We start from the raw sequence: 141,508 nt of genomic DNA, 5'->3' as shown, positions 1-141,508 counted from the left end.
TTTTTACATGTTTCGAAAATTTCATGGCTCGTTTCTCAATGTGGATTAATAGAGGGTATTGGCCTAATTCTGTTCGGTGTGTTCCTCTGGACTCTCAGGATACTCTTACAGAACTCGGCATGCAGGGCTTCTGTTGGGGTTTTGTCCCATTTGTCATATTCGTGGTTCAGGAGAGGATCCCAGACTTCACTGCCATATAGTGCAATTGGTTCTGTGACTGATTGGAATATTTTGAGCCAGATTCTGATTGGTATTTCAATTTGGATTGATCTTTTGATGGCATAGAAGGCCCTTTTTGCTTTCTCTTTCAGTTCATTCACGGCCAAATTTAGCTTTCCAGTTGCACTTATTTTCAGCCCGAGGTATGTGTAGCTTGTGGCATGATCAATTGTTTTCATACCGAGGGTGAAATTGTGTTTCTTTCCCTGACATCTTTTCTGAAACGTTTTAGTTGGGTTAATAGTCAGGGCCCAGGTCTGACAGAACTGATGCAGGATGTCCAGGTTCTGCTGTAGACCCTCTTCTGTTGGAGATCATCTGCAAACAGGAGGAACTTTATAGTCATGTAGTGTGAGATCAGGTGCTGCTGATTGTTCTAGTTGTTTTGCCAATTCATTAATGTAAATATTGAAGAGGGATGGTGATAATGGACAGCCCTGCCTGATACCTCGCCCTTGAGTGAAGAATTCTGCTTGTTTTAATAGTGCATTGATTATTTGAGTACATTGTTTTTATAATGTTGTATGTTTTACCCCCCAATACCTGATTCTAGAAATTTAGACAGAAGACCTTCATGCCAAATTGAATCAAAGGCCTTCTGGAAATCTACAAAGCAAGCAAAAATTTTGGTTTTGTTTTGGTTAATGTATTTGTTGATCAGGGTGTGTTTGTGAAGATATGGTCTGATGTTCTATAATTTGGTAAGAATCCAATCTGACTTTTTCTCAGGACATTGTGCTCTGTAAGGAAGTGTATGAGTCTCGTGTTGATGATTCTGCAGAACATCTTCTCCAGATTACTGCTCACACAGATGCCCCTGTAAATGTTCAGGTCTGATTTGTCTCCACTCTTAAATATATGAGCATTATGAGTCCTCTATTGCAGGTGTCAGGGAAATGACCAACACTCAGAACCATGTTGAACAATTTCATTATGGCCAATCTGAATTTGTGATTTGTATTTTTAATCATTTAATCATTTAATCGTCAGGTCCACTTGCCTTTTTTGTTGGCAGGGCTTGTATTTTATCCATCAGCTCTTTTTCAATGATTGGGTAATTTGCCAATTATATTTTCTATATGATTTGATTTTTCATATATCTGTTTTTGTTCTATATTCATGTTTAATTTTCTATATAGTTGGTCAAAGTGGTTTCTCCATGTGTCACCGTCTTGAATAGTTACTTGTTCATGATTCTTTTTATTCAGGAGATTCCAGTTGTCCCAGAAACTGTTTGAATGGATCGATTCTTCAATAGTTTTTGAGCTGATTTTGGATGTACTGTTCTTTCTTTTTTCTGAGTGTGTTTTTAATATTTTTTAAGCTCCTCACAATAATGAAGACGTAAATCTGAATCGTCTGGTTGTCTGTTTTTGATTTGCAAGCTGTCTCAAATTTTTCTTTATTTTTTTACAATCCAAATCAAACCATTTTTCATTTTTTTTCTTTTTGCTTATGAGATTTCTTAGTGTTTTTAAGATTAGACATTGTTGCTAAATAATCAAATATGTAATTTATGTTTTCTACAGCCATATTTATGCCATCTTCATTATGAGGATAAATATGTTCTATAAAGTTATCCAATAATAAGCACACTTGGGGGTGGTCAAATGAAGTCAGGTATCTTTCTGTGCTGTTTTGGACCCATCTGTAATTTTTTGTAATGTTATACAGCTTACTGGGTTGTGCATGTATGTTAGTATTTTCTGTCCTTTTTAGATACACAGTAATTTGGCTGTGATCTGATAAGGGTGTTAGTGGTTTGACCATGAAGGCTCTGAAAGAGAATAGATCTAAATCTGTGATCATGTTGTCAACTGTTGAGCAACCATGAAACTATAGTTGTATCTCCCTAGAGAATCCCCTCTCACCCTGCTGTTGACGAGGTACAGACCGAGGCTTCTACAGAGCTCAAGTAGAAGCCACCCGCTTTTATTTATTTGGGAATCAGAGTTAGTCCTTGAAAAATTTATGTTGTTTTGTTGAAAGTTCTGTCCAAATATATAATTATTCCCATTATCTCTCTCTCTCTCCCTCTCTCTATCTCTCAGGTAACTTTTTACATACATGCTGAGTATGATTAATGGTACATGATTTTATCATCTCATGCATCTATTTTGTAACTATTTTAAAGGTAACAATAATCAGATCAGATTGTCATTAAACCCTTTCAATTACAAATGATGTGCCAACTAGTTTTGATTTAGTATTAACATTAATGTGCTCCCTATTGAAATACAATATTGTCACACTATGGAGCGACCAGGAGGACCTTGTGAGCACCCTCCCTGATTCATCTGATAACCTGGGGGATCAGAGCGATCGGGGGGAAAAGCATAAAGGAGGAGGCTGGGAAAGTTATGTGCCAGTCGTGGGCCAGCGCATCTCTGGTCTTTGAGAAATGAATTGAGCAACGATAATTGTCTTCTGAGGCAAAGAGGTCAACCTCTGCCCTCCCGAAGACATCCCAAATTTTCTGAATCATGCAGGGGTGGAGTGATCATTCCTGAGAGGGAAGTTTGTTCCGGGATAACATTGATCAGTATTCCCCATTGTTCAGTACACCCTGTATATGTGCTGTTCTCAGCGAGAGCAGGTTGTGTTGGGCCCATTCTCTAGGATGGTTTTCGCTAGAGTGAAGAGGGTCTTCGAGGAGAGCCCATCCTGGTGTTTTATGAAGGACACCACTGTCATTCTGTCTGAACTGACTAAGACATGGTGTCCCGCCAGGAGAGGAAGGAAAGTTTGGAGAGCTTGATATACCGCCATCATCTCCAGGTTGTTGAAATGAAGCTTGCTTTTCAGGCTGTTCCAAGTGCCGAATGGCAGGTGGCCATCACACAGAGCTCCCCAGCCCATTTTGGAAGCATCTTATAAGACGAGTTTCCTCTTGCCCATCGTCCCTATTTCCATGCCCTGCTCGAAGCAGCAGGGGTTCACCCAAGAGGCCAGGGTTGTGACGCATGCCTGGTTCACCTTGAGTGCGCAGCGACCATGCAGCCAGCCTTGGGGTGGGACCCGCGGCCTCAGCCAGAACTGCAGTGGACGTATGCGGAGCTGGTAATGCTGAACTCATGAGACCTAACATCTTCTGAAATGCTCTGAGCGGTGTAAAAGTTTCCACAAGACGCTGAATGGCCAGAGATTGCTCTGCTCTACTGCCCTCATGCGGGTCGTGTCGAAAATCATCCCCAGGAATGAAATACATTGGCTGGGAAAATTGACGTTGAGCCCCAAGCGCTCTAAGTGGCTGAGGATGATGGATCTGTGTGATAATAGCTCCTTTTGCCAGCATGGTGTTCACCTCAGAACACAGGACCTGCATGTTTGGACCACGCCGTTGAATAGCAGGGCCTGTTGAGTGAATTGGAGTACATAACCTTGTTTTACTATGTTCAGCACCCACGTTGACACTCTGGTGATGGCCTGCCAGGCCTTGGCCCACGTGGAGGCCAGACTCATGTTCTCACAATGAGAACAGGTCATTTCAGTGAGCGCGGCTTCTGTGTGAGATTTCCCCAGATGTCGCACACACTCGCTGTGCCCATCATCAAGTCAAGTCACCTTTATTTATATATTCTTTTTACAATGCAGATTGTATTAAAGCAGCTTTACAGTAATAAGTGAAGTTCCTAAACGTAATTTAGGGAGGAGCGAGCCCATCTAATCTTCCAATCAACAGCCAGAGTATATAAGCAGCTGCTTACCTCTCTTCAGTCTCAGCTGTTTCAGCATCCCTCCACCTCCCCAAACTCCACCTTCATCTCAGGTACCTTGCCCTATGTAATCATAACCTATATTTACTCACTGGGGGGGTGTATCAGAGCTCGAGTTGAAGCTGCTTCATCGAGCCCCTCCTCAGTGGACAGCAAGCCAAATTAGCTAATCTAATACCCTAAAGATTATATGAACAAACAAACTCGTTAACTGGTATATAATTTTGGCTGCACAGCAGCTCTGGAAGAAAATGGTGTCAGTATCCATCTTAGGTCACTTTCTCTCATACCCCTCGCCAATCTGGGAGGGGTGGGGGCACAGGTCTTCTCATTTCTGACAATTGGAAATTCTCGACTCATTTCTCTCGTTGCAACTACAATTCATTTGAGTTTCATGCTATTACAATCTCAATTCCTGTCAAAATTTATATCGTAGTAATTTATCGCCCTCTAGGCCAACTGGGTACCTTTGTAGAAAAACTGGACATGCTGTTGTCCTCATTCCCAGAGGATGGTAGCCCACTTGTTCAAGCAGGCTCGGGTAACCCCACTGCTTAAGAAACCCACATTAAACACGTCTCTTGTAGACAGCTACAGACCTGTTTCTCTCCTACTGTTCATAGCAAAAACATTTGAATGAGTTGTTTTCAACCAAGTGTCATCTTTCCTCTCACAGAGCAACCAATTGGATGTCAATCAATCTGGTTTCAAGAGTGGCCACTCGACTGAGACTGCACTGCTGTCGGTCACTGAATCCCTGCGGATTGCAAAGGCTGATTCCAAATCATCAGTTCTCATTCTGCTCGATCTATCAGCTGCCTTTGACACGGTGAATCATCAGATCCTCCTGTCCACCCTCTCATCACTGGGCATCACAGGTACTCCACTTCTCTGGTTTGAATCCTATCTCACAGGAAGGTCTTTCAGGGTTGCCTGGAGAGGGGAGGTATCCAAAGCTCATCAACTGACCACGGGTGTTCCTCAGGGTTCAGTTCTTGGACCCCTCCTCTTCTCCATTTACACTACATCACTTGGTCCCATCATTCAGGCACATGGTTTCTCCTACCATTGCTATGCTGATGACACACAACTCTTCCTTTCATTCCAACCAGATGATCCCACAGTACCTGCACGAATCTCAAGCTGTCTGGCGGACATCTCGGCATGGATGAAAGAACTTAATGAGTTTGTGTGCCCATATAATGTTAGCGTAAATGGTAAACAGATTTGGCTTGCTGTCTGCTATAGAGGGGCTCGGAAAGAATATCCTTCTTGAGCTCCAATTGCCCCTGTATAACAGGCAAAATTAGTACAAAAGGAGGAGAAGGGGAGGAGGAGGAATGCCAAAAGAACTAACAACAGGAAGAGGTAAGATGCTGGTTTTATACCTTGGTATTAATTGGAAGATTAGATGGGTGTACTGAAATTACATTTATTAACTTCACATCATCTGCAGCTCAACCTGGCAAAGACTGAGCTTCTCGTCTTCCCTGCCAATCCGACTCTAAGTCACGCCTCTCTTCATCTCTCTACACTGGCTCCCACTTGCTGCTCGCATCAAAATCAAGGCGTTGACGCTTGCTTACAGATCCACCACAGGCTCAGTACCCTCCTACTTCCACTCACTCTTACGAGTCTACACTCCTACCAGAAGCCTTCGGTCTTCAAAGGAGCGAAGGCTTGTGGTACCATCACAGAGAGGCACAAAATCACTCTCCAGAAAATGTTCACTGTCTCTTGCTGGTGGAATGATCTTCCTTCCTTCATCCGGAGTGCAGAATCCCTGGCAATATTCAAAAGACAGCTGAAAACTGATCTCTTTCGTGATCCTCATACTAAAACAAATCCTATACCTATCCTTTCACTTCTTTTAATCCCTCTCTCTTGTAATTTATGATAATCTGAGCACTGCCTATAACTTGTATTGTGAGCACTTCTTGTGTATATTTGCCTCGTCATGACGACTTACTTGTTGTATTCCTCACTTGTAAGTCTCTTTGGATAAAAGCGTCTGCTAAATGAATAAATGTAAATGAAACACCGGGAAGCATATGCTCGGTGCTGCAGGCAGCTCAGGAGCGAAGCGCTGACCAGGCTGCTTGAGAACGTGAGAGACGCACCATCATTGGTTCATTTACATACATCTCCATGAACTAATGGCCATGCAGTTTCACAGCGTGATTGAAAAAGGCTTCAGAAATTGGTGAAAAAAGGAGTTTTCCCTGTAGCGTCTTGCCTTATAATAATAAGGCAAATGATGTAGTACGAGTATAATATCGAAAGAGAAAATGTTTTAACTTACCAATGACAGCGAGATAGAAACGAACACTTATATGCTTGGTCTGTACTTCATATTCTCCACTATGTTTCATTGTGGTGTTTGTGATGGTCAGAGATCCAGTTTGATTGTCCAGCTTCAGTCTGTCTCTGAATCTCCCATCAAGAACATCATCATTTACAGTGAATCTGTTGTTCAGTTTATTGATTTCAGCTATTAAAGTGTTTTTATAATCTCCAATCCACCACTGAATCCGATCATCATTCTTTATTTCAGTAAGAGTAGAGTCGAGAGTGACTGAATCTCCCTCCGTCACTGACACTGAATCAAACACACACATGGAGAACAAACAGAAACAGGTTCAACACAGATTAAGACACTCGTTTATGAAAGTAAATGGTTTTAAACTTAAATTTGAAATTTCATCATTAAACAACAGAATCAAAATTTAGTTTGGATTATTAATTGAATCTTTCTGCTGAATAAAATATAAAACCCGTGAAAATTATATTGAACTCACCAATGACAATGAGATGGAAATCAACATTCTTATAGTAGGTCTGTAGTTTATAACGTCCAGCATGTTTCATTGTGATGTTTGTGATGGTCAGAGATCCAGTTTGATTGTCCAGCTTCAGTCTGTCTCTGAATCTCCCATCAAGAACATCATCATTTACAGTGAATCTGTCGACCCGTTTATTGATTTCAGCTATTAAAGTGTATTTATGATCTTTAAACCACCACTTCATCCAAACATTATTCTTCATTTCAGTAAGACCAGAGTTTAGAGTGACTGAATCTCCCTCAAACACTCTCTTCACTTTATAATAACCAAACACTCCTGAAGAACAGAGTTTTTCACAGATTAAAGCTTTAAAATCACTTGATGTTGGTTTGATGAAGCTTCACTGAAATACTTTGAATCATTTAAATGTGACGTGAATAATATTCTGCAGCAGCACAAAGACAAAAGATGATGAATGAAAAGAGAAATAGATTTATTTATGGATCAATAACTAAAAAAGACACTTTTAATGTTTAATGTCACACTAAAACTAATGCTGTTGAGTATTTGAGCTTCATATTTATATTATTTTATTGAATCAATCCATAATAACTGAGTTTAGAGCTGAATTCAGACTTGATCTGACAGTAAAATCACAGTTCAGTTATTTCTATATGAGACGAACTGTAACGTGTTTGTTCTGTTTAGGTTTAGTTTTCTCTCTGTTTCCATTTGCCTGTGTTCTCTATCATTAGTTCATTAATCCCAGACCTGTTTCTGTTCTTCCAATGAGCTCCCTGTTATTTAAAGCCTGAGTTGTGTTCAGTTCTTCGTCCGGTATCGTCTACGTTACGTGGTTGTGTTTCTCCTCATGATTCTCCTGTGTATTGTGAGGATTATTAGATTAAAGACTGTTCTCTGAGTTATTTCCTGAGTCGTGCGCTTCACTACAGCCACCGTCACTGACACTAACAGTGAATGTTCATCTTCTCTAACTAATTTAACCAGTAATTTATCACATGGTACCAGAACAGACACAACTGAAGCCATAAAAACACATTTCAAACTCACCATCCAGACGCCACAAACAGAGCAAAACTAACTTGAGGAACATTTTCTTCATCGCTTCACTGAAAAGCCCACGATAGTGACTCTTAAAATGTCTGAAAACCCTCAGATTGACCTGAAACACACTGAACTGTGATATTTATCTGGTTGTGTGTGAATCCTCCCCCATCCTCAGTTAGTTTCCGCTCACACATCCGTCTGCTTTACCATCACGAAAATCAACAAGCTTTTGCTGATCTTACATTTTCAAATGAATTCTGGGCCTGAATGAAAACTAACAGCAGAAGAGTGAAATATTGGACTAGATATCTGAATCTACTGGTCTGTTATTTAGTGCTGTGAGCTGTCAATCATATTTGACCTCTGACCTGTGACTGTTATTTGACTGTTGATGGATTCACTTTATTTCAGTGTAAAGATGTTTAGTGTGGAGTGGAAGATTGTGATCTTCTTATTATCAGGAGAGAAAATGAAGAAACACTTCAGCCTCAAACTGCTGACACACACAGAGACGACAAACATCCAGCAGAAGCTGTTTATCCACCGACAGATCAAACCAGACACACTGATGCTTGAACAGATCAAATAAAAGAGAAAAACATCTTCATTCGACTCAAAAGCCAGTAAATCAAATGTATAATGTTTGTGTTGTTACAACAAAATCCATGAGTGAACATAAATGCAAACATACAGTAACCTGTAAATGTAATCGTTCATTTAGAGAAATATCATTTGGTTACCAGAAAGTTTTGGTTTTGGGGAAATTTGATGAGAAATTAGTTCATAATCAGATGTTTTGCTTTTGATTGTAGACTTTGGTATTTTGGTGAATCTGAGCAAAATAACTCTTTTAAAACTCTAGATGAAACACATGTGAGTTTATCTTTTCATCTGGAGAAACTGAGAAGTGTAGATTTGCTACTAAAGTGTAGAAGTGATCTTTGATGGCAATCTTTCTTCTGAAAACCACATTTCTGGCACTAGTAAAACCACTTTTTTCCATCTTAAAATGTCTCTAAACTACAACATGCTCTCAGAATGCAGAAAAGTTAGTTCATACGTTCATGACCTCAAGGCTGGATTATTGGGTAACACTTTATAATAACGTTCAGTTATAAGTCATTTGTGACTTATTAGTTAATGATTAACAAATAATTTACAAAACATGAATATACATTTATAAATGATTTATAAGTTATATACTAATACTTTATTAATGTTTTATTCATTCAGTTACAAGTCATTTATAAATTATTTGTTAACTACGAACAAATCATTTACAAAACATGGCTATACATTCATAAATGATTAATAAGTGATATGTTAACATTTTATGAATGTTTAATTAATTCAGTTATGAGACATTTATAAGTTATTAGTTAATGATGAACAAATCATTTACAAAACATTACAATATACGTTCATAAATCATTAATACATGTTATGCTAACAATTTACAAATCTTGTTAAATAAATCAAACAGATCATTAGTAGATAGTTTATAAGTTATTAGTTAAGACATTATTTATCACATTGAAGTATTTATGACAATTGTTTTAGTATCATTATCTCAATAAACAATTGTTAATCATGAACAAATGTTGAACAAATCATTAGTAAATGATCCGAATATGATTTATTGATGAAGTTGTTAGCTGGTCTGTGTTCAAAAGCACAAACATTCAGGTATGCTAAAGCACTATTTTTAAGAAGAGTAATTTATTTGTTTTGAAGTGGATGAACATTTATTAATGCCTTACAGCCAGGTGATTCCAGTGGATTATATTAAATCCTTTCACTCATCAGCACAGGCTTGTGTTCTGTGTGGAGTGTGTGGGGTCTAGTGATGAAGTCATCTTCTGATCCGGATTTACCTTCCACTGAAGCTCACATCAGGTGCACAGAGTTAAACACTCCATATGTGTCAGAGAAGACAGCTGTCTATACCCTCACCAGTCAGCACTTACACTGCAGTACACACTACAAAGTGTTCAACACCTGTTATAGATGATGTGTAAATGCATGAATAAATCATTTGCAAAGCTTTCTGCATACCCTATTCTAAAGTGTAAACTATTCATCACTTATAAATGTCTTACATATCATTTGTAGACCTTTCTTACCTGTTACAAATTATTTGTATATGTATACAAGTCATTTATAACACGTTCTGCATACCCTATTCTAAAGTGTAAACTATTCATCACTTATAAATGTCTTACAAATCATTTGCAGATCTTCTTTATAAATTATGTACAAACTAAAATCTGTAAATTTACCATTTATTTGCCATATGCAAAGTATACCTTTCAGTTACAGGATCTAAAAATCTATTAGCCTGACTACGTCAGACTTCCTACTTCCGCTCAATTTCATTTCGCTTCTGTACTCAGTCTGATACAGCGTCAGAGCTTTCTGTTTACCACCGGTCTGGAAACAGCCGGGCCAATCAACGAACAGAGGGCGGGCTGAGAGCCGTGACGTAGATGCTAAGCGCCGAGTTTTACATTGTAGGTTAGAGAAATCGAAAACCGAAACGACCGCGGAAATGGGAAACGAGACACGGGATGCAATTCGCTCTGTTATGGAGAACATTCAACTCTTTTCCAAACTGAAGCCAGAACAAGAAGAGTGTTTGATAAACATTTGTTTTATCATGTGTTTACAACAGGTTTACAGTGGAAGTTCAATCATAGATTTGAGTTCGATGCATGATGTCTGTGCTTCGATGCGGCTGTACAGGCACATAACATACGTCATAACTAAACGTATCTGATTGGCTTACGGGTAACCAATGATTTTAAACTTCAGACAAGCGCCCCCTGGCGAGAGAGAAAACACTTCTCTATTATGCCATTCCAGACTCTGTCTACGAAGCAAAGTGAAGTAGCAGAGTCTGGTATTACCAGGCTAAAAATCTATACGAATCCCAATATTTAAATTATATATTTTTATATAAAATTATAATATTTTTATGCAAATATATTTTACTATTATATAGATATCTTTGAGCCCCTAACTCACCTCTTATATCTAAACATGACCACATTTAGCCACTTCACAAAAATAAAAACGCAATATTGATATATTTACAGTGACTGTTATCTTAGTTGATATACTGTTGTATAAAAAGAATAATTTTAAGCTCCCTACTCCACCCTATAACCTTAACCATAATCATTTTGACAATATAAGTAGTATAACAGGCAGATAAATGTACGTTAGTCACAATCATTTATTTAAAACATTACAAAAAACAGTAACGTTATGCAAATCAGACAAAACTAAGTATGTGCTACAATACCAGCGAAATGACAGCAAATCATAATTTTGTTTGAGTTACAAAATGAAATTAAAGTGTTTAATTGCTGCAAACATTCCTCTGATCTGCATTTCATCCTTTTAACCGTCGCGCTGAATAATGTGAATAACACAGCAACTGAAATTCGGCATGTCGCAAACACTCTATGGTAGTCGAAAATCACATGTGACAGCCGGTGACAGCCAATAAGGAGCAAGGTTTGACGTCACTGCCGCAAACTGTGTCGTATTGTGAGAACGTGTGAGAAGCGCCAATTTTGAAAGTTATGAAACGGCGGATAGATACGATTAATGTATAATGGTTATATTACTTTATAAGAATCTTTTCCTTACACAATTGCATCGTTTGACTTCTGAAGACTAAAAAAAGTGCACGAAATAATGGACTACGTTTATTATCGGTTTATGGTGCGTTTTCATGTTATGATGAGGAGCTGTTCCATTAAAAACAAAATAAAAATTAAATGATTAAGTGTTGGTTAAACGGTGGCAGAGTGACCGTGTTTTTTTTTTTTTTTTTTTTTTTTTTTTTTAATAATGTAAAGTTTAGGCTTGGGTAAAGTGATGGAATGAGATGGATCATGTAACAGCTACAAATGATATGTAAGACATTTATAAGTGATGAATAGTTTACACTTTAGAATAGGGTATGCAGAAAGTGTTATAAATGACTTGTGTACATATACAAATAATTTGTAACAGGTAAGAAAGGTCTACAAATGATGTGTAACACATTTATAAGTGATGAATAGTTTACACTTTAGAATAGGGTATGCAGAAAGCTTTGCAAATGATTTATTCATGCATTTACACATCATCTATAACAGGTGTTGAACACTTTGTAGTGTGTACTGCAGTGTAAGTGCTGACTGGTGAGGGTATAGACAGCTGTCTTCTCTGACACATATGGAGTGTTTAACTCTGTGCACCTGATGTGAGCTTCAGTGGAAGGTAAATCCGGATCAGAGGATGACTTCATCACTAGACCCCACACACTCCACACAGAACACAAGCCTGTGCTGATGAGTGAAAGGATTTAATATAATCCACTGGAATCACCTGGCTGTAAGGCATTAATAAATGTTCATCCACTTCAAAACAAATAAATTACTCTTCTTAAAAATAGTGCTTTAGCATACCTGAATGTTTGTGCTTTTGAACACAGACCAGCTTACAACTTCATCAATAAATCATATTCGGATCATTTACTAATGATTTGTTCAACATTTGTGTCACGGTTTGCAGGTCTGTGGATTCCGTTCTGTTGTTATTGTGTGTGTGTGTGTGTGTGTGTGTGTGGTTGTGTGTGTCTTGACTGTCACGTGTCGTTGCTGGGCAACTCACGAGCGCTGATTGGTGATCAGCGGCAGCTGTTGCTTGTCAGCACTGCTATTTAATGTCTCTGTGTTTGTTCGTTCACTGTCGGATTGTTCTGTGTGCTCACGCTGTGTTCCTTTCAGTTCTGCCTTTCGTTTCCTGGGTTCCTGCCGCTGTTCTGAGTGGATGTTTATCTCGTCTGGAGTTTCGCCGCTGTTCAGAGTGGATGTTTATCTCGTCTGGTGATCAGCGCTGGATTGCGTTTGGGGATCAGCCCATTGTAGTCCCTGTGCCGCCAAAGAACCAGCTGTACCACAGTCTTCCGACCACTCACGTTGTTCACTTTTTCTGGTGCATTTCCTTAATAAAGGAGTTTTGTCACTTGCAATTGAATCTCGAGTTTTCAGTCCTGACATAACAATCCGACCACGATGGATTCAGCAAGTGGTGAGTGGAGAAACTTCATTGTTAGTAACAATACTCGTTTGGATCAACAGGATGAACAGATCTTGGCTACGGGTCGCGCGGTACAAGCTTTGGTGGCACAGGTGTCGGAGGTTACTGCCCAGCTCCAGCAACTTAGATCGAACATCAGCGGAGCGCCCACTGTGCCCACCCCGCCGTCTGTTCCCCCCTCCGCAGCACAGCCGGATCATCGCGCAGAGCCCCGTCTTCCACCTCCTGCCCAATATGCTGGTGAGCCACATTTATGTCGAGCTTTTGTGACGAAGTGCTCGTTGTTTTTCACTCTTCAACCCACGTCGTTTCCTACGGAGCAGTCCAAGGTGGCGTTAATGATCACGTTGCTGTCGGGACGCGCTGCGCTCTGGGGAACAGCGGTGTGGGAGAGTCAATCATCATGCTGCGCCTCCTTCCAGTCTTTCACAGAGGAGTTAAAAAGGGTGTTTGATCGATCCGTTTCGGGACGTGAAGCGGCCCGTAAACTGACGGAGTTGCAACAAGGTGATCGTTCAGTTACTGACTATTCCATTGATTTTCGCACCCTAGCGGCAGAGACAGGATGGAACGAGAAGGCACAGTGGGACCACTTCCTGCATGGGTTGGCTGACCGTGTCCAACGGGAGATCGTCGGGTTGGATTTACCCACAACTCTGGATGGACTGATCGAATTAGCCATTAGAGTGGATAGCCGTCTGCAACGTCGTAATCAACAAAGGCGTTCATGTTCCTTCCTGGAGCGGGAGTTCGCCGGCGACACGGTCAGCCCCGTTTTAGATCACGAACCCATGCAGGTGGGCAGAACCCGGCTGACCAGGGAGGAGAGAGAGCGTCAACGGACTAATGGATTGTGTCTCTACTGTGGAGCAAGTGGACATGTTGTTTCTAACTGTCCGGTAAAAGCCAGAGCCCGTCAGTAGACTTGAGGCTATTGACGGGTGGAGTTTCTTTTGAGAAATCCTCTTCAGCGACTCTCCTCCTGGTCAGACTACAATGGGCCAACGCTTTCCATAACTGCCAGGCCTTGGTGGACTCAGGAGCGGAGGGCAGTTTTATTGACGTTTCGCTGGCGGGTCAGCTGGGTATTCCGGTGGTTCCGTTACCTCAGCCTATCACCGTGCAAGCACTCAGTGGACAGGTTATGCCCTCACTCATCCAGAGCACCGTTTCCATAAGACTCATCACTTCGGGTAATCATACGGAGGAGATTAAACTGTTTTTAATCAGTTCCCCTCTGGCTCCTGTGGTGTTGGGTCATCCCTGGCTGTCACGTCACAACCCTCACATTGACTGGCAACTGAACACTGTTCGTGCGTGGAGCAGTTTTTGTCATGCGTGTTGTTTGGTGTCTGCCTGTTCGTCTGTGTTGTGTTCTGTGTTGCAGGAGGAATCCATGGACCTGTCTAACGTGCCCAAGGAGTACCTGAACCTGAAGGAAGTGTTCAGTAAGTCTGGAGCTGCCTCTCTTCCTCCACATCGTCCCTATGACTGTGCCATAGACTTATTGCCAGGTAAGGGCAGGTTATACTCGCTTTCCGTTCCGGAGAGGGAGGCCATGGAGAAATATATTTCTGATTCTTTAGCAGCCAAGATCATCCACCCTTCCTCATCTCCGGCGGGCGCGGGGTTTTTCTTCGTGGGTAAGAAGGATGGTTCCCTGCGGCCTTGCATTGACTATCGGGGGTTGAATAACATCACGGCAAAGAATACGTATCCTTTGCCGCTGATGTCTTCAGCTTTCGAGCGGTTGCAGGTAGCTTCCTTTTTTACTAAGCTGGACCTCCGCAACGCCTATCATTTGGTTCGCATCAGGGAGGGGGATGAATGGAAGACCGCTTTTAATACCCCCAGGGGGCACTTTGAATACTTGGTTATGCCTTTTGGGCTTTCCAACGCTCCCGCGGTCTTCCAAGCACTCATCAATGACGTGCTGAGAGACATGGTTGATCAGTTCATTTATGTTTACCTGGATGACATATTGATTTTTTCTTCGTCTCTCCAGGAACACATTCAGCATGTCAGACGAGTGCTTCAGAGGCTGCTAGAGAATGGGCTTTTTGTCAAGGCGGAGAAATGCGTTTTTCATGCACAGTCAGTTCCGTTCTTGGGGTTCATCGTGTCGTCCGAGGGAGTGCGTATGGATCCCGACAAGATTCAGGCTGTGGTGGATTGGCCAACTCCAGACTCCCGTAAGGCCCTACAGAGGTTTCTGGGTTTTGCCAATTTTTACCTGCGTTTTATTCGCAATTACAGCCAGCTGGCCGCTCCTTTGACTGCCTTGACCTCCACCAAGCTGACGTTCAGGTGGTCTAGTGCAGCCGAGGCTGCATTTTCCAACCTAAAAAGCCGCTTTGTTTCGGCTCCCATTTTGGTGACCCCTGATCCCTCTCGTCAGTTTGTGGTGGAGGTCGACGCGTCAGAGGTTGGGGCTGGAGCGGTTCTCTCCCAGCGTTCTTCTGCGGAAGGTAAGATGCACCCTTGCGCTTATTTTTCCCATCGTTTGACTCCCACCGAACGCAACTACGATATTGGTAACAGAGAGCTGTTGGCAGTTAAGTTGGCCTTGGAACAGTGGCGTCATTGGTTAGAGGGGTCGGGGGTACCTTTTATCGTCTGGACCGATCACAAGAACCTAGAGTACATTAGATCTGCTAAACGCTTGAACTCTAGGCAGGCTCGGTGGGCTCTTTTTTTCGGTCGTTTTGATTTTTCCATCTCGTACCGCCCGGGCTCCAAAAACACCAAGCCCGATGCCTTGTCTCGTATTTTTGATCGTTCCGAGCGTCCGTCTCCCGATTCCATCGTACCGGAGAGACTGGTCATCTCTGCGGTCATTTGGGAGATCGAATCGAAGGTCCGCAGTGCCTTACAAGGGGTAACGCCTCCGTCCGGTTGTCCACCGAGTCGTTTATTTGTGCCTGAGAACTTGCAGTCCGATGTTATCCGTTGGGGTCATTGTTCCAGGGTCGCTTGTTATCCAGGGGTCAATCGTACCGCTTATTTGGTTAAGCAACGATTCTGGTGGCCTTCTATGGCTCAAGATATTCGTGGTTTTGTTTTGGCCTGTTCAGTTTGCGCTGTTGGTAAGACTTCCAATCGACCTCCAGCAGGGTTCCTTCAGCCGTTGTCAGTTCCTTCGAGACCCTGGTCCCATATTGCGTTAGATTTCGTTACTGCCCTCCCTCCCTCCCAGGGCAACACGGTGGTTTTAACCGTGGTGGACCAGTTCTCGAAGGCGGCTCATTTTATTCCCCTGCCCAAATTACCTTCTGCCAGGGAGACAGCGGTTGCTGTCATTGATCATGTCTTTCGCATTCATGGCCTCCCGAAGGACGTGGTTTCTGACAGGGGTCCCCAATTCGTGTCCAAATTTTGGAGAGAGTTTTGTCGCTTACTGGGGGCGAATGTTAGTCTTTCCTCGGGTTACCATCCTCAGAGCAACGGTCAAACTGAGAGGGCCAACCAAGATTTGGAACGAGTGTTGCGATGTTTGGTCTCTCAGAATCCTTCCTCCTGGAGCCAACAGCTCTCCTGGGTTGAGTACGCGCATAACTCGTTACCTGTATCGTCCACGGGCCTTACTCCGTTTGAAGGTAGTTTAGGATACCAGCCACCTGTTTTTCCGAGTTTGGAATCCGAAGTCGCGGTCCCCTCCGCTCACGCTTTTGTCCAGAGGTGTTCTCGCACTTGGAGGAAGGCTAGAACGGCTCTCCTCCAGGTGCGGGAGCGCACTAAGGCTCAGGCCGATCGCCACCGGTCAAAGCCTCCCGAATACGTCGTTGGTCAAAAGGTGTGGCTTTCTACCCAGAACATTCCTCTTCGCACCGTTTGTAATAAGCTTGCTCCTAAATTCATTGGCCCGTTTTCTGTCACTAAGATCCTTAGTCCAGTGGCAGTTCGCCTCAAACTCCCTCCGGCGTACAGGAGAATTCATCCGGTATTTCATGTGTCCAAAATTAAGCCTGTTTTTCGTTCACCATTTAATCCGCCTGCCCCGGTTCCCCCCCCGCCACGTCTCGTAGATGGGGAACCTGTCTATTCGGTTAAACGTATTCTGGACTCAAGGCGGAGGGGACGCGGATTTCAATACTTGGTGGACTGGGAAGGTTACGGCCCGGAGGAGAGAAGTTGGGTGCCTGCGAGAGACATATTGGATCACTCTCTTATCGATGAATTCAATCGACAGGTAACGGTCCACGGGAACGCCAGGAGGCGTTCCTAGGGAGAGGGGTACTGTCACGGTTCGCAGGTCTGTGGATTCCGTTCTGTTGTTATTGTGTGTGTGTGTGTGTGTGTGTGTGTGTGTGTGGTTGTGTGTGTCTTGACTGTCACGTGTCGTTGCTGGGCAACTCACGAGCGCTGATTGGTGATCAGCGGCAGCTGTTGCTTGTCAGCACTGCTATTTAATGTCTCTGTGTTTGTTCGTTCACTGTCGGATTGTTCTGTGTGCTCACGCTGTGTTCCTTTCAGTTCTGCCTTTCGTTTCCTGGGTTCCTGCTGCTGTTCAGAGTGGATGTTTATCTCGTCTGGTGATCAGCGCTGGATTGCGTTTGGGGATCAGCCCATTGTAGTCCCTGTGCCGCCAAAGAACCAGCTGTACCAGTCTTCCGACCACTCACGTTGTTCACTTTTTCTGGTGCATTTCCTTAATAAAGGAGTTTTGTCACTTGCAATTGAATCTCGAGTTTTCAGTCCTGACAATTTGTTCATGATTAACAATTGTTTATTGAGATAATGATACTAAAACTATTGTCATAAATACTTCAATGTGATAAATAATGTCTTAACTAATAACTTATAAACTATCTACTAATGATCTGTTTGATTTATTTAACAAGATTTGTAAATTGTTAGCATAACATGTATTAATGATTTATGAACGTATATTGTAATGTTTTGTAAATGATTTGTTCATCATCAACTAATAACTTATAAATGTCTCATAACTGAATTAATTAAACATTCATAAAATGTTAACATATCACTTATTAATCATTTATGAATGTATAGCCATGTTTTGTAAATGATTTGTTCGTAGTTAACAAATAATTTATAAATGACTTGTAACTGAATGAATAAAACATTAATAAAGTATTAGTATATAACTTATAAATCATTTATAAATGTATATTCATGTTTTGTAAATTATTTGTTAATCATTAACTAATAAGTCACAAATGACTTATAACTGAACGTTATTATAAAGTGTTACCCAGAACGAGGAAGTGTGACCATATAAGCCCGGTTCTGTCGACATTGCAGAGTAGAACTGTTCCAGCAGCTCCTGTGGCAGGTTGAACTTCCTCAGCTGGAGAAGGAAGTCCAGTCTCTGCTGGGACTTTTTCATGCTGGAGTCTATGTGGAACTCCCACTTCAGGTCCTGAGAGATGATGGAGCCCAGAACCTGAATGACTCCACTGCTGCCTCAGTGCTGTCCATGATGAAGAGTGGGAATAATGCTGGAGTGTTTCTCCTGAAGTCCACTATCATCTCCACTGTTTTGAGTGTGTTCAGCTCCAGGTTGTTATGACTGCACCAGACGGCCAGATCTTTAACCTACTGTCTGACCCATCAATTTCCAGGTCACAGGAGTGGCGCATTCGTAGTAAATTAATAGAGTAGTATTTTCATAAGAAGTGTGTTTTGCCTGAATTGGGCGAACTGAAGTGTTTTTTACACAGAAAGTGTGTTTTTGTTGAAGTGTGTGAATGCACTTGTCTTTATGATGGTCAGAAGAAGCGAAGGCTCATAAGTGATCATCAGCGGAAAAGAGCTGTCAGTTTTTAGGAGAATTTCGGAAAAAACAGAACTGGCGCTGCATTTATTCTGTAAGTAGAATAGGGAAGGTGTAGGACATACAGCGTAAGCTTTTTGAAGAATACGAAAGTGCGGTTTTGGCAGAAACACGTGCAAGGCGATCATTTGTTTATATAAAGCATATACAGTTGTATTTTTTCTAAAATGGCCGATGGTTTCTCTTGATAAGACTCTTATTCCTCGTCTGGTATCGTTTAAAGCTCTTTGAAGCTGCACTGAAACTAATTTTGACCTTCAACCATTTGGAGCCCAGTGAAGTCCACTCCAAGGAGAATAATCCTGGAATGTTTTCATCAAAAACCTTCATTTCTTTTCGACTTATGAAAGAAAGACATGAACATCACAGCTATTTGATTCATCTTGATAAACTTCAGAAAGATGGGATCTTCCATTGATGGATCTATTTTGTCCTCATCCTTTGTGGACTGGAAGAAATCACTTCTATTGCTCTCTCTGTGTGATTCACCTGTCTCCTCCACGGATCTCTCCTCGTGTCTGTGGGCCACGGATGCTCTTCTGCGTTTCTGTACAGTCTGACTTCATGTCTCTGCAGTGTTTGTATTTATTGATCAATTTCATTTGTTCCTGGAAATGCTTCATTGGGCGAAAAGAAAAAAAAAATCACAACTGTCTTGAGCGACGCGTGACGTTTTCTTCATTTGTTGATTTTGAGTCTATTTTTTGAAGAACGAATCATAGAAATTATTGTAACATAAATGTGTTTTTAACCAGTCATGTGGTCCCGTAGAGGATTGAACATTGAGATCGTCTCCGATCACCCGCAGCAAACCGACAGGATCATGGAGCTTCTGGTTTGCCGGACTGTAAATATCTTAAATCAAACCGCTTTTGTGATGTAAATACTTGTGAGACTTTGGGGCTGGCAGCTCTTTGGTGGGTTTTTCTTCATATTTTCTTACTCAAAAAAAACTCTTACTCTTTCAGTGTTTATTCATCAAAATAATACAATGAAGGGTAAATATCAAGACTAACAGTAGTATAAATCAGTGTTTTTAGAAAATATATCAAGAATGAAAGTTTGTTTGGGTTTGAAACATCTGAAGCTCTGTGTACTTCATGTCCATTACTACAGAAACTACTACTGTTGTACGTAGAGCGTAACTCATCTGTAAAGAGCTGAAGGCTGGTGAAGGTCAGTGTTTGAGGTCGACGATGGATCCGAACGCGGCCAACAGGTACTGCTCGTAACCCAGGTGAAAAAAAGTACACTTCTCTACACTGTTAACGGTTTTCTTGTATTTTTACAGTAACGTGCTGCTAAATCTACAGTGACATTTAACAGTGTATGTACTTAAAGTGCTCTATTTTCGCACACTAATTTTGTACTTAATATACAAAAAAAATATTCTTTAGTACCTCTTAAGATCATCTAAGTGTACTCAACTGTGCTATTTTGAGACACCATCTAAATATATTTTTTAAATACAGAGATAGTTGTTACGGTTGCTGGTGTATTAAGCACACGACGAGGAGATATATATAAAACAAGACTTTTACTAGATAATGCACAGGAGAAAACAGGAACATACACCAACATTAACATGCACAACACCGACAACACATGACAGGAAACACAGGGCTTATATACAGGGGATAACAAGGTAGTGATTAGACACAGCTGAATGTGATGATCGGAGTGCTCAGTAACCATGGTGATAAACTAGTGGCGGGAAATGGAACAACAAGAAGTCCAAAACAGAGTGTACATGTAACAATAGTATATTAAAAGCACATTTTAGTTCATATTTCATGGTGTCTCAAAATAACACAGTACATTTAGATGTTCTTAAGATGATCTTAAAAAGTACTAAAGAAGAATATTTTTTGTTTTCACTGGCAGATATTTGTTCTTGTTTTATGCATAAACTCACTTCACTGACATTTTTCATTAAACAAGACTTGATATCTAAAGTTAGGTTGAGAGTTTTATTAAATATCATTATGTAAAATCACTATTATAAAGAGAAATGCTCAACAACAGACTGAAGTGACCACATATTTGATATCTGGAATTACGGAATTATAGACATTTAAATAGTGTCTTGCGTACTGAAAATGAATCAGTTTATTCAGTGATGTGAATTACTGTAGATAGATGATATTTATCATATTCATGTTGAGTGTATCATCTGTGGATTTTCAGTTTTCTGACGTTTGCCATCATATATTGTTTTAAAAATAATTTCTAAACCTAAACATATTGACAAAATATATGAGCTAACAAATTGTAGTTTTTATCTGACAATCAAAAATAGTTATATATGAGTTGAATAATGTATATTAGTTTAATGAAGATATATTAGCGTTATATTCACGGTTTTGGATGAGGAAGGATGGAGTTTCGCATTCCTGTCAGCAGTGATCGGCGTGACTCGGGGAGGGAGGAGTCGTGGGCGGAGTTGCGCGCGGTGGGCGGGACCGGAGGCGGGGCGACGCTGAAACTTCAGACACGCCGAGACTTGAGCATCACTCGAGGAATAAAGGACTGAATTAAAGGTGAGCGCATTCATTCTTAAATATCGTTTTTAGTATATTACATTTAAACATCTGACCTCAGAGAGAGAGTTTTCTCTAACTGTGCTTGTCATTTGAGTCATAGTTTAACGTGTGTGAAAATGAAGCTTGTGTACAGAACAGAGTTTACGGATCAATACGAGTTAATGAGCACACTTATTATCTGAAAGACACGATTTAATAGATCATTTGAGTGTTTAAAGTTTTGAGATGGAGTCTGTTGGGGGAGGAAGGGCCGGATTACAGCCAGGGGCGAATGACAAAACAGCCAACATAAACACACACACACACACACACACACACACAGAGAGAGAGAGAGACATGAAGAGTTTTTAAAATAGAGCAAGAGTATTTTAAAGAAAAATGAAGACTGTTATGTTTTAATGAAAGAGATGAGAGTTATTGAAGAGAGCAGAACACATGAGTGTGTGTGTGAGAGAGTGTGTGTGTGTGTGTGTGTGTGTGTGTTGGGGGAGGGTCTAAAGGGGGTTTAATGACTCCCAGATGTGAGCTTCAGCATATGCTACAACACACACATGCTGAGGAATGTCTGCACACACACACACACACACACACACACACACACACACACACACACACACACACACACACACACACACACACACACACACACACACACAGACTGTATTTACATTGAGAGAGTGTGTGTGTTCTGCTAAACAGATCAATATCTGTGAGACGATTCATGGTTTGATATTACAAGCTGAAAAAATATGGCTTTAATGGGAATGTCTGTCTCTCTCTCCGTCTGTGTCTCTCATTCCATCAGAGTGTCTTTCCTTCTTCGTGACGACCTCATCTCACCGGGGGGTCAGAAGAAATGAGAGAGAGAGAGGGAGAGAGAGAGGGGAGAAGAAGGGAAATTAATGGTACAGAAAATGGCTTCTAGGAAAAGAGCCGAGAGACAGACAGGAATGTTTGCGGCAGCATGAGGGTCGTTTCTGAGAAAAGGAGAAAAGCAGAAGAAAGACACGAGCACATTCTTCTCTGGGGCCGCAGGAGGACAGACAGACAGACAGACAGACAGATAGATAGATAGATAGATAGATAGATAGATAGATAGATAGACAGATAGACAGACATATAGATAGATAGATAGACAGACATATAGATAGATAGATAGACAGATAGATAGACAGATAGATAGATAGATAGACAGACATATAGATAGATAGATAGACAGACATATAGATAGATAGATAGACAGACAGACAGACATATAGATAGATAGATAGATAGATAGATAGATAGATAGATAGATAGATAGATAGATAGACAGATAGACAGACATATAGATAGATAGATAGATAGACAGACAGACAGACAGACAGACAGATAGATAGATAGATAGACAGACTGTCATGTAATGGTGAAAATGATCAGGAGTAAATAAACTACAATCATTTTCTGTCTGTGGGTTTGTTTCTACAGACACTATGAAACTCTGTTACCTGCTTCTGCTGTCAGTGCCAGGTGAGACACACACACACACACACACACACACACTCTCTCACACGCACTCTCTGACCTCTGATGGGTTTGTTCTGCAGGTCTGGTTCTGGCTCAGGATCAGAACTACGATGATTATTTAGACATCTTTGGTGAGTCCATCATGGATTCTGACTCTGTTAATGATGCACAAACACTAAACATGGATTATTGTGTTTGATCTCAACAGGTACTGGCAACAGTTATGATCCATACTTCTGTAAGTGTCCCTCAGAGAGATCCATAGATCATCCTTGAGAAGAAATATCTCTCATATCTGAGCTCATGAAGCTGAAGCTGTTGTTTTTCTCATCAGATCCAGCCGTTTCTCAGCAGGTTTTACAAGCTCAGACGGCAGGACCAGGACAGACCGGTGCGACTCTGCTTTCTTCTCTGACTTTACTGTGTAGTTTTTAATGGTGCTTTATAATTAAAATATGAGACTAATATAAAAGTGTTTTTATTCCAGCGGTGGATTTCCAGACGGAGCCGACTGAACCTGGACCGCTGGGTAAGAGCGCATCACGGGTCAAACTAACCCACCGCGTTATTATTCATATACTATTAAATTATTTTTTTGTATATACAAAAATATATACAATTTAATACTAAAAATTGCTTTTATTTGTATATTTCAGTTTGCATTTTAACTTTTAAGTTTTAGTCATTTTTTTTTTTTTATGTATGGAAGCTTGTTTCTGCCACGGAATAAAAAATAGCTTTCTCACTTTATTTCTCGCAATTTTTTTCAGCAAAGTTTTTTTCTCAGTTGCAAGTTTCTCGCACATTTTTCTCTCAGTTGCGAGTTTCTCAGAATTCTGACTTTTCTCTCAGTTGCAAGTTTCTCACAAGTTTTTTTCTCAGTTGCGAGTTTCTCAGAATTCTGACTTTTCTCTCAGTTGCAAGTTTCTCACAAGTTTTTCTCTCAGTTGCGAGTTTCTCAGAATTCTGACTTTTTTCTTTTCATTTGCAAGTTTCTCGCAATTCTTACGTTTTTCTCTCAGTTGCAAGTTTCTCAGAATTCTGACTTTTTTCTTTTCATTTGCAAGTTTCTTGCAACTCTGACGTTTTTCTCAGTTGTGAGTTTCTCACAATACTGACTTTTTTCTCAGATGCAAGTTTCTCGCAATTCTGACTTTTTTCTCAGTTGCGAGTTTCTCACAATACTGACTTTTTTCTCAGATGCAAGTTTCTCGCAATTCTGACTTTTTTCTCAGTTGCGAGTTTCTCACAATACTGACTTTTTTCTCAGATGCAAGTTTCTCACAATACTGACTTTTTTCTCAGATGCAAGTTTCTCGCAATTCTGACTTTTTTTCTCAGTTGCGAGTTTCTCACAATACTGACATTTTTCTCAGATGCAAGTTTCTCGCAATTCTGACTTTTTTTCTCAGTTGCGAGTTTCTCACAATTCTGACTTTTTTCTTTCCATTTGCAAGTTTCTCGCAATTCTGACTTTTTTCTTTCCATTTGCAAGTTTCTCGCAATTCTGACATTTTTTTTCCATTTGCAAGTTTCTCGCAATTCTGACATTTTTCTCTCAGTTGCAAGTTTCTCGCAATTCTGACTTTTTTTCTCAGTTGCAAGTTTCTCGCAATTCTGACTTTTTCTTTCCATTTGCAATTTTCTCGCATATTCTGACGTTTTTCTCAGTTGCAAGTTTCTCGCAATTCTGACTTTTTTCTTTCCATTCTGAAGTTTCTCGCAATTCTGACGTTTTTTTCTCAGTTGCAAGTTTCTCACAATTCTTTTTTCTTTCCATTTGCAAGTTTCTCGCAATTCTGACGTTTTTCTCTCAGTTGTGAGTTTCTCACAAGTTTTTTTCTCAGTTGCAAGTTTCTCGCAAGTTTTTCTCTCAGTTGCAAGTTTCTCGCAAGTTTTTCTCTCAGTTGCAAGTTTCTCGCAAGTTTTTCTCTCAGTTGCAAGTTTCTCGCAATTCTGACGTTTTTCTCTCAGTTTTGAGTTTCTCACAAGTTTTTTTCTCAGTTGCAAGTTTCTCGCAAGTTTTTCTCTCAGTTGCAAGTTTCTCGCAAGTTTTTCTCTCAGTTGCAAGTTTCTCGCAAGTTTTTCTCTCAGTTGCAAGTTTCTCGCAAGTTTTTCTCTCAGTTGCAAGTTTCTCGCAATTCTGACGTTTTTCTCTCAGTTGAGTTTCTCGCAAGTTTTTCTCTCAGTTGCAAGTTTCTCGCAAGTTTTTCTCAGTTGCAAGTTTCTCGCAAGTTTTTCTCTCAGTTGCAAGTTTCTCGCAAATCTGTCTTTTTTCTCAGTTGCAAGTTTCTCACAAGTTTTTCTCTCAGTTGCAAGTTTCTCGCAATTCTGACGTTTTTCTCTCAGTTGTGAGTTTCTCACAATTCTGAGTTTTTCTCTCAGTTGCAAGTTTCTCACAATTCTTTTTTCTTTCCATTTGCAAGTTTCTCGCAATTCTGACGTTTTTCTCTCAGTTGTGAGTTTCTCACAAGTTTTTTTCTCAGTTGCAAGTTTCTCGCAAGTTTTTCTCTCAGTTGCAAGTTTCTCGCAAGTTTTTCTCTCAGTTGCAAGTTTCTCGCAAGTTTTTCTCTCAGTTGCAAGTTTCTCGCAAATCTGTCTTTTTTCTCAGTTGCAAGTTTCTCACAAGTTTTTCTCTCAGTTGCAAGTTTCTCGCAAGTTTTTCTCTCAGTTGTGAGTTTCTCACAATTCTGAGTTTTTCTCTCAGTTGCAAGTTTCTCACAATTCTTTTTTCTTTCCATTTGCAAGTTTCTCGCAATTCTGACGTTTTTCTCTCAGTTGTGAGTTTCTCACAAGTTTTTCTCTAAGTTGCAAGTTTCTCGCAATTCTGGCGTTTTTCTCTCAGTTGTGAGTTTCTCACAAGTTTTTCTCAGTTGTAATCACAGGCAAATCGGTGCTCGTTCACGCGAGTGTGCAAGCATGGCTTTGTTTCAGATAAACATTACAATTATATCAAAAAGAAACAAAGCACATACATTTGCTTGACCATCCGCAACAGCATCCCATTGAAAAGTTATTTATTTACCTCCAACTCTGGTTGCAGAACACTCAATCCACAGTCTCCCCAACCATTTCCTCCTCCATATTCTTCTTTTCTTTTTCTTGTTTTCGCTGCAAATCAGCGCACAGGCAATTCGTATTGCAAGCTTCTTGCGGGCAACCGTTTTTAATAATAATAATAATAATAACTCCGGTCCTGTACGAGTGATATCGCGTTGTTTCCTTGTCACATCTCGCGTGTGTTTGGTTGTGAAACGTAGTTTGCGTGCAAGAGTTGTCGGCGATTCTTCCTATTGTAAAGTCATGCAGTGTGAAACCTTCTGTCGCCGATCCATCTTGCAGTTTGAACACATCAGCGACTGAATGCTGGCCAAGATAGTCATGCAGTGTGAAAAGAACAGTGACCCGACTACTTTGAAAATCGTAGAGTCTGAACTCGGCTTTAGTTCTCGCAATTCTGACGTTTTTCTCTCAGTTGCAAGTTTCTCGCAATTCTGTATTTTTTCTCAGTTGTGAGTTTCTCTCTCAGTTGCAAGTTTCTCGCTTTTCTTTATTTTCTCTCAGTTGCAAGTTTCTCGCATTTCTGTCATTTTTTCTTCCAATCGTGAGTTTCTTATTTAAAGGTGCCCTAGAACCAGTTTTTACAAGATGTAATATGTCTGACACAAGGTGTCCCCTGAATGTGTCTGAAGTTTCAGCTCAAAATACCCCATATATTTTTTTAAATAAATTTTTTTAACTGCCTATTTTGGGGCATAATTAACTATGCACCGATTCAGGCTGCAGCCCCTTTAAATCGCACATATTTCTATTCAGCTTCAGTTTGATTAGTTTTAGTAATTTTAGTGCTTATTTTATTTCAGTTAGTTGCCATGGCAGCATTTCTGATTTTCATGAGCAGCACATAAGCAGAAAGTGACAAATAAGACTCATGGACCTCATTGATGTGTTTGTTGTGTGTTTGTAGACTGTCGTGAGGAACAGTATCCCTGCACTCGTCTCTATTCTGTCCATCAGCCGTGTAAACAGTGTCTCAACAGCATCTGCTTCTACAGGTCAGCAGACACACTCAAAACACACACACTCAAAAACACAAACACACACACTCACAGTCTCTTTGTGCTTTGTTTCTCAGTCTGCGGAGGGTTTACGTGATAAATAAGGAGATCTGCGTGAGGACGGTGTGTGCCCATGAGGAGCTGCTGAGAGGTGAGTGTGTGTTTGTCGTCTTGCTGCCCTCGTTAGGTGAACGCAGACTAACTTGTTATCTGTTTCTCTGCAGCGGATCTGTGTCGCGATCAGTTCTCACGCTGCGGTGTAGTTGCACTCAGTGGCCAGTGTGGGGCGATGGGCGGCAGCTGCGCCAAGAGCTGCGGATCCTGTTAAACACACACACACACACACACACTAGCCCTGGTACTGCCTATTAGATGCTTTAGGACAAAAATATCTTCTACGCAACTATGCAAACACAATGTGCTAGTGCGCAGCGCCGTTATACATACATACCTATAAACATCTCGATAGTTTAACTAACTTACCCAGATTGTTCTCAGACTGTCACTCCTTGATTGAGCTGAAAAGGAAAAGTGACCATAGAAGAAGACATTTTGTGCTAACATTCACTATAGCACCCCTTGTGGCAAAACATACTTGCGATCTGACCCATTTCAGGATGCAGCGGTTTTTTTGTGTTCTTGCGTAGAGTGTTTCAGACCTAAATCCATCAGACACTTTCCTCTTCTCATATATTCTCCAGCAGCATCTGATGTTTTCTGGACTCATGTAAACTGATATTTACTGTAATAATCTGAATATTTGACCTGTATCACACCACTGGTGCTGTTGTATCTGTTACACTGGTGCAGGAGGAACAGAGATGTCACATTTTTTGTATTATTACTGTTTGTCGTCCAGTGCTGTTGTTGTTGTTTACTTGTTTATTTTGTCTTGGGGTGAGTTATACTGAACCCAGACTCAAACCCTCACACCTGATCTCAGGTCAGAGGTCAAAGCCTGTAAGCACTGACCCAGCTAACAGGGAACATTCTCAGAACTTTAGCTAACGTTCTGGCAAGATCTCTCAAAGTTATGAAAAAAAATAAAATAAAAAATAAATATATTATATATATATATATTCCAGTAATGTTAATAGAATGTTTGTTCAGTTATCTGGTCATTTATAATGTTCTTAAAACATTAACACAAAACGTTATTTATATATATATATATATATATATATATATATATATATATATATATATATCGTTCCTGGAACTTTTTTTTCTTCTGAAACATGTTATTTGGACGCTCATTTAATGTTTTTTTTTTTGTTACTAGTTTCAGAACGTTCAGAGAACATTGAAAAGTAACGTTCCCACAATGTTTACAAAATTATAAAATGTAATGTTTCTTTAACGTTCACATAACCAAGAAAAAAAGTTTAAAAAACTGGATGTTTTGATAATTCAGAAGTGTTTCTATAACTTAATGGAAACGTTAGCATAACGTTTATAGAACATTTTAGTTAGCTGGGGATCGCTACTGAACGTAGACAACTCGGTCTGGGTTCAGCTTTAATATACTCACCATTTACTGTAACATTAGCTGTTCCAAACAAAGTTTTGCAATTTTATTAATAAACATTTTTGTACTGTACATTTAAATGGCATGAGTTTACGTGAAACGTTTTTAAAGAATAGGCTGAAGACATTTCAAGTCATTTTAATGTGTATAAAAATCATTCTAGCAACACAAAAAGGCATTTCACACATAAAAGACGAAGAGTAAACTAAAAAAAATGCCATTTTTCTTAAATGTATTATTGCCTTTAAAATGTATTATTGAAGTTATAGCCGCCCAGCAAACACAAAACGTTTTTACAACTTTTCACAACGTTGTATTTTGGTTGCAATTAGGTAATGTTGTAGTACAACGTTTTAAAAACGTTTTAAAAACGTTTTTTAAAATAAAAAAATAATGTAACCAAAATAAAACGTTTTAAAAACGTTGTGAAAATACCAAGCTGGTATGTTTTCTTTAAGTAGCCAAAAAAACGTTAATATCACGTTTGTCTACTACGAAAACGAAACTATACCAAATTGCAACTTTTGGGAGACGTTTTATTCAGGTGTTAAAATAACGTAATCTGCACGTTGGAATACGACGTTTAAAAAACGTCATGACAGTACCAAAATACAACCATGTCAAAACAAAGACTATGCTAGGGCCAAAACACATACATTCTGTTTTTTTTATTATTTGTTGTGCAATAGCCTATAGCCTACTTTTATTACCACGTTGATCATTTCTGGTATATAAAACATATGTTTTCTTTAGTCAAAAAGAAAAAAAGAAAATAAAAATAAAAAGTAATTATTATAAAGCTATATTATATTATATTATTTTAACCCCCCCCCCCCCCCCCCATATTCAAATCCATCAGTTACAATCCCCCCCCAATATTTCAACATGAAAATCACAGTAGATCTATACTAAAATATGTATAATTCATTTATTTTGTAACAATAATTTTGTTTATAATCGAATATGTGTTTGTCATAATTAATTAGTAAAAAATACCCCCCCTCCATTGAACCGATTGGTAACGCCCAACCAATGCGCATCGCATTTTCACCAAAACAACGCCAGTGGCGCTCTACTGTTTGAATGAATGAGAGCGGGTAGCACCAAAAAAGAAGAGAACCGCTGCCCAGCCGACTATATTAAACTTCTGTTCAAAGAGGGACGTTAAAAAGAATAAAGCATGTACTGAGAAGGAGGTATGAAAACATTGTAATAGTTAAGTACACTCCACATATATTTTAGCTAGCTAATCCATTGCAATTTAGCCATAACTATCAGTGTAACTGTAACCAATTACTAAAACAGCCATCTATTTTGTTACTTCATTTTTCAATAGCGTCTTAGTGACAAAAGTATTCAAATCGGTGTTTGTTTTCTTCCTTAATTAATCTGATTTTTGAATGAATTGGCTGAATGAACGATTTAAGTAGCTCACTCATTAAAACGTCGAATCGCTGCCACCTACTGGCAGTTTCAATATATAACATAATTTATTTATTTTTAGAATCACTCCGTTATGTTAGAATTTGATGAATAGTTATATTCCATAAAGTTATGATAGATAGATAGAGAAGAAATAAATTATCCAATAACGCTACACATAAAACAGATTTTTTTTTAATTAAAAAAAACAAAAAAAACAGGCAGCATACCAACGCTCAACCCCCCAATGTTGAAACCAAATCTACGCCCTTGACTCCATCAGTAGCCTATTGTTTTAACGCTGTAATGTAAACGATAGCTGCTTAACTTTTGACATGTTTAATTGGCGTGCGCATTTAACATTTCGAGTCCCGTGAGCAATCGGATTGGAGTCACCATGGAAACGGGGCGGCAACCAGGCGGCAACTCAACCAACTGACAAGTGTCAAGCAAGAGCACGACCGTCTGTCACTGTTATTTTCACTGCTTTCAGGTAAGTTTAGTGCCTAAAATTACACAAATAATACATACAACTGTTCTTGACACGTTCATACATGTAATTGACAAGCTTCTGTTGAATATTTTCTTCATAGAAAAGGTTTGTTGTCTTTGGAAAAAGATCGTTAGAATCTCAACCGTTAGGCTAACTTTAAGAGGTAGACTAACTTGACTTAAACTCTTATTTATGAAAGTTTGGGCTTTTAATCACATTTTATGTGTAGATTAGAGGTTTTGATAGTTTTGTAAATGATTTTCTGGCAATTTGTCAATGGATGATTAGAAAATATAACTTAAAAGTATGCGGTGTACTGTTAATCGGTGACGTCACTTATATGGAGCGTGAAAATGGGGTGAAACTAACGTTATTTCAAACATGTTTTGATATTTCATGGTAAATAAATATTGATTAAAATTGCACTGTGATTTCAGGAACGTCAGATATATGAATAATTTATATTTATTGCGTCCAAACATAATTAAGTGACATTGTATGAGGAATACTAAATAAGTAAAGCTACAAATGTAAATGCTGGCATCTTAAGACTTTTTTTACACACACACACACACACACACACACTCAGACAAACACACATAGCCTATATATACATATATATGTATATATATATATATACACATATATGTATATATATATATACACATATATATACACACATATATATGTTCTGTATATTATTCTTTCTCATTTCTGCATTTCACCTCTATTCTATTTTTATTTATTTTTTTTAATAAACCTGACATTGAATACTACATTTTGTTGGCCCTGTGACAACTTGTTTATGTTCCTAGATTCTTCCATGTTAAAGTTTGATCAAAAGTTTATCAAGTTTTCAAAAAATTCATCAAATATTTTTTGAGTCCTCTATGGCCATCTTGTTTAACTCTGCATTGAGGACACTTGGTATAGAGTTAGCAACCTACAGTAAGGTCCAACATAATTCAAAATGAGACAGATGATAATAAAAAAAGTACTGAGCATTGTGAATGTAAGAGCCTCACATTATATTAATAACAATCATTGTTGGTGTGTGAATTGCATTTCAGGGCAGTTTGTGAAGACAAGATGCTGTGACAACCTGGACAGAAGTCAGTTCCAGATCCACCTTCAACACCAGACTTCTCATATGGATTGCTGTATACTAGCATATTATTATTCGCTTCAGAATTGGGTGCATGCAGACAAATGTTTATAACATTCTTTCTTTCTGGTGTTGTGTCGAATTCTGTGACCTACCAAATCATATGACTATAGGCATTGCATTGACCTAATCTGACTAAACCTAACCCTAATCCTACCCTTTTGATAATTAACCATGGTTTTACTATAGTAAAATCTTGTTGTTGTTTTTTTTGTTGTTGTTGTTGTTTTTTTGACGTATTGATTACCATTTGTATAATCACACAAATACCATAGTTAAAACTGTTTTTCTAGCAGAACCATGGTTCATTTGTGGTAACCATGGAATTACTACAATGACTATATTTTTTTGCTTTTAATCATGGTAAAACCATGATAAATTTCCATAACCTACACCTTATAACCTACTAGGGTCACATAATTTAGTGGGTTACAGAATTCGGCATTATAACTGTTTGGATCAGCAATTAAAGGGTTAGTTCAACCAAAAATGAAAATAATATCATTAATTACTCACCCTTGTGTCAGTCTACACCCGTTAGACCTTCGTTGATCTTCGGAACACAAATTAAGATATTTTTGCTGAAATCTGATGGCTCAGTGAGGCCTCCATTGCCAGCAAGTTAAAGGATTAGTTCACTTTTTGAATGACAATGTCCTGATAATTTACTCACCCCATGTCATCCAAGATGTTCATGTCTTTCTTTCTTTGGTCAAAAAGAAATGAAGGTTTTTGATGAAAACATTCCAGGATTATTCTCCTTATAGTGGACTTCAGTGGACTCCAGACGATTGAAGGTCAAAATTACAGTTTCAGTGCAACTTAAAAGGCTTTCAGTGATACCAGACAAGGGAATAAGGGTCTTATCTAGCAAAACGATCAGCCGTTTTTTAAAAATACAACTGCATATGCTTTATAAACAGAAATGATCGCCTTGCGAGTGCTTTCATGTTCCGTATTCTTCAAATGCTGTATATCCAATGCCTTCCCTATTCTACGTACGGAAAAAAACTGAACTGGTGCCGGGTTCGTTCCGTAAGTTGAATAGGGAAGGCGTAGGACATACAGCGTAAGCTTTTGAAGCATACACAACACAGGAGCACTCGCAAGGCGATCATTTGTGTTTATAAATCATATACAGTTTTTTTTTTTTTTTTCGAAAACGACTGATCGTTTCACTAGATAAGATTCTTATTCCTTGTCTGGTATCATTTAAAGCCCTTTTAAGCTGCACTGAAACTGTAATTTTGACTTTCAACCATCTGGGATCCATTGAAGACCACTATAAGGAGAATAATCCTGGAATGTTTTCATCAAAAACCTTCATTTCTTTTCGACTGAAGAATGAAAGACATGAACATCTTGGATGACATGGGGTGACTAAATTATCAGGACATTGTCATTCAGAAAGTGAACTAATCCTTTAATTTACACTTTCAGTGCCCAGAGAGGTACTAAAACGTTTAAAACAGTACAGCGGGCCTACTAATATTAGTATTGGGTCTTAATATTGTAGAACAGCACAAGGGTGAGTAATAATATTGACATAATTTTCATTTTTGGGTTTACTATGTCATTAAGACAGCTCCTAGATGCCACCTACTGGCATAAAAATTTAAAATGCAATGAAAACGCTGAAAAAACGAGAAATCGCTAACATAGTTTCTCAAAATCAGGTATTTATTGAACAATAAACTTCTTATTTAATATATATTATTTAAGTTCCGATGCCTATATATCTGTAATTTGTGTTGAAAAAAATCCTTAAAATATAAGCATTAGTTTTACTGCAAACAAGTGATTAAAATATAATTATTATAATCGCAATAAAATAATTTGTATCTATTTAAAATGAAATACTTTACAATTTACAAATTAAATGTTTTTTTCTTCTGTAAAAACATCTGTCCTCTGAAATTTCTTGGAATTTGTTAATGACCCCATATTTAAATTCGCCAGTCATTGCATAATTTTCATGTGTTTTATTTATTTACATATTTACCTTTTTTTCCATATCATGTTACTTTTTTTTACATTTTGTGAATAAATATGAGTGACAAAATTTGTGTGTAGTATAAATTATTAGGCCTACATATATGTTAATGTAGGCTTATACAATGGACAACAACCAGAGGTCTGCTCTACAGGTAAGGTAGTGCAATGTAAAAAAGTTCTGCTGAATATTCAGATTTACAGAAATGTTGTAAACTGACATAATAGCTTATGATGAATTATAAAGAAATATAAAATACACCACTTAATGTATTTATCTTACTATACATTTATGTTTTATATATTTGTTTTATATGGTTTTAGTCATTTTATCTGGAAAGATAACACTAAAAAAAACATTTTGATGGCAGCATATGAAGTACCAGTTTGGACGTGTCAAGTACGTTTTTAAAACGTTGCAAGGAGACATTCAGACGTGATAAAAACGTTATAAAGACTTTTCTGCAATGTTGTGAAAAAACGTATTTATAACGTAAAAAAAACCCGACATCTGTTGTATTAAATACGTCCGATTAAAACGTTATCACGACCTTTTCACAACGTGAAAAAAACGTTTTTACAACGTTATTGTGTTTGCTGGGCGTATCTCACCTCAGTAACTCGCGCCATTCCTGTCAGAGTCCGTTAAAACTCTGTGCGCGCGGCCGATGTCAAGCGCGTGAACTTAATCTAACGGACTTTTGACGCGTATAATTTACATTTTCAGAGAATCGCGAATTCTTGGCTTGACAAATTAATCTCAGTGTGATAAACATGTTCGCGTTACAAAAAAATCGGTTCTCAGACTGAGTCACATTCACATAAACTATAAATATTACTATAAAATATTCAAGTATTTGTGTCGAGCGTTTGTCAGTGTTCAGGGAAAGTTCAATTCACTTATTAGACAGTATTATATTCATACTAAATAGTATTCATATTCATAAAAAAAAATGTCCAGAAAACCTTTCTTTTGCATTACAGTAGAGAATAAAATGTGCTTAATAGTCATTATAATAGTGTCACAATGTAACAAATCTTGGTCAAAAAAATAAGCTTTGTTTTGCAAAATACCATTTTTATAATTTTGGTTTTTGGGGTAAATATTACTATTCATTAAATATTAGATTCACCCTTTCAGTATTCTGTAAAAAGCAACAACAACAACAACAACAAAAAAAATATGGCTAAAGGCCCGTTCACACTAAGAACAATAACTATGAACATAATTAATGTTGTTGCCATCAGCATTCTGTGATTCCAACGATATAGTTCCTCTGTGCCGTTATCATTATAGTTGTGTGAACCCAGCTATTCTTTCACATTTAGAATGATTTTTTTGACTATATCTTTATTGTTATAGTGTACGTCCTTGGTGTGAACAGGCTTTAAAAAGGTCATATATCATTAAAGGATTAGTTCACTTCAGAATTAAAATTTCCTGATAATTTATTCACCCCTATGCGCATCACAGAGCATTTGTGGTTAAAAAGTATATAATTTTTATTTTTTGTAGTAAATGTCCGATGGTTTCTCTAGAGCAGGGATGGACAACTCTGGTCCTGGAGAGCCAGTGTCCAGCAGAGTTTATCTCCAACCCTAATCAAACACACCTGAACCAGCTAATCAAGGTCTTTAGGATTAGTAGAAAGTTATAAGCAAGTGAGTTTTTATCAGGGATGGAGATAAACTCTGCAGGACACTGGCCCTTCAGGACCGGAGTTGTCCATCCCTGCTGTAGAGGAATAAGAGTCTTATCGTCTGGGATCATGTAGAGCTCTTTGAAGCTGCACTGAAACTGACATTTGGACCTTCAACCCGTTGAACCCCAGTGAAGTCCACTATATGGAGAAAAATCCTGGAATGTTTTCCTCAAAAACCTTCATTTCTTTTCCACTGAAGAAAGAAAGACATGAACATCTTGGATGACATGGAGGAGAGTAAATTATCAGGAAATTTTAATTTTGAAGTGAACTAATCCTTTAAAGAACAGCCATTGTGCACATTAACCACAGAAAACACTGTTAATGAGTCAATCATAGTGTTGGATCAGCTCGGCAGCGACGGCGTTCTGCGGCGTATCTCGTGCTGCAGTTGCTCTTTCAGCGTGGACACCTGCTCCTCCAGACCCTTGACGCGCTGCCGGTGAGCTCTCTCGCGCGCGGCCAGCGTTCGCTCGGCCTCTCTCTGACTGACGCGCAGTCTCTCGGCCTCCCGCTGGGCGTCCTCACGCAGACGGGCCGACTGCTCGCTGGCGCTGTGACTCTGCTCCAGCTCGGCCAGCTGAGCCTGAAACACGCAACACGCATGAAACACAACACACACTTCACACAGTCCAAAACTACTACCAATGAACACCCACTGTAACCACAGCAACAGCAGAAACCATAGCAACCCCCAACACCATGTCGAATGAGTTTCTACAAAGCGCAAAACACACAAACATGACCGGTTCTTACTCACCAGACACAGCGTAATCTTCGGTTTCACGCCGCACAACTCTTCCTTACAAGCACAGCGATGAAAACATCACACACACACACACACACACTTTACACCATTAATCCAGCTCATCAACACTCGTTAGTGTTTGCAGGGCTCCAGACTGACGAAACGATCATATTCGCGACCCTCACGGTCTCGCAGTATAACTAGTTTGCTGGAGTTCTCCAATACAAAAACACTTAGTATAAAGCCAGATGAAACAGGAGAAACAACGATCAGGTTAGAAGGCTTTTCAACATTTACCGTATATTTTTAACGTCCGTTAAGGAGCGATAACTATAAAGATAACAGTAAAGATATAGTTCTAAAAATCGTTCTAAATATAAGAGTTCACACAACAACAAAAACGATAATGACACAAAGGAACGACATCGTTGGAATCACTTTAAGAACACTTTTTTTTGCAGCTGATGAACGATAAAAACATTGACAGCCAATCAGAATCCATCCTGCTTTATAGAGCTCGAGCATTTAAAGCCAACGAAAATGCAGCAATTTTAATAAACAGAACTATATTGTGCGTTGATGTGGATGCTAACATAGTTATCGCTATAGTTATCGTCATAGTTATCGTCGGTGGTCTGGATGCTAATATAGTTATCGTTATAGTTATCGTCCATTGGTGTGGACGCTAATATAGTTATCGTTATAGTTATCGTTGTTTGTGTGGATGCTAATATAATTATCGTTATAGTTATCATCCATTGGTGTGGACGCTAATATAGTTATTGTTATAGTCATTGTTGTTGGTCTGGATGCTAACATAGTTATCATTATAGTTATCGTTAATAGTTATCATCATTGGTGTGGACGCTAATATAGTTATCGTCGTTGGTGTGGACGCTAATATAGTTATCGTTATAGTTACCGTCGTTGGTGTGGATTCTAATATAGTTATCGTTATAGTTATCGTTGTTGGTGTGAACGCTAATATAGTTATCGTTATAGTTATCGTTGTAGGTGTGAATGCTAACATAGTTATCATTATAGTTATCGTTGTTGGTGTGGATGCTAATATAGTTATCGTTATAGTTATCGTTGTTGGTGTGGACGCTAATATAGTTATCGTTATAGTTACCGTCGTTGGTGTGGATTCTAATATAGTTATCGTTATAGTTATCGTTGTTGGTGTGGATGCTAATATAGTTATCGTTATAGTTATCGTTGTAGGTGTGAATGCTAACATAGTTATTATAGTTATCGTTGTTGGTGTGGATGCTAATATAGTTATCGTTATAGTTATCGTTGTAGGTGTGAATGCTAACATAGTTATTATAGTTATCGTTGTTGGTGTGGATGCTAATATAGTTATCGTTATAGTTATCGTTGTTGGTGTGGATGCTAATATATTTATCGTTATAGTTATCGTTGTTGGTGTGGATGCTAATATATTTATCGTTATAGTTATCGTTGTAGGTGTGAATGCTAACATAGTTATTATAGTTATCGTTGTTGGTGTGGATGCTAACATAGTTATTATAGTTATCGTTGTTGGTGTGGATGCTAACATAGTTATTATAGTTATCGTTGTTGGTGTGAATGCTATTATAGTTATCGTTATATTTATCATGCGTATAGTTACATTTACCATGGTAATGTGTGGTTTTACCAGTGGTTATCATGATCTACAAATGTATGATAGGAAAGACTAATGGTTAATTTTAATTATTTACATTTGACACTGTTTCCATTTTTACAGATGTTACTGCTTTTTTAATGAAACTGAAGCTATTGTCAAAAGTGCACTTCTGAGAGACAAAACACATAATATTATAAATATTAATAATTACTGATCTGCTGCTGGCACGTCAGATCTTATGATGTTAGTGTGGAGCCCTGGTTGTGTAGAAGTGTACCTGCAGCAGCACGATCTGTCTCTGCGCGTCCTGCAGCTCCTGTTCGACGGTGTTGAGCGAACGATCCAGGCGGCCTTTTTCTGCACACAGACGCATGCTGCTCTCTTCCGTCTTCAGCTTCTGACGCTCCACCTGAGGAATCAAAACAGACCGTCAACAGACGCTCGTTGCGTCCAATCCTGCCGTCGTCACTCCCGTCTCACCTTATCCAGCGTGTTTCTCAGCGCAGCCTTGTCCTTCTCCAGTCGGACGGCCTGTCTCTCTGCATCTCTCTTCTCGGTCTCCAATAGGGCCACGGCTCGCTGCAGGCTGCGCAGACGCTCCTCTGCAGACGCTCGCTCTGTCTGCGCAGACTGCAAACTGCGCTGGGCCTCGGTCAGACTGTCGGCCCTCTGTCGCAGAGCCTGCGTGAGCATGTTTTCACACGTCTCTTTAAAGGAATCGGTCTCAGACCACTTCAAAAAGAGAACTCTTTACGTTTACACTGGCACTGCTATTAAAAGTGAAGTCAGATCTCTTTAGTCCAGGGCAGTCTGGTCTCAGACCAATTTTAATTCTTACTGAAGTTGTCAAACCGATGTAACTACTTAACGAGTTGATAATTTCATATGAGTTTGTACAATTCGATGCAGATGAAAACGCACGATTTTTAGGAATAACTAAGCATGAAGATCTATCCCTCAGTAGGGCGTAAGATCGAACGAAAATGAATGAGATCGTTTGATGTCATATGAATAGCAAGGTTAAATACTTTACTAAATTTTTGCCATTGGAATGTGTTGGTTGTTTTTTGAATATTATAATTCTTTTTTTTTTTTTCGACGTTTTTGCTTTTATTATGATCAGCGCTATATGTCAGCGTGCTGCCCACTATCGTCACCGACATAATATTAATTATTATATTATTTCTTATGTTTTTTATTTCTTTTACTTCTTAATAATAAAAAAGATTGTATATAAATGCATGAATGAGTTGAATGTGAATATTAATTTATTTGATATTCAACAGCAAGTTGCCAAAAAGTAAAATAGTTGCAATTTTTGCCATCGGCTGTTATAATATTATAATAATATTAATTGTAATATTACTCATTTTTCTTAATAATAAAAAATCTTTGAATATTATTACAATAGTAATATACTTGACATACTTTTGACAGCATTTTAACCTTTAACCATTTTAACTTTTATTTTAAAACCTTGAATCTTCATTTACTCTGAGCTCAAATAAACAAATAAAGTGAATAAACTGTAGCTTTATTATAATAACACAACATGAGGCTGTTCTCATTGAACATTAGAGATGGTGTCAGTTAAGTTACACTTTATAAGTTCAAATAAAATATGTTCAAGTCAAGTTAAAATACGTTAGGGTTACCTACATTTTTTACATTCTATGTTATATTTTTAACATAAAAATAAGTTGTGTTTTGTACGTTGACATTAAAAGCTAAATTTCCGCGAAGTGACATGACCCAAGTGTGAAGACGCTCACTCACCTCCTGTGTGTTGTGCAGCTCTGTCTCCAGCTCAGATCTGCGCAGCTGACTCTGGCTCAGTTCCGACTGCAGCGTCTGCACGCGCTCCGTGAGGGTGGCGATGTTTCGCTTCCCGTCCGACGAGGACGCTCTGAGTCCGTCCACGCGCTCCTGAAAGACACAAGACATCACACAATCATTTCTGCTGAACTCTCTCTCGGGACATCCATCTCTCTGCGCTCACCTGCAGCTGTCTGCGCTCGCTCTCAGCCTGTCCCAGCGTCTTCTGCAGCGCAGCGAGACGCCCCTGGGTGGCACTGTGGGCGGCGGTGGCTTCCTGCAGGCTCTGGGAGAGAGCGAGCGCTCGCTCTTTCTGAACGCTCTCTCCGTCCTGAGCTTTAGACAGCAATGCCGTCAGTCTGTCCACCTCCCGCTGAAGAGACGAGATGCGAGATTCGCCCTCTGCCACCTGAGACGCGCATCAGAGCGTTAGCGATCATCAACTATCAGCGGTACAGTCAGGTTTATTTGTAAAACAATTACGTTTAACATTATCCATGATGCAGTGCAGAAAATTCCACCATCAACGAGCTTTTTAGCTCCGCCCACTTCCCTTAGTCACCAGCGCTACTAACGCACTCTGTTGTGGAGCAGAGATACTGCGAGTGAGATGGGGCTGATGGGAGTTTGGTACCTGTTTGACGGCGCTCTCGTGACGGTCGTGAGCCGTCTGGATCTCCATTTCTCTCTCGGCCAGACTCAGTCTCAGTCTCTGCAGCTCTCCCTCGAGACTCCGCCTCCCCAGCTCCACCCGTGTGCCCCGCCCCTCTGCCGCCTCCAGAGCCTCACGCAGCCGCCGACGCTCCGCCTCCAAACGCGCCTCGCCAGCGCGCAGCTTACTGCACTGCTCCTGCAGGGGGCGACTGGAGTTACTGCCAGTCCACACTATTTTAGATCTATTAAGACGTGAGCAGCCTCTGACCTCCACACGCTTGCGCTCAGCCTCGGCGTTCAGTGAAAGTCTCTCCAGCTCTTTGAGTCGCTCGTTTAACGCTCGTCGCTCTCTCTCTCCTCTCCGCAGGGACTCATCCTGCTGATGCAGCAGAGCTTGAGCTGACGACAGTTTTCCATCCACAGCACGCTTATCTACACACAATCAACACACCACTCCAGAAATGAGCTGAATGAATCTGACCAATCGTGAACAAAAACCCAAAACAAGTTTATTTTAAAGTTCGGGTTTCTGTCGTCATTACAATGAGCTTTATATGAAAACGAGGGCAGTTATATGTGCATTACCCTCCTGGCACTCCTGTAGTGTGGTGTGTAGCTGAATGAGGCGCTGGTGGGCGGAGTCTCTCTCTGTGGTCATTTCCTCTAATTCTCTCTGCAGTGACCCCAGTTGACCCCGAGCCTCGTCCTACACACACATGAATCACATGGGACAGTCATAGTTATTGTTCGTGTGTGACTAAAGCATCTGTAGTGCGTAATAGTCCTAGTGATCGTAATAGTTCTAGTTATCGTAATAGTTCTAGTGATCGTAACAGTTCTAGTTATTGTAATAGTTCTAGTGATCGTAATAGTTCTAGTTATTGTAACAGTCCTAGTTATCGTAATAGTTCTAGTGATCGTAACAGTTCTAGTTATTGTAATAGTACTAGTGATCGTAACAGTCCTAGTTATCGTAAAAGTTCTAGTTATTGTAATAGTACTAGTGATCATAACAGTCCTAGTGATCGTAACAGTTCTAGTTATCATAAAAGTTCTAGCTATCATAATAGTCCTAGTTATCGTAACAGTCCTAGTGATCGTAACGGTTCTAGTTATCGTAATAGTTTTAGTTATCGTAACAGTCCTAGTGATCGTAACGGTTCTAGTTATCGTAATAGTTTTAGTTATCGTAACAATCCTGTTATCGTAACAGTTCTAGCTATCATAACAGTCCTGGTTATCGTAACAGTTCTAGTTGTTGTATCAATCCTAATTATCGTAATAGTCCTAGTTATCGTAACAGTCCTAGTTATCGTAATAGTCCTAGTGATTGTAACAGTCCTAGTTATCGTAACTGTTCTAGTTATCGTAATAGTCCTAGTGATCGTAACAGTACTAGTTAACGTAATAGTTCTACAGTTCTAGCTATCGTAATAGTTCTAGTTATCATAACAGTAACAGTTTTAGTTATCGTAACAATCCTGTTATCGTAACAGTTCTAGCTATTGTAACAGTCCTGGTTATCGTAACAGTTCTAGTGATTGTAACAGTTCTAGTTGTTGTATCAATCCTAGTTATCGTAATAGTTCTAGCTATCGTAACAGTCCTAGTTATCGCATCAGTCCTAGTTATCGTAAAAGTAACAGTTCTAGTGATTGTAACAGTCCTAGTTATCGTAATAGTTCTAGTTATCGTAACAGTCCTAGTTATCGCATCAGTCCTAGTTATCGTAAAAGTAACAGTTCTAGTTATCGTAACAGTAACAGTTTTAGTTATCGTAACAATCCTGTTATCGTAACAGTTCTAGTTATCGTAATAGTTCTAGTTATCGTAATAGTTCTAGTTACCGTAACAGTAACAGTCCTAGTTATCGTAACAGTTCTAGTTATCGTAATAGTTCTAGTTATCGTAACAGTCCTAGTTATCGTAACAGTTCTAGTTATCGTAATAGTCCTGGTTATCGTAACAGTTCTAGTGATTGTAACAGTTCTAGTTGTTGTATCAATCCTAGTTATCGTAATAGTTCTAGCTATCGTAACAGTCCTAGTTATCGCATCAGTCCTAGTTATCGTAAAAGTAACAGTTCTAGTGATTGTAACAGTCCTAGTTATCGTAATAGTTCTAGTTATCGTAACAGTCCTAGTTATCGCATCAGTCCTAGTTATCGTAAAAGTAACAGTTCTAGTTATCGTAACAGTAACAGTTTTAGTTATCGTAACAATCCTGTTATCGTAACAGTTCTAGTTATCGTAATAGTTCTAGTTATCGTAATAGTTCTAGTTATCGTAACAGTCCTAGTTATCGTAACAGTTCTAGTGATTGTAACAGTTCTAGTTGTTGTATCAATCCTAGTTATCGTAATAGTTCTAGCTATCGTAACAGTCCTAGTTATCGCATCAGTCCTAGTTATCGTAAAAGTAAGTTCTATTGATTGTAACAGTCCTAGTTATCGCATCAGTCCTAGTTATCGTAACAGTAACAGTTTTAGTTATCGTAACAATCCTGTTATCGTAACAGTTCTAGTTATCGTAATAGTTATAGTTATCATAACAGTCCTAGTTATCGTAACAGTTCTAGTTATCGTAATAGTTATAGTTATCATAACAGTTCTAGTGATCGTAACAGTCCTAGTTATCGTAATAATCCTAGTTATCGAATCAGTCCTAGTTATCGTAATAGTTCTAGTTACCGTAACAGTAACAGTCCTAGTTATCGTAACAATCCTGTTATCGTAACAGTTCTAGTTATCGTAATAGTTCTAGTTATCGTAACAGTCCTAGTTATCGTAACAGTTCTAGTTATCGTAATAGTCCTAGTTATCGTAAAAGTAACAGTTCTAGTGATCGTAACAGTCCTAGTTATCGTAATAATCCTAGTTATCGAAACAGTCCTAGTAATCGTAATAGTTCTAGTTATCGTAATAGTTCTAGTTATCGTAATAGTTCTAGTTACCGTAACAGTAACAGTCCTAGTTATCGTAACAATCCTGTTATCGTAACAGTTCTAGTTATCGTAATAGTTCTAGTTATCGTAACAGTTCTAGTTATCGTAATAATCCTAGTTATCGAAACAGTCCTAGTTATCGTAATAGTTCTAGTTACCGTAACAGTAACAGTCCTAGTTATCGTAACAGTTCTAGTTATCGTAACAGTCCTAGTTATCGTTTGTGTGTGACTAGAGCATCTGTAGTGTGTGTAGTCGCATTACTCGGCCTCTCTGAGCCTCTCGCAGCTCCTGCAGGAAGTCTCTGAGGCCGCTGCGCAGGGTTTCCGGGTCCAGCTCAGGCAGGGCGACGGGCAGCGGGGCGTCTGTCCTCTCTGGAGACAGCGGCCGCAGCACGATGGTGTTATCCGGCGTGACGTTACCTGCCACATCTGACAGAGAGCAGAGAAAGGATTGAGATAAAGTAGAACTCAAATTCCACAACTTTCTTTAAAAAAAAATCTAACCTTTGGGTGGCGATAGGGAGCAGTGCAGCGGAGACATGCTCCTATGGCGAGACATCATCCCAGAGGTCAGAGAGGAAGGGGAGGAGCCCACTGGGCTCCGCCCCCTGCTGCTGCTCCGCCCACTGGCCCCGATGCCCAGCGTACGTGTGAGTGCCGACTGCAGGCTGCACAGCCTGAACTCCAGATCCCTGCGCCCCGCCTCCGCACGCGATAACTCTGCCTCCGTCGCAGCCAGACGGCCCTGTGCCTCACTCAGCTCCAGCTGCAACTGCGCAGACACATCAGAGGTCGACTGAGCGCGAACGGAGAGGTTACGCGCCTCGTCTTGAAGCTTCTTCTCACAGCCGCGAGCTTCCTGTAGCTGAGACGTCAACTCTCGCTCACGACTGCGCCAACACAACTCGCTCTCGCTCAGACGTCTCTGTAGAGAAGCCAGCTAGAGACAGACAGAGTGAGTGAAACATCTTTTCAATTTAATTCAAATCTGTGTAATCGTATAAGATCTCACGTCTTTCTGAAGAGAGGTTCTGCTAGTTTCCGTGTCGGCGAGTCTCTGTTTGAGCAAGATCAGTTCTCTCGCTCGCTCCTCATCCTTCTGGTCCTCCGCAGACAGACGCGTCTGCAGTTCAGCCGTCTGCTTGGCCTTCTGCTCGCGCTCGGCGTCTAGAACTTTCACCTGACGGCACAGAGAGCCACGCACAGGTCACACCACAGCTCTTCATCCTCACTCTCTCAACACTCACGCGTTCAGCCTCGGTCTGACCTGTCTGCGCAGCTCCTGCAGCTCCCTGCGCGCATCCAGTCTGGATCTCTCCACCTCGCGCAGACAGCTGCGCAGATCTGACACCTCCTTCTGCGCAGACGCCAGACTCTCCTCCAGCAGAGATGCTTTCTGCTGCTCCTCCTCACATGCGCGCTTCACGCTGAACACAAAGCACAGTACAGTCCCTCCAATCAGCACTGCAGAAAGAACCTCATCTGATTGCTAATTTGCATACTTAAAGTCTTCGTCCATCACCTGATTCTCTCACTCTCTGCCGCTTTCAGGGCTTCCCTCAGCTGCGCGTTGGATTGGCTGAGAGCGTCCCTCTCCTTGATGACATCACTGAGAGAGCGCCGTAGCTCCGCCCCATCTCGCCTATGTCCCTCCCCTGCCTCCCGTATCTGACACAAACGCTTGTCCATCTCCAGAAGATCTCTCCTGGCACTGTCCCGGCTCTCCTCGCTGGACGACAGCAGCACGCGACACTCCTCCAACTACAGGGGAGGGAGGACATAATTTAATCGCAATAACTCACGTTACTGCCACGTTTTGCAATTCAGGTTTCAAACACAAACCTCTCTGAGCGCTGTGTCTGCTCGCGTCTGCTGGTCAGCGCAGTTCTCCTGCAGTCTGCGCAGCTCACGGCCATGTGCACTGGCTGCGTCCTGCAGTTGACTGCGCAGTTCCTGCAGTTCAGCATTTAGAGACGCGACTGCAGCCTAAGAACAAGATAACACTATCATTTATTAGAGAGCGAAAACTACAACACTTTCATTATAAATCAATAAAGTCAACAACACATTAACTATGTTTCCATCCATTTGTGCCCAACTGTGGACGGAAACACAGCTAACGTTGTAAAACAGCGTTAAGTTCTGACCCGCTCCTGGTCTCTGAGGAGCGCCGTCTCTCGGCTCAGTCTCTCCAGCTCCAGTGCTGCAGTGCTCAGCTCCGCCTGTAGGGCGCTCACCTTCTCCGACAGAAGCGCCTTCTCGGCCTCCTTCATGGACAGCGCCTGCACGCGACATCAGACAGTTACGACAGAAGCGACAGACGCACGTCAGCTTCCCGCGCGAGTCTCACCTGCTGTTTGTCCGTCTCCGCCTGTAACAGACTCTGGTCTCTGTCGCGCTGCAGGGAACGAAGCTCTTCCTGAAGTTCATCTCGCTCTTTCTCAAGCCGGATCATCTGCTCCTCCAGATGTTCGCGGACCCGCCGCAGCGCCCCCTCCTGTTCGGCCTCCAGACTGCAGCGCAGCGCCTCCTACAGGATTCACAGGCTCAGTCAGTATTACCTGTGTCACATGATCTCATAAACAATGATTTCTGATTGGTCAAACCTTCTGATTGGTCAGTCTCTCCAGCTCCTCCTGGTGGTCGGACAGGGCCGTGCGCAGAGCTCGCTGTGCTTCATGTTGTGCGGCCGCGAGCGCGTCTCTCAGCGCGTCTTTCTCTTTCTCACTCTGAGACAGAACTGTCTCCCTCTCTGCGCGCAAACGCTTCAGCTCCGCTAAACACACAGACAAACTAAACGTCACAATGAGGCCTATTTTGAATAAAAACAAATGAAAAGGCAGCTCCCCTTACACCGCATTCCAAATTATTATTATGCAAGTGACATATCAGTAAGATTTCAGTAGAATAAACATTCAGATTTTAGTTTTTCTAAGAAAATGTTTGTTTGTTTATTTATCCATGTCTTTTTAGATAACTGGTATCAATCTCAGACAAAATAATTTGCCAGATCTATGGAAACCCTACTTAGAGGTTGCTCCACATTATTAAGCAGTTTTCATGCATTATGGGAGGAAGAAAGATCTTTCTGAAGATGAAAAGCATGAAATGGTGCAATGTTGTGCAAAAGGCATGAAAACAACTAATATTGTGTGAAAACTGAGATACACAGAGCACAGCAGAACTCGGTCAGATAAAGGCTTATTAATGAAAGTTCCTGTCAAAAAAATTAATTGTATTAAAAGGGCAGCTATAAAAAGCCAGTGTTGAGCAGCAAACAGGTATTTGAAGCTGCTGGTGTCTCTGGAGTCTCAGTATTTACCCATCTTTCTCTCTCATGTATGCTTCTTTCTTGTGTAGCTGTACACACCAGGACGAATATCGCGTGCGATTATCGCTGATGTTTAACGCCTCGTGACTAAACAAAGGGCGCCAATATGAGTGTGCACACCGATGCGAAAAACGTGAGGCGTAAAAGCCTAATTTTTAAAAAAAACGGGTTCGTTTTTTTGGTTTGACGCACCGCGTTAAAAACTGGAAGACCAATGAGAGTGGCGCTTTTGTTCACGTGCAAGAAGCTGCTGAAGTTACAGTAAAACACAACTTATATATATATATATGCCATTTTATATCTGCATTTTTATCTTCTTTAACTTTTTATTAAAATCATAAATATGTTTATTTGCACTAACGTTAAGCACAAGCGCCACAACATTCATGTACCTGATACTTCCTTAAATGCGTCTTTCTTTCTCATGTACCCGTCTCTTTCTTATGAACTGATCTCGTGTACCTGTCATGCTGTCGGTACGTAATCTCAGGTTCTGGTTCTCCGACTCCAGCTGTTCACGGCGAGACTCGATTTGATTTATCTGCTGCTGCAGCTCGTAAAGACTCGTCTCCAGAGCCTCCCTCTCCGACCTGCAAACACAGTCAACAATGAAACACACATGCATGTGTTAACATTAATATCGTGACTAGACATGTGATATATCACGATAATTAATATGCACAATATTGTTATCGTGGGCACTTCAAAATACAGTAAATAATAATTTATTACCACTTATTACAATTTTTAGAATGCATTTAAGAATACTTTCCCCATCAACCGTATAAAATGCACAACACTGCTGTATTCTGCGTCAAAGGGATCTAAACAAGCCCAACATGCATGAGAAGCACATATGACGGAACGAGTGAAGGAAAGCGCACGCTCACTCTCTGACAGCAGAGGGCGCTGATGGAACAGCAGAAATGCAGCGGATACCCCGGAAACCGTGCAAACAAAGCAGCTGCGCTAGTGAAGTTTTTAATGCTTCAAACAACCATTCATTTTTTTGTAATCTCAGTGTTGTTCATCACAGCACCAAATACTGAATACTTAAAGACTTAATTGGCTATTTATTTTCAAACTTAAACATTTTTATATTCTAATCTGGAATACAACATGCTCTAATGATTAGAAATGTTCTGATTATTTGTTATTGTTCAGTAAAACTTTGAGACATACGGCTTCATTAGTTAACATGTTAATTCATTATTACCAAACTGACAATGAAAAATACTTATAAAGTATTAATTATTCTTAAGTAATGTTAATTTCTACTGTTTAATAACATTACTAAAATCAAAAGAACTTATTTAATGGACCTGAGATAAAACTAACAATTATCAGTTGTGTTTCTTGACTCACATGAACAAAAAATAACACTTCTGTAACAAATGTAGCTATTGCTCAATCTTAGTTAATGCATTAAATAACGAGACCTTATTGTAAAGTGTTTCCTGTTGTTCTTTATAGCCTCAGTCTTTTGCACTTTAATCTGTTTCAAAATTTTACTCTACATATTTTTGTTGTATTGTATTATTGTATGTAAACATTCAGATTTATTTTTGTTATTACAAAAAGAGTTCTTAAACCTGTTATACTATGACAACATTTTTTTCAATATCGTGATAATACCGTATACCGTACTAAAAGCTTCAGCAATTAATTGCAACATGAAAATTTGATTCCGTCACATGCCTAATCGTGACACAAATGTCTTCGGTCTCACCTGAAGGTGGCGATCTCCTCAGTCAGGGCGGCGTTCTCCCTCTCTGACGCCGTCAGCTGAACCAGAAGCCCCGCCCTCTCTCGCACTAGCTCCGCCCTCCCACGCCCCACCTCCTCCAGAGCGGCGCTCTGCCTGTCGCCTTCACCGCGGATAGAACCAAGCTCCGCCTCCAGACCGCCCATCTCACCAATCAGCTGTTTGATTGACAGCAGCACATCAGAAACTGATTATGAGGAACTGAGAAACAGACGGAGAGCGAGAGTCACCTGTGTAATTCTGTCTTGCAGTTTGACTCTGTCTGCCTGCAGCGACTGAAGCTCCGCCTCCAGCCCCGCCCTGGTCAGCTCAGACTCCTGCAGTGATTGGTGGAGAGCGAGACGGACAGAGTCCAGCTCCAGCCGGTCCTGCTCAGAGCGGACGAGCGCGTCTCTGATGGTCAGCTTCTCTTGTTGCACTTCTCTTCGCTGAGACAGCAGCGCATTCTTTTCCTCCTCCAGCTGTCAATCATTCAATCAAACAATATGATTGGTCCATTGAAGAAACATTTCACAAGTGAGTAATTGTGTGTTTCTGTACCTGAACGATGAGGCTGTTGAGGTCAGATTTGTCCTGCGCGAGACTCTCGTTGATGGCGCTCATCTTAGCGAGAGAATCCCGGAGTGACGACTCCTCCGAGTGAAGCTTCGTGACCGTTAGCGAGAGCTCGGCGCGACTGCTCTCGCTCTGCACATCAAAACACAAATATCTTCTGTTGTCAACAGAGCTTCTCATTACTAGTTTGTTTTTAATTGACTCAAACTCAGATTATAGTGCATGTGAAAGAACGCAGTCTGACCCGGCTGAGTGCGTCGCTCAGCTGTCGGTTCTCGGCCTCCATCAGCTGTCGGTCTGTCGCCCCCTGCTGGAGAGACTCTCTCAGCGCCGCCAGTTCGGCTCGCAGCGCAGAGGCACGACACTCGGACTCGTCCCACAGCTGCTGACTGACACACACACACACACACACACACACACACACGTCAAGAACACGCCACACACTCGTGGCTCATTTGGGACGCGCCACACTCACGTTCTGTCCGTCTCTGCTCGTGCTCGTTCTCTCTCCAGCGCGGCGGCGTCTCTCTCCTCTCGCTCGTGCTCTCGCTCTCTCTGCGCAGACGTCACAGACAGCTGCAGCCTCTCGCACTCCAGCTGCAGCAGCTGCACCTGCGTCTGCGCCGCCTGCGCCGCTTTACCCGCACCGTCCTTCTCACTGTGAACGAGAGAGGCAGGCAGGTCTGGTCACTGATCACATGATCACTGAGTTTGATTGACAGGTGTCTTACCTGCTCAGCGCGTCTCTCTCCTGTCTCAGTCGGTCTCTCTCTCTCACAGCGGTCTCTCTCTCTCTCTGAGCCTCGTCTCTCTCTCCCTGCAGCGTCTGCGCACGGAGCTCCGCCTCCCGCCGGCTCGACTCCGCCTCCGTCTGCTGCCTGCGCAGCTGCTGGACCGACGACTGCGCGGAGTGCAGACGCTCACGCAGCTCCTGCAGCTGGATCTGTCTGTTGTTCAGAGTGGAGCGCAGTGCAGACAGACAGCTGTCAGGGATGATGGGTAGTGATGATGATGATGAAGAGCGCAGCAGAGACTCTTCAGTGTTTCCGTCCACACCGTCACTGTCAGAAAACACCAGCTACACACACACACACACACATCAGTGAAGCATTGACTCGTGTGAGTGTGTGTGTGTGAGAGTGTGTGTGTCACACCTGTGTGATGTCTCTGAGTGTGTTCTGCAGCGCTGCAGTGTGTGTCCTGAGTGAATGAACTTCAGTTTCCTCAAGGCTCCTCTGATCCTGATCACACACACACACACGCACACACACACGATTAGTGTTTGTGAGCGTCATCACATCTGACCTGTGATTGGTCGCTTCACCTGTTGTGGGCGGTTCCTCACGTCCAGACGAATAACTCAACAGCTGTATGACAGAGGCGTGTGTGCATACCTGCAGTTTCCTGTTGAGTGCTGCGACTTCCTGTTCTCTGTCCTCCACACGAGCTTTGAGACGCTCCAGCTCTCTCACTGCATCCACCAGCCTGACACACACACACACACACACACACACACACACGTTTTAAACTTTATTTACTGAATAATCTTAAACAAGCTCCTATAATTGAAGAGTTTGGTTCCAAAACGCAATAACTCCATTTTGATTCATTTGAGTAAAAAGGTGCTTTCTTTTTTTAAGTGGCAAGATAAAAACCACTATTTTCTGTTTCAAACTTTCACATAGCATCTTTTGGTTATAAAAACATTAAAAATTCAAATCTACATTATGATTTTAAAAAGTTTATTATAAAAACATAATATTTTTTCCCAAAATGCAATAAATCCATCAATATAAAAGTTATTTTTCAAATTGAAAATACACAACAAAGTAAGTTGATTCACATATATGACAGAGTCTAAAATTTGCCAATATTTATCTAATATACAGGCATTTTACTAAAAATAGGCTACATTCAGCCGTCGCTCCCAAAATGAAATTAACGGGCCATGTTAATGTTATAAATCATTTGTCATTACCGATTAACGAGTATCTGGCGCCACCGCACGGTTAAATAAACGCATTTGCCAAATACAACGTTTTTTAAAAAAGCCTTTAATGTTTACATTGGGTGGAATGGTGCGAGGTGATTGGTTGAGCGGATATATCGCGTTCTGCAGAAAAAGGAGACTGGCGTTTGTCGCGTTTTGGAAAGAAAGGGAGAAAACATGACAGAATAACATGACGGATAACGCATTTTGCACAAAATTAATAAATGACTTTTCAATACCGACCAGATACTATACTGATTTTGGCAGAAACTCAATTTTTCTGAAACTTCAGTCACTGACTAGTAGGGCTGGGTATTGACACAATTTTCAGAATTCGATTCGATATTGATTATCTCGGATGCAGTATTTCAGTTTCAGCAGTTTAGAATTAATCATATTTCTACTCCAATTTGTTTTTTATTTAAATATAAACATTTGAATCGTGGCTGTCATAATTTATTTATTCAAACATACATTAAATATTGAAGAACATTAATGAATATGTAGCGGTGCATAGCTATATTTATCTTTCTAGAGTTCACTTTTCTAGCTGAGTTTATGGTCACTGAATGTGTTTTTCTGAGGTAAATGTGACGTCACGTGACACTGAAGCTGTTTTATTGAGGTTGAAGCACTGATTGAGCGATTACACGAGACATGATACGGATTTCAGTAAGTTGTACTGTATATTTTAACATACCTTCAGATGTTCATGTTTATTTCGCTGTAACTGGTGTTAAAGCGGAGGAGAGGATGATCACATGCTTCTCTTTAACTGAGGTGCTAAAGCGATCCGTCACGCCACATTAAACAGCGCCAAAACGGTATTTATTTTCTGAATCTCATAATAAGATGGACGTCATTTGAAATCTGAGACTTTGCTTCATATCAAAAGTAACAAAGATTATTGCGATTTATTGGATGGGAGGAGCTACATATTCTGCTCATTCATCAACTGAAAACAGACTAATCGATTCTTGGGATTTAAGAACTGATATCGGTTTGTGAAAATGACAATCGATTAAAATCGAGAAATCGATATTTTTTTCTAGTCCAATACTGAGTTTACACATTCTTCTATTGGTGGTCATTTAAAGTGCATAAATTAAGATCTTAATCTGCCTCATTATCCCTTTAGACAACTAATTAATTTATTAAACATGTATTAATTTAGTCCAGGAGTTCTCTAGATCCACTTTCCTGCAGAGTTCAGCTCCATCCTTGATCAAACTCACCAATCATGAAGACCTTGACCGGCTCGTTCAGGAGTGTTTGATTAGGTTTGGAGCTGAACTCTGAAAGTCGACCTCGAGGGCCAGAGTTAGACGTAAACATGTAGTAACGGACCGTGTGTTGAGCTCGGCCCTCTCCGAGTCACTCTTGGCCTGTAGCGTCATCATCTCCGTCACTGTCTCTCTCAGCTGCTGCTCCAGCTGCAGCCGCTGGCCCGTCTCTCTCTCCAGCAGCTGCGCAGACCCATCCTCACGGCTGCGCAGAGTCGCGCAGGCGCTCACACACTGCAGCTGCACGCTCTGCGCCGCACACGCCAGCTCGTTACGCGCCTCGGACAGATCCCTGACGGACAGACAGAAAGAGCGTCAGTGTTGAATGCGCTTCAGCTGCGGGTGTGTCCGGCTGCAGTGATGCGGTCTGACCTCTCGGTGGCGCTCTTCAGCTCGCAGACGTGCCTGCGGAAGCCCACCACCTGCCTCCAGAGCGCCAGCAGACGGCTGTGCTCGCTGCTGAAGTAGCTGTGGAAAGACTGAACGAACGCACCGTGTTAAACTCTGGACCTTCATGGGTTACAGTGATGTGGCGGCCACACCCACCTCCTCCTCTCTCCTCCAATCAGACTCCCTCTGCTCCAGCTCCTCCCTCGCTTTGCTCCAATCAGCAGTGAGTCTGCGGATGTCCTGGCTGAGCGCTTCATTGGCCAGTCCGGCCTGTTCCAGCTGCTCTCGCAGCATAGCGTTGACTGCCGACAGACCGCTGCTCCTGCGCACACGCAAACACGTTAAGCACACGCTCGCGGCTGCAGGCTAACAGTGCAGATCAGGTGAGTGAGTGCGAGACCTCTGCTGTTCCTCCTCCAGGCGGATGAGGGCGCTCTCCAGCTCGCTGCTGGGCTCGTCGTCGTCGCGCCGGTGGCCGTTACTGCCGCCCTACAACAACGAGAACCATGAGCTACTGCATAACGGTCGGTTCACACCAAAACGTCAGATGCTTTTAACTTTAGCGGCGCGTGTTTAGAACGCAAAGGTTAAAGACGTCCGTCTAGAGCGTTTTCATTGAAAAACACTGGAAAAGTAGTGCAGTGGAATGGAAAACACGTTCGTTGTGAACCGGCGCCAAAAACTGATATCGGGAAAAATTGACATTGTGAGTTTTTATTATGCGATATATATATTGTGACATGAAAAAATTCAGGAATTTTTGTACTGTAAAGAAAAAAAAATAATAATTATAACTAAACAAAAAAGTTCGTCGACACAAACTTTGAAGTTGGCTTGTGAAAGCCTGACCAGAAAGTTTGAAGTAGTTTTAAAAGCTTAAAGTTTGAAAGTTTTCAGTTTGTAATAGTTTTAGTCTAATGGGCTTTTGGCAGTTTGTGGCTCATTTATACATTTAAAACAAAGTTGTTGCGTTTCCAATTCCACGTTATGAGCGAATCACGAGTTCACTCTGAAACACGAAGAGCTTTTAGACTATTAAATCACTGTTTTTTGATAATCGCTTTCGATTGTATTCCGATTTCTCGTTCAGCTCATGTACAGTGAGGCATTATGGGATGTATTGAAGCAGGTGTTGTTGAACTGACGGTAGATTTCTCCAGCAGCATCTGCTCCAGATCTCCACACTTCTTCTTATACTGCAGGACCTGCACACACATCAGAAAACCAGTGCTTTTACAGAGGAAAAGGCCCAGTGTGTGTTTTAATGATTTAAACCCAGAGCTGAGTGTCGTACCTTGGCCTGTAGTTTCTGTACGAGCTGTGCTTGTCTCTGCTGCCCCTCCTGATACGCCGTGAGCTTGCGCTTATACGCCGCCTGCTCCTCGTCCAGCCGTCTGCGCAGATCCACGTTCTGCTGCGCCAGACTGCGAGAGTCAGGAGAGTCCCGCCCGTCCTCGACCGTCTCCAGCCGCAGCGCCTGCTCCAGCTGCGCACACAACACCGTCATCATCACGAGCACTGCAGCTCCTGAGCAACCACACACAAGACCCTAGCAACCACACAGATGACCCTAGCAACCATCTAAAAGACCCTAGAAACCACACAGAACACCCTAGCAACCACACATAACACCTTAGAAACCACACAGAACACCCTAGCAACCACACAGATGACCCTAACAACCTAAACCTAAAAGACCCTAGAAACCACACAGAACACCTTAGCAACCACACATAACACCTTAGAAACCACACAGAAGACCCTAGCAACTAGGGCTGAATGATTAATCAAAAAGTAATCGAAATCGAAATTCAGAACCTCTAACCGACGTCATTTTCCCATGTCGGTTATTTCGTTTTTTTAATCCTGTTAATACTTCCCCCTTAAAAACATTACCGTGTGTGTACATGACTCCGCCCCGTCCAGTCAGTGGCATGAAAGCAACACGGAGGTGAACGCCGGTTCAGCCAACACATAGTGATGGCGCGCGAGCGGTGAGCCTTGCGCCTTCACTAAACTGTGTCAGTAGTATTTGTTTTATGGTTTGGACATTCAAGCGATTAGACGATCGGATGTGTATTATTATATAGAGCTACCGCGCTCATGCATTGTGGCATGAACACTCATACAAACAGCAGCTGGGCAAAACGTGAACAAAGAGGAACGCAGAAACTAGTCGTCAGCGCTGTCCTGTGATTTATCACTAAAGTAGCTTAGAAACTCAAAAGATATTATAGCATATATTTTTCTACTTTTGAAGGAACTATTTACAACCCACAGCTTCACAATTAATAGAGAGACGGTATGACTAATTCACACACGCAATCACTCGTACTGGTACTGTGCTAATTTATCTTTATCTGATTTACAACGAGCAGAAATCTGTAAGAAATGTTACGAACCATAGATAAAATAACTGCTGATAGTGAGCTATGATGTCAGATCACTCTTTCAATAGGAAAAAAAATATCCCACCTTTAATTGTCAATCATATTTACAGTACAAACCTTGTCAGTGAACTATGAGGGCAAAAAAACAAAAAACAAAAACAAAATAATCGCTCATTAATCGCAATCAAGGTAAAATGTTCAATTGATCGAGGTTTTGATTTTAGGCCATAATCGTCCAGCCTTACTAGCAACCATCAAAAAGACCCTAGAAACCACACAGAAGACCCTAGCAACCACACAACACCTTAGCAACCACACAGAAAATCCTAGCAACCACCTAAAAGACCCTGGAAATCATGCAGAACACCTTTGCAGCCACTAAAAAGACCCTGAAAACCACACAGAAGACCCTAGCAACCACTAAAAAGACCATAGGAACCACAAAGAAAACCCTAGCAACCACCTAAAAGACCCTAGAAACCACACAGATGACCCTAGCAACCTAACCTAAAAAACCAAAGAGACCACACAGAACACCCTAGCAACCACCTAAAAGACCCTAGAAACCACACAGAAGACCCTAACAACCACCTAAAAGACCCTAGAAACCTCACAGAAGACCCTAGCAACTACATACAACACCTTAGCAACCACACAGAAGACCCTAGCAACTACTAAAAAGACCCTAAGAACCACCTAAAAGACCCTAGAAACCACACAGAAGACCCCAGCAACCACACAGAAGACCCTAGCAACTACTAAAAAGACCCTAAGAACCACCTAAAAGACCCTAGAAACCACACAGAAGACCCCAGCAACCACAGAGAAGACCCTAGCAACCTAACCTAACTTAAAAGACCCAAGAGACCACACAGAAGATCCTAGCAACCACCTAAAAGACCCTAGAAACCACACAGAAGACCCCAGCAACCACACAGATGACCCTAGCAACCTAACCTAAAAGACCAAAGAGACCACACAGAACACCCTAGCAACCACCTAAAAGACCCTAGAAACCACACAAAGACCCTAGCAACCACACACAAGATCCGAGCAACCACACAGATGACCTTAGCAACCTAACCTAACCTAAAAGACCTAAGAGACCACACAGAAGACCCTAGCCCTTATAAACGAATCGCGAGTCGATCACATGAAAACAGACGCAGTGTCGCGCTTCACTCTGAAACACGCAGCACTTTAGACTATTAAATCACAGCCTTTTGAGAATTAATTTCAATTGTATTCCGATTCGATTTTATGCTGGCATATGAAAGAACGCAGTGCGCGCTTCACTCTGAAGCATACCGCGTGTATATTTATTTAAATAAATTTGATAGCTGCACTAAAGAACGGTCACATTTACCCTTATTTGGCGAATTCTCACAGGTTTCAACAGGAATCCCAGCGATCAGAAATATATATCGTGTGAGGGGTGAAAAATTTTGGTAGATCACCCTAGTACCCTAAAACAACTCCCTGGCAACCTACACCACAGGTAGACACAGCTCACGTTCAAGCTGTCTGAATAAATCACATTCGTCCTGATGGGCCCCAAAATCACAGAGCCTGTTTACAGTCGCCATGGCAACATACCACTCCACTTCATTCCACTCCCCGTAACCACGGAGACGGGTCAACCTCGCTGAGACGCAGACAAAAGACAGAGCGTGTGTGTTCTCACCACACACACACAGTGTAAAACACAGTAAATATGGCACTGCCTATGATTCATCACACTGGAAAACCACGATCTCGACCATAAGATGATCTTCGATGTGCGTTAGTGTGTGTTTCTCACTCTCTCGCTGATGGCGCTGTATTTGATGGCCATTTCATCTCGTTCTGCTCGACTGTGAGCCAGAAGATCCTCCACACGACTCAGTTCTGCCTGCAGAACCCGGTTCTCCTCCTGGACCGACAGACCCGACGACATGCCTCCTGCTGACAGACAGACAGAACGACCTTTAAACTGTTGAGCTCAATCACAGCCAACAGAGAACGTTCTCAGAACGTTCTGGCAAGGTTCTCTCAAAGTTATGAACACACGTTCTTCCAGTAACGTTAATAGAACGTTCATTCAGAGTTATCTGGTCTTTAAAGTTCTCAAAACGTTATTTATGTATCGTTTATTAAATGTTACTAGTTTCAGAACGTCCAGAGAACATTCAAATGTAACGTTCCCATAATGTTTGAAGAATGATAAAACGGAATGTTCCCTTAACGTTCGCGTAACACTTAAAAACTGCATGTTTAGAATGTCAATTCAGAAATAACGTTTTCATAACGTATTGGGAACGTTCTCAGAACGCTAGAGCTGTGGCGGGAATCTCACCGCTGTCGCTCAGGTTTCTGGAGACGATCTCGCGCACGCGGGCCGGTAAACTGGATGCGGGTTCATCTGGAGAAGATCCTCGAACCGTCAGCCGCTTTTCTTCAGACAGAACGCTCTCCTCCAACCTCTGAAACACACAAACGCTATTATGCCACAGTGTGTGTGTGTGTGTGTGTGTGTGTGAGTGTGTGTGTCAGCAGCAGATGGTCTCAGTGGTGACCTGCTGTATATTTAGATCAGATCAGAACACACACCTGCGGCGTCACCGGAACCAACCAGCAAACACATTCACTTACATTTATTAATTATGTGATTTATCTTATCCAAAGCGACTCACAAATCTGGAATATAATAATCGATTCTTCCGATCAATCGATAATAATTAATAAAGTTAAATAAGTAAATGAACAACACCTGAATCACCGCCTCAAGTTTGGACTCGTTCGGGTTTTCAGAACCGCTCATGATGAAGTGATCAGATTAATTAGAATCGAACACAAATCAATATTCGAATAGAATAAACCGTTTAAAATCAGAGAATCGCGCCGTTAGAGCGGGGGAAAAGAATCACGTGAACTCTCAGTCAGCGATGCGTTTACGCGCAGAAATCCACTTCATAAACGAATACGGATGATAATCCAGTTATTCCGACCCTTCCCGAACAGACCCGCGAACACACTGAGGAAAGAGAGACAGAATGAAAGATAGAGAGAGGAGGAGGAGGAGAGAGAGAGACAGCAGGAGGCTTTAATGGGATTGAGGAGATTATACATGCAGGTGCTCGAGCGGATTCTAAAGAGAAACTGAAACAGCGACAATAAACTAATAAAATACACACAATAAACAACTAACTAATAAAACAAAGAGAATAAACGCTGCAGAAATACCAATAACATTTATCATTCCACTCCAACAATATTAAAAAAATCGCGTGTAGCCTACTATCGAGTAGACCTACTTTATTATGACTTTATTGTTATTATAATTTGTGACGTTTAATAATGTACTACTGCAATTTAACATGCTTAGTATGCACTAACTACCCCATCACCATGACAACAGCCCATCAACACACACGTCATCAGCAGAAATACAGTCAGACGTTGATTATTACTGAGGGCCTACTTAACTAAGTTTAATATACAAGCCAGGTGTTAATTATTCTATTTAATAGTTTAAATTGTATTTTTAATATGTTTTAAATACAAAGCGAGATGTGAAAACGCCCCCCTGAGGCGGGTTTAGGAACTACAACATTTAAATCTCTAACAGGAACTACAAACTTCTTTCACATTCACTGCGCGACATCAAAAATACACACAGCTTTTGTAATCGGCAGGTCTTTATATTCTAATCCACCATTTTGAGTGTTTATTTATGTGTGTATGAGCTTCACGATCGATCGATTAAAAATAAACTCAAACCGCCCGGATGCGTAAGAGGCGCAGTACATGTACAGTTATTAAATGATTAAACACACGATATTAATTCACTCATGATAAGTGATCGATCACATTGGTTAATATTTCACTCATTCCTCAGAAAACGCCTTCAGCACCAATCACGCCCGAACACGGAGGAAATCACGCGGGATCTTACCGGCAAAAGTGCTTCAAATCCGCATTAAATCCGCTTTAAACTCCGAATGAAAGTGTTTGTGTGGTAATGTGTGTGTGTTTATGTGTGTGATGCTCAGTCTGGACTCTTTCCGGGGTCACACTCACTTCCCGCGCATATAAAAGACCCCAAATCACGGCACGAAAGGCGGAATAATCGGGGTTTTACATACAGAAACGGATTAACACACCGAACGAGAGCGACTGTATACAGAAATATTCATATTCATTCATATTTAATAGAGTGACTGATGTACAAACTCACCTGGCACTCATTCACACACCTGAAACTACAACAAAACACAACTATGGAAACCATCATGTTTATTTAGCTATGTAAATGAGCACGTTTGATAGTTAATACTATAACTGATCATTTTTACAAACTTATTTTGAATTATTCACTTGAATGAAGCAGTACATTCAGTATATTTGCAACAAAATAAGTTGACACTGCATATCAGGAAACGGTTTATTCATATATAAACCATCATTTGTACATTCTACAGGTATTTCATAAAGGCACTTGAAGGAAAGATTCAGACTTTAATAATTACTGACAATAAAACTGTAGTCACCAGGAAATAAAGCAAATAAAGTCTGGGGTTAGTTAAAAATATATATACTGTGAATAATCATCTGCTTATAAACACATAAAATCAGCTCTTCAAATCCTGATCCGAGTGAAAATAGCAATTTGAGTCAGACAGATCACATGACGCACAGATCAAACACATGAGGGACTCGACACTAACAGAAATGAAAGAAAATCTCACCGGCTCCACAGACCACATCGAAGAGATCTAAAGCTGAAGTGTGTCATTCGTTTGGATCTTCAAATACTTAGTCTGATGTCGAGGAAGTCACTTCTTCATGAACTTCCTGTAAACACTGTGACTTCTCTTTATTGTTTTGTTCTGTCAAAGTCTGGCTCAGCCAATGGTGTGAGTTTGGGGCGGGGCTACCTGTTTGACGACCAATGGGGGCGAGTAATCGAAAACGGTCAATATGGCACACTTCAGCTTTAACATCAACAGGTAAAAGAGACGACATTCATCACATTAACTGAAGCCGTGAGAGAGTAACTAACGAGAAACGTGTTTCAAACTCGACAGCAGCTGGAATGCAGCAAATATCAGCGACCGCAGGCCGATTGCATAGAAAACATCCGTGGAAAAACAGCGTCCGTGTGTCGTCGCATTCTCACGTTCCCTTTCCAGAAGCACAGCGGGACGCTAGAACTGCACCCACTCCGAGCGCGTGTCCTGCGTGGACCTGTGGAGCACATCAGAGAGTGAGACGCCTGCGGACGGACGGTCAGAGCGACGGACAGACGTCATACTGACCCAGAGCCTGCCGCGGTGAAATCACCCCACAGGTCCTGAGAGGGCGGAGCCGGGGCGGGGACAGAGTCTCCAATGTCCAACAGTGTCCCTAAAGGGGAGGAGCCTTGTATTAGCCACACCCACCAATGACTATTATAAACACGGCGGATGTGAGCGCCTCACCTGTGCTGGGCGGAGCGACGGGTGTCATCTGCTGCACTACGGGTGGAGGAACGAGACCGCCGGCTCTCACACCGGGAGGAGGAGGAAGCAATCCGCCGGCTGCACGAGACTTCGCCGGCCCGCTGGGGTCTTTCTTCTTGATGTTCTGAGAGAGAGAGACAGAAATCACCACCTGTCTGTCTGACAGAGGCGGCCCGTTTCGAAGAAACAGCTGGAGGCTCCACCCCCCCCAATGAGAAAAAAAGACAACTGCGACTCAAATTTATTTATTTATTTACTATCATTTATTTATTTACTCTTAAAGGTGCCATCGAACGTTTTTTACAAGATGTAATATAAGTCTAAGGTGTCCCCTGAATGTGTCTGTGAAGTTTCAGCTCAAAATACCCCATAGATTTTTTTTAATAAATTTTTTTATCTGCCTATTTTGGGGCATCATTAACTATGCACCGATTCAGGCTGCGGCCCCTTTAATTGCTCGTGCTCCACGCCCCCCTCCCGAGCTCTCGACTCTATCATTGCATAAACAAAGTTCACACAGCTCATATAACCCTCAAAATGGATCTGTACAAAGTGTTCGTCATGCATGCATACATCGGATCATGTGAATATAGTATTTATTTGGATGTTTATATTTGATTCTGAATGAGTTTGATAGTGCTCCGTGTCTAACGGCTAATGCTACACTGTTGGAGAGATTTATAAAGAATGAAGTTGTGTTTATGAATTATACAGACTGCAAGTGTTTAAAAATGAAAATAGTGACGGCTCTTGTCTCTGTGAATACAGTAATAAATGATGGTAACTTTAACCACATTTAACAGTACATTAGCAACATGCTAACGAAACATTTAGAAAGACAATTCACAAATATCACTAAAAATATCAGACAGACATGCCATTATACAACAGTATTTTTTGTATTTCTTCAACAATTTTTTGAATGTTGCCACAGACACAAGGTAGCATATCTACATTGTGGGGAATATAATATAGTTGTCACAATTATGTTTAGTTGGTTTTGTCATGCACAGACTTTTAGAATGTATTTCATTAGTTCCTGTTTTTCATGTTTAATTTCCCAATTCTCATGTGTTTCTATAGTAACTGTCATTAGTTAGTATGGTTTCAGCTGTGTTTGATTAATTAGTATTATTTGTATTTACTAAAGTTGTGCCTTTGCCTTCATTTTCTGTTCAGTGTTACTCGTGATTATGTTAGGGTGTGTTACTCTGCCTGTTTTCTGGATTATCTTGGCAGAATTTATTAAACTATGTATTGGATTGATATTCATCTGAGTTTTCTTGTGTCTGCCTGACTTGCGTGACTATAATATAATAAAATATAAATAAGTGTTAGGAAAGTCACAATGATGAGGAAACATTCAAGGACATACTTTAATGATGAACGCATAGAAAGCAAAATATTTGCTCGCTTTTTTGAAGAATTCTGTAATATTACTGTAATAATAATAAACACAGTAACAAAATATTTACAGTGATTAAATTTGCAAAAAGCATACTGTGTAATTTTACAGTGTAGTCGATTTATAAATGTATTCTATCTACCACTAATTATACACATTATATGTATTCTATTTAATTTTAGGGGCTGTTTTTACGACACCTTTTTCAACTAAAATCTTTTTATGCATTCATTTACACGACAACAGCGTTTTGGTGGCCTGAAAATGAAAAGGTGCGTAATTTTTCTTTACAAAGTGACAACACTAACTACTTGCTTGGCATGCGTAATACAGCGTTTTTAGTCATTTTCGCAAATCCGTGTGAACGGGGATCGTTTTGATAATGTTGTCATCTGTACAAAGAAAAAACTTTTCCATTTTAAGTATTGTTGTCGTGTAAACGTACCCTTAAATATGAAGCTAAAACCACCAGTAGGTGGCGGCAAATCATTGCCTTAACGAGTAACTGAATCATTCAGTCAAACGATTCGTTTAAAACGGCTCATTTATTCAGTGACAAAGCAAGTGACGAGTGATTCGATGAGTCACTAGTCACACAGAACGATCGGCGCATGACGTCAAAGTACCGCGAGTGCGATTAAAAAGCATAAGGAGTCGCCTGCTCTCCAAACGCTCTTGCGCGACTTTGATGTCTGCGCCGCGCCGATGCATCTCGAACAAGCTTATTCATTAGACCGATCCGTTCAAAACGCAGATTCATTCAGTAAGGAAACATCGCGGTGTTGCTCGGAGACGTCACCATGGCTCTACTGTGTATTTGTTTAGAACTAAAATAAAGCAAAGCGAAATAAAGCTAAATATTCTCTAAAATGTAAGTCAATGAATATTAACTTCTTGTTTACTGAACTGTTGTATAAAACCGATATCACATTTGCAATCATGCTGATATTCTTGCTCATGTGATACTGCTTGACTATCTAAAGCCAAAAGCAAAGACATTTTTGACCCATTTCTTGAATTTTGGAGGCATTTTTTCTCCAAGCCCCCATTCATTTCTGACCCTGGAGTGTGAGCGGGGCACAAACTTCAAGTGAAACATGGCAAAGGTGGATCAGAATGTTATGATGTCGACAGCTGCTCACCCCGATGTTGATCTTGATGGTCTGACCCTCTTTGAAGCCCAAGTCCAGCTTTGGCGCCGAATCCTGAGTGGCTTCCTGTCGGGCGAATTCACTTTCCTGTTTCACCCACCTGTGACATGAGCGAGAGAGACCGTCAGAGGTTGTTACGCACTGCAGGTCAAAGGTCAGACTGAACGACTCACTTGAAATGATCCTGTAGTGCCACATTGAAATCGAACGAGTCGCCGCGGTCAGCAAAACCGATGCCGATGAACGCGTGACGGCCTGAAAGAACGACAATCACAAAACATACTCATTTCTCATCACATGGAAACTGTATCTTCATATATGTGTTTTCACACGGACCGTTTCCGTCTTCGATCCTGATGACGAAGTATCGGCTGGAGTCGGTGACGGCCTCCACTGCGCTGCCCGGATACTGATCCACCGGAGCCTGAGCGAACAGCTCGCCTGACACACACCGAAACACGCATGACACGCATGTTCACATGACCTGATCACACGTGTGTGTGTGTGTGTGTGTGTCGTTCACCTGTGTTTTTGTCCTCTAGTTTAATGAAGGCTGCAGTTCCTTTGGCTGTGATTTTCATGCGTCCGGTCCACGCCGGCTCGTCCAGCTTCCAGTCCGCCGCCCTGAAACACAATTAAAGTCACCGTGAAATCAACATTAATACTGCAGCGTTTATTATAAATCATCTTCATCGTTTTAAATTCACGTTCCCCGTAATCTTGAATCAGAATAACATCTCTGATGACGAGGACGGGGCAACCTGTCACTCACACGAGATCCTCCAATAGCAAACCACAACCATCCAATCAATTCCCTACGGACAAAATCAAGCCCCGCCCTACATTTGTTCTTGTTTGAGAAGCGATTCGCTCGGATATACGACACACAGATCAACGCAACTTCACTTTCATGATGACTTTAAGCATATCGATAAACACAAACTATATAATAACTCATCTGCACACAAACATTATTTGATACAGTACTAAATATTCATGTTTCGCTCATTAATATTCATATGTTATTCATCAGCCCTGTCTTCAACTCTTGAGGAGTTTCTGTTGTTGACAGCAGATGATCTGAATAATTATCGACCTGATCATGTGTTCGACGAATAATAGAATCAAATAAACATCAGATTGACAATGCGTGAGTTTATTGAGGAAGGAACTCAGCATCATGTGATCAGTGTTGTGAGTTTAACCCGTGATTAAACTCTAAAGCTGACTGATGCAGATCTCACCGGTATCCGCGGTTGGAGCTTCTGGGCGGAATTCGGTAAACATGAACCTCTGACTTCACACACACCACCGACTCATACAGTGCGCTAGTGTCCGCCATCATCACTGGAACACCACCGACAACACGTCACGGCACTTCCGCTTCCGCCTGCAGGCGACACAAAATAAAAGACAGTTCCCGCCCCCTCATTCAACAACATCCGTGTCAAACTGTAATATTATGCTTCATATTTCGTGTCGTGAGGTGACAGAATAACAAACACGTCATCATAAGAGCTGATTAAGTAGAAATGTGCGGAATAATAATCGGTGTTTTTCAAAGGCCTTTTGTCTTTTTGTACATTTCTGGAATGACTGTTAATGGACTGGTGTGGGATACAATTTGGACATTTTAAATAAATATTTCACACACACACACACACAAAAAAGCAATAAACTGAAACTAAACAATCTTTAAATATTATCCCAGCATTAGCATCTAACATAAACAGGTTTGACTGTTATATTGATTTATCTTGTGTTATTGTAGATACATTCTCTTACTTTGAGGTTTTTGGTCAAATTTCCGCTCATTTATTCACAGTTTTCACATTATATTTGTGTGTTTATATCTACACACATTACGTCGGTATTAAATCAAACATCTCAACTTAAAATATCACCATGATTAATTTTATACTTTTATATTTAAAGTTAAGTTGTTGGGCTTAATGGTGATATTTGGTGACATTTATTATCATTTAATATTAAATTCAAGTAACAAAATTAAGCAAAAATGTAATTTAATAATAAAGAAACAAAATGAACATTACCATTTTCTCATTTTAAGAAAGACAAAGATGCACTGCAAAACAACAAAAACAACTTTTCTTATTTAGTATTTTTGACTTTATTCCAGTCAAAATATCTAAAGATTCTTAATTCTGCCAATGGGGTAAGAAAAACATCTTGTTTTGTCACAGAAACAAGATTATTTTTCTTACCCCATTGGCAGTTAATTTAGCTTGTTGTAAGCAAAAACTCACTTCATCATATAAACATGATTCATGTTATACTTTTATATTTAAAGTCAAGTTGCTGGGCTCAGTGGTAAAATTGGGTGACATTTATTATCATTTAATATTAAATTCAAGTAACAAAATTAAGCAAAAATGAAATTTAATAAACAAAATGAACATTACTATTGTCTCATTGCAAGAAAGACAAAGATGCACTGGGGAAAAAAAAAACTTTGCTTATATAGTATAATTATAGTCTAAATATCCAAAAATTATAAAATCCAGAGTCTTTTACTAGATATGTAAAATGTTTTTTTTTTCTTGTTTTATCTGCCAATGGGATAAGAAAAACATCTTGTTTCATTGATTATTACATCTTGATTATTTTCTTATCCCATTGGCAAATAATTTTGCGTGTTTTAAGCAAAAACTCACTTAGTTTTTATCCCCCCCTCCCCCCTGAAAACAAGAAAAAAAAATATCTCATGAAAAACCAGTGTGTCAGTAAACCTTAAGCTTTTGTCCAGTCCGACGCCTCACATCCAAGCTCCTCCGTGAGATACGAGACCGGTGTGACACGCAGGTGACGCTCAATCAAAGCATCTGGATTTAAGAAATTTTAGATATTTCGACTGGAAACAAGACAAAAATACTAAATAGGAAAAGCATTTTTTGCAGTGTGCTGAACTTTTGAGAAGATACGAGAGCATCAAGACTACAAATACAAACTGACACTGATATTTTCATGAGTAAAAAACATGTTGAGGGCTGAAACAGATTTGTGCTCCATCAAACGAGTCACTTTAATGTCACAGAAACACTAAATACAGCAGCAGATCGACTCAGAGAACGAAGATCTCTGGCCTTCAAACGTCAGCTAAACATCAAACGCCTCCCGTTTTTCTACAGATTACCCAGCATGCCCTGTTTCTAAAACAGATACTGTTACCTGATACACAAAAATTGGTCTAAAAAATGCAAATCCCCCCGGTGACGTGAAGACCCCTACAAAACTAACACTCACAAAACCTGTGAAAAACACACAGCAAGCAGAAAAACACAGAGGAACATCTGGACGCAAAGTTCGTCAGAGTCTGCGTGGACTCGGGTGGCCGTTGTGGTACAGCTTCTGCTTGACGTGGACCACGTTATTCCCGGCGTCCTCCGGCGTCCGGCGCGGCTGCAGGCGTCTGCGCAGCTCCCTCAGGTTACACACGCGGGACACCCAGCGCCACGAGCGCCACAGCTCGCCGTCCGCACCTGAAACGACACGCAGAACCTCAGTCAGTGCGCAGCGGCGAACCGCACGCGCCTCTGACCGGAGCGAGCTCTCACCGTAGGCTCTGCTGGACCTCCAGAAGCGCAGCGCGCAGTGAAGCGCTCCGTCCAGCCACAGCAGGATCCAGCTGATGCAGAAGCCCATCAGGAGACCCAGGACCAGGTCCAGCTCCTGTTTGCTCACGCTGTTCCCCGTCGCGGAGGAGCCGATGGAGCCGGCCGAGACCGAGCCCTCGTACGGGATCACGTACTCCACATGATGCCTGTGGGACGGAGGAGAACACGCTTTCAGTAAACTTTCACAATCCTGACAATGTTTCTCCTAAAAAACAGACCCAAACGAGTAAAAAAAACCATGGTACACTCTTAAAAATAAAAAGTACCATTTTTGCTCTCCAAAGAACCTTTCAGTGATCATTTCTTAAAAGAACCATTTATGTTCAATGAAAAAACATTTATCAATTTTACTTTTTCACTGTAAATTACAAGATGACTGTTTCTGTTTCACTTCCATTCAACAATATTTTACTGTAGAATTACATGAAACGTCCCCATATTTTCAGCGAATAGAGTGAGAGAACTTACTGTTAGCCAATTAACAGGTTTTTAGTGCAGTCTTTTACTGCTGAAACGGGACGAGGACAGTAAATCTGAGTACAGTTTGAGAAGAAACATCTGAGAAGACTCTTTTCACTGCAGATCCACCCCAGTACAGTCATGTCACGCTTCGCCGTACGCCAAATATTATCTCATTCTTGAAGTGAAACGCGAGCTGGACGTGTTTTCGTGAGGCTGACAGGTTACGTCCAGTAGGTCAGGTGTCTGACGCTCAACAAGCTCTTTCTCCATCACCTGTTACTGCCGTCTTTCCCTCTGCACTCGTTAGGGCTCAGGTATCCTCACCGCTGACTAACCTACGCCACTGGAAAACTACAGACGGGTTCCTCAGGGTTTCCCCACCTCACAAACATACGTTTGGCTAACGGTCCCATTAAGTTATGAAAACGTTATTTCTGAATGTTCTCTGAACTAAAATGTTTTTTTCTTGGTTATGTGAACGTTAAGGGAACAAGTAGGAACACGTCCAACTAAAATGTTTCGGTTAAAAACGTTTTATGAACAATGTACTGCATAAATAATGTTTTTGTGAGAACATTATTAACGACCAGATAAATTTGAACGAATGTTCTTTTAGCGTTACTGCAAGAACGTTTGTTTCTAACTTTACGAGAAACTGGTTGTTTTTAAAATGTTTGTTTGTAGAACTTCATCACCAAAAAACATCTTGCCTAGAATCAATCGTTACTAGCTCGACGGCGTCACCTTCCCTCATTAGGGTTAGTTTACACGGTAATAATGTACTAAAATTTACGTTTTTCCTTTGTGTTTTTCACATACAGATGACAACCTTGTCAAAACGATCCCTTTCACAATGATCAGCGAAAACGTTTGAAAACGCTGTATTCTGCTGCCAGGCCAGTAGATGGCGATGTCACTTTGTAAAGAAGAACACTATAGACTGAACATGTAATACGTATGCGCATGACGACTGCGTTTTCACAAATTCACGTTGTAGTAGTTTACACGGAGACAATAATGGCGTCGTTTTTGCGTTTTCAGGCCCCCAAAACACCGTTGTCGTTTAAATGAACGGCCAAAACACAACGAAAGTGATATTGAACTGTAGCATCTGTGCTGTTACGGAAAATTGACCCAAGTATAAAGGTGCAGTCACGTATAATATTTCAGATTAATTTTGCGAGTTTATCAGTCAATAGCGTAGCGATGTATGAAGCACTGCTCTCAACTCAATTTTTTTAAGCAGTTTTCACGTGGTGAATTCATATAAATGCATATAATAAGCTATATGTGTATTTCAAATTAATATCATTCGAATATTTCGGATAATCATTAACTGAGAGTTTGGGGAGACCTGATTTCGAGGGAGGACCCGATTTGTCACGACACAAGCTGCATATTTTTAGACGCTGAAGACAGACGTCACTACCTGAACCGCACTGTGATTGGCTGCCGATCGCGTTTTTCCCTTCATATTTGCATAAAGTCGAGAACTGCCCAACGTTTTGACGCTCTCGAGCGCTTTCTCCGGTCCACTATCAATCCCACAATGCACTGCGCGAGCGTGAAGCTCAACTTCCATAGAAATGATTTGAAAATGCTCGCTTCGGACACGAACCGTAACGGATTTCTGCTGTAAATGTGACCGCATCGCATCGTATTTACTATGAATAAAACAAAAAAAACATGGTTATTGTAGTTATTCGTGTAGGTTTTGCGTGGTTATACAAATGGTAATCAATACACAAAACATTACTATAAGTTAATTAGGAATTAGTAAACCAGAAATCTGACATTTATTATTTAAATAATAGCTGGCTAAAGCTGCTCCCTTCATTTGTACCTGGCTATTAATGTGTCCAGTAAGTGAATAAAAATAAAGCGTATCTTACCTGCCGCAGGTGCAGTGACACACGCGCTCGGGTCCGCGCATGCGCGGTAGGATGAAGTTGTGAAATCGGTCCAGCAGCGCGTTCATGTCGGACACACACACGATGGCCTGGAAAACACCAAAACTACTGCCATTTCCCAGCGATTAGCGATTAAAAATGCATTTCAACATGTTTCTCCACAGAAAACCACACAATTATCAATAAAGTTGAGCTGCAGTCATTGAGAGAGAGAGTTATGTAATTCCTCAGCAGAATCTTCACACAGATCTTCTTACCAGCACCAGAACCGCTCCAGCCACCATAAACATCATCTTCATCCACACATCATCTTCATCACAGTCCAGAGATCGTCTTCATCCTCACAGTACATAAACATCATCTTCATCACAGTCCACAAACAACACAGATCGAGATATTATTTGACCATCATCTACATCAAATCCTGCTCAGATCTTCATCAGAGTGCGCGGATCCTCATCTTCCTCGCAGGTTCGCGCGGATGGAGGTGTTTAGCGGAGCATCAGATGTCTCACCTGCGGCTCGGATGCGTTTCTACAACATGTCCGCGAACGCGCGAGTGTCGCGGCGCGTCGGCAGAAGCTTCGGGCGCTTTCAGCGGGTGTTTATTTCCACCCACAATAGCAGAAAACAGAAAGAGCGCGGAGAATCGCGTCCAGATCTGATCTGTAAGTGATCTGCTGGAGTTTGACTGTATCAGATCTCAGATCAGTCCATTAGCTTAATGAGGAACTCCTGCGTCACGCTCATCTGGAATATCAGACCCGCGCGGGACACGTACAGAAATACCATGGTAATACCATGTTTTACACTGCGGCTTTTTTAATGTATTCGAACATTTAAGGCCCGTTCACGCCAACGACTATACTATATTAGCGCCCACGCGCGATATTATTCGTTATAAGCGCGCGCTGAAGTTTTGACGTAAATGCTCGCGCTCTTTAAAGTCGGATGGATTCTGATTGGCTGTTAATTCTTTTATCGCTAATCAGCTGAAATTACCCTGAAATTAAAAACACATCTCTGATATTGAGAGCTAGCGCAATTATTCAAACTTTATCGTTTTTGGTGTTCGCGGGCGTTTACCATCATAATATTCCGTACCGATTAAAATCTACCTCAGCATTTAGGCGCCATTCCTGGTTCAAAGTCGATTGTTTTGTTTTTTTCTCCACAAAATTGTATAATATCCAAGATTCACATTTCTAGTAATTGTGCAGTTAATTCTCATATTGTATTTTCAGAAAGTTTTTGAATATTTTTCCTTTCCTCAAATTTTTCACTACCGAAACACAATAATAAATAATTTAATAAGAAGGGTTACCTTGATCTATTGCGATCTTGATCTCATCTACCTTGTAAATATATATTGTTTGTTAAAGAAAGCTTTCACAGGTAAATCAATACAATGACAATATTTCAAGTGTAATTTATGAGATTTGTTGTATTTTGAATCCATTCTTTCTTTGTAAAAGTCATAAAGTTTATCAAACTGATTTCAAAGTGAATGTTTGAATAAACATTGAACCAAACACTATAATAACATCTGAGTTGATCATTCAATATACTTGATTTTTGACAAATCATCCCATGTTTCGGTCGTGACAGTAATGTGTTGGTAGTGACACATCACATGACACAATTTTAACTTTTATACTAAAACATATTAAAATACTAATGATTTGCATAACTGTACTAAAATTTAGTTTATTTTCCCCAAATAAATGATAATGTGTTTCCTTCTGTCACTACTGAAATGTGATGAAGTTTGACAATTTTCAACACTTTTGAGCCGCTCAAAGATGATGATCAGCACATGGTTATCTAACACAGATCTGAAAAGTTGAACACATAAACACAAAATTTTACAGAATAACAGCCAGAAAGTGTGTTTAATTGCAGAAAAGGTGTTTGTTAGTGACGTTCTTAAAGTTCCTCACAGATTTTCAGGCTTCTGAACACATTTAACTCAGAATGATGATCTATCTGCTGTGAAAGTGAGGCTGTGAGAGGAGGAACACACGAATATCTCCTGATCAGAAATGTAGAAGTGTGTTAAAATCAGTCTCAATGACTCAAACACACACCGTTTCGGTAATGACATGAACATGAGGGACACTTTTTTTTTTTTTTTTACATAAAGTTTCATGATTTAAAAATAAAATATAAAATAATTTAACTTATTTTTTTAAAACCGCAATGGAAAAAATTGCAAAAATTATTTCAATATCATTTTCATAAATGTAGGGGTCAGGGTTCGGGACAGACACCTCCCAACTGAAATTACCCAATAAATGATTATGTGTGTGTGTGTGTATGTATATGTATATATATATATATATATATATATTAATCTTAATATTTTAAATATTATTGTGGGATTCAACAGATAATAGAAGGATCTTAGTTAACATCTAAAATTTGAATACTTAAATGCTTTTTAATGTGTTTTTTTGGTTGTGGGACAGCAGATTGCACATATATAATAAAAAACAAACACGTTCACTGAGATTCATCGACGCTTTATTCATTCATTCATTCATATATAGCGCAATATTTACAAGAATAATTTCAGGCACTCTGGGCTGCTTCAGGTACAATTACAGAATCATCCTTTCACTTGCAAAATTAAAGGGAAAACAAAAAACAAAACAAAAAAATATGATCAATGGGTATCAAATCCCATGTTTAAATAACGGTAAAAGAAATTCATGAGAAACTCAAAAGATATCATCCCATCTGCCCATCTGAGTTATTAAACATTACATCCTCTAAATAAAACATCTTTTTAAACGTGATCAGATACGGTCGGGCTGCAACACCCTTTAAATGCAAGAAAACCCTTATTATTATTACTATTATTAACTCGGAGGGTTTTGTCACTAATGGGTTTGTTGGCAGCGCTGCAGGTCAAGAACTGAACGCTCGTGTCTAGAACCTTCTCTGTTCAGTTCAGCATTCGGTGTCCGTGAACACATCAAAACATCACGACCGCGAGTCGAGTCTGTGCGCAGGGCGGTCGCGCTGCTGAGGTTTGTGTTGACAGTAAACAGAATGAGAGAGAGAGAGAGTCACGTGACCGCCGGCGCCAGAGTTACAGTCCTGACCGAGCTCTGTGCGCGTCACGTCACGTGAGAGTTTCTGCATGTAAATGAGGGCGCTGCCATGGCAACCAGCCTGACGACGCGGGTCAGTAGAAGCAGACGGTGTGAAGGAACGGTCTGTGGCTTTTGTCCTCAAACTCCTGCAGAAGTTCATCGATCTCGTTCTCCATGTCGTCAGTGTGCTGAATCTGGGAGAGAGACGGACGGATCAAAACACTCATCTGGGAACGATCACACACAAAAACGCCATCAAAAATTCAAGAAAAATTAAGGTTCACGCAACATGTTCTCGGATTGTGAAAATTTGCGTAAGAACGATTTGACAAGCAAACAGGAAACGCGAGCAGAACGAATTCCACGTAAATTGTTGAAATCATTTTTATGTGAACTGAATGTGATCATTCACACGAGTTTTATGAAACGCGAGCAGAACGAATGCGTAAATTGTTCGTATTTATAAAAATGTTCGTATCACAGCAACCAAAACGTCTCAAAAAGCTGCGCCTCAACTCTCAAGCGCCACCAGCTGGACGTTTTCAGAAGAACACCAGGTATTTTTTTTTTCAGCTGGCTAAAAATGCTTTGGTTTAATAAATTAATTAACGTTTAGTAAATTAACAATAATTAAATATATTTATTGTTAGGCAGATATGGCTTATTAGTCTCTTCTGCATTTATGCAATATACTGGCATCAACCCTGAGACGGGAGTGCGGAAGATTCCACAGCGTTCCTCGGCACGTCATTTACATATGTTGTAATTCATACGCGGGGATTATGCCAATTGTGAACGAGCGCCCTATTTACGAATGATTGGAATTCATTAACATTCACAATTAACTATCAAATCTGATGTTTACGAAGCGTTTGTGAATCAGCAAAGGTCCGTTTTGTGCGCAAAATACTCCGAATTTACTCACATTTATGAAAGTTTCATGAATGAGGCCCTTAATGTAAGAAAATTAACAAATGTTCATGAAACTCCTATTCTTCTTAAAGTTATTCTTACAGAAATGTTGTGCTAACTGCATAAACTTGTGTATGAATGGCTTGAAGAACACAAAATGTGTAAACCGATAAAACCATATTGCGTAAATTATGAAATTTAATTAACATCAGCAATTTTATCGACAATTTACACATTTCATACTGTATTATACTATTAGTTTTCAATATATTGGATTAGTTTTTATATAATATTTTGTTTTATTTTAATTAAATTTGTAATTGTGTTGTTTTATTGGTTTCTTTTTCAGTTTTACATCGTTAAAATCAATGAAAATGAGAAGTTACTAGCTAGCAACTAGCTGAAACAAAATGTTACTTCATTTCAGTTAAAGTTCATTTATTTCATTTTTTTTTTTTTTTTAAGTTAACTATAATAAACCCAGATTTCATGATCAATCATCAAACCATTCTTACGTAAATTTGCACAACACGTGTAAGAAAGGTTTTATGGAAGTACATGAAATTGTAAAAAGAAAAAGAAAAGTTTTTTTTCCATGAAAACTGAGCAGCAGGAATTTGTAGAAGGTTTTCATTAAGCATTAAGTGAACGAAGCGCACGCGTTTAAAGGCCGCTCACACCTACAACGACTCTAACTATATAAACAACCACACCAGCGGACGACAGCGTTCAGTGTTGACGTCTGCTGCATGACAGGCTCTTTAGAGCAGGAAGGATTGTGATTGGCTGTGGACAGTCAGGTGTGAACAGCCTGAGCTCTACTCACACACTGGCACAGTTCACAGATGAGGAAGGCTCCCAGCGTGGCCTCCTCGTGGTTGTCCTGAATGTCCACGTTGATGACGTGCACCGGCTGAAAGGTCTCCTGCTCGCGCGAGTTCAGGTCTGAAAGAGACGCACGGGTTATTCAGGAGCTCACGATGCTGACGTAACTCAACAGATGTGTTCAGACGTCTCCTCACCCTCCAGCACCTGGTCGTACACGCGCTCCTCGCAGGTGATGACCAGGTCAAACTGGTCTTTGCAGCTCTGGAAGCGCTCGGGCCGTGTCTTAATGCGCTTGTTGCGGTCTAACATGTGTAAGATGCCATTCTGTGTGTATCTGAGGAGGAGCAGCAGTCAAGGAAGACAACATACACACACACCGAGACATTCTCACATCAAACTGCCATGATTACAAAGGGTTAAAACAGTGGAAACCCGTGCACTAGCGCCATCTGCTGGCCAACCTGTGGAAATCACTTCTGCGTGTCAGAGTCCAGACACACAGACTCAACTATGCCACTATTTGGATGAATCCATTTCATTTCATTGCTGAATAACACAATGTGAGAGACAAAAAGTAAATAAGCATTCATGGGGCGATCACAAACACCAAATAAACCTGCCGTCGTTCATGTTAACTAAAAATAAGTTTCTCTTTGCTCTGCTGAAAATGAGGCTGGTAAAGATTACATTATAATGATGTATTTTAAACATCAAATGCTTCAGATCTGAGAAAGAGTTGATCTTCCACTGCAGTTTCAGGAACATTCGTATTTATACAAGTATAGTTTATTAAAACAAAAACTCACTCATTTTATCATTCATCAGGTGAAAAGTCTAAACAAAAATGTTGTTTATGTCTAGTTAAAAATATCAACAAATCCTTAAACGTACTCTCAAAGCACCAGTGCGTGAGATATGAAGACGTGTCTTCTTGAACACTAGTGTGTTTTGGCAGACAGTGTTTAAAAAAGACAAAATACACCCGTCCAAAGTAAAATGCTTTGCTTCCTCAAATAAAATCTCGAGTTATAGATCTTTTAACTGTAAAATATAACAAAAATACTAGGATAACAGAATCACTGATGTCTGGAGCACAAACACTAGTAATAAAGATAATAAACGAACATTAGTACTAGTGATGCTCGACTCGACGCTTAAAAATAACTTTAAAATTAAATAAAAGTGTCCTGAACAATTATTTTGCATCTGATCGTCCGGAGAACTGTGCCTGCATCATCTACAGTGCCGAAATATACTTCATAAAACATCAAAAGAACAAATAAGACGGAGTTTGCAGTTGTGGGATGCTTACGGCCATGGTTTGCTCATGAATCCTGTGCTTCAGTTTGAGTTGTTCTGGCTAAACCACTGGACTAGAGATCATCAAACGGCTTACTTTCACACGCCGGCCCGATTCATCATGCGTGACGCGAGCGAATAAATCTGTGTGATCCGCTTTCACGTGAATTATGGAAAAGACCGCTCTATTTTCATCAAAACATGACCAAAACACTGAGTAGAGTGAAGCGAACGGAAAACTTACTGGCCATGACGCTGTAGGACACACCTGTCTCTTTGACAATGAATTTGATCATACTCTTTCCTTCGTGTTCACAATAAAGGTCATCGGTGGATTTAAAGGGATAGTTCATCAAAAATGAAAAATAAAAGTCATTACTCGCTCACCCTCATGTTGTTCCAAACCTGCATGAGTCTTTCTCCTGTGGAACACAAAAGGAGATATTCTGAAGAACGCAGAGAACCAAATATTGGACCCCAGTGATGTTCTTCTCTAATGCACCACAGACGGTTCGGGACGACATGAGGGCGAGTGAATGATCATTTTTGGATGAACTGTACCTTTACCGTCCCTTCAAGCGGCAGGAGCGCAGAGGTCATGGGTTCGATTCCCAGGGAAAGCAAGAACTGATCAAGCGCAATCAATGTTGCTTTGCGTCTGCGAGTGTGTAAATGTGATGTGAGGATTATTCCACATGGAAAAGAGCTTATTAAAAGACACAAGCCATGCATTATGTTGCAGATCCTAAGGGCTGTTCACTACAACAAATATAACTATATTAGCGTCCACACCAGCGGACAATATCGTTTTAAACATTGTAGTTGTGAAGTGCACTCAATTATTCTACATTCAGAATGATTTTTAAAATCGTTATTGTCCTCAGTGTGAACAAGCCTCGAGTCACTTTAAAGGGTTAGTTCACGCCAAAATGAACTTTCTGTCATTAATTACTCACCCTCATGTCGTTCCACACCCGTAAGATCTTCATTCATCTTCAGAACACAAATTAAGATATTTTTGATGAAATCCGATGGCTCAGTGAGGCCTGCATAGCCAGCAATGATATTTCCTCTCTCAAGATCCATTAATGTACTAAAAACATATTTAAATCCGTTCATGTGAGTACAGTAACGACTTATTTAGTGATGGCCGATTTCAAAACACTGCTTCAGGAAGCTTCGGAGCGTTATGAATCTTTTGTGTCGAGTCAGAGTCACGTGATTTCAGCAGTTTGACACGCGATCCGAATCATGATTCGACACAAAAGATTCATAACGCTCCGAAGCTTCCTGAAGCAGTGTTTTGAAATCGGCCATCACTAAATAAGTCGTTATTTTGTTTTTTTGGCGCACCAAAAATATTCTTGTGGCTTTATAATATTAATATTGAACCACTGTACTCACATGACCTGATTTAAATATGTTTTTAGTACATTAATGGATCTTGAGAGAGGAAGTGTCATTGCTCAGGCCTCACTGAGCCATCAGATTTCATCAAAAATATCTTAATTTGAGTTCTGAAGATGAACGAAGGTCTTACGGGTGTGGAACGGCATGAGGGAGAGTAATTAATGACAATAAATTACATTTTCGGCTGAACTAACGATTTAAGCTAGGTCAGTGTTCATGTTTCCTGTCAAATAATCAGTGTATTAATCAATCAGGGGTTTCGTCTCTTTTTTGGGGGGGTCCTGCAGTGCAGATCTGTCAGGTGTATTTCTGTGTATGCGCTAGGGATACAGTTCCTTGTCTTTACGGACCAAGTCGTTGTACATCTGCTCATAAGTGGTTTTGAAGTCGTAAATGTTGGGTTTGTCCGGAGCGGGTCCCGGGAGTTTCACATGGGTTCCCGTGCCGAAGGAACGCACATCAAAGCCTCGCTTGCTGGAGAAACAAGAGAGACAGTGAGAAATCACAACAGATCAGAACAGCAAACACATGCGGACAGAAGAGACGTGAAGAAAAATCCTGTTCAACCTGTGTCGACTTACCTGAGATCAATTACCTCACCTAGATCGACCTAGATTGTGTCTTAAAGGATTAGATCACTTCAGAATTCACATTTCCTGATAATTTACTCTCCTCCATGTCATCCAAGATGTTCATGTCTTTCTTTCTTCAGTGGAAAACAAATGAAGGTTTTTGAGGAAAACATTCCAGGATGTTTCTCCATATAGTGGACTTCACTGGGGTTCAATGGGTTGAAGGTCCAAATGTCAGTTTCAGTGCAGCTTCAAAGAGCTCTACATGATCCCAGACGAGGAATAAGAGTCTCATCTAGAGAAACCATCGGATATTTTCTTAATAAAAATAAACATTATATACTTTTTAACCACAAATGCTCGTCTTGCACTGCTCTGTGATGCTCCACGCATGACGTAATCATGTTGGAAAGGTCACATGTGACGTAGGCGGAAGTACCGATCCAGTGTTTACAAAGTGAATGTGCAAGACGAGCATTTGTGCTTAAAAAGTATAGAATGTTTGTTTTTTTTTTGTAGAAAATGGTCGATGGTTTCTCTAGATGAGACTCTTATTCCTCGTCTGGGATCATGTAGAGCTCTTTGAAGCTGCACTGAAACTGACATTTGGACCTTCAACCCATTGAACCCCAGTGAAGTCCACTATATGGAGAAAAATCCTGGAATGTTTTCCTCAAAAACCTTCATTTCTTTTCCACTGAAGAAAGAAAGACATGAACATCTTGGATGACATGGAGGAGAGTAAATTATCAGGAAATGTGAATTCTGAGGTGAACTAATAGTAAGACAAAATCTTTTCTAATTAAAATTAGACCAATCTACCTTATTATAACCGACTTGACGAGTCTTGAAGAAAAATGTTATAATATGACTATGTTTTTAAGCAGTTTATGCCACCGGCCACTGAATATAAACTCTAGACTCACCTGAGATTTTCCATACTAATTTTATCTACGGCTAACAAACGGTACCATGTGCTGGTATTCTCTGAAGTACCATGGTACATGAACATGTAATGGATCAGTACCATGGTATTACCATCACTGTACCATAGTACTGCGTTTTAGTAAGGGAGCATATTAAAATACAAGTCTGTTATAATTTCGCTGGTCCGACTAGTTTGTTCCAGAACTTTCTCTCGTTTTGTCTTTTTTCGATTTCACGTTTTTAGAAGATCTTCGTCTGCTTCCGTGTTTCTCGGCGCGTTTCTTCAGCGAAAATAATATAAAATATGTTTATGTAATGATTCTCGGTTCGTTTCTCGCAATATGACGACTGCAATCCGCTTTTGGACCATCCGAGAATACAGAACGACGAAATGATCAAGAAACCGGCTGGGCTCGAGTTCGGCTGGGTTCGGCTCGTTTTTCTCGTCGTTACCTCAGGATGTTGTGCGCTTCCATGCTGCGGTTCTGGTTGCTGGAGCACACGACCGCGACACGCAGCGGATGGGCCGGCATCGCTAGCTAAAGCCCGGGGAGAGTGGAGCGAGTTTGAGGGGAACGGTTCGGCACGAGAGCTCGGTTCGACAGCTCCTCACGGATCCGCTGAGGGGGAGAAAATGGCGGATGAGCTGCGCAGCTGTCAGTGAGGCGTCACAATAGGGGGAGGGGCGGTGGGCGGAGCCTCACAAAAGCGAATCACAATGACGTATTATGTGATGTCTTTATCAAACTTCATTTCGCTGTTGGATGGCAGTGTGATTTGTGTGTATAAAAAAGCAATAAAACTGTATTAAATTCACCCCTCGTTTATTGACACAAAAGGTTTGTATTACAGAGAAAAAGCACAGTATTCAAACGACTGTTCAGCCAGTCAGTGGGTCCTTATTTTGGTGAATATTACAAACTCATATTAATAACTTTGTGTAAAGATAAGGCATACTGTAAATTATTGGGTTTGACACACAGAACATCAGAGTACAAAACTACAGCATCCTTCTAATAAAAGGAAAGCAGCTTTTCTTCCTTAATACTACAGTCAGATCACTTAAAATCTTCATCGTTTCATCATATGCAGTGACCGATTCAATGACTTGCATTTCTAAAACAAATATTTATAGCTATCAGTCTAAATATCAGTGAGCGCACAGTATTTGGTAAATGGGATTATTAAACGAGACTATAGATGAAAATGCACTTAAACACAGGAAAAAAGCTTGTCGGGATATAGTGTATGGCTATGTTCGGAATAGCATACTGCAATATTATTTCTACTATTGCTGCGGTATATTGTGTCCCACAATGCACTGCGTTGAGCGTGATGAAAGTAGTCTCATTATTTGAACCGGTAACACTTTAAACTCCACTAAAAGAAGTATTTTCTAAGAAGATGTTCTCATGAGACAACGATGTTGACTTTTTAGGTCCTAGTTGTGATATAAAATGTCAAAATTGTTACTTTGTATGTTATAATGCTATAACTTTTAAATCTCATAATTTGCTTTTTATGCCACAATTTTACTTTTTAATGTCACAATTTCAACTCTTCATCTCATAATTATGACTTAGTATGTCCTAATTTTGACTTTCTGCATTATAATTCATAATTTTACATTTTGTCAATATCTCTGTCAAAATACTTTTGACTTTTATCTCATAATTTTGATATTTTATGTCCTAGTTATATCAAAATTATGGCTTTGCATGTCTTATCACTTATATTGCTATAATGCCATAATTTCGACTTTTTAATCTCATAATTATGACATATCTAGTCATAATTTCAAACTTTTATGACATAATTTTGATTTTTCCTGATCAAATGTTAAAATTTTTATGTCCTAATTACCACTTATATTGCTATAATGCCATAATGACTTTTTAATCTCAGTTTTTATTTTTTTATCACAATTTCAACTGTTCATCTCATAATTTAGATTTAGTATGTCCTAAATTCAATTTATGCTCATAATTTTGGCTGTTATCTCATAATTATGACTTATTATGTCCTAATTTGGACTTTTTGTCAGTTATCACTTAGTATGTTATAATTAATAATTTTGACTTTTTATGACCTAGTTATAATACCAAAATTATGACTTATGCATGTCCTAATTATCACTTATATTGCTATGATGCCACAATTTAGAATTTTTAATCTCATAATTCTGATTTAGTGTCATAATTTTTACATATGGTCATAATTTCAACTTTTTATGCCATAATTGACTTTTTGTGTCCTAGTTATGATATTAAGTGTTAAAAATGTTACTTTGCATGTCATAATTATCACACATATCGCTATAATGCCATAACTTTTTAATCTCATAATTATGACTGTCATAATTTTGACATTTTGTCATAATTTCAAACTTTTATGCCATAATTTTGATTCTTTTCTGTCCTAGTTGATATAAAATGTTAACATTATGTCCTAATTATCAGTTATATTGCTATAATGCCATCATTTTGACTTTTTAATCTCATTTTGATTTTTTTATCACAATTTCAACTTTTCGTCTCATAATTTAGACTTAGTATGTCCTAATTTTGATCTTTTTCACTTAGTATGTTATAATTTTGATCATTTATGTCCTAGTTATAATATCAAAATTATGACTTTGCATGTCCTAATTATCACTTATATTGCTTTTTAATCTCATAATTCTGATTTAGTTTTTACATTTTATCATAATTTCAACTTTTTATGTCATAATTTTGACTATTTGTGTATGATAAAGTGTTAAAAAATGTTACTTTGTATGTCCTAATTATCACTTATATTGCCATAATTTAGACTTTTTAATCTCATAATTTAATTTTCTTTGGTCTCAATTTTGACTTTTATCTCATAATTGACTTAGCATGTCCTAATTTTGATTTTTTTGTCATAATTATCACTTCATAATTTTGACATTTAGTCCATTTCATTTTTTATGCCATAATTTTAACTTTTATCTAATTTTGACTTTTTATGTCCTAGTTATAATATCAAAATATTTGATATGCGTCCTCAGAACAATGCTCTTGGAACATCATATTTGTACGTGATGAATGTTATCCAAATGTTGACAGAAAATGTCCATAGAAAATGTTATACTTGCGTCACCTTTTAAATAACATTCAAATTACGCCACATTAGAAACGTTGCAAATCAGTGTTCCCACAACGTTTTTAGAACACAGTGGACGCCACTCACATGCGACATGAGGATATTGTGTACTACTGAAGAATTATCGTACACTATATTCAGTAAAGTATCCCATTCCGAACACAGCCTGTGTGTAGTAGTGTTACTCTCAGGAGCAGCGCAGCATTTCTACACGAATTCTGCATTAGTTTCTGATCCTGAGTTATAAGGTGTGTGTGTGTCTGCGTGATGATAGCGATGTTTCTTTTCACAGGTGTGTGTGCAGGTGCGATCTGTGCGAGTGCTGCGTCGTCAGCGTCGGGTTCATGATGTTTTCGGTGATGTACGCCACCAGCAGACAAATGATGACCAGCATCACGCAGATGGCTCCGCCCACTGTTGTCATGGCGATGACGATGTCCTGCATCCCGCTGGGCTGGAGGCTGAACTCCACGCAGGCTTCGGCCTGGTCGAGGGCGTAGGGCCGCACGCAGAGGCGGTACGGCACGTTGGCGTGCAGCTCGTTGAGTAAATAATCCCTGCAGCTGCTGCCTAAATGCACGACGGCGCATTCGAACTGCGTGTAGCTGCCGTTCCACCAGCAGCTGAGCCTGAAGCCGCCCGCCTGCCCCGGTGCGGGGCTCTTTGGTGGGGCGTGAGCCGTCCACTGAATAAACACACTTCCGTTGGACAGGATGTTGGCAGTGAGTTGTCCGTCAGGTGAGCTCACCTGTCGACAGGATGCACCGGCGCACCTGAAGTCCGGTAGGGTGTACCGGAAGCACAGACGCCCGGGGTCACCGGCGTCAAGAGTGCGGTAGGCGCACAGCGGCCCGACTTCCCCCAGAACACGCCACCGCCTCACAGTAGTGCTGTTGTCCTGTAGCTTTGGTATCCGCTCAGAGTCGAATTTATTGGTGTTATTACTGTATTGCGCATCGCTGCTGGTCCGGTTCGGTAAAGCCCTGCTGAGAAGCAGCAGAACAGCGAAGCAGCAGCGGAGGACAACCGATCCCTGATGGCCTGCCATGTCTGATTTATCGCTTATATGTTCACAAACGGCGGACAGATGCGGAGAATACCGGAGCGCGTGCGTTCGCCATCACACCGATGCGCGCGACGACCTGCAAAAAAAACAAAAAAAAACAACCCAGAATGAACCGAACTCAAAACACCGACTCATGCTGCACACACCGACCTCAAATACACAATAACGGCTGCATCTCTGAACACAAGACGAGCTTAACAACCTCGAATATCAGTATGAAGCAGACTGATGAGGATTTGATGGAAATAAAGATGGAAATATAAAGATTACCTCAGAGAAAACCGTCCGCTGCAGCCGCCGAACGAGAGCGCGCATGTGTCTGTGCGTGCGCGCGCGTTTAATCACTAATTATCATACTTCCTCTCGCTTTTCATTCATTCTGTCACACACACCAGACAATTTGTTCAACAATTCTACAAAAGACTTATAATTTTTGAAATATGCTCTGTCATTAATCATTCTAATTAATTTTAAATTAACCAACGATCGAGCTTGGGAAGATCTATTGCTAACAAATTTGAGTATTTGCGAAAAGAATCAACTGTTTTACATGTAGGCTTAGGCTTATTTCACGTTTTTGGACACGTACATTCTGGAGCAGAAGCAGCAAAACGTGGTTTGATTTTGTGTGTTTTTCGTGAATTTTGTATCCAATGTTTTACTGAAAATACCTGAAAACATATGATAGGCGGGCCATCACGTGTATTTATAAATTCTTGACTTAAAAATAAAATAATAAAAATAAACCTACCCTGAAAAACATGACATGTCGTCCACGTGGCAGGTAAATAACAGAAAGATTCTGTTCTTCTGTGCGAGGAAAGCTTCGTGAACATTGTGTATTTAATTTAGCATTAGTTTAGTGTTTATTCTTTCCTTCTTCACGGTGTGTTTTCAGTTGTTCGCCTGTTTGAATATGACGCCATCTAGTGTTCATCTCAGAGACAACAGAGAGAAATGAGTATTAAAGGGTTAGTTCACCCAAAAATGAAAATTCTGTCATGAATTACTCGCCCTCATGCTCTTCCACCTGTAAGTCCTTCATTAATCTTCAGAACACAAATTAAGATATTTTTGATGAAATCCGATGGCTCCTGCATAGCCAGCAATGACATTTCCTCTCTCAAGATCCATTAATGTACTAAAAACATATTTAATCAGTTCATGTGAGTACAGTGGTTCAATATTAATATTATAAAGCCACAAGAATATTTTTAGTGCGCCAAAAAAACAAAATAACAACTTATATAGTGATGGCCGATTTCAAAACACTGTTTCAGGAAGCTTCGGAGCGTTATGAATCAGCGTGTCGAATCATGGTTCGGAGCACCAAAGTCACGTGATTTCAGCAGTTTGGCGGTTTGACACGCGATCCGAATCATGATTCGACACAAAAAATTCATAACGCTCTGAAGCTTCCTCGTTATTTTGTTTTTTCGGTGCACCAACAATATTCTGGATCTTGAGAGAGGAAATGTCATTGCTCCCACAGAGCCATCAGATTTCAACAAAAATATCTTAATTTGTGTTTTGAAGTTGAACGAAGGTCATACGGGTGTGGAACGGCATGAGGGCGGGTAATAAATGACATTATTTTTGTTTTGGGGTGAACTTACCCTTTAAGTAGGCTATAGTTTATCAGCACCATAAAATGAGACGATCTTGAGGTAAATAATAAAGGCGGGAACAAACCTGCGTAAGAATGACGTGCGCGCGGCCAATGAGCGAGTGAAATATTCCCCGTCATCATTGTGAAGCTGGTCAAAGTGTTCATCTGAGGATTGAGTCAGCGCTTCGTCTAATGATGGGAACATGCAGAATCAGACAGAGTTTAATCAGACCCCTGAGTATAAGAGCCCAATGCATCTTCATCAGCACTTTACACTCACAGAATTTAATAAGACTTTTACTCCAGTAAATTAGGATGGGTTTATTTATGGAGGTAAATATCCGGATTAGACCAGACAGCCTAATTTGAACTAACTTTCCATTACCGTTACTGGAAGAACGTTTGTTCAACTTTGAAAGAACATTGCCAGAACGTTCCCTGTTAGCGGTGAAATATGAAATGCTAAAAACAGCTCTGAAACAGAAATCAATTCATAAAACAACGAAAACATAAAAAGACAACACATTAATATATATCAAATCATTATTTAAGTCAATAAAAGAATGGTTATTATAGTCTCCTCCAGTTCTCACTGGATGTTCAGCAATCACATTATCATTAAACTGAGTTTATCGTCACTCAGGCATTTAATAATTGATTAAAGATTAAAATCCCAAAGGCCTCAGAAGCCTGAATAACTGCAAAGTTTAATGGAGCGAGGTTGCGCATCTGAGCGTGCGTTCGCGTTTATATACAGAGCTGATGTGAACGCGCGCGACACAACGACCCGCGGCCTCGCGCACGATGGACAGACGGACGTGAGAGAGACAGACATGTCTGAGGTGCTGACGGTGGACGCCATCCTCTTCGGCCTGCTGGTCTTCTCTGGCATCATAGGGAACATTCTGGTCATCTATGTGGTGAGAGAGAGAGGAATCAAGCTATCAGATCAATCAGAAACTCAAGATAAACTTGTGTAGTCCAGGAACACTAATGATTAGTGTGAATCATACAGAAGAGCGTTTTGCCCGTCTTCAATTTAAGAATCAGAAGGACAAAAAATAAAGAACATGAGGCTCATTTTAGGCCAATTAAGTTTTTTTCTACATTATTTCATAATGTTCTTGACAACTAAACTGTTAAATTCTAATTAATGTGAAGTGGAAAAAAATGTATTTAAATTTCAAAGTAAATAATTATGCAGATATAATTAAATTTATATAAGTATTTAAAATAAATATTTAATATTAAATCAATATTAATTTAATAATATAATAATTTATTTTTAATTATTGTATTAAATAAAAACATTCAATATTAAATTACTAAGTAAAATAGTGTGTTAAAGTATATAGAATCTAATGAGAATCACCAAGAAGAAATTGAGATGAGATGAAAAGTCAAAATTATGACAAAAGTCAGAATTACAGATATCCAACTTTTCCATTTTGGCATTTTAGGCATCGGATATTTAGAATTTTGTCATAAAATGTGGTATTTTATAAACGCATTAGTGTAATTGTTATGAAACTCATTATGTATTCAGCACTATGCCCTGACAGTACTCAAAAAGTTCCGGAAATTTACAAAAATACTAATAGCTTTTGAGTAAATTAGCCTATTTTAACTGGTCTTTTATTATTTTAACCACTTTAGCATAGCTTAGCATAGTTCATTGAATCTGATTAGACCGTTAGCATCTCGCTCAAAAATGACCAAAGAGTTTCGATATGTTTCCTATTTGAAACTTGACTCTTGTGTAGTTAAATCGTGTACTAAGACCGACGGAAAATGAAAAGTTGCGTTTTTCGAGGCCGAGTCAAGTTTTAAATAGGAAAAATATTGAAACTCTTTGGTCATTTTTGAGCGAGATGCTAACGGTCTAATCAGATTCAATGAACTATGCTAAAAGTGGTACCGCCAGACCCGGAGATCGGCTGAATGGATTCAAAAACGGTAAAACTCAATTGTCTAACTCTAGGGGAGTTGGAAAATGAGCCTATTTTTTAAAAAAAGTGGAGTGTTCCTTTAAGAGATTCCTTGGGTCATGCCGAGAACATAGATACCAGTTTTGCCAAACTACCTGTCTTCCATTTTGATTTTCTCCTCCTAGACCGTTTGTCCGATTTTTGAAATTCTGACATTACAAAAATGTGAAATTATGACTTACTATGAAATTCATATGAATAAGAAACGCATGACCTGGGCTGCATTTCTGAGTCTAAATTGATCGTAGAAACCATTGGTGGCAACGCTTCTAGGCTTATTACGCCCTGGACGTGTTGACATGAGATTCTCAGAGTTTTTCCTGCTCTTTTCTCTGTGTGTGTTCAGGTGTTTCAGTGCTCTAAGGAAAGCTCCTCTCGTCACTTGCCGCCTTCCGACACCATCCTGGTCAACCTGTGCATGGCGAACCTGCTGACGTCGGTCTTCCGGACGGTGCCGATCTTCGTGTCGGATCTGGGTCTGGAGGTGTGGCTGTCGTCCGGCTGGTGCCGCGTCTTCATGCTGCTGTGGGTGTGGTGGCGGGCGGTGGGCTGCTGGGTCACGCTGGCCCTCAGCGGCTTCCACTGCGCCACCCTGCGGCGGCAGCACGTCTCCATGGGTCCGCTGGGCCAGAGGCGGGAGCGCCTGCGCGTCTGGGTGCTCCTGGCCGCCGTGTGGGCCGTCAACCTGCTCTTCTCCCTCCCGGCGCTGGTCTACACCACTCATGTGCGCGGAAACGCCACGGTGGAGCTGATGGTGATCAGCTGCACGACGCGCCCCCTGCTGGGCTGTGTGTGGCAGTTTCCCACCGACCAGCAGGGCTACGCCTTCGCCTCCACGTCGCTGGCGCTCAACGAGGTCATGCCGCTGATCCTGATGGTGGGCACCAACCTGGCGACGCTGCACGCGCTGGCCAAACACATCCGGGCGGTGGCTGCTGGCGGCTCGGCCGAGCTGCACGTGTCCAGCGAGAGGAAGGCGGGTCACGTGATCATGGCTCTGGTGGCGCTGTTCGTGGGCTGCTGGGTGCTGCAGGTCGCCGCTGTCACCTACTACAACCACAACGGCGGGAAGCACGCGGAGGGACTGCTGACCGTGGCGCACTTCTCGGCCTCGCTCTTCGTGGGCTTCAGTCCGCTGGTGGTGGCGCTCGGACACGGGAAACTGCGGCGGAGGATCGGCGGGATTCTGCAGCGGTGGGCGCGCTGGATCAAACGGCCCGAGGAGAAACGCTCGGACAACAGCAGACAGACGGCGGAGACGGTCGTGCAAACAGCACAGAGCACAAAAAAGTGACCCACGCCAACCGGTAAGAGCGAATCGCGCCGAACGCTTCAAACGTATGGACACAGATTCATAGATGCGCTTATATATGGGAGCAAATATGAGGTGATGAGTATGGAAGCCCACATTAGGAAAAAAATCATGCTTCGCTAAATCATAATTAAATGTTTTTTATCTATTTAACTATGGATGTCCTAGTTGTGATATAAAAAGTCAAAATTGTTACTTTGTATGTACTAATTATCACTTATGCCATAACTTTTTAATCTTATAATTTTGATATTTTGTCTGTTTCACTTTTTATGGCATAATTTTGACTTTTTATGTCCTAGTTATAATATCAAAATTATGACTTTGTATGTCCGAATCATCACTTATATTGCACAATGCCATAATTTTGACTTTTTAATCTCATTTTTTTTTTGTCACAATTTTAACTTTTCATCTCATAATTTAGATTTAGTATGTCCTAATTTTGATTTATGCTCATAATTTTGACTTTTATCTCATAAATATAACTTAGCATGTCCTAATTTTGACTTTCTATGTATAATTGATCATTTTGACATTTTATCAATTTCGCTTTTTATGCCATAATTTCAACTTTTCTGTTTTAATTTTGACTTTTTATGTCCTAGTTATAATATCAAAATTATGATTTTGTATGTCCTAATTATCACTTATATTGCTATGATGCCATTATTCTAGTCTCATAATTATGAAACAAAGTGTTAAAAATGTTACTTTGTATGTCCGAATTATCACTTATATTCTTATAATGCCATAATTTTGATTTTTTAATCTCATATTTTTGACTTAATGTCACAATTTTGACATTTTGTCAGTTTTGCTTTTTATGCCATAATTTCTACTTTTATCTTTTAATTTGGACTTTTTGTCCTATCTACATCAAAAATATGACTTTGTATGTCCTAATTATCACTTATATTCTTATAATGCCATAACTTTTTTTTAAAAAGTACCATAAAGATTTTTTAATCTCATATTTTTGACATTTTGTCATAATTTCAACCTTTTATGCCATAATTTCACATTTTTTATGTATGTCCTAATTATCACTTATATTGCCATTTCAACTTTTCATCTCATAATTATGAATTAGTACGTTATAATTTTGACTTTTTAAGTCTTAATTATAATTTACCAAAGCATGATTCTTTTCTTACGTGGCAGAAATTGGCTTCCATAGTTAAGATAATTCATGCATTCATGCAGTGATCTTAAAATTTCAGGTAATAATGAATAAATCTGAGCTTAATAATGTTGTTCAGTTCCAGTGTTTTATTGCAATACATCTTGTTTCAAACACAAATCTGGTTTTAAGGTTTGTACCAAAAAAGCCTACTTAAGAACGTTCTGATTTCTGCTGTTTCATGTGTGCATTTTACATTTAGCGTTTAATCTTCTATATCTGTCGATTTCAAATAAATGATGGTTTTATATGACCCACAGTGTCAGTGGTTTGTTGTTAATCTGTCTAAGTAAAGCAGGATTTGTAGCCTGTAGCCTCTGCTTTCAAACACAACAGTGACTGTTCAGAATTTACACACTTCCCTTTATATAAACGTTCATTTTCTGCCTACTTTCTGTAGCATAATGACCATGACTTCATTTAAATACTGCATACACACACATATAGACTTAGAGAAAAACATGAATTCATTCACAAGTTTAATCAGTCAAACGGCAAACAACAGACACAAGACAAATAAATCACTGAAAGTCCTGGATTCCAAACAAAATGTCTTCAGGTTTACTGATAAATAAAAAGGTGTGAATTCAAATGCAACAGTTTCATGATGCAGGAAACGGTGCGACATGTCTTTGATGTCTATCCAAACGGATAGAGATGTGACAGGATTGACTTTATAAACGCTCGGAGCTTCCGGTGTCCCATGGCGAGGACGATGGGCGACAGCGCGATGAAGCTCATGTTCGCAAAGCGAGCGATGATGAGCAGGAACTCTGTGGAAGATCCGCGGTTATAGTTGAAGTAGTTGACCGAGATGACGTTAGTTCCCCAAGAAGAAATGAAGAGGACATTCAGAGCCAGAATCACCTGAGCAAACACAGAGAGAAGGTGTTAGTAGTGTTTCATCTGTTAACTGTCAGTGTCCTGCTACTGCCATTCCTCCCAAGTAATCATCGTAAATTAGGCACCATTCGAAAGCTTAAAAGCTCAAAATTCATCATTTTTTCACTTCTGCAGTAATCTGCCGAGTGCCTCTTTAAAAAGAACCAACTTTAGATCTGTATTACAAAGCATTCATGAACTGACAGTTAACACTCACTTTAGCCGCCCGACGCTCCGCAGGGATCCGGGTGACGACCGGTGCGTCCTGACTCTTGTTGGCGGCGTTCCGAGTGTGTCCGTGAGCATACAGCGTCAACAGGGAGCCCAGGTTGGTGATGTTCATCAGGCAGATGGGAATGGACTCATGGATCACCATGGAGGAGGTGGCGAAGGCCAGGCCGCTGTAGGCTGACGGGAAGTCCCAGATGCAGCCCATGAGAGGTCGAGTGGTGCTGCTCACCAACATCAGCGTCTGCAGGAAGGGTCAAAGGTTAAACGCAGTTGCACACAAGCTAAATGCTGATCATAAAGGGGCAGACTGACCTCGGTGGAGTTTTCGTCTCCGTTCTTGGAGAAGATGAACGCTGGGATGGCGTAGATCAGATTGAGGCTCCAGATGAGGCCGAAGCCGAGGATGAGGGATCTGGGGGGCCCGCGGGGGCCGTGCAGGCTGATGACGGGCGGGGCGACCCGACGCAGCGTCTGAAAGTGGAACGCGCTCAGAAAGAACGTCGACCAAACGTTTGCGGAGCGGAGCCAAACCCAGATGCCCATCATAAGGTGACACATGTCTCTAGAGAGGAAAATCTGTGGGGAAACAGACACATGGATGTTTGAAAATTGGTATGGAGCATAAAACAGTCATCATTAGCAGTTTTGAGTGTGAACACAGTCCATGCAGTTGTCCTATCAAAGGAAACCCAGGTGCAGAGAATCCTAGTGTAAGCATTTCAAACCCAACAAATTTCTGGCTGTCAAATGTTTTGATTGTAAAGCATGTTTCTTTTTAAATAAATGACACTTTGTTTAGAGTCCAACTTGTTGGTTTTGATTGTTCTAAACATCAAACTCTAACAATAACCGAATTAAACTCTGGAGAATGAATCAATAGATCCGTGAGCCTCTCAAACTCTTCATGTTGAATGAGGAATCTGAAACAATCTACAGCTCAAAGCCTTCACAAAGCTGGACCAAAAAGACACCAGGTTGAGTTTACAATCATTTCAGTGGTTTGGTTGTAGAGATTAAACCCCGACAGCAATCCCATCTCCATACCTCAACATCTATCCATTCATTAACAGTTATCCATCCAACCACACGTCCTTCCATGTGGAAATTCTGCCGTACCTCCACTCCCAGGTCGGACACCATCACGACCGTGTTTCTCACCAATGACACCATCAGGTTGGAGAAAGCCATGTTGACCAGGATCACGTCAGAGCTTCGGACGACTCCCGTCTCTCGCAGAAGGCTTTCGCCGACCACTCCGATGACTGTGGTGTTTCCCACATTCCCCAGCAGAACCAGAATAACGTAGAGGGCGAAGTAGAAAGGAGATGAAGCGATACTCTGACTGACGCTTGAGGGTTTTCTTTGAGGGGCCATGCTTCTTCTGAACGTCTTCAGACTTCAATCATAAATGGAGCTTCTCTCAGAACGTCTCAGTGATGTTGTAATATCTCCATCCCAACGCCTCACTCTCCACCCACCGACCGCAAGCCCCTTTTATGGATCATGGTTGCCAAACAAATATCAACCCAAAACAACATCCGCTCCATCCCGGTCCTGCTGTCATAGGTGAAGATGCCGTGAATGGCAGGTGAGATTCCACCAGAGATATGGATGTTTTGGGATAAATGAGCTGAACTTGCATCTTCATGCATGAGGGATTAACTATCCCCACCAGGTTAATTAAACTCTCACTAGTTAGCAGCCTAATTCATTAGTAAGCCCACCACAATTCCACAGAGTGTGGGTCCAAAAACAGCCATACACTTGGAGTTGTTGGAGCTGTGATTTAACAACTTTAGTTTCAGTCTTTGTACCGTCTAGTAAGAATGATCTATATAAACTACTGATCCTGTGTAGTGTCATATATACATTGTGTAAATTGTGTGTTTTTCATAATGTAGCCTATACTTTTACACATTTTCATCTATCACACAATCATGGCAATTATGACACTTCCATTTTACACTACTCTTCTGGACGTTTGTGCGTCCAGGAAAGGACACGCCATGACCTCTGACCCTTAAAGACATACAGAGAGATCTGAATCTGAGAAAAAAGATGTTTCAAATACATTTATTTTCATACTAAACATCACAAAAATCAGTTATCATTAAATAGATAGAGTTTTGAGTATGCCAATTAGTATTAACTTAAATATATCACAATATATATGCCACAACGTTTCCGGCACATAAGGGGGAAAAAACATGCTTTCATAAATCATAAATATAAGTCCAAATTATGACATTAAATGCCATCATTTTGAATTTTTCATCTAATAACTGTAATAATATAGGCACTTTATCTCATAATTATGATTTACAAAAGCATTTTTTTTTCTTATAGCATAAATGGGCTTCCATGCGCGACCCTACTGAAGGTAAGTGGTTTGGTGAATGGATAATGGATTATACATATATTATATACAAACATACAGGGGTGCATTGCAATGTAAAGTTGTGTAAATAGGGAATATTTTGATGCGCGCTCCTAATTTAATCAATGAAGCACGCCCCACAGAAAGCGCGCGAAGGTGGCTCGTGAAACGGCGCGCGCCATTTATGAAACGCAAACACAATAGGACGATGTATGATTTTAAAATGTTACAAAAGCTTTCAAAGTAATAAAATAATAAACAAATATTGATTTGTGAGAGAATGTACGTCGTATCAGTCGTTTTAACGCGTCGCGACTGTTAAAGTCAAAAGACTGATATTTACCTCAGAGAATCTCCCGCCGATGGACATCATGAAGTAAACATGGGGTTTCGACTGAAACTACAGTTAATCACGGTAAAGTTTAATACCTCATGTAAAATATAATACATTTCATTCAGACGTGTAAAGTTTAAATACGAAACACTCAGGCATTCTTATATAATTTTAAAGTTCATTCTTCAACATCTCAGTAATCTGGTTAAGGATTCTCAGTTAAATCAATCTTGTGGTAACGTTCAGTGTGATTATGCTTTGACGATCGCTAGGTGGCAGTAGAAACACATATCAGACCCTCACATGTGTGAGCAGAGACATCAATACTCTTAATATGACTCACAACACAGATCTGACGCTGGGACAGAGAAATTTCATAACACAATGTACAAGAAGAGAACTTCTTACATGTTCCTGTTTACGGCATCCATCTTGTGTGGCGCTTCATGTTGTTTGGCTCCATTTTGAAGACTCTGCCATCTAAAAAAACCCAACCCAATCTGGTGGGTAAATATAGGATATGCTGGGTTAATCTATCATAATGATTGGGTTGCAGTTAACCCAGCAGTTTGGGTCACACATTTAACCCAAAGAAAGGAAAAACAAACAAACTTAAACCTGTTCTTGGAGGAAAGAAGCAATGGCTCAGAGTGCTGAAATCTGTTGCAAGATAACCATTTTATGGCAAGAAAACAAAATTTAGTTCAAGAATAAAGAAATGCAGGTTTACCTGGTGTCATATTCTCTGTCGGACATTGACGCTCTCCTGTGAAGCGAGTGGTGCGACGTGACGTGACACAGTTAAATCACTCCCATTATAATCAATGTAGCTGCCCTCAGTGCAAACCCTTCGTTGATTATAACAGAAGCGATCTAGTGTATTCTAATGACAGCGGCCTACAGCAGAAAGGTATAATGTGAGAAATAAGGACACATCAGTGTCATAATATACAATAATAGACTAGAGAAAGACAATACAAACCTTAAAATAATTCAGGAAGATTTCTCTCAGGACAAATCTTTATTTAGTCATTTTTAATATTTTCTTTAATAGCTACTTACTCCTCTTACAGCAGTTGCATTATATGATTTGATATGCATTTGGATAAAAGCGTCTGCTGAATGAATGAATGTAAATGTAATGCAGTGCATTAATAATTCTGCTTCCTTAAATTCAATGCATCCTCTTTGATTGGTCAATTCAAACTCAAGAATCTGCAACTGGAATTTGAATAGCAACGCTGAGGCTTTGTTCTTAAGTAAGTACATGCAACTTTATTAAAAAATAAATAATGTGACACACATAAACACTCTTATAAAGTGATCTGTCTTTGATATCTGTCCACAGAGAGCTGTCTGTCAGACCACACGCGACAGGATTGACTTCATAAACGCTCGGAGTCTCCGGTGTCCCACGGCCAGGACGATGGGCGACAGCGCGATGAAGGTGATGTTCGCGATGCGAGCGACGATGAGCAGGAACTCTGTGGAAGATCCGCGGTTATAGTTGAAGTAGTTGACCGAGATGATGCTGGTGCCCCAAGACGAAATGAAGAGGACATTGAGCGCCAGAATCACCTGAGCAAACACAGAGAGAAGTGTCATTCTGTGATACTGATTTAAAAACCGCCTGATCTATTCCCTGCCTAACTCTTAACTCCATTTTCTTGTAGAAACACTCACTGGAGAACTAAAAACATGAACCAACTTGCTCTCAGCCAGAGCATGAGCTCCCATGGGACGCTTCCCACAGAATCATGGCCATCCGTGAAGATCATTAGTTCAGGAAATGACATCATCATGGTATAATTAAAGTTTGGGTCTTGCATAGTAGGTCTTGTTGGTCCTGAAACAACGGATCAGATTTGTACACTAGATTTGTGGCATCCAAATTGATAGTAACCATCAGGTCATCTATATGCTAGTGTCCCAATAAAAGAATGAACTTTATTTTTATTAGATATTTAAAGTCTCTGTCGAGAAAACGAACCACAACTATTGATGACATCATCTTGCACTGGGGGGGCATGTCCATTTTTTTATCCGATAATCATAAGTGCATCAACACAGAAAATGCAATTGTCAAGCCATTTTGGGAGGTCTTTGTGGATGCAAATGTTACTCTAGGTTGGTTGGTGTTTTAACACTTCCTTGGCTATTTTTATATAATGTTTATAAAACTTGCTTTAGATAAAAACTGGATTCACTGATTTTGTACTAAAGTGTTTGCAGAGTAATATAATTTCCTAAGAGAACTTAAACCATAATAATTTAAGAGATATTGGACTCTGGCATGAGAAGCACAGCGATGGATCATTTTTTGAAAATAAGAACGTCCTATATGTATATATGATCTGATCCCAACGATTGTTGAAAATAAAGGTGTGACTTTTACCCACAGCAGGGTTGATTTCACGGTTTGTTAGAGTTGGGTTAAGATCATCTCACCTTAGCTGCCCGACGCTCCGCAGGGATCCGGGTGATGACCGGTGCGTCCTGACTCTTGTTGGCGGCTCTTCTTGTTTGTCCGTGAGAGTACAGCGTCCACAGGGAGCCCAGGTTAGTGACACTCATCAGGAATATGGGAATGGTTTCATGGATCACCATGGAGGAGGTGGCGAAGGCCAGGCCGCTGTAGACTGACGGAAAGCTCCAGATGCAGCCCAACAGCGGCCGAGTGGTGCTGCTCACCAACATCAGCGACTGGACGAGAGTTCAAAGGGTTAAACGAAACGAGACACACAAGTGAAATTCACACCAATAAAGACACAGACTGACCTCGGTGGAGTTCTCGTCTCCGTTCTTGGAGAAGATGAACGCTGGGATGGAGTAGATCAGATTGAGGCTCCAGATGAGGCACAGCCCGAATATGAGGGATTTGGGGGGTGTGGGGTGGCCGTGCACGTTTGTGACGGCCGGGGCGACCCGCCGCAGCGTTTGAAAGTGGAACGCGCTCAGAAAGAACGTCGACCAAACGTTTGCAGAGCGGAGCCAAACCCAGATGCCCATCATGAAACGACACCAGTTTTTATTGAGGAAAACCTGTGAGGAAAGAAGGGCAGAATCACACCCTCATATGAAAAAAGCAAATTAAAAAACACAACAATATCAAACTAGACAGCAGAATTCGTAGCAATCTTTAGATGCATTTTAGATGTTGTTGCTCCATCCAAAACTTATGCAACTGAAAACTAGCTCTCATTTCTGGCTTAATAATGAAACTCAAGTCCAGAAGGTGCCAGTGGAAATGGAAAAAAATATAAGCGTCAAATTTCTGGCCAGTCTCAGCGTTCTCCATGATGTCGTGGAGAAGCTTCACACAGTGTTTCCAGCATACTGTCTGCTTTGATATATATTGTGGACCGCTGATTCCTGCTCGACCTCATTTCTGCCTACGACATGATCAGCCATCATCTGGAGATTGGGAAACATACTTTTATATCTTCTCACCTGGACCAGCAGGAGTCTCCCAGAACCATTGGAACTGCCTAGAACTTATTCAAAAGTGTATGCCAGCCCTCTGAGTGTCTTCTTGGCACCATTGCACATTGGTTTCCACTTCAAGGTTTTACATGGTTCAGCTCCCAAACTCTAGTGTAATTTCCCTCTAATACTTGAATCAGATCTTCTCCTACAGTTAAGACTGGATTTTTGTGTGGTTTTTGAGGCAACGGCAATGATCTTGATGGATCTTATTGAATGTTTCACATGTACCCAGGAAACAAAATATACTCTAAAAACATTTTGGTAATGCTCCCATTAAGTTTTGAAAATGTTATTTCTGAATCTTCTCTAAACTTTCAAAAGTTTTTAAAATATTTTTTTTGGCAATGCGAACATCAAGGGAACATTCCATTCTTCAAACATTGTTACTTTTGAATGTTCTGAAACAAGTAGTAACATTTACGAAACATTAGATGAACGTCAACTAAACTGTTTCAGGAAAAAATGTTCCATGAATGATGTATAAATAACATTTTTGTGCTGTTTTGAGACCAGATAACTCTGAACAAACACTTTATTACCTTTACCGGAAGAACATTTGTTCATAACTTTGAGAGAACCTTGCCAGAACGTTAGCTAAAGTTCTGAGTTTTATTAACTTTTATCATGACAATACTTCCGATCCAAACCAGAATCTCATCATTTATTCATGGGTGAACATCATGGACCATGGTTGAATTTTGTTCCGAATTTGCAAATAGAATAAACACCGATGAATTACATCTCAATGTTGATTTATACATGTTTTGTTAACACTTTTACAACCATTTAGCATTGAAAGTTGTTTCAGCGTTTTTTCAACATTATTTCAAACACACTCAGTCCATTCGTCCATCATACAGTCAGTCTTCCGTACCTCCATTCCCATGTCGGAGATCACCAGAAGAGAGTTTCTGGCCAACGACACCATCAGGTTGGAGAAAGCCATGTTGACCAGAATGATGTCGGAGCTCCGGACGACTCCCGGATCCCGCAGAAGGCTTTCGCTGACCACTCCGATGACCGTGGTGTTTCCCACGTTCCCCAGCAGCACCAGAATGAGGTACACGGCGATGTAGAGCGTAGACGACGGCGTGCGCTGAGAGGAGCTCGGGGCTTTAGAGGCCATGATTCACCTGATCACTGGACAATCGAGCGATCAAAGCGCTTGAGGTTTTTCCAGCATTTATGAAGCTTCTCTCGGTGACGTCTCGGTGAACTCATACCCTCATCACCACAGTTACCACATATATATCAACCCAACACAACATCCGCTCCATCTTGGTCCTGCTGGTGAAGGAGAAGATACCGTGAGGGGCTGGCGAGATTCCACCAGAGATACATGTGTATTAGGACACGCGAGGGATTAACCGTTCCCGCCGGGCCAATTAAACGCTCACTAGTTAGCAGCCTAATTCATTAGTAAGCCCACCGCGATCCCACAGGGCTTAATATCAAGGGTCCAAACAAACTCTTCAATGTTTAGCAATTTTACAAGAAAAACCAGTGAGTCACACAATCTCCCATTTTATTTAAAACTAGATTCAAAAATACACAATACAAAATACTTTGGTCAAGGCAGTTTAGATCTATATAAGCGGTTTCATCTGATTGGTCAGTTTCGGGCCACTCCCCCTCACACCTGATGACATCATCTCCTGTGAGATGAACGTCCCTTTCTCTGCTCTCGTTCGCGTTCCCTCTGCCGGTGTCTGTAGGACTTCGAGCGTCCAGGAGAAACAGACCGCGATGGAGAGGTCACGCTACGACTGCGCCTGAAGACAGACAGACAGGTGAAGCTATTCTGTCAGGTGATATTCAGGTGCGCATGACACAGGTGAGGCGTTACCTGCGTCTGGGGGGTGACGGGATACTTCGTCTTTCATCACTGCGACTCAGACGCTTCCTACTGAGAGAGAAACGTGAAATAATATCACTTGAAGGTCAAGTCAAGTGTGCTGAAACTCTCGTGAGGACGTCTGGCTCACCCTTCTCGGCTGGTGATCTTTCGACAGACGTTTTTGAGGGCGAGATGAGACAGCGGAGATTCGTGATTCTTCTGGTTTTCTGCAGGAGACGCTGAGAGAGGGCGAGAGAATGAACGCACAGAAACACATTCTGGTGACATCAGAGTGTATATGAACCCACCAGCTTTAGACGCAGGAGAGAAACCGGCTGCCGGATCACGGGTCGGGGTGTCGGTCGCGGACACCGGCCCTCCTGGTTTACTCGTGAGGCATTGAGCGTCCAACTTTAAACGCGATTCCTCCACCTGCTGCTGCAGTGCCGTCAGCGACTCACACCGCAGTGTGTACAGCCGCAGGATACAACAGCTGATCTCAATCAGGTCCTGCTCTGACGTCCCGAACAACGAGAACCAGGGCGGCTGGTCAGGCAGAGGGATCTGACAACAGAGAGAGACCAGCCAGCTAACAGGGAACGTTTTTTAAAGGTTATGTAGATGTTAGGACAAAACATTCTTAAAATAATGTTTCTGGAACGTTCTTATAACATTAATAATATATGGGCCATTCTACAGATTGGTGCAATCTGCTGTCCCACAACCAATAAACACATTAAAAAGCATTTAAGTATTCAAATGTTAGATGTTTACTAAGATTCTTCTATTATCTGTTGAATCCCACAATAATATTTAAAATATCAGTAAGATTAATATATATATAAAATCATCATTTATTGGGTACTTTCAATTGGGCGGAGTCTGTCCCGAACCCTGACCCATTTTATTCCATTGTTGTGTTTAAAAATGTTTTTTTATATTTTCTTTGTAAATCACGAAACTTTATATAAAAAAAAATGTTAAGAAATAGCAAAGAATATATTTATAAGGTAGATGTAAACAAAATCTTAATAGGTCAATGTGACCCTTCTTATTAAATTATTTATTATTGTGTTTCGGTGGTGACAAATTTGGGGAGAGGAAAAATATTCCAGAACTTTCTGAAAATTGAGAATTAACTACACAATTACTAGACATGTGAATCTTGGATATTATACAATTTGCATACATACAAAATTTGTAGAAAAAGGCACATTTTTTCAGGATTTTTAACCAATTCTGTAGAATGGCCCATATACATTCTTGTAATGTTGATAGAAAATGTTAAAATATGTGTGTTTTAAACATTGAGAGAACGTTCAAATGTAACATTCTCATAATGTTTTAACTTGATAAAATGGCACATTGCTCTAACATTCACTTAACGATCTTAATACATAACAATTGGACATTTTGAACGCTTAAAAAACATTCAGAAATAACATTTTCATAACTTAATGTTCTTTAAACTAGTTGTGTTACATGCTATGTGTGTGAATGTGAATGGAGATAACAAAATTATCACATGATTCACCTGTAATACTCTTGCAGAAAGAAAGATACACGCACACGCGACTGTTTCAGCGCTAAATCTCAAAAACACATCAGTCCTCAGGCTGTCGTTCATGTAGTTCCTAGAGAGAGACAGACGGAGCGTTACAGTAACACGCTTGAGCGGTTTTCAGCTCAACGTTTGGTTCAGGATCTCACCAGGCTATCTGAAGCAGTCTGGTGTTCTTCTCACACTCCAGAACCTGAAGATACATCACGATCACCTGCACAGGTACACACCGACAACAAGGGTGAGGCCAGAAACATGCGCTGCGCACGAACTGTGTCACACCACAAATCACTCCATTTATATTTACACAATTTACTTCCTCAACTGTAACCCTGAAACAAGCATTTTCTGCAAAGCTGCTTTTAAACAATATGTATTGTGATTACCACTGTACAAAAAAACTTGAACTGAATTTAACTGAATACACAAAAACATTCTCAGCAGTGCTGCGAGGTAATTGCTAAAGTGCATTAGCGCAACTATTATAATGGTGGATCAGCGATTAAAAAAAAAAAGTTGTGGTTAACGCCAACGAAACTTCTGACATGTTCGTATCTATCTGAACAAAACACATCTGGTTTAACAATACAGACATTTGAAGGAAACTATCAGCTCTTTGAGTCACGAGTTTTGTCACCGCCGCAGTAACGCAATAGTGGACGTTAAAGGCGTTTCTCCCGTATTGCGAAAGATGCGAAAACTACTTGGGCCTTTAATGTCCGTTATTGCGTTACTCATCTGCGTAATCATTGGACGACACTTTGAAAAGGTTTGCGAGAACACACTACAGTAACGCAATAATGGACGTTAAATGTTGGGCTACACCACGTTTTTTCCACGTATTGCTCAACTCTGGAAAAGACGCAAAACACCAAGTGTACCTGCTCCGTTAACGTCCATTATTTCGTTACTCCTCGGCGCAGTCTCTGAACAACCCTTTAAAAGGTTTACGCGAACATGTTACAGTAACACGATAATGAACGTTAAAGGTCCAAACATACTTTGTGTTTTGCGTTCTGCTCCGTTTTGCACATAGTTGAGCAATACGCAAAACACGTAATGTCCATTATTGCGTTACTGTAGTGTGTTCTCGTAAACTTGAGCGTCATCCAGTGACAAAACAGAAACAGGTTACTTATGATATTAAACAAAGTCCCAGCTTTAAAACTGTGTAGTTTTTTAAGAAATTAGAACAATAAAAAACGTTTTGCGGCTCTTTATAGGCTCTGTAGCGCCTCAGCTCAAGCGGCTTGTGAACCGATCATCTCTTCCTGCTAGTTCATTTATAGCATCAAGTAAACGTGAATGAACATCAGAAGGAATGTTGTTTCAAACACGGAAAGACGTCAGTACACACCATTTTGCAAGTTCAACTCCACCGAGGTTAATCTTCTAACTCCTGACTGCTTTGTCGGACAAAACGCAGATCCGGCATTATGACTGGTTGGATCGCTTGTCAATCAATCTCCTGGCGAAGAGTCAATTTGCATACTTACGTGAAACGTGCATTCCTGGCCTAAAATGCAGCAAATGTGCGTCAGTCTAACCTTGTGTGGGTGTTTGACGTGGACGCAGAAGCCGAGCTCCTTCAGGACGCGTCGCTCCGCTTTGATCACGTGACTCTTGCGGCTGACGTACACCTCGTCCAGCAGTAGGGGGCTGACGAGCCTGACGGAGACAGCGCAGCTTCAGAACACAATCCAGACTCGCGTGTTGTGCCAAACCTTGACTCCCTGCCAAATTATTACCACCCCTCGTTGAAGTCGCTAACTGATAGACTAATCCTAACCCCTCCCCTAATCCTAACCCCTCCCCCAGACCTACTCCTAAACCAATACTAGGGGGGTCAGAATTCGGGGGTCAGAATTCGGCACAACAGCGGCGTTACCTGTTTCCCGCGGCGTGCTTGAGGTGGTGGAAGACGTTCAGGACGTCCCTCACTCGCCGCGGCTCCTCTTCGATCTTAGACGCGAGCTGAAGACACGCCATGGCAACCGTCTGTGATATGAGAGGGTTAAAGGTCATGCGGTCACGCGTGAGAGGCAGACAGCTAGTTTAGAGACGCCTCACCTCCGCGCAGTGTCTCACGAACGATTTACAGTAGAAAAACCGCTGGAACAGGATCTGGGCCGTTGCCATGGCGACCTGACAAGAGTCGTAAAACATCCATCAGCTATGTTTTCATGCTAATGAGGGACGTGTGATCTTAAACTAGCACAGAAATCAGTATTATTTAGAACTCATACTAGTTTAAACAAGGTGTAGTTGTTCTGTTCTGGGGCTGGTTAACAGTCACTATGTTACTAGTGTACTAGACTGTACTAGTGTGCCAGTAGCAGTTAGTCAAGGTGTAATAAGCCTTACTTTTATGTATTGTTAGACTAGTCAAAGCCGTTTATGTAACCGGCCACTGAGGTGCTTAGCAAAACAAGTCTGCTGAGAAACTCTGGTTTGCTGGTCTGGCTCTGGCCAGGATTGGGTTAATCTGACAAGAACCTAAACCCGAGCCAGACCGCTTTGGCCATACTGAGAGCCAGCTTAACCCGGTTCAAAAGCATTTTATTCACAGAATGGAATCGGGGTGACAAGTAGTTGCTAGGCAACAGAGAACCGCGAGGACCTGAGGCAGGCGGAGAAGAACTCCCGCGTTCTGGATCATCTCGCACATCCGGATCCGTAGCTGCTCCTCCGTGCGCGCGGACACTCCGTGAGCGCGCGAGGGGCTGCAGTGCACGCTCTCGGGAGGCAGCAGGCAGTTCTCCAGAGTGAGCGCGACACCCGAGTAGAGTTTACCCGCGATCATGATCCCGTCACCGGGCAGGATCAGTCCGGCGGCCGCCGCCATGTTGACGCGGATGTAAACATACAGTTCAACTCGGTTTACAGCGCCACCTGCAGTACTGAGGGAGCCAATGCATATAACCGCCTGATACATTACTCTAATAATAGGTTTAAATCCCACTCATCTCAAATTTAAGGGTAAATAAGTAAGCATTGTATAGTTAATATAGGGGAGAGTGGGGTAAGATGAGCCAGTGGGTAAGTTGACCCACCTCCTGAATCTTGGCAACCGTACTATTTTATTGTCATGTGACCATATATTTTAAAATCACCCGTCATTTCTGCCAGAATGTGAAAAGGACGAGTGGAAGTCGCTTATTTATTTTAAAAACTGTTTTTGGCTTGTCAAAGTAAAATTTTAAAAGATGTAATTTCATTAAAGCAAATTTTTCCAGGTCTAAAACTATTTATGATGCATATTGGTGATTTAGCAACGTATAAAATCATGCAAGCTAAATATTATTCTGAATTGGTCAGCTAGATTGTTTTTCCTAAAATGGCAGCTATGGGGCAGAGTGAGCCAAATGCTGTGGGGTAAATTGAGCCAGCCTTTTAACTTACCCCACCATAAGGCACTGAATTTAAGTTAAATCTAAAGTTTCAATTGGTGTCATTTCAATGTAATATTACGCAACTGGTTTAGTTTATCTTTATTTTCAAGTTTATTTGATAGGAACAGTGTACAAGTACACCAAATCCTTCTGATAAGAACCAGAGGATGTTTAAAGATATATATCTTTCCAGCTGTAGTCTCTAATGGCCTGACTTGGTCGACATTGTAGAAAAACTACCATGTCAAGGACCTTTTGACTAAAATATTTATTAGTTTCAGTGCCATTTATTCATTCTTATTTAGTTTTTATTTAATTTTACTCAACAAACTCTCTGTTTAGGAAGGTTACAATTTTGATGTTCAACATATTGTTTCAGAAATGCAAACAATTAAACATACTGAAATTTCAACTTAATTTGTTTGGGATTATGTTGTTTAATTTAGCTTTAAAAAATAAATATTTGTAAAAAGAAATTTGATTATTAAATTAGCTTTTAAAACAGATACATTATCTTTAAAATTTCACATGGGTTTGATTCAGATTCCGTTAGATGGTCGGTTTACACACGCCTACTGACTCGGCTCAACTTACCCCAAACCTGGGGTAAATTGAGCCAGAGGATCACTTTTTTATAAGAAGCCATATTTTTAGAACCCTTTGTCATAGATGTATTCTGATCAAATGATAGAAAACATCCTGAAATTACTTTAAATACTTTTATTGTACTTCTGCCTCATTTCTTTATCTTGAGGACCACATAAGTAAAAAATGGCTTATCTTACCCCACTCTCCCCTACACAAATGCCATAGTTAAACTATGTTTTTTGAAGCAAATCTTATTATTATAACTTATTATTACTACACCTGATAACTTGGTCTTCCCAACAAAATAAATGAATCAATATTTTTGTGACAGTCTTACAGATTATTATGGTTTTACAGCAGGAATAATTGTTAAGAGAACTCGAACACTGAACGTTCCTGTAACGTCCCCGTATGGTTCTCATTTGGGTTTTGTGGAGGAACCAAAAATGTTTTGGGAACGTTCTGGGAACCATAAACTAACGTGTCCCAGAATGTTTTGGAACCAAACCTTTAATCAGGCATAACATTATGGGCACCCTGACTGTGTCATCATGTTATGTCTGTATAGTTGTGTATATAGTCAAAGTGTACACAAAATTATAAAAAATAAACATTAACGTGAGTATACTGTTTACATGTGTAGTTATTTTGGCAGATTACCATTGTAAATGTTTGTAATATTTACAAAAAAAAATGTTTCCTGTCCTCAAAAAGAGTATTTTATTTCGACATGAGAAATAAACAGATACAATATGAAGTAATGAAATGATTTAATTGCAGTTCTAATATTGCATTTCATCTCAGGCATTTGATATCAGTTAAATCAATCCAGCGGGAAAGTTCAGTTTACGCTCGCTAGGTGGCAGTAAACACACACAAACAGATCTAACACATAGTGTAATCAGCTTTCAGGTGTCAGGATGTGATTGCTTGACGTCAATCATGAATTTCTTACACTTGAATTATTATTTTCGTTAGCTGCATAAGGACAGTCAGTTCAGTTCGGACTGTTCTGAAAGTTCTGGGTTCAGATTAAGCGTGCGCCGTGCAGCAGAGCCCCTCCCCACGCGCGCTGCGGTACACCGGCGACACACACACGCGGCCGCCGCGGCCCAGCTCCGTCAGCCGTGTGGACCGCGAGTGTGGCGGCAGGAAGAGTGAGGAAGAGCGGGACGAAGGCTGATCTTCTCTCTTCCAACTCACCCAGTAGCCCAGAAGCCCCGCCCCCTGTCCCCGCCAATCAACCTGCACCGAGCCCCGCCCCACTGGGGTCAACTTCAGGTCAGCGAGCGGCGGGAGAACTGAAACACACGATCTCACTAATCAGCATGCTGCTTCATTAGCATAAACAGGAAGTGAGTCAATTTCAAACAGGTGAAGTACCTTCTAATGTGCAGCCTCGGACAGACATCGCCCTCTGGTGGCCGGAGGAGTGCAGCGCAGTGACGGTGATCAGGTACTCAGTGTCTGGGAGGAGCTGAGTGAGGAGGGCGGAGCTCTGGTAGGAGGGCAGGGTCACATTCCGGACCGGACCGATGGGAATCTCTCCGTACTCCACGCGGTACTGCTGGACCTGCTCAGGCTGGACCGGACTCCAGCTCACACGCAAGCCATCCGGACCCGAATCCGACACCATCACGGTCGCCGGACCGAACCGCTCTGGGAGGAGTGAAACTCGGTTACATTTAAACATTCTCACATTCATAACAGCAGATTACAGCTGATATTAACATCTGTCTCGGGTGCAAATGTTTATTTTGGGGATTTCGAGTAGCTATTGAGTAACTGCTACTACGGTCAACTTTTGAACATATATTTTTTTAAATTAATAATATGAAAAAAAAAAAGTAAAAATATTAATTTAATTTCAGCCATTTACTACACAAGATTGCGGAAATTTTGCCATCAATTAATTATTTTGATCATTTATATATTAATGTAAACATTCTAGTTAAAATTATTTATTAATTTCTAATAATTTAATTAGTATAATAAAATTTAAAAATAGTCAAAATGATTGATTAATAACTTTTTAACAATAATGTTTTGTCAAAATCGTTTTGTTTAATGCATGAAAAGTTTTTATAAACATTATTGTTAAAATATTTATTAATAATTTGTATCAATTAATCAATTATTATAAACTTTTAAAATATTAATATTTTTATTTTTAATATAAAATTACTTTATTTATTTTAGGTTTAAAATTATTTTTAAAATAGTTTTGTAATAAATTAAATATTTATTAAAAAATGTTAAAAATATTTACTAATATTTTTAATAATGTCATAATTTCATTATGGTTAAACATGATTTTTCGTAATTAAATACATTATTATATACAATATTCAAATAGTTATTAAACATTTTAATAATTAAATACTTTATTATACATTATTGTTAAAATATTTATTAATAATTGTTAATAAATTAAATTAAATTAATTGTGCATATTAATATTTTTTTTTTATTATTATAAACATGAACTGTGCAAATGCTCAGGACACATAAGAGCTGTTGGCTCATGGGAACCATTTAATATTATATTAACACAAATATAATTAATACATCGGACTCTGTCCACCCTGCTCTGTGGATATCAGTATCACATCAGCCATTAAAATATTCAAATAATCACTACGCAGAAAAGCGTCCCTTGTGATCAGCTGACCCGAGACAGATGTGCGTCTCCTCACCGGGCAGGGTCCTGAAGCTCACGCTGAGCGTTTTCATGTAGCGAATGTTGTTCTCGGGAACGAGCCAGGCCGTGTAGCTGGTGTCGGGCTGCAGGTTGATGAGTTCGGCCCAGCTCAAGTCCCCTGGAAGAGTGAGTTTACTGCCGGGGCCGATGCTGATGGATGCTGCCGTGCCGTCTGACGGGTCGGGCTTGTAGTGAAGGCCGTAGTTTCCCAGACCTCCGCTGAGCACCGGCCGCCACTGCAGAACAGCACTGCTGGAGCGAAGGTCACGCACCTGCAGACGCTCGGCGCGGATCAGCTCTGACACAAACACACACTGTGATCAGGGACACACTAGACCTGTCATACTGAAGAAAAGGTTCAAACACTGTCCCTGCGGTGGTACAATTTCACAAGGTACTAATATACACCCTTTAGGTACTAATACGCACCCTTTAAGTACTAATATACACCCTTTAGGTACTAATATACACCCTTTAGGTACTAATATACACCCTTTAAGTACTAATATACACCCTTTAGGTACTAATATACACCCTTTAAGTACTAATATACACCCTTTAGGTACTAATATACACCCTTTAAGTACTAATACGCACCCTTTAGGTACTAATACACACCCTTTAGGTACTAATATGCACCCTTTAGGTACTAATATACACCCTTTAGGTACTAATATACACCCTTTAGGTACTAATATACACCCTTTAAGTACTAATATACACCCTTTAGGTACTAATATACACCCTTTAGGTACTAATATACACCCTTTAAGTACTAATACGCACCCTTTAGGTACTAATACACACCCTTTAGGTACTAATACACACCCTTTAAGTACTAATACGCACCCTTTAGGTACTAATATACACCCTTTAGGTACTAATACACACCCTTTAGGTACTAATATGCACCCTTTAGGTACTAATACACACCCTTTAGGTACTAATATACACCCTTTAGGTACTAATACACACCCTTTAGGTACTAATATACACCCTTTAGGTACTAATATACACCCTTTAAGTACTAATACGCACCCTTTAGGTACTAATATGCACCCTTTAAGTACTAATACACACCATTTAGGTACTAATACACACCCTTTAGGTACTAATATGCACCCTTTAGGTACTAATACACACCCTTTAGGTACTAATATACACCCTTTAGGTACAAATACGCACCCTTTAGGTACTAATATACACCCTTTAGGTACTAATACGCACCCTTTAGGTACTAATATACACCCTTTAGGTACTAATACACACCCTTTAGGTACTAATATACACCCTTTAGGTACTAATACACACCCTTTAGGTACTAATATACACCCTTTAGGTACTAATACGCACCCTTTAGGTACTAATACGCACCCTTTAGGTACTAATATACACCCTTTAGGTACTAATACACACCCTTTAGGTACTAATATACACCCTTTAGGTACTAATACACACCCTTTAGGTACTAATACGCACCCTTTAGGTACTAATATACACCCTTTAGGTACTAATATACACCCTTTAGGTACTAATACGCACCCTTTAGGTACTAATATACACCCTTTAGGTACTAATATACACCCTTTAGGTACTAATACACACCCTTTAGGTACTAATACGCACCCTTTAGGTACTAATATACACCCTTTAGGTACTAATATACACCCTTTAAGTACTAATACGCACCCTTTAGGTACTAATATACACCCTTTAGGTACTAATACACACCCTTTAAGTACTAATACGCACCCTTTAGGTACTAATATACACCCTTTAGGTACTAATATACACCCTTTAAGTACTAATACGCACCCTTTAGGTACTAATATGCACCCTTTAAGTACTAATACACACCCTTTAGGTACTAATACACACCCTTTAGGTACTAATATACACCCTTTAAGTACTAATACGCACCCTTTAGGTACTAATATGCACCCTTTAAGTACTAATACACACCCTTTAGGTACTAATATGCACCCTTTAGGTACTAATATGCACCCTTTAAGTACTAATACACACCCTTTAGGTACTAATATGCACCCTTTAGGTACTAATACACACCCTTTAGGTACTAATATGCACCCTTTAAGTACTAATACACACCCTTTAGGTACTAATATGCACCCTTTAGGTACTAATATGCACCCTTTAAGTACTAATACACACCCTTTAGGTACTAATATGCACCCTTTAGGTACTAATACACACCCTTTAGGTACTAATATGCACCCTTTAGGTACAAATATTTACCCTTTAGGTCAGGGGTACTCAAGTTCAGAGGCCAAGAGGGCCACATTTCAACCAAATGAAACGCGAAGGGCCACAAGTTACACCTTGGATGGTAAGACTTTTTAGGCCTACTTAAGACAATATTCGTAGTTTTACTGTTTATTTACTAAAAGTGCAGTTTATTATCTAGCTAAGTCTTAATAGTATGGTGTCCTTTTTAAAGTGTCACTTAACATGATAAATGGCATTTAAAAAAAATGATTAATAGCTTGTCTTGCTGTATTCTTAATGTACAAATGCATAAAGAAAAACAAGAACTGATGAAAAGAAATCCTTATTCATTCCTTATTCATCCTTATTTCATTTCTTTTCACAAGAAATTTAAGGTCTGGCTGTTGTTCACTGGCTGATAAGAGTTTGTCCGTAAGACGAAAACATTGCACTTTTTTTATAGTCTTTTTATACTCCATTGCACCTTTTTAACACTTTTTATAGCACCTATTTATACTCAGAGAATAAACGTTTTATTATTTATATTATTATTACCTTTTAATTTGGTAAGAATCCAAAAATCTTTTTTTTTTCTTTTTTTTTTAATGTTCAATCACAATCTCATGAATTACCTAACTATAACCAACGTTGTAAACATGATAAATCAGATATTCTCCGTGAGCTCAATGATGTGATGACAGATCTTTAATGGGAGCGCTGCTTGCTTTCTGTTTATAACACATTGACATTAAGAATAAAAGGTTTGTTTTTCATGATGCTCGGCAACTTACACACTGCAAAGCTTGAGGAATGTCAATTGCATTTCATCATGGAAAAATAAGGTTACTTTGTTTTTTACTTGCGCGCACAGTCTCGAGTCTTTGGTGGCGTTCACGAACACAAGTTCTTGACACATGCGCACTAGAGAGATTCATGCTTGTCTAGTCTTTTTCGCTCAAATAGTTACAATAAAATGTGTTTGTACTTGTTTAAAATTAGAGTTGCTGGTATCTTTTAATCCCCTCAAACGAGCGCTCTCGGCTATTGTGTTTGTTGTTACTCTTGTTCTGTCTTCTCCGTTTCTTTTCAGACTGAAACAACAGCCCGTTTCAGTGCTGACACCTTGTGGACAAACCAAATTAGTGCAAAAACTATTCAATGCGCGCGTGCAAAGTGCCTTCAGTTTATATTGTTCTTTGCGGTTAGAAAAACTGTGCTGCGCGCGTACACTATACCCGATCTCTGCTGATGATTACAGCGTCACGCGCACTGTACGCCTACCCTTGTGTACGTGTAAAAAAAAACGAAGTAATATTCACGCTAATTTTGGACGCAAATTATAATAAAAATACATTTATATGTAGCATGATGCGGGCCACAAATGTAATGCTGACGGGCCGGATGCGGCCCGCGGGCCGCCTGTTGAGTACCCCTGCTTTAGGTACTAATATTCACCCTTTAGGTACTAATATGCACCCTTTAGGTACTAATAAACACCCTTTAAGTAGTAATATACACCCTTTAGGTACTAATATGCACCCTTTAGGTACTAATATGCACCCTTTAGGTACTAATATACACCCTTTAGGTACTAATATACACCCTTTAGGTACTAATAAACACCCTTTAGGTACTAATACACACTCTTTAGGTACTAATAAACACCCTTTAGGTACTAATACACACTCTTTAGGTACTAATATACACCCTTTAGGTACTAATACGCACCCTTTAGGTACTAATATACACCCTTTAGGTACTAATACACACTCTTTAGGTACTAATATACACCCTTTAGGTACTAATACGCACCCTTTAGGTACTAATATACACCCTTTAAGTACTAATACGCACCCTTTAGGTACTAATATGCACCCTTTAGGTACTAATACGCACCCTTTAGGTACTAATATACACCCTTTAGGTACTAATACGCACCCTTTAGGTACTAATATACACCCTTTAAGTACTAATACGCACCCTTTAGGTACTAATATGCACCCTTTAGGTACTAATACGCACCCTTTAGGTACTAATATACACCCTTTAGGTACTAATACGCACCCTTTAGGTACTAATACGCACCCTTTAGGTACTAATATTCACCCTTTAGGTACTAATACGCACCCTTTAAGTTCTAATATTCACCCTTTAGGTACTAATATACACCCTTTAGGTACTAATACACACCCTTTAGGTACTAATACGCACCCTTTAAGTTCTAATATTCACCCTTTAGGTACTAATATACACCCTTTAGGTACTAATACACACCCTTTAGGTACTAATATACACCCTTTAGGTACTAATACGCACCCTTTAGGGTACTAATACACACCCTTTAGGTACTAATACGCACCCTTTAGGTACTAATATACACCCTTTAGGTACTAATACACACCCTTTAAGTACTAATATGCACCCTTTAGGTACTAATATACACCCTTTAGGTACTAATATACACCCTTTAGGTACTGATATACACCCTTTAGGTACTAATATACACCCTTTAGGTACTAATATGCACCCTTTAGGTACTAATATACACCCTTTAGGTACTATACACCCTTTAGGTACTAATATGCACCCTTTAGGTACTAATATGCACCCTTTAGGTACTAATATACACCCTTTAGGTACTAATATACACCCTTTAGGTACTAATATGCACCCTTTAGGTACTAATATACACCCTTTAGGTACTAATATACACCCTTTAGGTACCAATATACACCCTTTAGGTACTAATATACACCCTTTAGGTACTAATACACACTCTTTAGGTACTAATACATACCCTTTAGGTACTAATATACACCCTTTAGGTACTAATATGCACCCTTTAGGTACTAATATGCACCCTTTAGGTACTAATATACACCCTTTAGGTACTAATATACACTCTTTAGGTACTAATACACACCCTTTAGGTACTAATATACATCCTTTAGGTACTAATATACACCCTTTAGGTACTAATATACACCCTTTAGGTACTAATACACACTCTTTAGGTACTAATATACACCCTTTAGGTACTAATATACACCCTTTAGGTACTAATATACACCCTTTAGGTACTAATATACACCCTTTAGGTACTAATAAACACCCTTTAAGTACTAATATGCACCCTTTAGGTACTAATATACACCCTTTAGGTACTATACACCCTTTAGGTACTAATATGCACCCTTTAGGTACTAATATACACCCTTTAGGTACTAATATACACCCTTTAGGTACTAATATGCACCCTTTAGGTACTAATATGCACCCTTTAGGTACTAATATACACCCTTTAGGTACTAATATACACTCTTTAGGTACTAATACACACCCTTTAGGTACTAATATACACCCTTTAGGTACTAATATACACCCTTTAGGTACTAATATACACCCTTTAGGTACTAATATACACCCTTTAGGTACTAATAAACACCCTTTAAGTACTAATATGCACCCTTTAGGTACTAATATACACCCTTTAGGTACTAATATACACCCTTTAGGTACTAATATGCACCCTTTAGGTACTAATATACACCCTTTAGGTACTAATATACACCCTTTAGGTACTAATATGCACCCTTTAGGTACTAATATACACCCTTTAGGTACTAATATACACCCTTTAGGTACTAATAAGCACCCTTTAAGTACTAATATGCACCCTTTAGGTACTAATATACACCCTTTAGGTACTATACACCCTTTAGGTACTAATATGCACCCTTTAGGTACTAATATGCACCCTTTAGGTACTAATATGCACCCTTTAGGTACTAATATACACCCTTTAGGTACTAATATACACTCTTTAGGTACTAATACACACCCTTTAGGTACTAATATACACCCTTTAGGTACTAATATACACCCTTTAGGTACTAATATACACCCTTTAGGTACTAATATACACCCTTTAGGTACTAATAAACACCCTTTAAGTACTAATATGCACCCTTTAGGTACTAATATACACCCTTTAGGTACTAATATACACCCTTTAGGGGTAAATAAGGTACCTTTTGAAAGTGTATCACCCCAGTGTAAGTTTTCTCTCCCAGTGTCTCTCTCACCTGTGATGGCCTCCCTCAGGTCCTCAGCGATGAAGCTGATGTCATCTATGTCCACAAAATACAGGTGTCTCTCGATGGGCGGAGTCACCACACGCCTCAGCAGCTGGTAGTTTCCACTTCCCGTTGAAAGGGCCAGTACAGACACGCCCATTCGCCGCAGCGCTGCCATTGGTCCGTCCACTGCTCCTGGCCCCACCCCGTCCGTGAGCCAGAGGAGGACTCTGGGCGGGGCTTCGGGCTGAGAATCGTTACTCAGCAAACTCTGGACCAATCGCAGTGCTTGCTCTGTGTTGGTGTCTCCACACAGCTGCTCCATGCCCAACATCGCCTCCTGCAGGCCGCTCTGGGTGTCGTAGGTGTCCAGGCCGAACTCGAGTCTGGGCTCCGTCCCTACCTGCACGAGCGCCACCCTCACCTGCCCGCGGCCCAGCAGAAACGGCTGCAGAAGCTCCGACAGGAATCTCTGCAGCCGAGAAAACTCGTAGGATTTGACGCTTCCGGAGGCGTCGAGCAGGAGCAGCACGTCTCCCTCGCAGCAGTCCGACTCTTAGAGAGAGACAGACAGATACGAGCCCTTAAGCCTGTTTGTTCACTGATGACTTTCTCCATTTCCTCTAAATTAACGGAAGGATTCATTTGCACCGCGCCGCTAATGCAGCATCTCATTATTATCATCTGACTGAAATATTCAAGCTTCATTTCAACTGTGTTTAGAGAGAGAGAAATTAAAATGTGTCATGAATCTAAATCTCATCAGGATGTTTAACAATATTTGTTATTTGTTAAATAATAAAGACAATAAAAAAACAATGAGATTTTTTTATTTATAATAAATTACAAAAAATAAATACTGAAGTTAACACAGAGTGCATCTGTTCTGAGTTTGCTTGAGCAGTCTGGAGAAAGTATTCCAGTGTAATAATGAGTGAAAGACACACAAACATGAGCAGTGATTTCCGTGCGTCCCACACATGTCTGAACACACACAAACACACATATCAGTGCGATGACATCACTGACACACACACACACACAGAGGAAAACATCATCTCTCATACTATGATAGCCTATAATAACTCAAGTTAACCCTCAAACTAACCTGTTGACATTATTAGATCTGAAGCAAAACTTGAAAATGTTCTTTTAAATGTAATCACAAGTTTCTTTTTGGTGTTTCGCTGTATTTGTGAGGACATTTGCAAACATTTGATCCTCACAAACAACCAAACATAAAACTTTACAGGAAATTACCATGCATAAAGTCTTCTTTACAGATATCTAAATATTCTTAAACATTTACTGAAGATGCAAAATGACATAACAGGAACAAATATCTGCCAATGTGGTCAGAAAAATAAACTTAATTCAAAAAGAAAACAAGATTATTTTTAGATTTTTAAATCATTTTTAGAGCAGAATTTGATTGTGTTGCTATTGTGAAGCTGCTTTGAAACAGTATAAAGTGCTACAGAATTAAAGGTGATTTGACTTGTATGCATATTTATTTACAATATAAAAAGAAATGCAAGGATCAAAAATGTATTTGTTTCTGAAAACATTGAGTTCATGTATAAGTGTTTTGCACATGATTGTAATCGGGAATGAAACACAAGATAGTGAAGTTAGTGTGTCTGATGTAGAAAACTGATTGGCATTTTGCAAAAACTTTGTTTTACATATGCAAACTGAGTGTAAAGAATATAATGTGCTTGTGAGATTCAGTACATGAGTGAATGTTTCACTGGTTTCACTAAAACTGTAATGTCATTTTGCTTCCCTAGTTAATTTATCGTGATTTAAGAATGTTTAGATGTTTGTACTGGAAAAGAGGACAAAATACATCATTTTTAGCAGTGTTTTATAATGAAATATTGATTAATTCCAAACATGATAGATTAATATACAGTAGCAGCTTATGAATATTCAAATGCCTTCATTAAAGTATTCACACATCACTCATAGTTAACAACAAACCAAAGTAATTAATGATTAGTGAGCTGAAATTAAAATCTGAGAGGGTGTTGATGCATTACTAGATCCAACACAGATCAAAAATACGATTTCTTTCTGAAATCAACATGTTCGTCAAGCATTTTTGACTTTGAACAAAAATACAGCCGCAAAGTATTTGTATAAGTGTCATTAGGCAATACTGAAACTCATAAAGCTTCATTTTGAGCCTGCAGGTCGGCTAAGTAAAATATATTTTATGGTGAATAAATACACTGTCCACTAAAGTAAAGTTGCTCTTTCTTTAATTTTCCTCACCCACTCAAGAAACCCCAAACACTAAATAAAGAGAAATTCATCACTGTTAGTTAAATTAGTCATCAGAGAAAGTCGACCATCACGCGCTTCTTACCTGAGCCGCGCGTGCAGGTTGGCCACAGGCACGCGCACAGCGCCAGCAGCCGGACGAACCGGAGCGGGTCCATTTGAGAAAGACTTCAGACTAAAGTAGGTTGACACGATCCTGTTAATAAGGACAGTATTTATTTAACTCAATCCACCCACCACGCGCCATCTACAAATGTTTAACCACACTTCTTGAGTTTGTCGGCGGAAATCTCCTCAGATTTATCAGTCACCGTTTAAAGCCTCCTCAGAAATGAGCGCGTTCCCGCCCTCTCACCGCGGCTGCACTTCTGCAATGTCTAGGCACGACTCCTGACAGCGCGTCTCCTGCACGCGTGGTGCGACGCGACACAACGCTCCCTCCCGTTATTATCAATAAAGACTGAAAGCGCGCGCACTTTCTCTCACATTTGTCACTGCAGACAGGCGTGACGGAGAAGTAAACATTAAACTGCGTGCCCAGACATTCCCAAAATAATTAAGGAACACTTAAGGTTAAAAACCACACAGTATTACAGAGTGAAAACTGCTTTCTGATCTATCTATCTATCTATCTATCTATCTATCTATCTATCTATCTATCTATCTATCTATCTATCTATCTATCTATCTATCTATCTATCTAAAATTGTAAGTATAATGAAAAGTTCTAACAGCAATTGTGCAAAATGTTTTGTTCATCAGGAACTGAAAGCAGACAGACAGGTTGTCTTGTGATAAACTTATTTTGGGACTCGGCCTATGCAGCTTTACTTTGTGTGTAGATGCAACATCTGCAGTTTAATCAGGCTATTAAATGTGGCATCGAATTGAAAATGTAATTTATCTCGGCATAGTTGAATAACAAGAGTTCAGTACATGGAAATGACATACAGTGAGTCTCAAACTCCATTGTTTCCTCCTTCTTATATAAATCTCATTTGTTTAAAAGGACCTCCGAAGAACAGGCGAATCTCAACATAACACCGACTGTTGCGTAACAGTCTGGATCATTAATATGTACGCCCCCAATATTTGCATATGCCAGCTCATGTTCAAGGCATTAGACAAGGGCAGCCAGTATTAACGTCTGGATCTGTGCACAGCTGAATCATCAGACTAGGTAAGCAAGCAAGAACAACAGCGAAAAATGGCAGATGGAGCAATAATAACTGACATGATCCATGATAACATGATATTTTTAGTGATATTTGTAAACTGTCTTTCTAAATGTTTCGTTAGCATGTTGCTAATGTACTGTTAAATGTGGTTAAAGTTACCATCGTTTCTTACTGTATTCACGGAGACAAGAGCCGTCGCTATTTTCATTTTTAAACACTTGCAGTCTGTATAATTCATAAACACAACTTCATTCTTTATAAATCTCTCCAGCAGTGTGTAATGTTAGCTTTAGCCACGGAGCACTATCAAACTCATTCAGAATCAAATGTAAATATACAAATAAATACAATACTCACATGATCCGACGCATGCAGTATGCATGATGAACACTTTGTAAAGATCCATTTTGAGGGTTATATTAGCTGTGTGAACTTTGTTTATGCAAAGATAGAGTTGAGAGCTCGGGAGGGGGCGGGGAGTGCGCGATTTAAAGGGGTCGCAGCCTGAATCGGTGCATTTCTAATTATGCCCCAAAATAGGCAGTTAAAAAAATTTGGGGTATTTTGAGCTGAAACTTCACACACACATTCAGGGGACACCTTAGACTTATATTACATCTTGTAAAAAAACGCTTTTAATTACACAATATACTATATATATATATATATATATATATATATATGTATATATATATATATATATATTTATATATATATATATATATATATACTTTCACACACAATTAACAGATAAACTGCACACTCCTGTTTCAGTGTTGTTAAGTTGTGGATATTTTCAGCAAACCGTTTTCTTCATACATTCAGTTCAACAGTATTAAGAGGGCAGATGTTATTCAGATGAACTGTGTATTTTAAAGGGGACCTATAATTCCTCTTTCACAAGATGTAATATCAGCCTCTGGTGTCTCCAGAATGTGTGTGTGAAGTTTCATCTCAAAATCCCCCACAGATCATTTATTATAGTTTGTCAAATTTGCTCCTATTTGGGTGTGAGCGAAAACACGGCGTTTTTGTGTGTGTCCCTTTAAATGCAAATGAGCTGCTGCTCCAGAAGAGGGCGGAGCTTTAACAGCTCAACAACAACAAAGCTGGAGAATGTCACGCAGCCAAAATGAGGAAAGTGTTCAGCCTTACATTGTTCAAACCGGAGTCGACACTGATGGAGAGACTCAGGAAGAAGTTACAACTTTTAGACGTTTCTGAATGGTTAGTGGATAAATTGATGTAGTTGCTGTGGAGTTGATTCAACTCATCCACTAGCATGTGCCGTCATGTTCATCTTTTGTGCAAATCCCATCTGGACGCACACTATACTAGGGTACCGTTTTACACCAGCCTAACATTTATGATTGCTATCAAATGCTGTGAATGGTCTAATATTTCTATCCAATATATTGTTCAGACAGAAACGCTCCTTTTTTTTCAATCAATCTTGCCAGGGTCAACTTCAGGTTGTCCAAACTAACGAAACTCTAAACAGTGTTCAGCGCTCGTCTGTGCAGCAACGACAGAACAGTTAGCATGCTTTGCTCCAACGTTAGAACTGGTACACCGCTGTCGCTCGCGAAAAAATGGCGGCGCCGTGGGTGAAAACGTGCAGATTAAGGGGCGGGAATATTATAATAAGATCCCCTTATAGCGAAATCTGAGCGGATCATTTTTTCACATGCAGAAAAAGGTTACCGGGTTAGTCTTTTTCATGTTTTCTGGGTTAGTAGAGCACCGGGGACACTATTATAGCACATAAACATGGAAAATTTCAGATTTTCGTGATATGTCCCCTTTAAACAGATTATGTGTATATGGTGTGTTTGATGGGAATTTCACACAGCTGAAGTCAAAAGTGCTGCATGAAAAAGACGTTACTGATCAGAGACAGAGAGAGAGGCAGTCGCTCATGTCCTGTAAACTCCAGTGTGTTTTTGCAGCGGTTCTTTGTGTAGATCCAGCTCTGACTGTTTGTATCAGGATTGGAAAACTCTTTGGAAACCCACGCGGTGAGGCAATGGAAGGAGTTTGAGCAAATACAAAGCTCTGATTGAGACAAAGACAAGCTCTAATTGAGCCGCAGTGAAATGTCAGACGCTGATGCTTTTCCACAGCCGGACTCAAACTGCTCACTGCGTCCCACTTCACACGCTCGTTCATATTCTCTATCGCTCCATTTCTATACACTTAAATGCGCCTGATGTTGAAGACGGCGACTGATGGATTTTCTCACACAATTAATGAGATGAAATTAATCTTGGGTGATGGCTAAAGAAGCACAAAGAGAGCAAGATTTCAATGGGAAATGAAAAGATCCTCAGGCGGGAGACGATTGTCAGTCTGCTCTGACGTAAAAAGACCTTTACTGAGACGAGAAAATGGCAGAGTGAAAATACTAGACCAGAAGAAGTGAGGAAAAAATGACATTTCCATTATTACAATTTTCTGCACAGAGAAAGAGAATCAGACAGATAGAGCTGAGATCGCCGGGGTTCAGTCGGGCTTTAATTCAGCGGCGGGCCGCTCGCGCTGACAGCGATTAGCAGCGGCAAAGCCAGCAGAATCATTGATTTTCAGTAAGAGACTTGAGTGACAGCGACCATTAGTGAGCTGACGGAGTTTAACTTCATGCAAATCAGCAGCGACTGCAGCCCGGTTCTGCAGTGGAGTCAGTGCTGCTACACAACTACACAACTGTCTGTGAGTCCGTGAGACTTCAGCGGGCGTTTTGTGTGTATTTTGTTATGACAAACAACCACTGCAGTGCAAGAGTTTACAAACACACACACACATAAATCACACTAATCCGCACCTACACACACCCTGAAACCGTGACAAACGGGCCGACGGCAGCGAGGCGTTAATCACGGCAGAGAGGAGCACATTAAAGAGGTGAAATGTTCGCCTCTAATCAGAATTCTGGCCGTTTCTGAGCCGCAATTTTCCAGCTGAAGAGAGTCGAGCAGCGATAAGAGCTGGCGGCAGGTCGTATGATAAGAGACTGAGAGGTGCATTATGGGAGAAGAGCGGCTGTGGAGGGTCATTTAGCTCATCGACACTCTCAGGCGCTCGCGGTGGGCGGACAGAGGATCATTTGAGCTCGCAGAGCCTGGAGCTTCTGATTAACCACACAGACTGCTCCAGTTTCACTCCTCAGAGTCTGAACATTCTTAAATCAAGAAGCAAAATTACACTTATTAAGTCTGACCACTGATCTCATTTGCATTTATTTACATATACAAAAAAATCTTAGGTTATTCTTGGGTTTTTTCTACCCAGCTCCTGGGTCAGACGTAACAACCCAGCGTTTGGGTCGTTTTTGTGTTACCCAGATCCTGGGTCAGGCGTAACAACCCAGCGTTTGGGTCGTTTTTGTGTTACCCAGATCCTGGGTCAGGCGTAACAACCCAGTGTTTGGGTCATTTTTGTGTTACCCAGATCCTGGGTCAGGCGTAACAACCCAGCGTTTGGGTCGTTTTTGTGTTACCCAGCTCCTGGGTCAGACGTAACAACCCATTGTTTGGGTCGTTTTTGTGTTACCCAGCTCCTGGGTCGGGCATAACAACCTAGAGTTTGGGTCGTTTTTGTGTTACACAGATCTTGGGTCAGACGTAACAACCCAGTGTTTGGGTCGTTTTTGTGTTACCCAGCTCCTTGGTCAGATGTAACAACCCAATGTTTGGGTCGTTTTTGTGTTACCCAGATCTTGGGTCGGATGTGACAACCCAGCGTTTGGGTAGTTTCTGTGTTACCCAGATCCTGGGTCAGACGTAACAACCCAGTGTTTGGGTAGTTTCTGTGTTACACAGCTCCTTGGTCAGACGTAACAACCCAGTGTTTGGGTAGTTTTTGTGTTACAAAGATCTTGGGTCAGACGTAACAACCCAGTGTTTGGGTCATTTTTGTGTTACCCAGCTCCTTGGTCAGACGTAACAACCCAGTGTTTGGGTAGATTTTGTGTTACCCAGATCCTGGGTCAGATGTAACAACCCAGTGTTTGGGTCGTTTTTGTGTTACCCAGCTCCTTGGTCAGACGTAACAACCCAGTGTTTGGGTCGTTTTTGTGTTACCCAGCTCCTTGGTCAGACGTAACAACCCAGTGTTTGGGTCGATTTTGTGTTACCCAGATCTTGGGTCGGACGTAAAAACCCAGCGTTTGGGTCATTTTTGTGTTACCCAGCTCCTGGGTCAGACATAACAACCCAGTTTTTGGGTCGTTTTTGTGTTACCCAGCTCCTTGGTCAGACGTAACAACCCAGTGTTTGGGTAGTTTTTGTGTTACCCAGCTCCTTGGTCAGACGTAACAACCCAGTGTTTGGGTCGTTTTTGTGTTACCCAGCTCCTTGGTCAGACGTAACAACCCAGCGTTTGGGTCGTTTTTGTGTTACACAGATCTTGGGTCAGACGTAACAACCCAGCGTTTGGGTCGTTTTTGTGTTACCCAGCTCCTGGGTCGGGCGTAACAACCTAGAGTTTGGGTCGTTTTTGTGTTACACAGATCTTGGGTCAGACGTAACAACCCAGTGTTTGGGTCGTTTTTGTGTTACCCAGCTCCTTGGTCAGATGTAACAACCCAGCGTTTGGGTCGTTTTTGTGTTACCCAGCTCCTGGGTCGGGCATAACAACCCAGCGTTTGGGTTGTTTTTGTGTTACCCAGATCTTGGGTCGGACGTAACAACCCAGCGTTTGGGTCGTTTTTGTGTTACCCAGCTCCTGGGTCGGGCGTAACAACCTAGAGTTTGGGTCGTTTTTGTGTTACACAGATCTTGGGTCAGACGTAACAACCCAGTGTTTGGGTTGTTTTTGTGTTACCCAGCTCCTTGGTCAGACGTAACAACCCAGTGTTTGGGTCGTTTTTGTGTTACCCAGCTCCTTGGTCAGACGTAACAACCCAGTGTTTGGGTCGTTTTTGTGTTACCCAGATCCTGGGTCGGACGTAACAACCCAGCGTTTGGGTAGTTTTTGTGTTACCCAGATCCTTGGTCAGACGTAACAACCCAGTGTTTGGGTCGTTTTTGTGTTACCCAGCTCCTTGGTCAGACGTAACAACCCAGTGTTTGGGTCGTTTTTGTGTTACCGGGCTCCTTGGTCAGACGTAACAACCCAGTGTTTGGGTCGTTTTTGTGTTACCCAGCTCCTGGGTCAGACGTAACAACCCAGTGTTTGGGTCGTTTTTGTGTTACACAGATCTTGGGTCAGACGTAACAACCCAGTGTTTGGGTCGTTTTTGTGTTACCCAGCTCCTGGGTCGGGCGTAACAACCTAGAGTTTGGGTCGTTTTTGTGTTACACAGATCTTGGGTCAGACGTAACAACCCAGTGTTTGGGTCGTTTTTGTGTTACACAGCTCCTTGGTCAGACGTAACAACCCAGTGTTTGGGTCGTTTTTGTGTTACACAGATCTTGGGTCAGACGTAACAACCCAGTGTTTGGGTCGTTTTTGTGTTACCCAGCTCCTGGGTCGGGCGTAACGACCTAGAGTTTGGGTCGTTTTTGTGTTACCCAGCTCCTGGGTCGGGTGTAACAACCCAGCGTTTGGGTCGTTTTTGTGTTACCCAGCTCCTGGGTCGGGCGTAACAACCTAGAGTTTGGGTCGTTTTTGTGTTACACAGATCTTGGGTCAGACGTAACAACCCAGTGTTTGGGTCGTTTTTGTGTTACACAGCTCCTTGGTCAGACGTAACAACCCAGTGTTTGGGTCGTTTTTGTGTTACACAGATCTTGGGTCAGACGTAACAACCCAGTGTTTGGGTCGTTTTTGTGTTACCCAGCTCCTGGGTCGGGCGTAACGACCTAGAGTTTGGGTCGTTTTTGTGTTACCCAGCTCCTGGGTCGGGTGTAACAACCCAGCGTTTGGGTCGTTTTTGTGTTACCCAGCTCCTGGGTCGGGTGTAACAACCCAGCGTTTGGGTCGTTTTTGTGTTACCCAGCTCCTGGGTCGGGCGTAACAACCTAGAGTTTGGGTCGTTTTTGTGTTACACAGATCTTGGGTCAGACGTAACAACCCAGTGTTTGGGTCGTTTTTGTGTTACCCAGCTCCTTGGTCAGACGTAACAACCCAGCGTTTGGGTCGTTTTTGTGTTACCCAGCTCCTTGGTCAGACGTAACAACCCAGTGTTTGGGTCGTTTTTGTGTTACCCAGCTCCTGGGTCGGGTGTAACAACCCAGCGTTTGGGTCGTTTTTGTGTTACCCAGCTCCTGGGTCGGGCGTAACAACCTAGAGTTTGGGTCGTTTTTGTGTTACACAGATCTTGGGTCAGACGTAACAACCCAGTGTTTGGGTCGTTTTTGTGTTACCCAGCTCCTTGGTCAGACGTAACAACCTAGAGTTTGGGTCGTTTTTGTGTTACCCAGCTCCTTGGTCAGACGTAACAACCCAGCGTTTGGGTCGTTTTTGTGTTACACAGCTCCTTGGTCAGACGTAACAACCCAGTGTTTGGGTCGTTTTTGTGTTACACAGCTCCTTGGTCAGACGTAACAACCCAGCGTTTGGGTCGTTTTTGTGTTACACAGCTCCTTGGTCAGACGTAACAACCCAGTGTTTGGGTAGTTTTTGTGTTACAAAGATCTTGGGTCAGACGTAACAACCCAGTGTTTGGGTCGTTTTTGTGTTACCCAGCTCCTTGGTCAGACGTAACAACCCAGTGTTTGGGTCATTTTTGTGTTACCCAGCTCCTTGGTCAGACGTAACAACCCAGTGTTTGGGTCATTTTTGTGTTACAAAGATCTTGGGTCAGACGTAACAACCCAGCATTTGGGTCGTTTTTGTGTTACACAGCTCCTTGGTCAGACGTAACAACCCAGTGTTTGGGTAGTTTTTGTGTTACAAAGATCTTGGGTCAGACGTAACAACCCAGTGTTTGGGTCGTTTTTGTGTTACCCAGCTCCTTGGTCAGACGTAACAACCCAGTGTTTGGGTCATTTTTGTGTTACCCAGCTCCTTGGTCAGACGTAACAACCCAGTGTTTGGGTCATTTTTGTGTTACCCAGCTCCTTGGTCAGACGTAACAACCCAGCGTTTGGGTCGTTTTTGTGTTACACAGCTCCTTGGTCAGACGTAACAACCCAGCGTTTGGGTCGTTTTTGTGTTACACAGCTCCTTGGTCAGACGTAACAACCCAGTGTTCTGGTCGTTTTTGTGTTACCCAGCTCCTTGGTCAGACGTAACAACCTAGAGTTTGGGTCGTTTTTGTGTTACACAGCTCCTTGGTCAGACGTAACAACCCAGCGTTTGGGTCGTTTTTGTGTTACACAGCTCCTTGGTCAGACGTAACAACCCAGTGTTTGGGTCGTTTTTGTGTTACCCAGCTCCTTGGTCAGACGTAACAACCCAGCGTTTGGGTCGTTTTTGTGTTACACAGCTCCTTGGTCAGACGTAACAACCCAGCGTTTGGGTCGTTTTTGTGTTACACAGCTCCTTGGTCAGACGTAACAACCCAGTGTTTGGGTCGTTTTTGTGTTACCCAGCTCCTTGGTCAGACGTAACAACCCAGCGTTTGGGTCGTTTTTGTGTTACACAGCTCCTTGGTCAGACGTAACAACCCAGCGTTTGGGTCGTTTTTGTGTTACACAGCTCCTTGGTCAGACGTAACAACCCAGTGTTTGGGTCGTTTTTGTGTTACCCAGCTCCTTGGTCAGACGTAACAACCCAGTGTTTGGGTCGTTTTTGTGTTACCCAGCTCCTTGGTCAGACGTAACAACCCAGCGTTTGGGTCGTTTTTGTGTTACACAGATCTTGGGTCAGACGTAACAACCCAGCGTTTGGGTCGTTTTTGTGTTACCCAGCTCCTGGGTCGGGCGTAACAACCTAGAGTTTGGGTCGTTTTTGTGTTACACAGATCTTGGGTCAGACGTAACAACCCAGTGTTTGGGTCGTTTTTGTGTTACCCAGCTCCTTGGTCAGACGTAACAACCCAGCGTTTGGGTCGTTTTTGTGTTACCCAGCTCCTGGGTCGGGCGTAACAACCCAGCGTTTGGGTCGTTTTTGTGTTACCCAGATCTTGGGTCGGACGTAACAACCCAGCGTTTGGGTCGTTTTTGTGTTACCCAGCTCCTGGGTCGGGCGTAACAACCTAGAGTTTGGGTCGTTTTTGTGTTACACAGATCTTGGGTCAGACGTAACAACCCAGTGTTTGGGTCGTTTTTGTGTTACCCAGCTCCTTGGTCAGACGTAACAACCCAGTGTTTGGGTCGTTTTTGTGTTACCCAGCTCCTTGGTCAGACGTAACAACCCAGTGCTTGGGTCGTTTTTGTGTTACCCAGCTCCTTGGTCAGACGTAACAACCCAGTGTTTGGGTCGTTTTTGTGTTACCCAGATCCTGGGTCGGACGTAACAACCCAGCGTTTGGGTAGTTTTTGTGTTACCCAGCTCCTGGGTCGGGCGTAACAACCTAGAGTTTGGGTCGTTTTTGTGTTACCCAGTTCCTTGGTCAGACGTAACAACCCAGTGTTTGGGTCGTTTTTGTGTTACCCAGATCCTGGGTCGGACGTAACAACCCAGCGTTTGGGTAGTTTTTGTGTTACCCAGCTCCTGGGTCGGGCGTAACAACCTAGAGTTTGGGTCGTTTTTGTGTTACCCAGTTCCTTGGTCAGACGTAACAACCCAGCGTTTGGGTCGTTTTTGTGTTACACAGCTCCTTGGTCAGACGTAACAACCCAGTGTTTGGGTAGTTTTTGTGTTACACAGATCTTGGGTCAGACGTAACAACCCAGTGTTTGGGTCGTTTTTGTGTTACCCAGCTCCTTGGTCAGACGTAACAACCCAGTGTTTGGGTCGTTTTTGTGTTACCCAGCTCCTTGGTCAGACGTAACAACCTAGAGTTTGGGTCGTTTTTGTGTTACCCAGCTCCTTGGTCAGAAGTAACAACCCAGCGTTTGGGTCGTTTTTGTGTTACCCAGCTCCTGGGTCGGGCGTAACAACCCAGAGTTTGGGTCGTTTTTGTGTTACCCAGCTCCTGGGTCGGGCGTAACAACCCAGAGTTTGGGTCGTTTTTGTGTTACACAGATCTTGGGTCAGACGTAACAACCCAGTGTTTGGGTCGTTTTTGTGTTACCCAGATCCTGGGTCAGGCGTAACAACCCAGTGTTTGGGTCGTTTTTGTGTTACACAGATCTTGGGTCAGACGTAACAACCCAGTGTTTGGGTCGTTTTTGTGTTACCCAGCTCCTGGGTCGGGCGTAACAACCCAGAGTTTGGGTCGTTTTTGTGTTACACAGATCTTGGGTCAGACGTAACAACCCAGTGTTTGGGTCGTTTTTGTGTTACCCAGATCCTGGGTCAGGCGTAACAACCCAGGGGTTGAGTTATTTATCGCAGGGTTTTTGTGCCCTCTTCAGGAGAGAGCAGTGCCACAAGTGCCGTCAAATTGGTGCATGTCTTCGGTAAAATACAGGTTTGTGAATGTATTATTTTATATAAAAATTCGTTGTTATTCTTTATATCGTTTAATTTTATGCAAAGCAACAAACAGGGGTGCAATGTGAGTCACCTAAACAAGTGTCGCTTTGCTCTTTTCTTGTGATGGAAACGCCTTGCATAAAATTTTATGATTTCATTCATATATGAATTAAAAACGAAATAAGATAGTATTATAGTAAAAATGAATCAACCTGTTATTCTAAGTTAAATAAACAACCCTATTTGCTGGGCAAAATTAACCCAACATGTGCTCTGTCCTATATTTACCCAACCCTTGTGTTGAAAACAACCCAAAGTGGGTTGATTTTAACCCAATGTGTTTTATATTTGAACTGCAGGATTATTTCATGGACAACCACTTATTATTTCACTCTGAAATGCGTCACATAATGGAAGTATAATCGTATAATTGTGAATGCTGGTTCAGCTGACACCAGTAAAGAACGTGTTTGTGTCGGTCTTTAGAGAGGAGCAGATGTGTCTCTGTGATGAAGATCAGCTCTTCATCATCATTGAATAAGACTCTACAGCTCACAGTAATGAGAGTCACAGCACAACAAAACCCTTGAGTGTTGCTGGAGATTCAGTGCGATCTGCAGAAAGAGGAGAAGAACCCCACAGAGGAGCCTGAGCCACGTCTGCAGACTTTCACTGAAACACACACCCAGCCGCCGCATTGACATCCACACACAAAACTGCCTAGCAACACTCCTAAAACTACCCAGAAACTACTTTTCACGTGAATCATAGAGATCGTGATCTTTTTTGTCCTCGTAATAATCTTAAAATACAGCAATGACTGCCTACTATGGCTGTGCTGACTGGCCAAATTATATCATGTGACTCTATCATGTGACTTTCATGCGCATTTGAAAAACAATTAGGGCTGTGTGATGAATCCAACGATTATGAAAACGTGATAATCAAGATAAAATAATTGTGTTGCATGCGGGACAGAAGAGAAGAGATTGTTGAATAAAGTGGTTATTTTTGTTTTGTTTTTGCGCACAAAAAGTATTCTCGTCTCTTCATAACATTAAGGTTGAACCACTGCAGTCACATGACTGTTTTAACGATGTCTTTAGTTCCTTTCTGGACCTTGAAAGTGTTGATTATATTGCTGTCTATGGATGAGTCTCGGATTTCATCAAAAATATCTTAATTTGTGTTCTGAAGATGAACGAAGGTCTTACGGGTGTGGAATGACATGAGGGAGAGGAATTAATGACAGAATTTTCATTTTTGGACGAACTAACCCTTTAAGAGCTGTTCTGCTGCGCTGAAGACCCTCCAGAGACGATTATGACTGTCAACAGGTTTACTGTGTCATAATGATCATAATTGTGCATCATTATTTTATAATATGTCTCTGACAGGCTGCTGTTACACTGAAATTCATTCAGCCGCAGCTGATGTTTCCCCGCGGATTTATTCCTCAGTGTTTCTGTTTTTCTTAAATCAAAGATACACTTACTGTAGAAGCAAAACGCCAGAGCAAAAATGACTTGAGTCGCATGAACTAATATCATGAAGCTTTTAATGTGCTTATTTCAGTCTTGTTTGCAATGAACAGGAGGATCTTGGTGAAGATTAGAAGATTGGTTTTTAAATATTGACATGTTGCTCTGAGTGAAACTCTTTCGGACGTAGAACTCTCTCTCCATACGTTCGTCCATCTGTCTCTCCGCCGACTGTCATTATTTGTCATTACCTCAACCCTCTCTTCCCATTATGTTGCCATGGCAAAGGTCCAGCCACTGCCTGTTGTCATGGTGATAAATCACAGTGCATTGGGTGGGGTGTTAATAGTTTTGCATATGCAGATCACAGGCTGAGTGTGTACAGGTCAAACTGACCCTGTGTAAGAGTTCATCTGTTAATCTGACCTCAAACATCAGCAACTTCATCAGCGGTTACATGGATTAAAAAAACTCCAACTTCTTCAAGAACAACTTTAAGTTATGAAGTTTATGCAAATGGTTCTTCTGGAGTTTCTTGATGATTTAACGTCCCTCTCCTGTGCTCTATATATCAGGAATATTTCTGAGCCTCATGAATTTATAATTGCGAGATATTTTTACAGCGCTGCTGGCTTTTGGGACACATCCGATGTAAATGTGCAGTGGAAATGAAGCCCAAACACAGGTTTGATTTCAGCTGGTTTATTCACATTACTGCACAGGTGAATCTCACACAACTAACCAACCAATAAAAACATCAACATCTCGAGACTAGTACAGCACTGTAACACCAATTCGGTAACACTTAAGTCTGTAACGCATTGGTTATCTTCAGAAAAACAATTATATTTTTAATAGCGATGCATGTTTGAGTGATTGTTTTGCCATATTTTGCACGCAAACAGACTTGTGCTGAAACAAAGAAGTAGATGTACAATGTAACAGCGTAACAATTTTACTAACACTTGAACTTCTTGTTAATTCCTTAATCATGTGAAAAGATTAACTTGGCTGAAACAAGCCTCCACAGAAAAACGTTACGTTTTAGTGGTTCAATATATTGTGTTACATGTGTGTAACGCCGTCGCTATCCGTCACTCACCCTTTGACCCTATAACGGTCACCTGAGATTGCTGTCTGTCAAACCCAGGCGTGGAAGTCCCGCCTCCAGCCCAAGCCCCGCCCTTGATACCGGGCTCCTGCGATCGGCTGAAAATACAAAAGTAGGTGGAGCCGCCTGAGAAGAGCGCAGAACGTCGCCGCAGCAACCACGACGAGCGGTGACATCATGACAAAGCCCAGGATGATGAGGGCGGAGCAACTGTTGTCGTCAAGGTATTGGCAGAGAGGGGCCGGCGACGCCACCACCTGTAGAAACCGAACCAGAGCAGATCAGAATACGGTGTGCTGGCGGACGCATGCGTGTGTTGTTTGTGGGCGTGTATCTACCCGCGAGTGGCACAGGAAGCCGGCGTACAGCAGCAGGGCGGCGGGCAGCAGAATCAGGCTGAACACCAGGGCCATCAGCCCCACACACAGCAGCAGCAGCAGGACGTTCCACAGCAGCAGGACCAGCGTCCACAGCACACACCCGCAGCGGCCCCGCCGCGGCCCCCAGACCCCGCCGTCACACTGAGCCGGAGGAGGCGGCAGCATCCGGATCTCGTCGCCCACGTCAAAGTCTTCATCACCTCCGCCGTCATCTAAAAGCACCGCCATGCCGCACATCCTGAACACACAAACATTATTATAGAAGGCCGATTATTTCCTTGGCTTGCAGCCACGCTATGACGGAATTTTGCAGTGACGCACTGATCGCTCTAATCACACCAGTGCGACGGTTAAATGGGGTTAAATTGTGTTTTGGGGATGGAAATTAAAAAACAAATCAGATCTGAGGGGGCAATGCCCTCTTTTGCCCCCTCGTGGAGCTGGGCCTCACCTAACTATGGGTCTATTCACACTTCACATAAATCCAACCTTCAACACTGAGGGCCCTATTTTAAAGGTACAATTTGTGATATTTTTTTCCGCTAGAGGTCGCTAGAAGCCTATTCAAAACAAAGGCGTAGTTTGATGACGCCAAGCTTTAGAGCGGAAATTTGGGACATGTGGTCTCCATTTCAACGGACGGTGCAAAAGAATAGGGATTGGAGTCTGGAAGAACTCATGTTCGTGGATGCGATTATTAACGTTACTGTAGTATGAAGCAGAGCAGGACCGAGTGTTGCGGGAGCTGAACGAGGAGCTGGAGCGATTGATCAACACACGCCTCACGAGCAGCGGGACTTTTATTATGACACAGTCGCCGGCGCCGCTTCCACTTTTCCGGTCATGAGTTTACGGGAGCTGTCCTTGTCGACAGAACCAGCGGCAGATGGCAAACAGTAATTATGTTCCATAAATAAGTAACACAATCCACCATAAAACGTGCAAGAAGTAAATAAGGAACTGCTTGAAGCAAGCTAGTGGTTTGCTGGACGCTAGACTCTACTTCCGCATTTGTCCACGGCACTGTTGTCATGTGGTTTCTACGTCAGTAAAGGCGGTAACAAAGGTAACTGACGTCATTGACAGGCAACTGCACTGCCCCGTGTCACTGTTTAGAATGGGAATTTTCTCATGATTTACAAGTAGTTGAAAACATTAGAGATATTGTTAGTAATCAGCTGGACAAAATATATAACACTAGCCTAGTGGTTTTTGGATATTTTACTGCAAAAATTTTACATATTGTACCTTTAACGATCTAAACGCAAAGTGTAAAGCGCAGGTGCACTCAGGGCGTGTCCAAATCCACTTTTGCTATTTTTATTTTTTTTTCACTTTATTTATAGGATTTTCCACAAATTACAAATTATCAAACAACCCCCACCCCACCCCACAAAGAAAAAGAAATAAAGGGGACTTGCGCCAACCAAAATTGCTTAAACAACAAACAAAACTCTTATTACAGAAGCAGTCACACAGTACAGAAAAATGCAACAATTAACTATGCAGGGAGTATGTTTCCATGTGTTTGAGGAGATATCCCAGATTTGATAAAAGTTCTTGATAGAACCCCTCAGTGAATATCTAATTTTCTTTCTAGTTTAACAAAGTGAAAAACGTTGTTAATCCACAGGGAATGAGTAGGTGGAGCAGATGACTTCCAATGCATTGAAAATACGGCGTCTGGACAGGAGAGACACAAAAGCCACAAAATCTGCCTTGTACCTTCAACAGTGTACTGACAAGGGAAGTGTACCAAACAGTGCTGTGTTTAATTGCTGTACCAACTACTTGAGACATTGTCGCAAATATTTCAGACCAATATCCATATGGAGTTGTGCAGAACCAGAACATATGTGCCAGGGTTGCAGGAGCCTGGCGACAGCGGTCACAGATAGGATCACCATCAGAGTAAATTTTGGAAAGTTTGACCTTAGTCCAATGAATACGATGAAGTATTTTACATTGGATCCAACCGTGTTTAGCGCACACAGATGAGGAATGCACCCTGCATAAGATGCTATCCCACAGTTCGTCTGAGATGTCCTCTAATAAGTCTTCCTCCCACTGAGTTTTTATGGATGTCAGTGAACTTCTATGCAGAGAACATATTTTGTCATAGAAAATCGATACCATCCCTTTACCAATACACATTAGTTCGAGTATTGAATCTATAGGAGTAGTAGAGCGGAGACTAGGGAACTGAGGTTACAAATTACGGACAAAACAGCGAACCTGCAAATATCGGAAGAAATTATTTCTGGACAGTTAAAACTTATCTGAGAGCTGTTGAAAGGATGCAAAAACATCATCTATATATAAATCTTTAAACGCTGAGAAACCATATACTGAGTAAATGTCCTGTCCATCATTGATGGTGGGAAAGCAAAGTTTGATGCTATGGGGGCAGATATAGAAGATGTCTGTAATCCATAGCACAGCCTAAATTGTTTCCAGATTCGTACAGACGTTTTTACAATTAATTTTTTTGGTATAGGGAGAGTGTGAACTATTAATAGTGGAGTATAACATGGGATACATGAGGTAGCAAGCCACATAGGTGTGTATTGCAACTGGGACTGGTTTAATCAGTATTGAGAAACCCTGAAATTGGCAGCCCAGGAGTAGTGTCTAAAGTTGGGTAAACCAATACCCCCCAAAGACTTTGGACGCTGAAGAAGCGTTTTACTAATCCTAGCAGTCTTTTTATTCCAAATAAACTCTGAAACTAACCTATCCAGTTTTTGAAAAAAGGATTGGGAAAGAAAAATGGGAATGCACTGGAACAAATACATAAACTTTGGAAGGGTATTCATTTTTACAGAATTAATTCTGCCAGCTAGGGACATGGGGAGCACAGACTTCTGAACCTGAAGCAGTAAATTATCAAAATTACATTTTAAAAGGTCTTGAAATCTATTGGTTATACAAACCCCAAGATATTTAAAACTATGCTGTGCAATTTTAAATGGTAAAATATGCGAAGGGTATTTTTTGGCCGCTGCATTCAGTGGAAAGAATTCACTTTTGCTTAAATTAAGCTTATAACCAGAAATAAAACCAAATAATTTTACAACATTAAGGACTGCAGGAACTAAATATCATCTGCATATAATGATACCTTTTGTTCAATACCTAGTCTGGTAACACATTTTATTAATGGGTCAGATTTTAGAGTGGCGGAAAGAGGCTCGATGGCAATAGCAAAAAGGAGTGGGCTTAGTGGGCATCCTTGACGGGTGGAACGGTAAAGATTGCACTTTTGCTATTTTAACGACGGAAAAACGGTCCGTGCGCCGGGGCGCATTTTTGAAATGGGTTGTCCCTGTTCTCTTAATGAGTAATGGGCGTAACATTCAATAAACCAATCAGAGTGTCATCTCCCCTTCCCTTTAAGAGCGAGATGCGCTCGCGCCATGGCGGATTGCTATTTACATGGCGGAATTTGTTTCAAGCGAAGAAACCGATCTGCTCGCACGCGAAGTTAAAGCGGGCTTGCAAATGCAGGCTTTCAAATAGCTGTGTGTTTTGGCACGATTGTTCAATTAATTAGCCAATTTCGTTCATCATTATAAGTAGTAATAGGCTGAATTGAAAATAGGTAGCCTAATTCTAATACACGCAATGACTATTCATCATTACATTTTTATATTTATGTAGCCTACACAATAATATTCTTTTACACTGTAATCCTTTTGTTTTTAATATTTGGCATGTTTGTGTGATGCGCATCCCTGTGTGTAATAAGCAAAGTCAACGCGCACTGTGGACGCAGTTTCTACCAACGCGCTCTAACAGAAAAATATTGTGCCATTGATTTTAGACTTTAGACCAGGTTTTAGTTGGTCTATGGCGCAGTCTATTTCCACCCCCTAAAATAGCAATGCGCCGGCAATGCGCCTGAACACACCTCTTTTTTAGACCAGCACGCCCATGGGCGCACTAACTGACGCAAATGCATTTACTAATTTAAGGACGTGGCGATGAACAGGAAAACGCATTCACACTACAAAATATAATTTTGCATGTAATGAAATCAGATTTGTTAGTTTAGTCAAAGTGTGGTAGGTAGCTGCAGATGCTACTGACTTGAACAATATTATGTAAACATGATTTCCCAAATGATGGAAAAAAAGGATCTTATTGTTCATGTATACACATACACCACAGTGGTGTGCGGTGGTGTTTTAAAATGAGGAGGCAAAGTCTTTATATATAAAATGTAAATTTATGTTCGTTACACTTGATTTTCCTGGTTAAATAAACATTACATAAAAAAGAGAGACCAAATACAACTAATACGAAGATGTATCTTTAATTTCCCCAAGCTGATTGCTCACTAAAAACATGTTTTCAGGCCATTTCCAGTTTGGCTGGGTTGTTTACTTTCTTTTTAATTAGTCTTCTCATTAACACCATCATTGCCTTCATTCAGGCTGATTCGCAAAAGCGCGGAATGCGTATGAAAACAAGAGGCGGGATTTATCGCACGAACCAATTATACCCAATCATAACCGATCATATCAAATCATAGAGTGATGGAGGCGTTGCTTCCTCTCACGTGACTTTCCCCCATTCATTCTCAATTACCCCCCACTAAACCCACCGCACGTTGGTCTGTTATAAGTCAATGAGGGGAGAGTAACTTCACCTGCGGGTGTCGCTGTTGGACAGTGTTAAAAATATTTGCGTTGTTATATTTTAGTAACATCGATTATTTTTTCATCCAGTTTTTTTTGAGGAGACACTGCCTCCCTTGCCTGACATATTAAAGTTGTTTGAATATGTTAACGTTGGTTTTTGCAAACTATGAATAACTAAATGGATTTGAGTCAGAAGTGTCTGCCTGTCTGAAAAAGACATAAAGGAACACAATGTACTGTGATAACAGCTATGACAATAGCTGACTAAGTAACAGATCAATGTTTCTGTACACACAGATATTAGATATAAAATAAAATATAAATTTGTGATTAAGTGATTTTACGTTCACTGAAATTAATATATTTTAGAACTGAATGTTCTGTTTCTTATTAATGACACACTAAAGCAACATAACTCAAATATAATTCAGAAACATTAAATCTAAGCTTTACTTCAGGGCGTTGCCTCACCAAACAACATAAAAGTCAATTTTATTTCACTACTGTAAACTCTATATTGCTCTATAAACATCATATTTCAATATAAACTCAGAGTTTGGTTGAAACTAAAACCTGGTGTTGTTTATGCACGTGCAACTGTCTCGATTCACTGATTGGTTGACTGATCGATTATCTTCAGCTCCATTCATCTTTTTCCAGACAGTCTGGACACTTCATCAACAAGGACGATTCATTGATCGATTGATTGATTGATTATGTTAAGCTCGATATCTTTCTCCGGTCAGAATGGACACTTCAGGGATCATAGCAGAACTGAATAAACACAAATTAAATATCCGACTCCATTTTAAACCTAGTTAAGCAGTCTACATTTTTCGCGCGCTTTACTTATTTTGGCGCGTTCCGAGTTAACGGCATTTCTGGGAATCGGTTGAACTGATCGGAACGAGCCAGAGATGCTCATAATTGAGACACCGGAACATCCTCTGAGTCCGTATAGTCGGAGTGAAAGACGAATATGACAAAAACAGTTTGGTAACGACAAAAACTCCGATATTACAGGAATACAGGATGAAGTTTTCAGTGTCTTACCTGCTGTAGAGCTGCGGTGATTTTATCCCGTTATCCAGAGGATACAAACATCACGATGAGAGAGAGAGAGAGAGAGAGAGAGAGAGAGAGAGAGAGAGAGAGACGGGCGGTCTATATGAGGACACGGGTGGATGACTAAAACAAGGTTCACATTTTCTTTTACAAATAACTTTCCTCCAAAATACCATATAGTTACTGTTGTTACTAGAGTAAAATCATAACAAATATAACAATGTTATCTCATCAAACTCTTTCAGAAGCTTAATATCCATTTATTAAGTTTCAAATTTTCATGACAGTGGTGACATTAATATCAAGTTTTACTGTAGTAACAGTAACTGGTAGGCTACTTTACCATGTGTTTACCATGGTAAAAGTTTGTAAGGATGATGATCATGATGGTTTCATGATGGTTTTTGCTAATGTTTCCATTAAACTTTGTCAGAATGCTGACCGTTCAAAACATCATTTGTTTTAATGTTTTTTTAAAAAAAAGTTTTTTCTTGCGAACACTCTTTTTTCTTCAGACATTATGGGAAATTCACTTTTGAATGTTCAAGAAACGTCAAACTAAAACATTTAAAGGTGCCCTAGAATTAAAAATGTAATTTATCTTTGCATAGTTGAAGGACAAGAGTTCAGTACATGGAAATGACATACAGTGAGTCTCAAACTCCATTGTTTCCTCCTTCTTATATAAATCTCATTTGTTTAAAAGACCTCAGAAGAACAGGCGGATCTCAACAACGACTGTTACGTAACAGTCAGGATCATTAATATGTACGCCCCCAATATTTGCATATCCCAGCCCATGTTCAAGGCATTACACAAGGGCAGCCAGTATTAACGTCTGGATCTGTGCACAGCTGAATCATCAGACTAGGTAAGCAAGCAAAAACAATAGTGAAAAATGGCAGATGGAGCAATAATAACTGACATGATCCATGATATCATGATATTTTTAGTGATATTTGTGAATTGTCTTTCTAAATGTTTTGTTAGCATGTTGCTAATGTACTGTTAAATGTGGTTAAAGTTACCATCATTTATTACTGTATTCGCAGTCTGTATAATTCATAAACACAACTTCATTCTTTATAAATCTCTCCAACAGTGTAGCATTAGCCGTTAGCCACGGAGAACTATCAAACTCATTCAGAATCAAATGTAAACATCCAAATAAATACTATATTCACATGATCCGACGCATGCATACAGCATGCATGACGAACACTTTGTAAAGATCCATTTGAGGGTTAGATTAGCTGTGTGAACTTTGTTTATGCAGTGATAGAGTCGAGAGCTCGGGAGGGGGCGGGGAGCGCGCGATTTAAAGGGGTCGCAGCCTGAATCGGCTCGTTTCTAATGATGCCCCAAAATAGGCAGTTAAAAAAATTAATTAAAAAACATCTATGGGGTATTTTGAGCTGAAACTTCACAGACACATTCAGGAGACACCTTAGACTTATATTACATCTTGTAAAAAAACGTTCGATGGACATGAACAATGTTACAACATTACTTGTAAATGTTTTTGTGCTAACGTTTTGAAAGCGTTATTAAACTTTGAACAAATGTTCTATTAAAGGGTTAGTTCACCCAAAAATGAAAATAATGTCATTTATTACTCACCCTTATGTCGTTCCACACCCGTAAGACCTTCGTTCATCTTCAGAACACAAATTAAGATATTTTTGATGAAATCCGAGTGGTGGTTGTTGGATCTCTACGGAAGGACTGAAACCTCTCAGACTTCATCAAAAATATCTGTGTTCTGAACATGAACGAAGGTCTTACAGATATGGTGAGTAATAAAGGACAGAATTTTCGGTTTTGGCTGAAATAACCCTTTGGCATTAATGGAAGAATTTGTTCACTTGCTTTACATTTGATTACATGTCTGTTAATCATTATAATCATTAAGTTCATTGGAATTTAATAAGGGCTTCAGTTTATTTAAGAGGGAAAAACACAAAATAAACTCTAGAACACAACATGAGATGAAGACTCGCCGCCTTCACATGGACATAATTATCAGTGGGGAAACTCACGATTTTCTTTGAGTCGTGACTTTCTAAGTTGGCCGTGTGGCAGCTAATTGCTTAACAGTGAAAGCTAATTAGTGCTGATCACAATTCACCAAGTACAGTTTATTTTGTAAGCACTTTGTGTGCCAGCGAGGAAGAAGCTTGACAGAAAATGCACCACATTTAGTGAGCAATCTAATAATAAAAGCAAAAAGGGAAAAATGAGCAAAGCAATTTCAAATTTCAAACTACATCTGAAATGTCCCCATATTACTACATTTCGCCACAGAAAACTGAGCTTTAATTTTGTCTCTCTGCAGCATCTTGCTGACTGAAATGATTAATCAAAGATGAGTTGATAATGAAATTGATGAGCTCCATCCCTTCCCAGAGTCCTGTGCTACAGAGATAACGGGAAAGATCTGCTCTGCTCATCAGGGATGGACAGATAAATGAACCCCAAACAAAGCATGATGGGTAATTAAATCATTTTTCATGATGGAAAAAGACAAAATTAGGTGAAAAGTAATGTTCAAAAACACCCAGAAGCTTAGAAGAAACACACACATGCTCACAGCACCACCTGCTGGTCATCTGAGGCCATTCAGAAGTACGAGTATGTATTTAATAATAATATAATAATAATGTACAAAATGGACAAATGCCAAAATGTTTGTGTGAGGCTGAAAAAAAAAGCTCAAAATAAACAACAGAAGTCAGAGGAAAGTCATCACGATCGTGTGTGTGTGTGTTTCTTGGCTTCATAACACACACAAGCTCTTGTTCTTCCTGTAATTTCCTTCTAAATGTGGGTCAGAAAGCGTCCTGTTTCTCTTCTGCTTCCAATCAGACTGTCCCTGACGGTAACCATGGCAAACACTTCACGTCCACATGACCTTTTCATCTGAGAATCACTGTACTGATGACAGAGCGAGGGTCTTCTAGTTGACAGCGCATGGTGACTACATCAGTACCGCACTATATAGCCTACATCAATTATTACTCACAAAAACACTTACCGTGCGACAGTCACATTTGTCCTGCTCACTAGGACTTTAAAGGAGGATTTGTTGACATGTATTGTAAACAGTGCTTCATAAATAACTCTCTCCACAGGCCTAGTGAACTATCTACATGTAGTTAAAATAAAATGGAAACTCGTAAGATTCAGAACACTCTCTGTGTGCGCACTAATAACTCAAAAATAAACACAAAATATCAGTATAAAATGAGTCATTATGAATTACATGAAGATACATTAATGATACATTTAAGTACTGAATGAAATATATTCTCATATATTTGCATATAATTATGCGCGAATCCTTAAAATGATGCTGCTGTAGGATGTAGACTTAGAATCTCATAATAATGAGAAACTATCTCAATATAGAGTTAATATGTTATAATATTCTGGGAAAAAATCTCGTAATAATAAGAAAGCTTCTTGTAATGACTCAACATCTCATAATAACGACTTTCTTGTAACGATGGCTTAACACCTAATAATAATGAGAAACTTTCTCGTAATAATGACAGTATCTCAATAATGACAGAAAATTTATCATGACTTTATAACTCATAATAACGAGAAACTTTCATGTAATGACTTAGTATCTCATAATGAGAAACTTTCTCGTAATAATGACTCAACATCTCATAATAACGAGAAACTTTCTAAAAATAATGACTAAGTATCTCATAATAACGAGAAACTTGTAATAACTAAGTATAATAATAATGAGAAACTTTCTCGTAATAATGACTTAACATCTCATAATAATGACTTAGTTTCGCATAATAATGAGAAACTTTCTCGTAATAATGACTTAACATCTCATAATAATGACTTAGTTTCGCATAATAATGAGAAACTTTCTCGTAATAATGACTTAACATCTCATAATAATGACTTAGTTTCGCATAATAATGAGAAACTTTCTCGTAATGACTTAGTATCTCATAATGAGAAACTTTCTCGTAATAATGACTCAACATCTCATAATAACGAGAAACTTTCTAAAAAAATGACTAAGTATCTCATAATAACAGGAAACTTGTAATAACTAAGTATAATAATAACGAGAAACTTTCTCGTAATAATGACTTAACATCTCATAATAATGACTTAGTTTCGCATAATGAGAAACTTTCTCGTAATAATGACTCAACATCTCATAATAACGAGAAACTTTCTAAAAATAATGACTAAATATCTCATAATATTGAGAAACTTGTAATAACTAAGTATTATAATAACGAGAAACTTTCTCGTAATAATGACTTAACATCTCATAATAATGACTTAGTTTCGCATAATGAGAAACTTTCTCGTAATAATGACTTAACATCTCATAATAATGACTTAGTTTCGCATAATAATGAGAAATTTTCTTGTAATAATGACTTAGTATCTCATAATAATGACTTAGTTTCGCATAATAATGAGAAACTTTCTCGTAATAATGACTTAACATCTCATAATAATGACTTAGTTTCGCATAATAAGAAACTTTCTCGTAATAATGACTTAACATCTCATAATAATGACTTAGTTTTGCATAATAATGAGAAACTTTCTCGTAATAATGACTCAACATCTCATAATAACGAGAAACTTTCTAAAAATAATGACTAAGTATCTCATAATAATGAGAAACTATCTCGTAATAATGACTTAGTGTCTCATAATCATAATGAGAAACTTTCTCGTAATAATGACAACATCTCATAATAATGACTTAGTTTCGCATAATGAGAAACTTTCTCGTAATAATGACTTAACATCTCATAATAATGACTTATTTTCGCATAATAATGAGAAACTTTCTCGTAATAATGACTTAACATCTCATAATAATGACTTAGTTTCGCATAATAATGAGAAACTTTCTCGTAATAATGACTTAGTATCTCATAATGAGAAACTTTCTCGTAATAATGACTCAACATCTCATAATAACGAGAAACTTTCTAAAAAAATGACTAAGTATCTCATAATCATAATGAGAAACTTGTAATAACTAAGTATAATTAAAGCTGCAAGCAGCGATGAAACTTTCTCGTAATAATGACTTAACATCTCATAATAATGACTTAGTTTCGCATAATGAGAAACTTTCTCGTAATAATGACTCACCATCTCATAATAACGAGAAACTTTCTAGGAAAATAATGACTAAAATCTCATAATATTGAGAAACTTGTAATAACTAAGTATTATAATAACGAGAAACTATGTTGATGACTTAACAGGCCATAATAATGACTTAGTTATCGCATAATGTGAAACTTTTGGAGCAGACTTAACATCTCATAATAATGACTGAGTTTCGCATAACTTAATGAGAAATTTTCTTGTAATAATGACGTTAGTATCTCATAATAATGACTTAGTTTCGCATAATAATGAGAAACTTTCTCGTAATAATGACTTAACATCTCATAATAATGACTTAGTTTCGCATAATAAGAAACTTTCTCGTAATAATGACTTAACATCTCATAATAATGACTTAGTTTTGCATAATAATGAGAAACTTTCTCGTAATAATGACTCAACATCTCATAATAACGAGAAACTTTCTAAAAATAATGACTAAGTATCTCATAATAACGAGAAACTTGTAATAACTAAGTATAATAATAACGAGAAACTTTCTCGTAATAATGACTTAACATCTCATAATAATGACTTAGTTTTGCATAATGAGAATCTCTCGTAATAATGACTCAACATCTCATAATAATGACTTAGTTTCGCATAATAATGAGAAACTTTCTCGTAATAATGACTTAGTATCTCATAATGAGAAACTTTCTCGTAATATTGACTCAACATCTCATAATAACGAGAAACTTTCTAAAAATAATGACTAAGTATCTCATAATAACGAGAAACTTTCTAAAAATAATGACTAAGTATCTCATAATAACGAGAAACTTGTTATAACTAAGTATAATAATAATGGCACCCAGGGGCTTTCTCGTAGGTAATGGACTGTTACATCTGTCTACATAATTTAATTACTTAGTTACGTGAAACGTAGCACGAAGGGCGCTTAATTGAAATTTTGTAGGTGGCGCTATCGAGAAACGTTTTGCCACACCTAATTCTGAAATCTCATATAACAGAAACTGTAAATTTTCACCACTTCTGATGAGTGTGCAAAGTTATCACTGAGTTTTTGAGAACGTTTAGGCCCTCAATAATGCGATTCATCTCATAAAAATGACTTAGTTTCGCATAATGAGAAACTCTCGTAATAATGACTCAACATCTCATAATAATGACTTAGTTTCGCATAATAATGAGAAACTTTCTCGTAATAATGACTTAACATCTCATAATAACAAGAAACTTTCTTGTAATGACTTAGTATCTCATAATGAGAAACTTTCTAAAAATAATGACTAAGTATCTCATAATAATGAGAAACTTTCTCGTAATAATGACTTAGTGTCTCATAATGAGAAACTTTCTCGTAATAATGACTCAGTGTCTCATAATCATAATGAGAAACTTGTAATAACTAAGTATAATAATAACGAGAAGCTTTCTCGTAATGACTTAACATTTCATAATAATGAGAAACTTTCTCGTAATAATGACTCAGTGTCTCATAATCATAATGAGAAACTTGTAATAACTAAGTATAATAATAACGAGAAGCTTTCTCGTAATAATGACTTAACATTTCATAATAATGAGAAACTTTCTCGTAATAATGACTTAGTGTCTCATAATCATAATGAGAAACTTGTAATAACTAAGTATAATAATAACGAGAAGCTTTCTCGTAATAATGACTTAACATCTCATAATAACGAGAAGCTTTCTCGTAATAATGACTTAACATCTCATAATAACGAGAAACTTTCTCGTAATAATGACTCAACATCTCATAATGAGAAACATAATACGTAATAATAACTTTAGTGACTTTAGTGTCTTATCATCCCTGTTCTTATCATCCCATCCATTCGGTGTTTCTGCTCGTTCATACACAAATGAATAAAAGACTATATAGTATGGAAGCCCATATCATATTCTGATAATTCATCATTAATGTTATTTAATGATATTATAGATTAAACTAACTTTAACGAAAACAACTGTTTTGCAGATGGTGCCATGCTTGCTGTGTTCTCGCATTTACACAGCTTTGACCAGCAGATGTCGCTAGCGTGCCTCGACCTTCTGCTCTGCTGCTTTGAAAATGCATACAAGTAATAATTATGAGAAAGTTTCTCATTATTATGAGTAAATAAGTCATTTTTACAATAAAGTTTTTCGTTATTATGAGAAACTAAGTAATTATTATTATAGATTCTAAGTCAAAATTATTTGAAAGTTTTATGACTTAAAGAATCATATTTTTTACTCAACTGTGGCAAAGCTTCCATATTTAAGGGAGACATATCTGCCTGTATATATTGAAGAATAATCATTCAGACATGAGGTGATTTCACATTTTATTGTGATTACATAAGTCTGATTGCATGTGTTCCTGTAGGCTACATTACGTATATATATAGATCTGGACGTGTGTAAATGCGTCAGTAATATAAAGTCGTGTGTGTGTGTGTGTGTGTGTGTGTGTGCGGTTATTCACAGAGCTGACTGAAGCTTCAGTGATTGTGCTAAAGTTAATGTCATGATCTCTACGTGAAAAAGTGCTTCAAACAGAGCGAGACAGATCGTTCAGTAGGTTGGGTGAGTGCGCGTCACCCCGCCTCAGGCGCGTGTATGTCTAGGTGCGCGTGCGTGTGTGTCGCGTCTGACAGCGCCGGCGTCTCCAGCGCTCCCTCTGACGGGTACAGCTGCAGCAGCGCCCCCTCCTGGCCGCTCTCTTTACTGCACGACTGGCAGCTGCAGTGAAGGATGCGCTCCACTAGCTTATCCACGCGCGGGGCTTCATCGCTGCCGGAGCAGTCCAGAGTCACCTGCAAACACACACACACACACACACAGTCAGCTGGATCTGATCTAAACACAGCATCAGTCGAGAAATAGTGTTTTTTCTGCGCTAAAACCAGTGATTCGCATCTAAAGAGGCCATTCCTGTGCTGCCAATACTGTGACAAAATGCTTGTGATGCTCCATGTGGATAAAAGCCTCTGCTAAATGAATAAATGTAATGCAAACGAGGAGAAAAACACGTCTCTTGCACACAGTTGAGTCTTTTTATGTTAACACAAAAAGTGTTCAAATGCATGGCTATACTTTTTGAGTGGTCGTCACCAGGAAAACACGCTTTTTGCTTGAAGAATGAGGTCGTTAAGTGAGTATGC

General features: G+C 40.3%; 13 protein-coding genes across 31 annotated transcripts in view; 2 read left to right on the top strand and 11 right to left on the bottom strand.

Annotated features, from left to right (window-relative positions):
- Nucleotides 1–21,156: 21,156 nt before the first annotated feature.
- On the top strand, nt 21,157–28,377 carry mfap2 (microfibril associated protein 2). 2 transcript variants are annotated; one of them, XM_067398914.1, is made up of 9 exons: nt 21,157–21,217; nt 22,688–22,729; nt 22,807–22,857; nt 22,935–22,964; nt 23,061–23,117; nt 23,214–23,255; nt 26,694–26,781; nt 26,862–26,935; nt 27,009–28,377. In XM_067398914.1, the coding sequence occupies exons 2-9, from the start codon at nt 22,693–22,695 to the stop codon at nt 27,110–27,112; spliced, it is 483 nt and encodes a 160-aa protein (XP_067255015.1). In that variant the 5' UTR covers nt 21,157–21,217; nt 22,688–22,692; the 3' UTR covers nt 27,113–28,377. The 2 variants fall into 2 exon arrangements, with proteins under 2 accessions (XP_067255015.1, XP_067255014.1); XM_067398913.1 differs by lacking the exon at nt 21,157–21,217 and adding an exon at nt 22,040–22,125.
- A 5,196-nt stretch (nt 28,378–33,573) lies between these two features.
- Nucleotides 33,574–58,749, bottom strand: LOC137028423 (rootletin-like). 8 transcript variants are annotated; one of them, XM_067397187.1, is made up of 36 exons: nt 57,336–58,502; nt 56,922–57,048; nt 56,388–56,530; nt 53,491–53,682; nt 53,342–53,401; nt 52,597–52,685; nt 52,353–52,518; nt 52,179–52,285; nt 51,871–52,098; nt 49,928–50,018; nt 49,688–49,774; nt 49,265–49,611; nt 49,009–49,191; nt 48,778–48,922; nt 48,519–48,665; nt 48,209–48,439; nt 47,943–48,136; nt 46,676–46,803; nt 45,489–45,658; nt 45,233–45,412; nt 45,030–45,164; nt 44,725–44,868; nt 44,405–44,643; nt 44,150–44,309; nt 43,895–44,062; nt 43,387–43,822; nt 43,145–43,311; nt 40,523–40,643; nt 40,206–40,369; nt 39,918–40,133; nt 39,468–39,692; nt 39,245–39,394; nt 37,949–38,149; nt 37,746–37,877; nt 35,848–35,889; nt 33,574–35,673 (listed from the first exon to the last, which is right to left on the bottom strand). In XM_067397187.1, the coding sequence occupies exons 1-36, from the start codon at nt 57,384–57,386 to the stop codon at nt 35,434–35,436; spliced, it is 6,006 nt and encodes a 2,001-aa protein (XP_067253288.1). In that variant the 5' UTR covers nt 57,387–58,502; the 3' UTR covers nt 33,574–35,433. The 8 variants fall into 8 exon arrangements, with proteins under 8 accessions (XP_067253288.1, XP_067253292.1, XP_067253289.1 ...); XM_067397191.1 differs by having other exon boundaries at nt 56,388–56,527; XM_067397190.1 differs by having other exon boundaries at nt 35,610–35,673; nt 35,848–35,885.
- Nucleotides 58,750–59,015: 266 nt separating this feature from the next.
- On the bottom strand, nt 59,016–64,001 carry necap2 (NECAP endocytosis associated 2). Its single transcript, XM_067397192.1, has 8 exons — nt 63,867–64,001; nt 63,146–63,246; nt 62,959–63,063; nt 62,796–62,877; nt 62,614–62,722; nt 60,046–60,190; nt 59,884–59,971; nt 59,016–59,812 (listed from the first exon to the last, which is right to left on the bottom strand). Exons 1-8 carry the CDS (start codon nt 63,965–63,967, stop codon nt 59,773–59,775), a joined length of 771 nt encoding a protein of 256 aa, XP_067253293.1. The 5' UTR covers nt 63,968–64,001; the 3' UTR covers nt 59,016–59,772.
- A 965-nt stretch (nt 64,002–64,966) lies between these two features.
- tmem240b (transmembrane protein 240b) lies at nt 64,967–69,467 on the bottom strand. 3 transcript variants are annotated; one of them, XM_067398910.1, is made up of 4 exons: nt 68,887–69,467; nt 68,612–68,718; nt 66,198–66,403; nt 64,967–66,122 (listed from the first exon to the last, which is right to left on the bottom strand). In XM_067398910.1, exons 1-4 carry the CDS (start codon nt 68,926–68,928, stop codon nt 65,950–65,952), a joined length of 528 nt encoding a protein of 175 aa, XP_067255011.1. In that variant the 5' UTR covers nt 68,929–69,467; the 3' UTR covers nt 64,967–65,949. The 3 variants fall into 3 exon arrangements, with proteins under 3 accessions (XP_067255011.1, XP_067255013.1, XP_067255012.1); XM_067398912.1 differs by having other exon boundaries at nt 68,612–68,737; nt 68,887–69,465; XM_067398911.1 differs by having other exon boundaries at nt 68,612–68,734; nt 68,887–69,465.
- A 1,673-nt stretch (nt 69,468–71,140) lies between these two features.
- ssu72 (SSU72 homolog, RNA polymerase II CTD phosphatase) lies at nt 71,141–78,334 on the bottom strand. Its single transcript, XM_067397182.1, has 5 exons — nt 78,129–78,334; nt 76,507–76,650; nt 73,662–73,801; nt 73,466–73,584; nt 71,141–71,921 (listed from the first exon to the last, which is right to left on the bottom strand). Exons 1-5 carry the CDS (start codon nt 78,206–78,208, stop codon nt 71,820–71,822), a joined length of 585 nt encoding a protein of 194 aa, XP_067253283.1. The 5' UTR covers nt 78,209–78,334; the 3' UTR covers nt 71,141–71,819.
- Nucleotides 78,335–81,087: 2,753 nt separating this feature from the next.
- Nucleotides 81,088–82,701, bottom strand: fndc10 (fibronectin type III domain containing 10). Of its 2 annotated transcripts, none has more exons than XM_067395754.1 (2): nt 82,619–82,701; nt 81,088–81,943 (listed from the first exon to the last, which is right to left on the bottom strand). In XM_067395754.1, the coding sequence occupies exon 2, from the start codon at nt 81,847–81,849 to the stop codon at nt 81,088–81,090; it is 762 nt and encodes a 253-aa protein (XP_067251855.1). In that variant the 5' UTR covers nt 81,850–81,943; nt 82,619–82,701. The 2 variants fall into 2 exon arrangements, with proteins under 2 accessions (XP_067251855.1, XP_067251856.1); XM_067395755.1 differs by lacking the exon at nt 82,619–82,701 and adding an exon at nt 82,138–82,166.
- Nucleotides 82,702–84,309: 1,608 nt separating this feature from the next.
- On the top strand, nt 84,310–86,758 carry ora4 (olfactory receptor class A related 4). The gene is made up of 2 exons (XM_067397022.1): nt 84,310–84,396; nt 85,811–86,758. The coding sequence occupies exons 1-2, from the start codon at nt 84,310–84,312 to the stop codon at nt 86,756–86,758; spliced, it is 1,035 nt and encodes a 344-aa protein (XP_067253123.1).
- A 1,490-nt stretch (nt 86,759–88,248) lies between these two features.
- Nucleotides 88,249–91,030, bottom strand: LOC137029326 (olfactory receptor class A-like protein 4). Its single transcript, XM_067398909.1, has 4 exons — nt 90,189–91,030; nt 89,385–89,648; nt 89,059–89,313; nt 88,249–88,826 (listed from the first exon to the last, which is right to left on the bottom strand). The coding sequence occupies exons 1-4, from the start codon at nt 90,444–90,446 to the stop codon at nt 88,599–88,601; spliced, it is 1,005 nt and encodes a 334-aa protein (XP_067255010.1). The 5' UTR covers nt 90,447–91,030; the 3' UTR covers nt 88,249–88,598.
- A 2,084-nt stretch (nt 91,031–93,114) lies between these two features.
- Nucleotides 93,115–96,524, bottom strand: LOC137028419 (olfactory receptor class A-like protein 4). Of its 2 annotated transcripts, none has more exons than XM_067397179.1 (4): nt 96,144–96,524; nt 94,562–94,825; nt 94,232–94,486; nt 93,115–93,361 (listed from the first exon to the last, which is right to left on the bottom strand). In XM_067397179.1, exons 1-4 carry the CDS (start codon nt 96,393–96,395, stop codon nt 93,143–93,145), a joined length of 990 nt encoding a protein of 329 aa, XP_067253280.1. In that variant the 5' UTR covers nt 96,396–96,524; the 3' UTR covers nt 93,115–93,142. The 2 variants fall into 2 exon arrangements, with proteins under 2 accessions (XP_067253280.1, XP_067253281.1); XM_067397180.1 differs by lacking the exon at nt 93,115–93,361 and adding an exon at nt 93,534–93,629.
- LOC137028418 (cyclin-L1-like) lies at nt 96,457–101,505 on the bottom strand. 4 transcript variants are annotated; one of them, XM_067397176.1, is made up of 11 exons: nt 101,288–101,505; nt 100,738–100,812; nt 100,556–100,665; nt 100,215–100,335; nt 98,817–98,881; nt 98,641–98,740; nt 97,415–97,670; nt 97,255–97,345; nt 97,116–97,175; nt 96,909–97,041; nt 96,457–96,553 (listed from the first exon to the last, which is right to left on the bottom strand). In XM_067397176.1, exons 1-10 carry the CDS (start codon nt 101,468–101,470, stop codon nt 96,918–96,920), a joined length of 1,185 nt encoding a protein of 394 aa, XP_067253277.1. In that variant the 5' UTR covers nt 101,471–101,505; the 3' UTR covers nt 96,457–96,553; nt 96,909–96,917. The 4 variants fall into 4 exon arrangements, with proteins under 4 accessions (XP_067253277.1, XP_067253279.1, XP_067253276.1 ...); XM_067397178.1 differs by lacking the exon at nt 96,457–96,553 and having other exon boundaries at nt 96,567–97,041; nt 97,255–97,333; XM_067397175.1 differs by lacking the exon at nt 96,457–96,553 and having other exon boundaries at nt 96,569–97,041.
- Nucleotides 101,506–103,573: 2,068 nt separating this feature from the next.
- On the bottom strand, nt 103,574–114,250 carry LOC137028417 (von Willebrand factor A domain-containing protein 1-like). The gene is made up of 5 exons (XM_067397174.1): nt 114,022–114,250; nt 111,660–112,205; nt 105,344–105,646; nt 104,031–104,306; nt 103,574–103,948 (listed from the first exon to the last, which is right to left on the bottom strand). Exons 1-5 carry the CDS (start codon nt 114,092–114,094, stop codon nt 103,680–103,682), a joined length of 1,467 nt encoding a protein of 488 aa, XP_067253275.1. The 5' UTR covers nt 114,095–114,250; the 3' UTR covers nt 103,574–103,679.
- A 12,838-nt stretch (nt 114,251–127,088) lies between these two features.
- On the bottom strand, nt 127,089–127,728 carry LOC137027570 (transmembrane protein 88B). Its single transcript, XM_067395756.1, has 2 exons — nt 127,450–127,728; nt 127,089–127,368 (listed from the first exon to the last, which is right to left on the bottom strand). Exons 1-2 carry the CDS (start codon nt 127,726–127,728, stop codon nt 127,141–127,143), a joined length of 507 nt encoding a protein of 168 aa, XP_067251857.1. The 3' UTR covers nt 127,089–127,140.
- A 12,957-nt stretch (nt 127,729–140,685) lies between these two features.
- nbl1 (NBL1, DAN family BMP antagonist) overlaps nt 140,686–141,508 on the bottom strand; it is a 16,351-nt gene continuing 15,528 nt past the window's right edge. For all 4 annotated transcript variants that reach the window (XM_067398908.1, XM_067398907.1, XM_067398905.1 and 1 more), the window contains one exon: nt 140,686–141,160. In XM_067398908.1, coding sequence (XP_067255009.1) covers nt 140,942–141,160 — 219 coding nt within the window. In that variant the 3' untranslated portion in view covers nt 140,686–140,941. The remainder of the gene's footprint in view (nt 141,161–141,508) is intronic.

This window comes from Chanodichthys erythropterus, chromosome 10, assembly GCF_024489055.1.
Source record: "Chanodichthys erythropterus isolate Z2021 chromosome 10, ASM2448905v1, whole genome shotgun sequence".
NCBI lineage: Eukaryota > Metazoa > Chordata > Actinopteri > Cypriniformes > Xenocyprididae > Chanodichthys > Chanodichthys erythropterus.
The sequence above is the reverse complement of the archived record's forward strand: the minus strand, read 5'-3'. Positions and strand labels throughout refer to the sequence as shown.

Coding starts and splice junctions, on each gene's coding strand:
- mfap2 (XM_067398913.1), top strand. CDS start 22,077: ATGAGAGAGAGAGAGGGAGAGAGAGAGGGGAGAAGAAGGGAAATTAAT. Junction 23,256..26,693: donor GACTGAACCTGGACCGCTGG/GTAAGAGCGCAT, acceptor GTGTGTTTGTAG/ACTGTCGTGAGGAACAGTAT. Junction 26,936..27,008: donor CCATGAGGAGCTGCTGAGAG/GTGAGTGTGTGT, acceptor GTTTCTCTGCAG/CGGATCTGTGTCGCGATCAG.
- LOC137028423 (XM_067397183.1), bottom strand. CDS start 57,386: ATGAGCGGTTCTGAAAACCCGAACGAGTCCAAACTTGAGGCGGTGATT. Junction 39,395..39,467: donor GCGAGCGCAGACAGCTGCAG/GTGAGCGCAGAG, acceptor TGTGTCTTTCAG/GAGCGCGTGGACGGACTCAG. Junction 35,890..37,745: donor GACAGATCGTGCTGCTGCAG/GTACACTTCTAC, acceptor TGTGCTTGTAAG/GAAGAGTTGTGCGGCGTGAA.
- necap2 (XM_067397192.1), bottom strand. CDS start 63,967: ATGATGGCGGACACTAGCGCACTGTATGAGTCGGTGGTGTGTGTGAAG. Junction 63,064..63,145: donor ACTAGAGGACAAAAACACAG/GTGAACGACACA, acceptor GGTGTGTGTCAG/GCGAGCTGTTCGCTCAGGCT. Junction 60,191..62,613: donor CCATCAAGATCAACATCGGG/GTGAGCAGCTGT, acceptor TCTCTCTCTCAG/AACATCAAGAAGAAAGACCC.
- tmem240b (XM_067398910.1), bottom strand. CDS start 68,928: ATGAAGATGATGTTTATGGTGGCTGGAGCGGTTCTGGTGCTG. Junction 68,719..68,886: donor CTGGAGCGGTTCTGGTGCTG/GTAAGAAGATCT, acceptor GGTGTTTTCCAG/GCCATCGTGTGTGTGTCCGA. Junction 66,123..66,197: donor GAGGTCCAGCAGAGCCTACG/GTGAGAGCTCGC, acceptor GTGTCGTTTCAG/GTGCGGACGGCGAGCTGTGG.
- ssu72 (XM_067397182.1), bottom strand. CDS start 78,208: ATGCCGGCCCATCCGCTGCGTGTCGCGGTCGTGTGCTCCAGCAACCAG. Junction 76,651..78,128: donor GAAGCGCACAACATCCTGAG/GTAACGACGAGA, acceptor TTGTTTCTCCAG/CAAGCGAGGCTTTGATGTGC. Junction 73,585..73,661: donor GTACGACCAGGTGCTGGAGG/GTGAGGAGACGT, acceptor CGTCTCTTTCAG/ACCTGAACTCGCGCGAGCAG.
- fndc10 (XM_067395754.1), bottom strand. CDS start 81,849: ATGGCAGGCCATCAGGGATCGGTTGTCCTCCGCTGCTGCTTCGCTGTT.
- ora4 (XM_067397022.1), top strand. CDS start 84,310: ATGTCTGAGGTGCTGACGGTGGACGCCATCCTCTTCGGCCTGCTGGTC. Junction 84,397..85,810: donor ACATTCTGGTCATCTATGTG/GTGAGAGAGAGA, acceptor GTGTGTGTTCAG/GTGTTTCAGTGCTCTAAGGA.
- LOC137029326 (XM_067398909.1), bottom strand. CDS start 90,446: ATGGCCCCTCAAAGAAAACCCTCAAGCGTCAGTCAGAGTATCGCTTCA. Junction 89,314..89,384: donor GAGACGAAAACTCCACCGAG/GTCAGTCTGCCC, acceptor CCCTTCCTGCAG/ACGCTGATGTTGGTGAGCAG. Junction 88,827..89,058: donor CGGAGCGTCGGGCGGCTAAA/GTGAGTGTTAAC, acceptor GTGTTTGCTCAG/GTGATTCTGGCTCTGAATGT.
- LOC137028419 (XM_067397179.1), bottom strand. CDS start 96,395: ATGGCCTCTAAAGCCCCGAGCTCCTCTCAGCGCACGCCGTCGTCTACG. Junction 94,826..96,143: donor TCTCCGACATGGGAATGGAG/GTACGGAAGACT, acceptor CTTTCCTCACAG/GTTTTCCTCAATAAAAACTG. Junction 93,362..94,231: donor CGGAGCGTCGGGCAGCTAAG/GTGAGATGATCT, acceptor GTGTTTGCTCAG/GTGATTCTGGCGCTCAATGT.
- LOC137028418 (XM_067397176.1), bottom strand. CDS start 101,470: ATGATCGCGGGTAAACTCTACTCGGGTGTCGCGCTCACTCTGGAGAAC. Junction 98,741..98,816: donor AGACTGCTTCAGATAGCCTG/GTGAGATCCTGA, acceptor GTCTCTCTCTAG/GAACTACATGAACGACAGCC. Junction 97,042..97,115: donor CCGTCACCCCCCAGACGCAG/GTAACGCCTCAC, acceptor GTCTGTCTTCAG/GCGCAGTCGTAGCGTGACCT.
- LOC137028417 (XM_067397174.1), bottom strand. CDS start 114,094: ATGGACCCGCTCCGGTTCGTCCGGCTGCTGGCGCTGTGCGCGTGCCTG. Junction 104,307..105,343: donor GAGCTTCAGGACCCTGCCCG/GTGAGGAGACGC, acceptor CACTCCTCCCAG/AGCGGTTCGGTCCGGCGACC. Junction 103,949..104,030: donor CCGAGGCTGCACATTAGAAG/GTACTTCACCTG, acceptor CGTGTGTTTCAG/TTCTCCCGCCGCTCGCTGAC.
- LOC137027570 (XM_067395756.1), bottom strand. CDS start 127,728: ATGTGCGGCATGGCGGTGCTTTTAGATGACGGCGGAGGTGATGAAGAC. Junction 127,369..127,449: donor GCTTCCTGTGCCACTCGCGG/GTAGATACACGC, acceptor CGGTTTCTACAG/GTGGTGGCGTCGCCGGCCCC.